At 37.3% G+C, this 121,896-nt stretch overlaps 3 protein-coding genes across 6 annotated transcripts in view; all 3 read right to left on the bottom strand.

Moving 5' to 3' along the window:
• Positions 1-548: 548 nt before the first annotated feature.
• Positions 549-66,317, bottom strand: FBXO38 (F-box protein 38). Of its 4 annotated transcripts, none has more exons than XM_037801046.1 (22): positions 66,218-66,317; positions 54,956-55,140; positions 50,795-50,928; positions 47,990-48,153; positions 47,609-47,774; positions 38,573-38,710; positions 37,226-37,363; positions 34,602-34,695; positions 33,227-33,357; positions 29,482-29,652; positions 27,686-27,828; positions 26,567-26,780; positions 21,040-21,159; positions 19,075-19,254; positions 16,878-17,612; positions 8,461-8,561; positions 8,163-8,265; positions 5,139-5,305; positions 3,735-3,880; positions 2,827-2,930; positions 2,232-2,345; positions 549-1,435 (listed from the first exon to the last, which is right to left on the bottom strand). In XM_037801046.1, exons 2-22 carry the CDS (start codon positions 55,081-55,083, stop codon positions 1,257-1,259), a joined length of 3,570 nt encoding a protein of 1,189 aa, XP_037656974.1. In that variant the 5' UTR covers positions 55,084-55,140; positions 66,218-66,317; the 3' UTR covers positions 549-1,256. The 4 variants fall into 4 exon arrangements, with proteins under 4 accessions (XP_037656974.1, XP_037656975.1, XP_037656978.1 ...); XM_037801047.1 differs by having other exon boundaries at positions 17,103-17,612; XM_037801050.1 differs by lacking the exon at positions 16,878-17,612.
• Positions 66,318-105,884: 39,567 nt separating this feature from the next.
• On the bottom strand, positions 105,885-109,150 carry SPINK9 (serine peptidase inhibitor Kazal type 9). Its single transcript, XM_037802085.1, has 4 exons — positions 109,096-109,150; positions 108,312-108,340; positions 106,973-107,100; positions 105,885-105,930 (listed from the first exon to the last, which is right to left on the bottom strand). Exons 1-4 carry the CDS (start codon positions 109,148-109,150, stop codon positions 105,885-105,887), a joined length of 258 nt encoding a protein of 85 aa, XP_037658013.1.
• Positions 109,151-119,555: 10,405 nt separating this feature from the next.
• The window catches only part of SPINK7 (serine peptidase inhibitor Kazal type 7), a 3,325-nt gene continuing 984 nt past the window's right edge, over positions 119,556-121,896 (bottom strand). The window contains exons 3-4 of the mRNA XM_037802086.1: positions 121,063-121,187; positions 119,556-119,601 (exon numbers count right to left, since the gene is read on the bottom strand). Of these exons, the coding sequence (XP_037658014.1) occupies positions 119,556-119,601; positions 121,063-121,187 (171 nt within the window). The remainder of the gene's footprint in view (positions 119,602-121,062; positions 121,188-121,896) is intronic.

The raw sequence follows: 121,896 nt of genomic DNA, 5'->3' as shown, positions 1-121,896 counted from the left end.
TGTGTACCTGGATTCCTGTCCCAGTTAGCTTTAACCAGATCTTGACCATGGGTGAGCAATTTTCTCCCTCTGGGCTGCAGTTTATTCCCTGTAAATGAGAGTTGGACAAGATTTTCTCTAAGGCCCCTTTATACCTCATATGGACCATAATTCCTTATACAATTTTTTCACAGACCTTCTATTTAAATAATTTGCTTAGGTCATTCTGCTAGCAGGTAAGATAACTCAAACTCAGTGTTAATCTAAAGCATCTGCTCTTGATCCCTGACACTGCAATACTGTGTATTATCACTGTACGGTCAGTCAATATCAGAGCAATTTCTCTTCTACATAGACCTGGTGACCAGGTATTTTGGAACAACCAGTGTTGTCATATAGAGTTCTAAGAGTTGTAACAACTAGCAGCCACAGCCACAGACTTAAAGGAGAGACAGAGAGATCAGAAATTGGCTTACACTCAAATCTTATTTAGATACAACTACACATCCTTTTTCTATACAGTATTTGTTACCCTTATTTAAAAATAGGGATTCAAGTTCAAGGCAAGAGAAGTTTTTAATAAACTTTTATTTTTATATTCAAGATGAGGCAGATACACAGTTGAATGTGGAAATGAGTAGGAATGCTTTGGAAACTTTTCCATTTCCCCCTCACTGTTTTTTTTTCTTTAAGTTCGTAAGTCTTTTAACTTTATTTTAAGAAACATGGCAATTATAATCCTAAAAAAAAGGAACTACAGCTTTGCTTTGCAGAAACATATAGCCTTTCTCTGACTATAGGGGTTTAGTTGGTGTTTTAGTAACAATTTAAAAAAGCACACAAGACATAAACCTCTTCAACAGATTTACTCAAAACAGCTTCACTGAAGAAGAAAAAGGCACAAATTTAAGGGGATGACAGTGATTATTAAGAATATAGTAAGTAGAGGCTCAGGCAAAAATGATATTTTATGAACTAAGTCAAGAAAAATGAACAAAATGAACTCTTTCAAATTATCTGCCTTCATTACAATGAATTTTTAAATTAAATTGTATAAACATATGATATAAAGCTGGTACTTTAGGAAGTGTCTTTTTTGTATATTTCCTCTATGTACAAATCTTTGTATACAATTTCAATGTTCCTTATACATTTCCTATATACCAAACCAAGCCAGGGCCTCTAAACTGTGTGCCCTAAGTCCCTGTGGTGCACTCCGGCAGCTGGAGCCTTCCAGCTGCTTTCTGCCATAATAGCTGGGAAGCAGGAAGGAAAATTCAAATGTAGTCATCTTCAACTGGCTCTCCATTGACATCACAATAGTGGATAAAAATTGCTACTACTCGCTGAAACACACCCTTTTTCATCTGACGCATCTCTGAAATTTCCTCTCCTATTGTTTCCATACAGATGTCTGCAGACAGCTGCCCTTTCCTTCGAGGAGCATAGATGGTGCCTTAGAAGGTAGAAAGAAACGGGGAGAAGTGTATGATTATCAGAATCATTTGGAAAGTCACTCTGATTAAACAAGTCCAGGAAACATGCCTATATACTGTAATGAAATGCAATGTATGTTCATATAGCTCAATTTATTTATATGTCATCTGACACCCAAGACAGCACACATGATTAAAAGGCCCAAGGTGAAAATAATGTACCCAAGAGGTAAGTTGCATACATGTACCTGTAATCTATGAAATCCATTTTCTCATACAATATTTTTTAAAATCTCTGCCTACAAATGCATATTCAACTGTGCTAACACTTAGAGAAACTATATTTAAAAATTCCTTCAAGTTTCCCCACAAATTTTCACACCCAAGTGAATTTTCATAAGTTCTTACATGCTACCCAACAACAAGCAGTTCATGGAAGCAGAATAATTAATACAACTGAAACAATTTTAATACAATATAGTTGAAAAATTCTTCAATGGAATCACAAAATTGCAAACATTTAGGTACTACAAAAACCTAACAGGAAAATCAGTCTGAAGATTCCTACCAATCTTCATATAGCCTTAGTAAGTCAACTGATTGTCTACTGTACAAATTTAGAGCTGTTTTTTGGGGGTGGGGAGGGAGGGGGGGCAGTAAGAAAAAGCAAATAGAGAAATAAGAACATTTACATGGGAAACCATTTAAAAGCTGCACTGCTCCTAAATCTCTAAATCTCAAAACAAATTATTAAATATTTAATGAAGCAGAATATACTCAAGCTAGAGAACACAAGTCAAGTTGGGTCATAATTACTTTCTTCATCATCTTCAAAATCATATCGAGCGAAGCTGTTGGGTTCTGCTGCCCGTAGTGACCTCAACCAAGGGAAGTCAGAAATCATGGAATATGGAGCTCCATCCACAACCCCTAAAATAAGATGATGTTAGTTTTACCGTATGGAAATGCTGATGGGCCAAATACTGCAGTATTTTGTAAACCGAGCATAAAATATACTTTCATCCCTTATGGCCAAAAAGTGTTGGACCAGGAGATGCAGATTTCAGTCCTCATTCTGCCTCTATTTGGTTATGTGACCCTGGTCATCTTTTCTCCAATAGGCTTCAGTTTCCATGTATAAAATTAAGAGGTTGAGTCAGGTGCCCTCAAGTCACTTCCAATTTTCAACCTGTACTAATTTTCAGTTTTCTTCTGTTTTTCAACACTGCTTGTGATTATTCTCTTGATGGTAAAGACTCATACAGGCAGAACAATATTTCACTGGTCTCTCCTACTTGCAGGTGTTTAAGTCACCCATTATTTTGACACAATGTAAGGCTCCCATTCGAATCTTCCCTCCATCTAGTTAGTTAACAGCTATTTAGCTTTCCAACCACTTGTAAGTGCTCACCTTCTAATGTATAAATTTCTCTTCCCCAGGGGTACTTGGGGTACTTCTTTAAGTCTTCTTCACTTCGTGTGGCTTCAGGGAAGAATTCATACTTAATGAGCTCTCTGCAGGCAACAGGAAAAATTAAATAAAAATGACCAAACTGGAAATAAAGTAGGGGTGCAAGGTGGAAAGGAACTATCAAAATTGTTTCAGGCCCAGATTCTACAGAACATCTCAAATAAACTATTAACCCTCTACCAGCAGTAAGATCACTCAACCGAGAGAATACAAGTGTAGTCAAGTCAAAATCACTTTCTTCTTCATTTTCAAAATTATATTCTTCAAAGAAAGCAAGCTACACTCTAAGCAAATGTCTTGTTGGTAGAATGTGCATAACACAATGTTTACATAACATGTACATAAAATGTTCAATTTTTTGATGATGTAAAACATCACAGTTTTAAGGTATTCTTTAATGTATCTCCTTTCCATGCCCACAGGCTAAAAAAAAATAGTCAAATGTGCATGTATATTTTGTTCCTATAAAATTTTCTGAGTTTGAAAACAGAAAGTTACAAATGTACAAGTATTTTTTTTAAGTCCTCATTTCCCTGAGTTATTTCACAGATGTTAACTGCAATAATACCAACTTCAAAAAAATATTCACTCCCTTTTTGATCTCAAATTCAACCTGGTCCAAGTCAGCAGAAAGGATCAAATGGAAGACATCAGAAGAAACCATATGGCTGATTTGCCCAATCTTTTTACCATTTCATAAAGACATTTTCTGTAATATCCTTGATCAAAATGCCATCTTCCTAAATGATAAGCCTGACTTGGAAGCCGAGATGGAATCATTTAAAATAAAGAAGAATTGGGATTTACTTCTGGGAGTACTGGCTATGGGAAATAACACAGGAACTTACTGGTTAATGTTTGCTATTGTATCCATCCAGCTGCAAATGCGCACCTTGTTCCGAACATTGGGAGGGTTACTGAATTCATGGATAATACAGATGTGATAGGGGTAAGGACCACTAAATAGCTTTTGCTCCAACGTTAGTGTGTCTACCTGTGGAAGACAACATAGAAAGGGCTTTAGACCAAGGAAGAAAGAGCTTTAGAAATCTCTCTCCTAAAGCTTAAGCAATCTTTCCTTGGTCCCTTACTTTTGAACTCTGGCTGATTTGAAAATCAAATAGTCACACTGTGCCTTGAGCACAACTTGCCATGCTGGGAGCAAAGCTTAGCAAATTCTTCTGTTCAGAAGTTCAGTGATTTATATCTCACTGTTATATTAATGCCCATTAAACCAGAAAATCCTAAATTCTGATTCAGGCAATCAATCCCAGGAATCCACTTCTGAAAATGGCTTTTATAGGTCAAAGTATTGACAGTACTGTAGAACTGTGAATGTGCAGTACCATATACCCTATAGAAACTGGACTACTGTCCATTCTTTAAGGCAGATGACATTTTCTTGTCTCCTTGTAGCCTTTATTCACAGTACTTTTCTTCTTGTGGAATGCCCTCTTCCTCATCTCTGCTTAGGAAATCTCATTCAGCCATTGTAGTGGCATACTTGTTTATCTTTTTCATGGGATGGCAAGCTGGTTGAGGGAAAGATGATGTCCTCTCTGTATTATAGCACCCAACAAATTATAGACACTCAACAAGTGATTTAACTTGAAATGAGTTCTTTGGGGCCAGGGTCAAACATTAACTGCAACAAATGTTTAAAACTTCCTTTAAACTCTCTTTTGGCATCGAGCACAGAGCCTCACATACAATATTTACTCTTAATAGTAAATAATGATATTGATAATAATATTGATAGAAATATAATAATATGAATGATAGCAGCTATCATATGACTGCTTACTACAAACCAGGAACTGTCCACATGTATTAATTTATTTAACAGTCAAATTATTACTGGGTATGCTATTAATATTCTAATTTTACAGAAGAAACTAAAACACAGATGTTAAATAATCTGCACAAGGTCAGAATTTGAATCAGGCAGTCTGAAACCAGAGTCTGTGATCTTAACTACAGGTAACTATTAGTAAGTATAGACATTAGTTGAATAACAACCTCCCTCACCATGTAAGTTACCAAAAATCTTACAAAATCTAGTAGAGATGGATTAATGAAAAAGATTGGCAAAATAGTCTAGCTTGATTAAAAGAACTCTGTAGAAACTAAAGAATCATAACTGTGGGTTAAGCAAATGAATAAATGCCAAGTCCAAAAACGGTGAAGACTAAAGAACTAAAAAGGAAATCAGCACAATCTACGCATCATCAGAAAGGAGCAGAGTGTGTTACCTGCTGCATTGGGCGTAGGTATATGATGCGGTTTCTCTCAGGAGGCATCCTTAGTATCTGGTCCAGTACCTGATCCATATTCAGTTTCTTGCATTGTGCATAGTCAAATCGGTTTACGATTGGTGCATTTTCTACTTTTAAATGTTTCAGTACCCTGCACCTAGTAGCTACAAAATGAAAACAACGATAAACTCTATAAATCATTTATATAAAAAACAGAGCAATGTATAGCCTATTTGGAATCATCTTTGGAGGACTGGTCCAACTCATACTGCAGCTATAAACGTCTTTAACACAGGACAAGTACTATCACAGAATATAACTAGCAGCCAACAAAATAATTTGAAAATGTGATTCCGTCCAGTTCAAAAAAAGATGATCACCTTCATGCCGGAAGGGACATTAAGGTACCTTTTCTATCTAAGATTTTATGGTCAAGGAAACTAAATCCCAGAGAATGGCTTGCCCAACTATAGGAATTGGTTAGGAAATATTTATTGAAAGACATGAATGATGACAATTAATTTATATAATTTTATGAGTAATAATCAAACCTTGAATAATTCACATATATTGTCTTACACTCATCCACAGGAAAGGCATAGGGTTGAATTGAATTTCATTCCTATTACAAGTAGGAAACCAGAACCTTAAAAACAAAACACCCCAGAAATATTTGGACTTTTTAGTCTAAAGCTGGATAGTCCAATATGGTACCTGTGGCTATTTAAATTTAAGTCAACTTAAAATTAAATAAAATTAAAAGTTCAGCCACAATTCAGGTGCTCAAGAGTCTATGTAGTTAGTAGCTACCATATTGAACGGTGAAGACAGAGAACATTTCCATCATTGCAAAAACATTCCACCATCATCTATTGAATAGTGCTAGTTTAAAACATGATTAATTAAATATCCTTCCTGTTTAACATATAAACCATTAAGTTACATTAAAAATTATGATTTAATAAACACATTTAACTGCAATAGGCTACAAGCTTCAGAAAAATATTTTCCCTCTTTTATCTCAAATTTCAATCTGGTCCAAGTCTGGAGAAAGGATCAAATGGAAGACATAAAACTTATGCTTGATATGCCAAATTGTTTTAACATTTCATAAAAACATCTTCTGTAACCTCCATGACCCAAATGCCATAATCTTCCTAAAAAAACCTAGCTCTGAAATTAACTTTGAGCAAATTTTCTGTCTTTCAGGCTCATTTTTAGCTTCTTATTCTGTGTCAAGGTGGGAGGAAGGGGAAGCTGTTTTGGGGGCAGGAAAGGAGACAAGAGGGAGAAGACTACAAATAAGGTCCAACCGGACCACTATTTACAAGTCTGTAATATCAGACAAGGCTAAGGTCTGGTGTAATCGCCTTCATCTCATCTTTCCATTTAGTCATCTTATTTACTGTTACTTAGCTGATGTCCAGAAACTGAGTTACTTATTCAAGATCTTCTGTCCCATGATAAGCTGAGCTATCCTATTTGGTTTAAGGGAAAAAGACTGAGGCCATGGTGATCCATCTTAGGTTAGATGATATGTGAAGAATCAGAGTCAACTTCAGAGGTGAAAACTAGTCAGATTCTCAAAGTAGAGAAAAGAATGAGAAGCTAATCATCAGAGTTTGAAGGTTGTGTGCTAGGCTCACAGAGCTGAGATGTGGAGCACTTACAGACTGAAAGCTCTTACAATGCTACTATAAGGCAAGGCTGCAACTTCCCTGCTGTTATGATCTCTGTGCTTTTCAAGAGCTTGTGTTTTCTGTTTTAGGAGGAAACTCCAATAGGAAGTAGTGATTTATTCGCTACTTTAGGAACAAAGATTTCATTGGATGTGTTGGAGAAAAGTACCATCTCTTTAGAGTGAAATGAAGTCTGGGGTTCCCAGGGTCTGTAGAATTCTAGAATTCAGGGGGGAGGTGGTATCTGAATCTCAGTTTCATCTCTCCTCTCTGGGATTCTTCTAGTTTATGACAAAATGTTTTGTAAGCATCTATTAATGGGATTTCTGTTTATTATTAGGATTAAAGGATAAGTACAAAGAAAAGAAAATCCCTTAATATGTTTTGCAATACTATACAAATTAATATTTATTAGGCTTTTACTAGAGGTCAGACCATGTACTATGTACATAAATATGTGTGTAAGTGTGTGCATATGTATATGTATACACATACACTCAACTCATTATTAATTATTGCATTTACCCTTTACAAAAGCTTTATGAATATCAAATATTATGTACATTTTACAGATTGAGGAAAATGGACACGGGGAATATACAACTTTGCCAAGGCAAGGAACAAATCAGATCATCAGATTTTACATGGATGGATTTCAAAAATATGATTTTGAATGAAAAAGGGAAAAAAAAATCCACATCATGTACAGTACATTCTATGCAGCTACAATTTTAAAAGCTCACACAAAACAGAGATAGACATGTATTTAAGTATAGGCATGAGAAGTGGGTTGGAAGGGTACATATTAAGTACATGAGTTAGAGACTGGAGATGAGAGATAAATGGGACAAAAAACCAAACTGGGGCTTGAACTAATGAAAATGTTCCATAAACTAAAGACATAATGGATCATCCCAATCAAATACACAGCAATTTAACACTTAAGGTCCAGTCCCTCACCACTCCCCCCAAAAAGACATTTACAAACAAAACATGTCCAACAACACACAGTTAGCAAACGGCAGAGGCAAGATTCAAGTAGGGGCCTAGCTGACTCTAAAGCCCATACATACTATTAATCCACTCTGTCAGACTGGGCAGCAATTATTTTCTGGAGGAGACTGGAGGCCTTTTTAAAAGATGAATTAAAGTTTCTGCCCATGAACCCTCATGAATACTATATAGGGATTAATTATTTGAGAACTACAGAAAGGGACAGAATTAGAAATAACCCAATAATGATTCTTCAAAAAAAAAGAAGAAAGTTATGTAATTGTATTAAATACTTAATTATTTAAACTCATTCATGATGCTCTTGTATGACATGGGCCCAAATACATACCATGGATGAACATCATCTTGGGGCAGTCTTTTAGCACTAGATCTGTGATTCCACAGTTGGTCATAGTGACTCCAACAAGATTTTTGGATTTTAATACAAGGACCTACAAAGAGAAAAGTTAAAAATTTACATGTGTGCCTATGTATTTTTTAAGCTTAATTAAATGCTCTCACTGACACAACTGAGAAGTTACCAATTTCTTATTTTAAGGACAAAAAACTGTATAAAGATGGAACATTTAGTTCCTTTGCCCTAAGAACCTAGCCACTGTGAAAGGTAAGTGAGCGTTTTTTTTCACCTGTACATGGTCATCCTCAATCACAGGGTCACTGGTACTGGTGGACTTATCTGCTGTCCGCTTCCGCTTCATGGCATGACGTGGTTTTGTTTTGGCAACTTCTAGAAAAGGCAAGAGGAAAACCCACATTTTAGCCCTAGTTTCTTTCCTTCAACAGAGTAAAAACTGCATATGTTCAAACCCTATTAAGGCATTTCCCAAATCTACAATTCTATTCCAAGTGGAATACAGTCAGACTGACATTTCCAACTGACTGTTCTAAAACGAGATCATCCTCCATTATCTCAAATACATCTACATCAAATATAACATCTCTTTTCATACGTGGGCCATTCCAACAATCTAACATTCCTATCTCCAGAATCTCTCTGCTTCAAGCCATCCTAAATACTACTGGTAGATTAAACTCACCACTTTCCTGCCAAAAACAACACTTCAAATTATTGCCCACTGCTTAGTGAATGTTTCAATGCCTGAAATTTGAAGCTATGATTTAGTCCTTCTCATTCTCGATTTATTCTGTCTTTCAGGGTCCTACCATAGTCTGGTTATCTCCCAGTATCAATGTCTCTGAAACCATTAATCACTCCAGCTCCTTCTGACCAAAACACTTTCTCTGACCTCAAAATACTACCCCTCCCTGCAAGGTCCAGCTCAAATGCCACCTGCTCTAACAAATCCTACTTCAGATCCCCAAACATTACATATCATCTGTAGTTCTCTGTATACATGTTTTGTCTCACCATTTAAACTAACAGCTCCTTGATGGCAACATACTGTCTTACTTCATCTTTACATCAATGTCAACCACAAACAATTTGCTAAAATTAACATTTATTGAATGAACTGGCATTCAACATTTACTGAATAAATGACATCGCAGGTACTTAAATGGAATAACACACTTACTGAGCACCTACTGTGTCAAGCATGGTTTTAAGGTTTTTAATTGTATAAACTCATTTAATCCTACAAAAACTCTCTGAAAGACTTATTATTCTCCTTATTTTACAAATTAGGACACAGGCATAGAAAGGTAAAACAGCTTACCAAGGTGTAAGTGGTGGAATCAGGAGTCAAACCCAAGCAATCTGGTGTGCCAATCACTTGCTAGAAAACCTTACTAACCCTGGTTCATGAGATCCTAACTCATTTACTGGTATTATTCTAAACTATTATAATTAAAAAGCAAATTTTGTCTTGATTTTATTTACAAACAAGTTTGAGGTTCATTTCTAAAAGTTAACACATACATATTTCATTTTCAGAAAAGATACTAAAATCCAATTGTCCTCATTTCTGATACCTAGCACAACTGTAGCAGAGCATGTATTGACTGAAATAAGGCTCACCTTCATGAATTCCATCCCCACTATATTTTTCAGATACAACTCCACTTGGTAATTCTGTAACTTCAAATATTAAAGATTACAAAGAAAGACAGGGTAACACGGGCAAATATTGCAGATTCCCAAAGGCTTGGGGCTAGAGGTTAACTCTAGAAGTCTCTTCCAAGTGTTTTTTAGACACCACAACTTTTCCCTCACAATCTGAGATCTTTATGAAATCCCACTAAACAAAACAATTGAAAACAACTGCTTTGGTTGAAGCCTGAAAGGGAGCCCAAGAATTCTAGCCATCGAATTTCCTCCAAGGACCCTGAAACCAAGCAAAATCCTGGGGTTCCAGAGAAAACATGACAACTATTGATCCAGTCAACTCAATGAAGGCTTTCTTCCACATTATTCCTTAAGAAACTTCATGCACAATCTGTTTATCTTCATTAACAAGGAACCTTCTAAAGGCAGCACATTTCACGATAGCCAAAACTCATGTGCCTGTTACAACCATTCACAGATACTGGTTCTCTCCCCCCAGTATCATAAAAACTAAAACAAAAACATGTTCCCCCTCCTCTATGACAATGTGCAAATAAAGATCTTCAATTAGCATTTACCTTTTATAATCTGATTTGCAAACCTTTCACTTTCCTGGATTGCTCTCTGCCCTTCCCTTTAATTGATCAGAATATAGAGTTCAAAGTTTAATTTCCTGCCCCCCAAAGTGCTCAAATTGATGCTTTATGTTTTCTATGAGAAGTTATGAAACTAAGTCACACTCTATGTTGATGACCTTGAAAAACAAAGGTTTCCCAATGTAAAACGAAAACAGAATACAGCATTTACTGTTATTCTCTTATGCCTTCTTTCCTGTTTAGGAAAAATCAATCTTGTTGTGGAACAAACCTTTGTGATTTCATACATTCATTAGCATCAACATACCTCATATGATGGTTCCTACCACTCATTAACAGTTATTCACTGAGCCTCATGTTATGTGTAAGACGTTGTGCTAGAAGCTGAGACTATAATGGTGAAAAGACAGACACTACTCCTGCCCTCATGGAGCTCATAGTCTATTGCAAAGACAGACAGTGAAACACAGAATTATGACATAGTGTAGAAGATGCTGCGGCATCTGAGAAAAGCAGACCTAATTTAGTCATGAGGTGTGGGTGTCAGAGAAAGAGTTTAATATTTATGAGTATCATATTAATCTTAAGAGCTAATCTTTGACAATCTAGTCTATTACTTTTGTGATCTTTTTTATTTTTTGATATTTTTATTAATTTTATTGATATTTATTTATTCACTAAAGTATTATACAATGAGGAAAAAAAGAACAATTTATAGGTATATTTTCCCAAAATAGGAAGTCACAAAACAAATAACTACATTAGCCTCTAATATGGCTTTAACACTACACAAGGCCATAAATCAAAAACGGAATAAAAAACTTAAATTTTATTTTCTTTGAAGTTATTAAAAAAAAAAAAATCCAGAACACTAAATCGTTTGTTCCTTTATTAGTTTGAATTTTGCAGTTTAAAACTTTTAGAACAGAGAGGCCAATATGTGTCAAAAACATGTTATATTAAAAATAAGTTGTAAATCACCCAAATAACTGGTTCTTCTTTCCAAAAGAGACCTCAGTAATATTAAAATCAGGACTTTCAACATTTTCCTAGAAAAACTGTTATTCAAAATTAAGTGATTACTTGTCTGGAATTTTTTTAAATATTAGGAAATAACTTAGCCACTATAAACACACTAGTTATATACATTAGTAGCCTTCTTGAACTGGGAAAAAAAAAAGCCAGCAAGATAATAGATGTAATTTTCCTAAAAAAGTAAACAGCACTACATAAATGATTTTTTTTTAAATCCAGGAAATCACTGAAGGTAAGAAAATGTCTGTTCTTTATTATGACTAATATAAACATGCCAGATGGAACTGATAGAGAGGACATCAGAATCTAAGGAAAAAAAAAAAAAAGTCAAAACTCAAATGGTAATATAAAGAATCTATAATTTAAAAAAATACAAAATGGGGGAGATGGAAGAAGATGGCGGCATAGAGAGGAGTGGAAGCTAGTCAGTCCCCCTGGAACAACTAATAAGCAACCAGAAACAAATAGTAAGTAATCTGGAATAACTGCGGGGAGACAAAAGTGTCTGTCCACTCATCATACACCAACCTGAATTGGGAGGAATGCCCGGGATCACAGCATAAAATCTGTAAGTAAAAACTGCGGATCCGAGCCAGGAGCCTCCCATCCCCCTCATGGCCTGAACTGCAAATCCTCACTGCGCTAGAGAGCAGTACTCTCCCAGCAAGCAAGCGAATATAGCTCAGCGGAGCTCCAAGTGGGGTTTTAATAAGAAAATGTGGACTGCTCAATACAAGCTACAAAACCCCAACAAGCAGACAGAGGCTTTTGGTGATGGCTGACCTTGGAGAGCCGGAGGACCTTTCTGGGAGGGAGGGGGAGCCCAGAGGACCAGGTGCTGTCTCTGGCCAACACGTGAAACTGAGGGGGGCCACAGACCGACCCTGAAGGGGGTCTTTCTGTCCCTTTTTCAGCTCAGCGGAGAAAGCCTCAGCAATTTTCAACTCCCAGTGCTCAGACCCAGACAAGGGTGGAGATAGCAGAGTCAAGAGACGATTCAAATGCAAATAACCTCTCCCCAGGGGGTGTATCTTCCCTAAGAGGAAAGAGGCGATGCCAAGCTCTACTACCCGCCTTCCATTCAGAACCAGACCCCAGCGCCTGGGGGAAGACAGCCACAAGCCACACCTCCTTACACTAGTCGGGAGATACAGGCTGACAGGTGTCACCTGCTGGGCAGAAAAGCACAGTGACATGAAGCCTCACAGGGTGTACCAATCTTCTAAGACACACCCTCAGGGAGACCTGAAACTACTGCCTCCTTCCAAGACATGAGCCCTTTCTGGTCTAGGAAAATCTGATTGGGGTAACAAGGAGGCCAGATGTCTAGACAACAGAAAACTAAATTCCACAGTAGGAGAGGTGAAGTTATGGCCCATACAAAGGAACAAACTGACACTTCAACTGAGATACAGGAATTTAAACAACTAGTGCTGGATCAATTCAGAAAGTTTAGGGAAGATATGGCAAAAGAGATGAAGCGTATAATGAAAACACTGGGTGTACATAAGGTAGAAATCGAAAGTCTGAAAAAACAACTGACAATCTATGGAAATGAAAGGCACAACACACAAGATGGACACAATGGAGACATACAACAGCAGATCTCAAGAGGCAAAAGAAAACACTCAAACTGGAGAACAAGGCACCTGAAAGCCTACACACAAAAGAACAGATAGAGAAAAGAATGGAAAAATAGAGCAACATCTCTAGGAATTTAAGGACAAAATGAAATACAGGAATGTACGTGACATGGGTGTCCCAGAAGGAGAAGAGAAGAGAAAAGGGGCAGAAGCAATAATAGAGGAAATAATCAATGAAAATTTCCCATCTCTTATGAAAGACATAAAATTACAGATCCAAGAAGCACAGCATACCCCAAACAGAACAGATCTGAATAGGCCTACGCCAAGACACTTAGTAATCAGATTATCAAATGTCAAAGATAAGGAGAATCCTGAAAGCAGTAAGAGAAAAGTGATCCATCACATACAAAGGAAGCTTGATGAGACTATGTGCGGATTTCTCAATAGAAACCATAGAGGGAAGAAGGAAGTGGGGTGATATATTTAAGATACTTAAAGAGAAAAACCACCAACCAAGAATCCTATATCTGGCAAAACTGTCCTTCAAATATGAGGGAGAGCTTAAAATATTCTCTGACAGACAATGACAGAGTTTGTGAACAAGATACCTGCTCTACAGTAAACATTAAAGAGAGCAGTACAGACAGAAAGGAAAAGACAGGAGCGAGAGGTTTGGAACACAATTTTGGGAGATAGTAGCACAGCAATGTAAGTACACTGAACAAAGATGATTGTGAGTATGGTTGAAAGAGGAAGGTTAGGAGCATGTGGGACACCAGAAGGAAAGAGGAAAGATAAAGACTGGGACCATATAACCCAGTGAAACCTAGGGTGCTCAATGACTGGGATAAAAGGTACAAATATGTTTTTACATGAGGTACAACAAATGAATGTCAACATTGCAAGGTGTTAAAAATGGGGTGGGACGGGGGAAATACAATCAATGCAAACTAGAGACTACAGTTAACAGAAACATTGTATTATGCTTCCTTTAATATAATATAGGCAATATACCAAAGCTAAAGGCATATGGGGGGGTCATGGAGGAAAGGCATTGGTGATGTCTGACTATTCTACTTTAGGTTAATGCTATCTTTCCTTCTGTTGCCTCCTAGCTGTCATGTGTTTTTTTTTTTTTTTCCTCTCTCTTTCTTTTCTTTCTTTTTCTCCTGACTCTCTACCTTCTTTGACTCTTTCTCCTCCTTTATGGAAGAAATGGAGATGTCCTTATACAGACAGTGGCAATGGTGGTGAATACATAAATACATGACTATACAGGGAACCATCAATTGTTTACTTAGGGCAGAAAGCATGGTATGTGAACAAAAACATCTTAAAAAAAAATGGGTTGATAAAGAAACCTTGAGGGCACTATACTGAGTGAAATAAGACGGACACACAAAGACAAATATTTCAGGGTCTCACTGACATGAACTAATTATAATATATAAACTCATAGACTTGAAATATAAGTTACCAGGATATAGAACAAGGCTAGAGAATGGGGAGCAGTTGCTTATTAGGAGCAGAATGTTCAACTAGGTTGAACTTAAACCTTTGGAAATGGACAGAGGTGATGGTAGCACATTGTGAGAATAACTAACAGTGCTAAATGTTGTGTGAAGGTGGTGGAAAGGGTAAGCTCAGAGTCACATATGTCACCAGAAGGAAAGTTGGAGGTTAAAAGATGGGAAAGTATAAAACAGTGAATCTTGTGGTGGACAATGTCCATGATTTAACTGTACAAATATTAGAAATCTCTCTCACAAACTAGAACAAATGTATGACACTATAACTAGAATTTAATAACAGAGGGCATATAGGAAAAAATATATATACCTATTGCAAACTATATACTATAGGTAGTAGTATTTTAGTATTCTTTCATCAACAGTAACAAATGTGCTATACCAATACTATGAATCAATAATGGAGGCAGGGTGGTTAGGGGTATGGGAGGATTTGAGTTTCCTTTTTTCATGTTTTTATTTCTTTTCTGGAATAATGAAAATGTTCTAAAAATTGAAAAAAAAATTAACTGTGGTGATGGATGCACAGCTGTATGATGGTACCATGGGCAACTGATTGTACACTTTGGATCTTTGGATAATTGTATGGTATATGAACAATCTCAATAAAAAAAAATACCAAACAAACACACAAACAAAACACTGTGAAACTTTACCAAGAGACATTAAACAAATAAAACTGGAGAAACAAATAGACCCTTCATAGGAAGACTCAATGCTGTAAAAATAACAATTCTTCTTTCAGTTGATCAACTGAATGCAATTCCAAACAACAACCAAAAAAGATATTTTTGGAGGAATTCGACAAAATTATTATTAAAAACATCTATAAAAATGTAAGATAAGGTATAACTAGCCAAGGAAATTTTGAAAAAGAATTATGAAAGAAGACAGAATTGTTGGAACAGTATATCTAATAATTCAGTAGTTGATAAAAAAGAACATCTCAAAATAATGGTATAAGAATGGATAACAATAAATAGTATTGGGACAACTTGGGGACAATTTCACATTAAAAAAAAAAAAAAGGGTTAGTTCCCAAAGATTAAAGTCAACTCCTACTGAACAGAAGAATGAATTAAAGGAATAAATGAGATGTTAACATTGACCTCAACCAAGTATAGGGAAGGCCTTTCACAGCATAAAAGTAATGAAATCATAAAGGAAAACATGTAGATCTCACTTTACAAAATGAAAAAACACGCAACAAAAGATGACATAAACATTTAAAATTCAAGCTGGGAAAAGTATTCTCACTATATAGCAGAACTGTTTGTAAAGCATAATGAAATCATCAAATAAAAATCATAAATTTCCATGATCATATTACATTTAATGATCATGAACAAGAATAATAGTCAGCACATAACTATGGTCTCATTTATCTTAAGAAAGCTTATTTTTGTTAGTTGAAGTCCACATGATTCAATCAGTTCTATTTAGGATATAAAAAAGCAGTGATTGCCTATATTCTGGGTCTAATTTCAAAATTTTAAAATTGAGGAATACTTGGAGAGAATTAAAATACATTATTATTCACTGACAGGTATCAATGATTTAATGAAGGCATGAGAGAGTACTTAAAAATAAGGACAGAAATATAAACAAAATTCTGATTAAGAAATGTGCTTAACATCTCTTCCAAACCAATACCTTGGCATACATATTCTATACACACACACACATTACTAGTGAAATTATACATACATATGTATGTTTTGAGTACATCATCACCAAAACATTTCTCATCTAAACTAATTACTTACCTGCTTTTCTTAAGGAAAAGCTAACTGGAATCAAAACTAGAAAACCATGACTCAGTACTGCAGAGGCAGATACAGGGGAATATCCAGGCAGCTGCACTGAGATATGGTCCTCCAGCCCAACAACTTCAGAGCCTTGCCTTTTGGCTAAGGTTTAGGACCTCCACTAAGAATTATTACTTTTTCTAAGGGTGAGATGGGAGCAGAGTTCATCTATTGGGGCTTAGATATCAGAATCAATATTGTACTTCAGGAAAATATATACAGTTAGGTAATTTTCTTGAAAGTTTCTTAAAAATTTTCTTAAAACTTTGATTTTTTTCTGAGTTGGATGTTTTACAAGCTATTTTACACCTACCCCCACCCCCCAACCACTGCTGAAAACTAGTTCATAATTTGTATGATCCACAGAACCCCAAAATAGAATTCAATTTGCCAAACTGGCTATATGTAAGAAAACTTATGGAACAAACTGGTGCTTTTGTCAAGTCCTAACCTGCAGTTGCTAATCCTGGGAGCATTGTCATACCTGACTCAGATACCAGCGGTACATGGGAGAGTCTGCTCCTGGCCCTTGTTAGGGGCCTCCGAGGGTAGTCTTCATTAGACTGCACGTCACAGCTCTCAGGCTGGGAGCTCCCCCTCCTGTCCTCACCTGTAGCCCCAGAGCCACTCCCATTAGTCCTTTCATCATGTGCTGGGCCTGAAGACCCCCCTTGTGGCAGAGTCCTAAAGGAAAAGGCGGATCTCGTACCATCCGGGCCATTCACAACACAGGCTCGGCTGGTTGAAGGACGTTCCTCATCAGAACATCTGCTAGTTCTCCTTTGGGATTCCTGGGGCCTGTGACAGCAGCATCTGGGGCAGAGAGAACTCTCTGCATCTCCCTCCTCCATGGCCTCAGAGTCCTCTGACCCACCGGGGGAGCAGACACACTGCCTGGACACATCCACTTCTGTAGGGCTAGGCTCGGAAGAGCCGCTGCTGTTCACCGTCCTTACAAAGTCGGGGCTTTGAGAAGCAGTGCTGTATGAGCTGGAGTTTCCCACTGTGCTGGCGGTGGTGCTGCTGCAGCTGGGATAAACATCCTTGTTTTTTTTCTTTTCAGGAATATCCCTAGCTGCTTTCATATCGGCTTTGATCTGCTCACTGGTCACCTGACAGCCTTTCTCACAGCTGCTTTCCTCGAGGGGAAATTGCTTCGACTGGCCCATCTGATGGGAGTTGTACCTCTTTCGAAGTGGAGTCTTGCCTTTTCCACTTACTGCTTATAGAAAAAGAAGAATGGCCCGAGGAAAAGAAAAGATTTCAGTACAAATTCTGGACAAAAGGCAAGAGTAAATTTGGAACAGGAAACAAAGTACACTAATTTTCCTCAAGTATAATTGGGGATCATATCACTCATCTGCTCAAAAATTCTCTATAGTTCCCTGGTGCCTACCCAGTTTAAAATCTGAACTCCTTAGCTCAGACTTCAAGGCTCTCCATGATCTGATTTCAATGTCTTTCCATTACTGTCCCCTTTACATTCATTCTACACTCCCGCCCAAACTGTTCTCTGAATATATCCCTGCCTTACTACTTCAGGACCTTTGTTCACAGCAATTCAGCCTCAGATCTCTGTTCAATCTCTTTTTTTCCCCACCTCAAAGCCACTGTAGTGCATGCCTTTACATTATCCACGGTTTTGACCTGACTTCAAACAGACCTGGAGGTTCCCAAGAGAAAGATCATGACTTACTGCCTGTATCCTTCATAGCACCTAACACTTAACCTGGGGCACAGTAAGGCTCAATACTCAAAGAACATATATATATATGAAGAAATACTAAAGTTTTATCTGGCTGACGGAGGATCTAGTTTCTAAATTCGGAAACTGAACTTTCTAGGAAACATTAGGTTAGTCAGCTGGTCACATTAAACTTCCTAAATTTCAGTTTCTATAAAATTTCATTTCAACCACAATGTACAGATATCTGAATTTCTTAAAAGAAATAAAATAGAAATTGAGTAACCAGTCTAAAGAACTGAGCCTTCCATACACAGAAGTGTATGTATAGTTCAGGTATAGTGTTAAATGTATAGTGAACTTTCAAACACGCTAAGGAGTAGGATAACAAAGGAAAAATGAGTGGACAACTTCAAATAATTCATCTTTTGCTAAAAGTGGTAAACAAAAGGAAAGGAGAAACAAAGGAGAAGGATGAACCTAAAAGTTAAGAGAATTATCCTTTCTTATTGAGGCAAATGGCAGAAGGCTGTTGCCAAGATTTAAAGGGAGGTAAGGGATTATAAAAAATGTATTTAGGGCTCCCTCAAGCACCAAAACAGCCACCAATATTCACTAATTACAATCGGACAGATTATCAACTAAGCAATGGCTCCTTTTCCCTTGTTCTGGATTTTACTCAGCAGTCATCACAAACCTCTGACTAATCCTTGATACCTTGAGGGCACCACTTCCTAGAGTCTACAGTGGAACTCACGATCTTTGTCTTCTCTTCCCTGAGCCCTTAACCCACATTTCTGCTGTGCTACTCTTGGCCAGGAGAGCACCACTCAGATTCCCCTCTCATTTGGGTACGTCTTCTCTTATCTTTGGTCACATTTCAGAAGGAATATTTTAAATGCACCACAAGTTGTGGTAGGGATACATTATATAAAGGCCAAGTGTGTCAGTTCTCATGATTTTAACTAAAGAGTCAGTGTAAGACATAATCTCTCACCTGACAATTCCCTGGACTGCACTGATTCTCCGATTTTTTCTTCACGCTCAGAGTAACGCTGAGCACCATTCTTAGGAATCCAGACTTCTTGGAGTTCCAGACTATCTTCCTCATCGTCACTCTCTGAATCATGAACAGTAATTGGGGTTGGTTTTACTACACGCTGAAGACCACTGGGTCCTAAAACAAAAAGCATAGGCCTATCAATTACTTTTGGCACAAGAAAGTGTCTCAAATAACTGTTTCCAGAGACTTGGGATTACAGAGATGATTTTGCTCTGTAAAGCCATCCTTATCATTCATTTTAACGGAATATGTACATGACAAGATACTGTGAAAGTACATTAACTCTAAAGCATTAAATAAACATTAAGTATGATTAACATACCACCCAAATTTATACATTTCCAAGGGAAAATTAAAATAAGAGATCATATGGTGTCTCCCTTCAGGAGCTTTCCTATTTCAAAAAGTCTCGTAAGTCATCCTAAGATAAATTTATCATAATGATTTTTTTTTTTTAACAAGCTAGGTATTTTCCTAATTTTGCAAATGTATGAACTCAAACTAAGCAAATGAAGATGAACCTCAAAAACATATGGGATGCAGTAGCCTTGACTCTTAAAGACGATTGTGTAACAGTGTAGCTTACAATGGGTGACAGTGTGATTGTGAAAAACCCTGTGGATCGCACTCCCTTTATCCAGTGTATGGATAGATGAGTAGAAAAATGGGGACAAAACCTAAATGAAAAATTGGGTGGGATGGGGGGGATGATCTGAGTGTTTTTGTTTGTTTGCTTGTTTTTTTATTTTTTATTCTGATTCTGATTCTTTCTGGTGTAAGGAAAATGTTCAAAAATAGACTGGGGTGATGAATGCACAAGTGTAAGATGGTACTGTGAACAGCTGATAGTACACCATGGAGATTGTATGGTATGTGACTATTTCTCAATAAAACTGAATTAAAAAAAACAAAAACAAACAAACAAAAACATAGGATGGGTGAGCAACTCTCTGAAATCTTAAACTAAATATAGGTCTATCTTGTTGTATGTAACAGACACCTACTTGAAAGGCTGGATGCATATTTCATTTTGGTTATTTGAGTACTTATATTTACGTAAAAAATACTTTTATCAGTTTGGCAGCATACCTTGCAAACTTTAGCTCTTATGAAACAATTCTCTGACCAGTGACTAAATATTAGCTTCATCAATAAAATATAAGATCCAAGAAACCTTGTCTGTCTTTTCCCTATCAAATTACACAACCCCTGGCACATAGTAGGCACTCAATAAATATTTGTTGAATAAATGACTGCATCTGTAAGCAACTTAAAGTAAGGGTAGCTAGAGATATTTTCAACTGCAAGACAAGCTGGCATTCCAATGTACCAGAAGTCAAGAAACCTGAGTTCTCATCTCTGTTTTGCAATTTGTTCACCGGCTGAGCAGTCTTGAGCAAATCTCTCAAACTTTTAAAGGAATATTAGTTTCTCCAACAGTAAAATGAAGGGTCATATTAGGTAATCTTTAAGGGCTTTATGACTTTATGGCCTGCCGTTAAGTGAGCCAAGGGCAAATGGAGACTAGATCTTGGCCCATTTTCTAACCAGGTTGACCTCTCTTCTATTATACTCCCACCTACTGAATTGAAGGGAGGGTGCGAGCAGAACATTTAATCAGGTCATTTATTTTCCCACCAAAGATCTGAGAGCTCTCTTTTTCTACGCACACCTGGTGGCCATAATAGAAAGAGCAGTTGTTACCACAAACAATCAAAACAAACTTTTATAGGATATACATTTGCAGCAAGGAGAATACCAACAATATATTACAGGCTTCAATAATGAATATCATATAATAACACATCATTAGCTGTAAGCTCAAAAATCAATCATTCTCAGTAATGTTTTACTTTCTTCATTTCAGAACAGTGAATGTGGGAAGAGTCACATGATTACCTGCTTGTTCTTCATCAACATCCACAGGAACAACTGCCTGACTCAGAGCTGGGGTCTCATTTTCATTCTCAGCCACCACCTCTCCATCTTCTTGCACTATGTCTTCCATCTCGTTCAATGCTTAAACAAAAAATAAACAGTCAAAGTACAAACCCCAGGAGGTATAAAAACCAAACTGACAGGCAAAATTGTGGCACCTCTGAGGACTAAAATGCTTCATGGTTGTCAGACCCACTGTAGAACACTATACAACTGTGCTTCATTGTAGAGACAGTAGTAAGAAATGTCCAATTTTCTATAGAAGAGGAAGTCACAGATGGGAGAGGATAACTTGGTGGGGAAAGCATAGCACTATAAGATAAAAGCAGGAAGAAAGGCATATAGCCAAGAAAAGAAAGCACCATGTTCATCGCTGGAAATGCTACCAAGGGACTTTTCTGTCTCCATCTAAGCTATGTGCTAGAAAGAACTTTGAGGGGGACAGTGCTTAGAGGCACTTTCCTGACTCCATCTCAGCTACCTGCTGGAAAGTAGTAAGAACTAGCAACCGGGAGACCTTGTAGCCATCTTACAAGCAATGAGTCTTATAGTATCTGCCAGCTAAACCAGGATGTATTGGATAGGCAAGCTCAAACTGTACCTTTCTCTTCCTACATTCTAGAGGCTATAGTATCATTTTTTGATTAATATATGACAAAGATTATTAACAAATGTACCAAACACATTCTTAACATTTTAACATCAATCAAATGATTTATTTCCATCAAAGCTTTCACTACAGTTAACAGTGCCTATTAGTGAATGACATTTGATTTTATACTTACATTATTTTAGAGGATAAGGTCAGTGAACAATTTCAAATTAATAAGCTATAATCAGTTTACTCTATCTTCTTAAGATAAAAGGTCACTTTCCCAAAATGACTCTGAATAAAATAATTCCTGGCTTTACAAGCTTTTTACAACATTAAATCCAAACCTTCCAGTCAGTTTTCAAGGCACTTAATCCAGTACTCTCTTACTACCCAAGCATCTTCGACTGATCTCAGTTTGAGTTAGGACAAATATCAGTATTATCCTTCACATTTACCAGTTAGGCCATAACCTAGAGAGCAACAGAGGTTAAATAAGTCTACCTTGTTCACCACTATATCTCCAATTCCTAGGTGCTCAATAAGTATTTGAGTGAAATAAATAAAAGAGAAAACAAGATCCCTCTCCTGAAAGAACTACAGAGGATCTTCTTAAGAGACAAGAGAAACTCATACAGTTAATAAATAGGCAAAATATGATTAAGCCAAATTGACAGCATTCAGATAACTGTCACTGGAATATACAGTGATGAGGTTTGAGATTTCAAAGTGAAAGTGGGATTTGCTTTGGTCTTAAATATGCACAATAGTTTATTCCTCCTTCTGCTCAGTCTCCCCTCCCAAATCCTCCCAGCTCTAAGCCTGCAATACCAACATTTCTTTCAGGGCCAAAATGAGAAATGACCCTTGTCTAGAAATCTTCCATGATAAAACACAATCTATTTTCTTCTTTCATTCAATCCTTATGAAAAATTATGAACAGCTGCTAACAATTCTATGTCAGGCTCTATGCTAAATGCTTTATTCTCCTCACAGAAACCCTATAAGAAAGTTACCACTAGCTTCATTTGTGCAGTTGAGGAAACCAAAGCTTAGAAAGGTTAGTAATTCACCCGATCACACAGCTAGCGCTACGATTCACACCGAGGTCTGTTTCTAGAACCTATTACACTACAGGAACTATGAATAGACAGGCAAGTATAGTACTCCCTTTTCTCAAAGAGGACACAGCAATTCCAGCAGGCATACCAGGCACAAAAATAAGATCAGAATATATTCACTACATGCTAGAACAGTGCATAAGTGCAATGAGAACAAAGGAGCATACAATTCTTCTGTTGGGACAAAGTTTCACTGAAATGACATGACATTTCATATACTTCCATACTAAGAATTATATTACATTTTTCAGAAGAGTAGTACAGTGAGACTATGTGAGATACTTAGGAAACTTTGCTAAAGAGCTTAGAATTGTTTCCTGTAAGCAGAGGGGAACCACAAGGTTTTTATGCAGAGAATGGTATGAAGATAGTACATTCATGTCTGTGTGATAAGGTTTTCCAAAGCTGTTAAGCAATTGCTTTTAGGTTACCAGAATTATCTGTGGAAATATTTAATATCCCAAAGTTGTTTTAAACATTATTTTTCCTTGTATTCATCTTTGACTATTTATGGAGCACCTACTAAAATGAGCTTGTTACTGTTTTAGATGCCAAAAAATAATGGTGAATATTCAAGATCCCTATTTTCATGGCACTTTAATCTACTACAGAGAGGAAAAGTTATGTCTGATAATAACGTCTTACATAAAAAATAAAGACTGTGATGTAACAAGAGAATGAACCGGTGATGCTTAAGATAAGGTGGTAAGGGAATTCATCTCAGAGATTAACATTTAAGATCTAAAAGTCAAGAAGGAGCTAGCCATGCAAAGATTACGGGAAGGACATTCTAAGAAGAGGTTAGTGCAACAGTAGTTAGTGTAACAGTAGATAACAGCTTGGTATGAAAAGGTATGGTGTGTGAGGTGGGGAGCAGCACAAGAAGAGAGGCCAGATCATGCAGGGTCTGACAGCCCCAGTGAAGAAACTGGATTTTATTCTAACACAGTGGAAAGCTTCTGGAAAGCTTTAAATAAGAGAACAGTACATTTTAGTTTACATTTTTAAAAGACTACTCTAGAGGCTCTAAGAACTGATTTTAGCAGGGCAAGAGAGGAAGTAGGGAGACCAGTAAGAAGCCTATTAAAACATTTAGGCTTGGATTTCAGCAAGAAAGGAGAGACACAGATCAGGGAGACATTTTAGAGATAATGAACAAGACCTACAAAAGGACTGAATAATGTGGAAAGCAATCCTTTACTGTGGGGTAAAGAAAAAAAGGATTTTGTCTCAATATGTCTTCTTCAGTAATTAACTAGGATGGTGGTGTCTTTGGGATAGAGAAGGTGTAAATGATTTTTGGTTTTGATTTTTTGTTTCAAAATATTTTATCACTAGGGCAGTACAACTTTTTCAAAAGAACTTTAACTTACATAATTAGGTAAGCTAACTTTTAATTAAGCATCAACATTTGCCAAATGTTTTATTTAGCTGAAATTTTACTTCAGTTGTAAAAAAAAAATTCATAAACATTAATGGGTTTGAGCTATTTTTAGATATATTAACTAGTCTCTTTTCTTTCTATTCTGTTATAACCTGAATAGAAATTTTATCACTTTCATTAGTCATTGTAAAATAAAGGAGAACGCATTGCCTTTTAACAATACGATATCCATGCAACAATTGCTAGTGTGTGTGTGTGTGTGTGTGTGTGTGTGTGTGTGTGTGTGTGTGTGTGTGTGTATATATATATATATATATATCCATGTACATATATCTTTTAATTGAAAAATACAAATAATGATAATGCCACCCTGGAGAGAGATGTGGAACGTAATTTTTTTTTTTTTTTTTTTTTTTTTACCAATCTTCATTACATTTCTCTACAAATGCTGCCACCCTCTTGGCATTCTTGTTCTTCCTTTTGGTCAAACTTAATTCTTCAGACTTGAATTTATATACTGCTCATTCCTTCGCTTCTCAGCATTTGAATGTATCGTCCTTCTAGGTAACTACTGATCCTTTCACTGTAATTACAGCTTAAGTCAAATAACTTTTTCTACAACTTGAATATCTAAATTATATGCAAGTCTCTCATCTACTGAAACTACATTTGTAAATCAAATTTTAGTAGATTTAAGTTTCATCGTTCTCTTAGGATCAAATACAGAAAGTTCTTGTACACACATTTTTGTTCTTGCTATTTCAATATGTAATTGCACAACGGAAGGCATTTTCCATTCTGTACTAAGAAGCTCAAGGCCATGTAACTTTCCAGTGGACTCTGTAGTACTTTCAGCACATCAACTTCAACCACAACTAGGTTCACAGAATTGGGGCAGTTCTGCACTGCAATTGTTCCAACAATTTCCTGTGGATGGCGAAGTTCAGATACTTATGGTGTAAGTGACCTGTACAATGTACAAAGATAACAGCCTGGTATTAGAGGACAATGGGGCAAAGAGATGGATAACTCTGCAAATGCTGGTTCTGCACATTTGTGTTTGTTTTCATACTTTTGGGTGAGGGTGGCAGGAAAGAGAGATTTTGCCATTCTAAGTTGCAGATTCCTAGAAGTACCCAGGTGGAAATGAAAAGAAAGAAGCTAGATATACCTGCAATTACTTCAAAAACTAGAAAGACCAAGGCTAGAAATAAAGATTTGAGATTCATTAGCATATGGTTGGAACTAAAATCATGAGATTGAATGAGCTTATCTAGAGAAAATGTGTAGAGAGAAAAAAGGAGATCCAGGACAAAAGTGGAATAGAGAATGTGGGGCAAGCAAAGAAAACTGAGGTAGGTCCAAAGAGGAAGGAGAAAAAAGAAAACGTTTTCAGAAATACCAAAAAAGTGGGCCACAATGTCAAATGCCGCTGAAATGTCAAATAAGATGAAAGGGAAAAACAACTGCTGGCTTTGGGAAGACAGTCCCTTATGACTCTGCCAAGAGCTAAAATTGAGAGTAAGGAAATGAAGACAATGCCTAAAGATGATTCTTTGGTCAGGGTGATCCTAAAGGAAATCATGCTCTATACGACAATATGCTTTCATCATAAAAGCAGTTATATAACATCAGGGCATCCTATTTCTCATTAATTATTATACTCAAGACGATAGGGGTAAGGACAACAACAAGGAGATGTCTAGAAAAGATTCTCTTTCCAGTTCTTAAGGGTTAACTGAGAAACTGGAAAACTCGGTAAGGAAATAATGTCACTCCATCCTTACTCATTAAAAGAGGGGCAGACAGAGTCTATGAGCATGTGGGTTGGCACACAGGAGGTGTTCAGTAAACATTATAGTGGATGGATGATTACATAACCAAACCCAACAGGTCTTTATTAGCTCATGTACTTAATCTGCTGGGTGGTTGTAAAGATTAAATGATTAAAGGTATGTGAAAGGTGTCCAACAATGTCTAGCACATGGTTGGTGTTTTCTTTCAGTCTTTGGAACATTCAAAATTGGTCTCCACATTCATGCTAAATGTACCTATCCACTGGTCAGGAAGGTATTAAAAAATGCTTTTTCTATATCCTGATTGGTTAAGTGTCAGTTAACCAGGTCTCTACATATCCGAATCCCCATGGCACCTATCACTCCTTCTGTAAATACCCTTATGAGTTTTGTGAATAGAGGTATCACAAGCTTGGCTTTCAAACAAGCAAACAGGAAAATTTCACTCACCCCTTCATCTGCCTTGTTAACTAGCTGCCCTCAAAGTGGAAAGTGACAAATTAAAATAGGGAAAGAAGGAAACAGGATACAGTCAGAGAAATAGCATCCAAAGTAAAAATCATTTCTACTGGAGCTCACAAAAGATCTGGGTTACCGTCGGCTGCAAACTGCTGCTCTCCTGGCTGTAGGTCTTGCCGAAAATCATTCTCCTCATCTGAGTCATCTGGATGATGGTGATTATTGTCGTGGATATTGGCATTGTTATTCTGGGCATTATTATCATTGTCATTGTTAGAGTTCTGGTTGCTAACAAGGGCAGAGGAAACCCCAATTCCTGTGCCTGCACTCAGACCAACTCGAGCACAGCCCTACGGCAAGACCAAATCATGTGGTTATTAATTTGGGTTAATATAGAACAACTTGATTTTTTAACAACCCTTTCTTTCATCTTTAAATGAGAACTAATATTTGTATGGCACTTTATTTGTCAAACTTTCACATACATATAAAGGATTTCATTTAGGGCTCACAACACTCCAGCAAAATAAAGGGTTAACAACCTTGATTTACAGATGAGTAAACTGAGGTACACAATGGAAAGAGATTTTTCCCAACAGCACACTGCCAGTAAACAGTATATTAAGGACTTGAAAGCCAGTATTCTGACCTTGACCCTGAGTTCCCCACTATACTGCACTGCTTCAACAGTGGAAATGTAACTATTAAGAACTGACAAGAGAGAACATAATTAGTTGAGGCATTAAGTTTTTATGACCATGAAAACATAAAGATCTATCTGTTAAGAAGTACTAAAATTACATTTTTTACAATTGGGCAACCTCAGATTTCCCAGGATATACAACTGAATAGAAAACACAGAAGCAAAATTAGACATTTCCAAAATAAATCCCAAATACTTATTTATATTCTGGGTTCATTAGAATTTTAATCTCCCAATTACTCCTAGTAATAATTTTTGTCTTAGCTCAAATTTCTATCCTTACCCTTATCTTACCTTCAGTTTACAGAATTGATGCAGACAGCTTTCCATTTACTTTTTCCTTTCCCTTCTCTGGAGACCCCTTAATGTTCCTTTACAAGAACACGAGGCCACGCATTACTACAACTTTTATACCTTCACTGAGGCTGGTAGTAAACAGTCTAATTATAAGACCATAAAAGCATATTATTGAAACAGAAAAAAATACTTAGGTTGTTTTGTTTTCTTCCTTGAGTATCAAAATAAACAAAAATTCTCTCAAATGTGACCTACTTTGGGTGGTTCACGAAACATGTGATCCAGTGAAATAAACTCCAGGCTGGGCAACAATTCAATAAACTGGCCAAAGGAGTCAAGCTTTAATGCATGACAGCGCACCAGGTTGATATCAACCAATCGAGTCCATCTTGAGTGGTCTGTCAAAGAAATGACATGGCCAGAAAGAGTTTAAGTACACTTGCCATTATTGAGAAATTTTGCTGTAAGTCACAAAGATTTTCAAATCCTTTTCCTTTAAATAGTTTTCCCTTGTTTCACGATCTTTAAAACTTGATGAATCTAAACTATGATGTTTTCCTTACCTAATTCCATTGTGAGAACTAGATGACCTGAGAAACATTAAATTGAAACCAAGTCAGCCCCGATTTAAATGTGATCCACTCAACACGCTACATGACTATTCAACAACAGGACACTAGTTAAAGAAATTATGGTACATTCATTTACTAGAACATAATACAGCTCTTTCAAAAGAATGAGAGCCGAAAATGCTTGCTGAAAATGGAAAGCTCTCCAAAATACACTTAGTGCAAAAAACAAGCCACAGAACACTGGATTTATAGTAAGATCCTTTTGTATATATAAATGATTTTTAAATGCTATACATGTATAGGCTGCGATATGCACAAAATAATTTGTCCAGAATAATATACAAGAAACCACTGACAATGGTTACCTTTGAGAAGAGGAGACTTTTTCATTTTGTACCTTTCTGTACTGTTTGAAATTTTTTATCAAGTGCATGTATTACTTTTATTTTTTTTAAGTGTTAACAGAAGTTCTGAGTGATGGGATTATAGGCCATTTTTTCTGTTTTGTTTTCTTCTTTATACTCTTCTGTACTTAAGAAAACAAACAAACCAAAAACCCAATAAATGTTATTTTTTACAGTGATCTACGCCTGCTAAGCCTAAAATTAATACTTCCCAATAACTTCTGGGTTCAGCTGGGCCAGGGACAGAATTTAACTTCAGGTGGGTAAGCAAAACGTGGGCCTTTTCTATAATAATTGACCTCAGCAGAAGCCCCACACTGCCAAAACGGGCCTGGAAACTGACTTTGTGAGGAGGTATAGCTTTCCTCTAAGGCAACTCAAACAGCAGAGGAGTCTGTTCTGCAGGTGCTAATGAAGGAGCTTTGTTTGGTTAAAGCAGATGCCACTTCTGAACCTGTTTAAAGTTTTATGTATTAGATATTTAAAAAGAGGCTTTAAAGCAGAAAATAGTATTAATCTCTCAGACAGAGAAATGAACTCCACCCATAAAGAAAAAATATCAAATGCAAAAGTCGTACTTCTGTACATGAGGATGGGGCAGGGGAAAGAAGGCCTGAAACACAGTTTAGGACTTCAAGTCAACAGAAAATCGCACCTTAGATTAATGTTTAATATATTGCATAACTAAAGTTTTTAGATATACATATCTACTTTACCCTTTCAGAAGTGTCATTTAGAAGGCAATTCAGGGAAAATGACTATAGTATCCTAGTTAACAATTTCTAACCTTAATTTTATGTGCCCTACCCAAAAAAGTAAACACAAAGAGCAAGGCACCTGAATCTATAACCTAGACAGTGCAAATTTCTAGGAAGAGAAATTCAGGAATTCAAAAATGCATCAAACATACTTCCAATTCAAGTTATCAAAGGGTCCCAGAACTTCTATGAAAAATCCATATAAAATATCCACATTACACATAATGGAATGCAATCATACCAAACACAGAAAATGGAGACACTCATATTATTTTCGTATTAGTAAAATATAGGCAGGATTTCTAAGTCTAGAGTACCTGAGATCCAACTGTATGGGTTATGTAGATGGGGGCAATTGTAAATTGCCAAATATTTGATACAGGAAAAAACCTCATTGACTGCCTTCATTCCTATATCAGTGATGATACCTGGATTTTCTACCACATCTGCCAAACCATATTTCACCAGATCTGCATTAGCCATTCTGCCTAGAAAGAGAAAACAGTTTCAAAAAGACAATTCTTAAGTCACAGTGTTGCCAATTCTTTACCTTAGCATTCAATATGATCATTTTCTATGATCATTCTGTATGATCTGTCCATCAAGAGTTACAGTTTTGAATATGGTTTTAGGTTTCATTCGGGTAGGTATGGTACCATTTTTTGCAAAACAAGAATTTATACAAAAAAAGTCAAGGGAGAGCTAATAGGAAAAAATTATTTCCGATTGTGTAGAAAAGAAAAAAGAGGAGAGCAAAAATTCATAAAGCATAACTGAATAATGTATTATATTGGGTCACACAGGTGAGGTTTTAGTTTCATCTTTTTTTTTTCATTTTTTTATTGTGGAATGTAACATATATACATAAAAGTGATAACTTTCCAAGTGCAATTTAACAAGCAGCGAGGACATTTCAAAAACATTATGGGTTACAGTTCCAGTTTCAGTTATTTCCTTATTGTGAATTATAACATACGCAAAAATGTAATAACTTTCAAAGTACAATTTAACAAGTAGTTATACAGGAAAATAAAATCTTAAAAAACACAACTCCCTAATATTATAAGGATCATGTTTTTTGAATCCGGTGTGGCCATGTGTAGGGAAGGGCAAATTGGGGAATTGAAATTCATTTTTAGAGCCCATGGTCTTGGTTGGTAAATATCTATCTAGACTCTGAAAGTGGACCTCTAACTCAAACACACCCTCACACACTGCCACTGGGCTTTCATTCCTACTGTCCTGCCACAAACTAGAAGGGGTGTGTGAAAATAAAAGATCATCCTAGATCATGCTATTAGGACACATACCTCACCCCCTGCCTTCTAGCAGCGTTTCTCCCTGCTTCTCACTCTCCAAGATAGTCCATTTAACTACGAGCTCTGTGAAGGAAGGGATTGTGCCTAGTTAGTTCAGTTATATCTTCAGTGTCTAGACCATGCTGGGCATATAGGAGCTAAATAAATATTTCTTGACAGTCCTTGCAATCAAATGACACAAAGTACAAAGAAAACAATGAGGATCTGGTGAAGTTGCCCTGGACGTTGCAGAGGTTACAACTTTGACTCTGAATCAAATCAATCAATCAATCAATTTCAAGCTCTTCCAACTTCACTTCCCATGTAATTCACAGGTATTTACTAGCATTTCTTGCAGATTTCACCTTAATCCATTCATCATGATTTAACTGAACTATTTTCTTTAGCCTCCTGGTTAGTTCCTAGATGAAGAAGACCCTTTTCCTGCCCTTTAGACTCAAAACAAAACTGCCTTCTTCCTTAAAGACAGGAAAAATCTTGAACTGACCCTGTTTCCTGACTCTGTCAGCAGAAATGCTCTAGCCTAAAATGACAAATTCATTTCCTGAATTCAGCTGTTTAAGACTACTACAGTGTTTCTCTCCTCAGGATTTCCTGACTGCTACACTCCCTCAAAACCCTGATGGTATTACATGGGATTCATTTTTGATACTTCTCTTCGGCCCATACGTCATCTGAAAGTAAAAGCTACCATTTACTGAATGCTTCCTAAGTATCAGCAATTGTTATAAACACATATACCATTTTTACATTGAGTTTTCTGAAACATGCAAGAGAAAAGTGGGAAATGAACTTAAACTCCATTTAACAAATGAGAAAACATGGACTTAAATAAATTGCCCATGGTCACATGATTAATAATAGGCAGGCCTCAATCCCATCTCTCTCCAAAGCCCCAGCACTAAAGACTACCCTACACATTACCAAAGTTTTTAATCATCCCTATCACATCACATGAAGCTCTGAGATCATAAATCAACTATTTGAACAATGAAGTCCTACCCAAATGGTCATTTTTGGGTCACTGATTTCTCTCACATATGTCATCCATATGGTAACCCACGTTAGTCACTCCTCTATACCAGACACTTTTCTTGTATTCCTAACAGCATCTGCTTTTCAGCACACCCATTTCCTCAATTTAGCAGTCTCTCTTTCTGGAAAGAAAGCAGGCAGTTTTATTTACCTATTCTGCCAGATCGTTTGTAACAAAAAATGACTCAAATTTTACCAGGGGCCATGCCCACCTTTTGGAGAGATGTTTCAAAATCTGAGAAGGGAGAAGACTAATTAGAAGAGCATAAGCAATGACCTCATTCCTCTCTAGATGATCTGGTCAGAGGGATACTTTGGCACCTATTTTGAAACACATAATCCTAAGCAATCCTTGGAGGAAGAGAGCAAAGTATGTATATAGGAGAAGCCTCACTTCTAGGAATGCATAAACTGCAATGAATATGAAAAGAATGGCTTGTAAAAAAGTCAAAACTAAGAGACTATTAAATATCAAAGAGACTATGAAACAAAGTAATGTTGAAAAGTATAAGATGATGGTAGTTAAGAAGGTGAAGTGATTTTTCTGGTATTAAAAATGTGTGTTGAGAGGAGAGAAACATGATAGGAAAATAGCTGGTTACAGAAATCACGCTCAAAGGCAATCCTTTCATTCTGATGAAACAAAAAAGGATTCATCAAATTTTTAGTTTAGGGGAAAAATGAAAATGATTTAAAAAAGAATACCAATTATCAGGCTAATAATTTTAAGTTACTACAAAGATATTGTAGAAGTACAGAAAATGTTAGCAATCTCACTCAAAACTAGAAAACCTTGATGATAAATACATCAGTTTTATACAAAATAACTAGCATTTAAGCTAGTTTGGTGAAAAGCGTATTTTTTTCAAAGCTACATAGATTAAAAATTATTCCTACATAAAATGATTGGATTTTTAAAAATAATCCTGCATCTGTATTAATGGAAAACTGCAACAATGAAAGTAAAAAACAAAACAACCATCTACAATGGAAATTGTATCCAATGAGAAAGTACCATTTGGTGAGACAGTGAGAGTTCAAGAAAGATCTGTTGCAAATTACATGGGAGAGAAAAAAATTCTTGCCAAAATAAAAACACATTGGTGGTAGAAATTCTCTTGTATGTCTGACTAATGCCATGAGGGGAAAAAATTTGAATAATGAATTAAAATACATTCAAAGCCAAAGGAATGAGTTCCCAGTTATAAACACTGTAGAAAATGCCATGAACAAGCCTTTCAACGGCAATCTTTATTAAATGAATATTGACCATTAGGTGCTCATACTATCTGTAAATTCCAGGCTTATTATGGAAATGAAGAGCATGGGCAATGAAAAGGACCTCATCTGAAAAGACCATCAAAAGCTTCAAGAAGTATGAGAGATCAAATTCAACAAATGGAACCAAAGATGACAGTCTGTGAAAAACATGAAGCTGAATGGAAAGAAAGTTGGACAGTAAAATGGAAATGATATCAAATGTAGATAGGATCTTTTGTTGGCATACTGTTATTCATTGTATTTTCTATAATATGTTAAAATCAGAAGCAATATGGGAAATCACCGACATTTTAAATTTAAAAGTTTCTTTTTTTCAAGAAGTGCAGGCAATTAAGATTCTAAGTTGTCTTATATTGAGGACAATTCCAGTCTGTTTATCAAGTGAATTTCCTACAGAAATTCTAGGGAATAAAATGGGATGTCTTACTTTGCAGCAAAAACTCATCTACATATCCCAGATGAAGGGTTTCAAACTGGGGGAACTCCAACTCTGCCATCTTTAGGGCAGAAAAGACACCATCTTTGGTTAAGGAAGGCTGGATCCGAACTTCATGTAACCTATGAACAAAGAGATACATGTCAGAGCAAAAGGAAAACTCTTAGAATCAAAGGCTCCTCCTGATGTAAGGCTCTGAAAGAAATTTATGATCTTGTGTCAACCATTTTCCCCCTCTCCATTAACAATACCAGAGATGTTTTCCTTAAAGGAGTATTTTATAAATATGGGCATATCTTAGGTAGTATATTGAAGCTACATTAAATAACAATGAATTACACAGTAAGAAGCTTATTTCCTTTCCAGTGTTTTCTCAGTCCTTATTAAAGTGAAGAGAGAATCTGAGTCTAGTGCTGGTATTTATTTAACTTCTTTGTTAATGTCCAATTTTAACAGAGTAGTTCTACAGTAGGCAACAATACCTTCCTGCATAAATTTAGAGAGCTTCATTTTCTTTAATTTATGTTCTTAGTAAACTTCTACCATTGGAAAGAGTTCTGTTTTTGAATATTTTAAAAAACAGTTCAAGTTAAAGAAAAGATTATAGAAGTAAAAGTACAGGTAGACCTCAGACATGTAAGAAACAGTAAATGTGGCATGAAGTGATATGAAGAAGTGGTAAAAGTATAAAGGTGTTATTAGGTCAGGATTTTGAAAAAGTTCATTTAAAACACTGACTTCTAAGTATCAAATATTATCACTGATAAATTAAAACAATTCAGTAAATCATCCAGAGATTGAGAACATGGTTCCTCAGAGCACTGCAGACACCAGAGCTTCAGTGCTGCACTTTCAGAATGGTCAACTCTTTTCTCTTACATGTGACTCCTCCCTTCCAGAGCTTGCTGAGACTGGAGTGTGGCTCAACTGGTCACCAGTTATAACAGAGACACCACTAAACGATATCCAACTGCTTCTTTTTTTTTTTTTTTTTTTTTTTTTTTTATTTGGTTTTTTTTTTTTTTTTTTTTTTTTTTATCATCATTTTATTGAGATATATTCACATACCACGCAGTCATACAAAACAAATTGTACTTTCGATTGTTTACAGTACCATTACATAGTTGTACATTCATCACCTAAATCAATCCCTGACACCTTCATTAGCACACACACAAAAATAACAAGAATAATAATTAGCCAACTGCTTCTTAAACATCATCATTGTATTTTAAATTTGAACAAGACATGATCAAACTTGATGCACATATACATACACACACATTCCCCCAAATTTTTGTGAAACAGGAAAAAAACAAAACATATACTTCTAGAACAAAAGACACAATATGAAGAAAAAACATACCTACGGGCAGCAGTGATGATGAGGTAACCAAGATCCACTTCAAGAGCATTTTTGCAAGCTCCCAAAACAATAGTGTGCAAATTTCTAAAACCACCTGGTTAAAGGGCAAAAAGAGCAGAATCAACAAGAATTTCTTTGAGCCAAAGCACTTTTACTTAAAGCCCATATTTTATATGCTGGTTATCTGTTTAAAAGTAAACCTAAGTTACTTTTACATTAGAATTAATATCTCAAGATGAATTATAACTACTATTTATCTCCTAAAAAGAGATGAAATCAAACAGTCATTCTGTCTGAAAATACATTCAGATGACATCTGAAAATTACTCCAAAAAGATTTAGACTCTTAATTTCAGAAAACCAGAAGCTCAAAACAGAATTGCAAAGAAGGGAACGTGCCACTTGCTGTCCAAATTTTGATCTTAACAATATATCATACGAAACAAGACCAGGACTACTTTAACTTCAATTGATTTCTTCCTATGTTTTTTGTAATCTTTATCTACATACCAAAAAAGTACACAGATAATGTACAGCTAAAAGAATTTTCACAAGAGGTTGATTTTCACTGTTCTTAACATATGTACATACAAACATAGATACATACATACATACATACATATATATATATATATATATATATATAAAAGATTGTAAATTTTCGTGAATGGCTTTTTTTAAACATCTCATTTATGAGAGTCATCCATGTTGCTGCATGTGCTTATAGTTTCTCTATACTCACTGCTGTATGGTATTCTATTGTATGAATATGCCACATTTTAATCATTCATTTCATTGTTGGTAAGCATGTGGGATATTTCCATATGAGGACTATTATGAACAGTGCTCCTATGAACAATCTTGAATATGTCTCTTGATGAACACATTTACGCATTTCTGTTGGGTTTAAAGTCAGGAATGCAACTATTGATATATACATGGTCAACTTTAGTAGATACTACCAGTGTTCCAACGTGGTTGTATCAATTTACACTCTCACTAGCAATGTAAGAAAGTCCCTACTGCTCCATATTCTAATCAACACTATTATTTGTCTTTTTCATGTTAGTCATTTTTGTGATTATGTAAAGTGTGCACTGAGGTTTTAATTTGCATGTCCTTAATGTTTAATGAAAATAATTAATTTTTCATGTTTATTAGTCATTTGGAAATCTTCTCTTGTTAAGTGCCTATTCAAGTGTTTTCCCATTTCCTACTGGATACTCTGTCTTTTTCTTATTAATTTTAGGAGTTCTTTTTATATTCTTTATATATTCTAGGTACAAGTCCTTTATCTGAATGCAAAGTCACTCCCACTCTATAGCTTGGCTTTTCACTTTTTAATCATGGCTTTGATGAACAAAAATTCTTAACTTTAATTAGTCCAGTTTATCATTTTTCTTCTTTATAGTATGTGCTTTTTGGAGTCCTTTTGAAAAATTCTTTACCCAGTCCCAGAGTGAAGAAGACATCCTCCTTGGTTTTCTTCTAAAGCTGTTATTTTGTATGTTTCGCAGTTGGCTCTTCAGCTCAACTGGAATTAATTTTTTGATATGCTGACCCTTTAACTAAAATATAAGTCAGTGCTACCCTCCAACACTGATTAGAGAATAAGTCTTTCTCTCTTAGGACCTTTACACAAACTCTTAGCATTTGGCAGTTTTCTCCATCCCTTCCCTCTAGTGAATGCTCATACTGTGGGCTTCTTTTTCCTTCTGACTTTTATTCTATGAGCCACACCTATGGCATAAAAATAATGCTGTTGTGGTCTTGAGAGGGCCTGCTCCATCTCCCTTGGCGCAATATACTCATAATCAAGTGTACCGACACCAGACTTGAATAATTGACAAAATGCCTAAAAATGCAGTGCTTACTTTTCATTATATTCTAATAATGCTGAATGATAATATCTATTTGTTACCAATGCTACGGCATTTGATGCTTTGATGTTTATATTTTGATACTCTAAGTTAGAGTTTTAGTTTTCACTATTAATTATCCATGTAGCTAAACCTCTCTGTAGTTTTGTTGCAATGAAGAAGATGCTTAACATGTAGCATATTGTTATGTATCATTGTTTATCTATAGTGAAGGATCTATAGAATGAAATATTTTTCCCTTCAAAAAAGCCATCCTTTGATGGATGGATCTAATATTCAACCGATAAAAATGGAAGGATTTTATATACTATGAAGTACTTTAAAAAAAGTTAGATATTAATATTACTAATTCCTGAATTCTTCTTGAGGTGTAGGGTGTCCAAGTCATAAAGCACCTCTTAAAAACGAAGAGCATTAGAAACTCGTTAATATATCTATGATTCCAAATAATAGGATGGATTGTTAAATAAGTAGTAAGTAATAAGTCAGAAAACATGCCTTATCACTGTAGCATTTATTTTGAGAAGATTTAACACTGCATATAAAATGTATGCATAAATGAATAGTAGAGTATACTTGTGATTATTTTTCATCAGACACACCAGAGAGAAAATATAATTACTGACAAGCGTTTCTTTTAGACTCATAAGAGAAGCTTAATAAAAACTTATTTTAAAAGTTTTAAAAATAAAAGTTTACGTATTTTTAAAATAAAATATTTAGTGACCAAAGAAAAAGGAATACCTGATCTCCAGCTGTCTTCAACTACATGTTGGATAAGACCTCCAAGGAAAGGAACTCGAACCATTTCTAAATGTTCCAAATTTCGGGCAGAGGCTAAGCCTGTCACTAAAGGGACATATTTCAAGGAATTTGTGGGTCCTAGAAAAATAACAAAAATCCTCAATAAATTGCCTTAAGATGTATTTCAAGCCAGCAACCGAGATGAGTAACATAAATTCTGTATCTTAAATGGACAGCCAGTATGTTTGGTTCTTTGTGAGTTACAATTCTTATTGCAAATGAAAGTGTCAGTCTGTTTGTTAACTGTATATTTATTAAGCACAAAGATTTTTTGGTTACATTGGAAAAGTAATCCGGTTTTTTTTTTTTTTTTTTTTTTTTGTAAATTCCCTTATGTCTCAGTATTTTTAAGTTCAAAATAACTAAGGGGAAAACTTCCAAGTTGAAAATATGATCCTAAACTCAAGTTAACAATTCAGTCATTTAAACATCTATCTATGTGGCCAGTGTTGTTTTAGGTGCTATGGAAGATGATGTGATACATAAGGTATGGTCCCATCCATCAAAGAACTTGCGATTTACATAGAAATAACACTAACATTAAGAATTATAACAGTATACAAAAGTAGAACTTAAGTACAAAAATAAGATCTGCTATACTTCATAAGAAAGGAATAAAGAGAGAGAAAGAGAAAGAAAAGAGAAAAATAAGTTGGAAAAAGAACTTGAAGGATGTATAGAGGTAAAGGATGAAGAATATATACAAGTAAAGAGGAGGAAGTACAGATTTCAGGATAAGGGAACAATAACATTGTATGAGCAAAAACTGAGTGAAAGCTGGTACAGGTATGCAGAATACAGTAAACAGGTAAACCTGACTATAACAGAAGGTAAGGACACCAAGAGGGGGCCTAGTTATTATGAACCTTGAAGTAAGCAGAGTAGTTCTGTATTGACGCTCTAGGGGTGCTTGAAGGCTCCTGAATAGAAGAGTACTATAATAAAAGCAATGCTTAGGTCAGAACTATTTACATGTTCTGTTAGGAGACAAAGAAAGCAGTCACAAATCTATTATAACAATCCAGGAGTGAAGTTTAAAGTATCAATGAGAAATAAGGAGAGACATTCTGACTTTTTTTTTTTTTTTTTTTGCTAAGGATCAAACACAAACCATATTTCTAATAAATATATTTAAAATGAGAGTACATTTATCTTCCGAAGGTAAGTTACAAAACATAAATAGCAATAGCATAATACAAATTAATTTACAAACGTAGCTCTGAATTGTGCTTTAGGATATTTTTAGGATAGCATATGTATAATTCCACCATAACTGTGTATCATTACCTGCACAGTTCCTCATGACGAAAGTTCGTAAGCTGATGCAAAGAAAGTCTTTAAATGGTTGTGGTTTAGTGAGTCTTACCCACTTCATGTAAAGGTGTCTTAGCATTGGGATACAAGGAATTTCAGGAACATTCACCCCTAAAAGACAAATATATGAAAAAAGAACAAACAAAAAATCACCAAAAGACTCTGTGTTCAGTGTAAAGAATCTATTTTTCAAATTGATAATTTATCTTTCATGGAGACTTTTACCACCACAAATAACCTGATTAAAATCTATCACATTTGGTTTCTTTAAAAGAGCCTTGTAAAGTACAATTTAAGCAAATCACAGAGTACTTTGTTATTTTTTTTAGAAAAGACATACAGGAATACAGAATTTAAAAACTATTTCTACATTTTATACACATAAGTCTTTCTCATAAACCTTCAACTCTTCCAGGCCACATTTGCCCAGAGGATAGAATGAAACAGGTTCCTGAAAGCAAAACTGTGAAGATGTGGAGGGAATACATAAACTTACTATTTGACTACAAGCACCCATCACCCCACCAGTGGTAAAACTAAATTTCACAACAGAAAGGCTTGTTGGCCTTACTTTGTGGTTTCTAGAAAATATCCAGAGATAGTCATTTAGTCATTTAATATCTCAAATTGATAAAGGCATTTAATGTTCTGATCCAAGAATGGTTTAACACTAGGAATCATACCCACAGAGGACCAAGCCTAGAAGGCAGAGTGGGGAAAAACATCGGTAGATGTGGAAGAAAGACGACAGATAACTTGTAATGGAAGGAGCCAGTTATAAGAACTTGCCCAAGAGTTTAAACAATGTAGGCTAGAGAAAAGCTAAGGAAGTGACACAAATCTATGAGAGAACCCCAAGGATCCAGGATGATGGTATTTAATAGATAGTACCTAGCAAAACCAGCTTAATGTAACTTTTTAACTTGAGTCAGTAAAAGTCCTATTAGCAAGAATAACCAGAAAAAACAAAACTGGAGTACATGAATGGTTGGTTCTTTAAAAGTTACACTGTTAGCTCCCACTCTAACATACAAGGATTACTCCTTAATCTGGTTCTCCCCAAAAGCATAGTTAACTTCACCTTTGAACTATGCACACATGTTCTATGTCAACAATTGGGGAGCAAAATAGGAGGTGAGACCAAGAGAAAAAAAGCAGAAGAAGTGAGGTACAGATTAAGAAACATGGTACAGAATTCACAAATGTAAGTTTAGCATCTACCATGGAGACTGGTAGAACTGATTAGGAAACCTGAAGTAGCAAGGGTAAACAGGTCCAGAGATGACAATTATACCTTATCCCCAATCCATATTCTGCCCCAAACCCAGCAAAGGACACAATCACAATGACCAACCTTCCCACATGTATACTAATTTTGAATCACCATCACATGGTATGTATAAAACTGCTGAATGAATCAAATGAATGAATGCATTTTAACAAAATTTACCAAGTAAATATAATGCAATGGACTGTAATAGTCATTGTAGAAAATACAAAGATATAAAAATTCCTCTAGATAACTTGGCAAAACCTAGAGTTGACAGTGATGGTGATTAAACGTACTAATATAAGAAAGTTTTCATGAATGAGAACAAGTGATTGTCACCACTGCAAGGTGTAGAAAATGGAATGGTATATGGAAAAAATACAACTAATGCAAACTAGGGTCCATAGTTAACAATACCACTGTTAATATTCTTCCATTAATTGCAACAAAGGCAATATACCAAAACTAAATGTCAGTAAGAGGGGAAATGAGGGAGGGGTATGGGACTCTTGTTGTTGTTTCTCCTTTTTTTACTTCTTTATTCTTTCAATTTTTCCTCTTCATATTTTGGAAGAAATGGAAATGTTCTCACAGATTGTGGTGGTGAACATAACTATGTGATTATATCGGGAGCTATTGATTGTTCACTTAGGATGCATTGTATGGTATGTGAACAAAACTGTTTAAAAAATAAACAGAAAGATACAAGTGCTGGAGAAGATGTTGAGAGAGAAATATACCCATTCAGTCGGCAGGGAAGTAGAACAGTGCACCCCCTCTGGAGGGCAGCATGGTGGTTCCACAGGAGGCTAAGTATAGGGTTGCCATGTGATCCTGCAACCCTGTTATTTGGTATATACTTGGAAGAACTGAAAGCAGAGACTCAAATAGGCATTTGCACTCTGGTATTTATGGCATCAGTATTCACAATTTGCAATGGATGGAGGTGGCCTAAGGGTACACTGATGGATGAACAAAAGGGCAATCTGGTGTATACATACAATGGAATACATCCTGCAAGAAGGATGAAGTTGTGAGGCATGCAACTAGGTGAATGAACCTTGAGGACATTATGTTGAGTGAAATAAGCCAGGAATGAAAGGACAGATAAGGTAAGGCTTTACTAATAAAAACTAAATATAATAAGCAAATGCTAAAAATTGAATTTGAGAGCATAGGTTTTCAGGGGTAGAACATGGACAGAGACTGGGCAACCGACAATACAGAAGTATATAATGTTGAATAAGGCTTACCGTAAAGGTTCCTATACTGTAAGCTCTTACGGCAGTCACATTTACTTCTGAGTTTTAATTGTTATTTAAGAGATGTCTATTTGATATAAAATTTATATTCTGTATAGCACACTATCAAATTTAAAGTGTATGGTCAGTTTATTTAAACAACATAATTACATGGAAACTAGAATAAGGAATGAGATCTTATTATTCTGTAAAGGTTATATGTAATACCCCGATAAATCCCAGAGTATTTTGGGCAAAAAAAAAAAAAAAAAAAAAAAAAAATCCAAAGTCCACATGAGGGACTGGGGAAAAATGTAGAAATAAACTTCTCCACCTGGGAAATACCTGACAGGCTCACAAGCATTAGTGACTCCCAATTTTTTTTTTTTTTAATCTATTTTTTTTTAATTTTTATTTTGAAATAAATTCAAAGTTATAGGAACAGTTGCAAAAACAATACAAACCCCATACACAGAACTCCAGCATACCCTGACCCCCCTCCCCCGATACCCTGATCCACCAACTTTAACATGCTGTCACACCACCATTTCTCTTTTCCTCCCTCCCTCCCTCCTCCCTATCTATCACCCATCATCTATTGCTGTCTTCTGAACATATGAGAGCAAGCTGCCCACATCCTTGAACAAACACTATAATTCACATATACAATTCCCACGAACAAGAACATTCTTTTATGCAATCTCATTAAGCGCAGCTAAGAAGTTCAAGAAATTCAACATTGATACAAAGCCTACATTCTATATTTCCTTTTTTTTTTTTCTTTCCTTATGTCTCAATTGTGTCCCTTTGAGCCTCCTATCCTCCATCCTCAGATCCCATCCAGGATCATCTCTGACATTCAATTGTCATCTATTTAGTCTTGTTTTTTTTTTTTTTTTTTCAATTGTGGAAACATATATATAGCCTAAATCTTCCCATTCCACCCCCACCTCTCGCATTCCATTAGTGAGATTAATCACATTTAGAATGTTGCAATGCTATCACCTTCCCACCATCCATTATTAGAAATTTCCCTTCACCTCAAACAGCAACCCTACACTCATTTCTTAACTCCCCATTGCCCCTTCCCCCACTTCTCGTAACCCATACTCTACTTTTCATCTCCATGGTCATAATTGTCTGACAATTTGTTTGTGTTTACTGTGGGGCTTAAAATTAACCTCTTAAATCCATAACAATCTTGTTTTTCTTTGATAGCAACTTAACTTCAATAGGACACGTAAACTATGTTCCTACACTCCTCCATTCCCCTACCTTTATATAGTTCTTGTCAAAATTACATATTTTACATTGAGTCCAAAACCACTGATTTGTCATTAGAGTTTGTGTATTTTATATCATGTAGGAAGTAAATAGTGGAGTTACAAATCAAAAATTATTAACTTCTATTTGTATTCCATTGTGGTCAGAGAATGTGCTTTGAATATATTCAATTGTTTTTGTTTTTTTTTTTTTAACTTATTGAGGCTTGTTTTATGTCCCAGCAAATGGTCAATTCTGGAGAAAGATCCGTGATCACTAGAGAAAAATGAGTGTCCTGGTGATTTGGGGTGTAAGGTTCTATATATGTCTATTAAAATTCTCCATATCTCTCTCCTTTCTTCGTTTCTCTATCGGTAGGGCTCCCTTCAGTATCTCAAGTAGGGCAGGTCTTTTATTGGCAAATTCTCTCAGCATTTGTTTGTCTGTGAAAAATTTAAGCTCTCCCTCAAATTTGAAGGAGAGTTTTGCTGGATAAAGTATTCTTGGTTGGAAATTTTTCTCTGTCAGAATTTTAAACATGTCATGCCACTGCCTTCTCGCCTCCCTGGTGGCCGCTGAGTAGTCACTACTCAGTTTTAGGTTGTTTCCTTTGTATGTGGTGAATTGCTTTTCTCTTGCTGCTTTCAGAACTTGCTCCTTCTCTTCATATTTGACAGTCTGATCAGAATATGTCTTGGAGTGGGTTCATCTGGATTTATTCTATTTGGAGTTTGCTGGGCATTTATGCTTTGTGTATTTATATTGTGTAGAAGGTTTGGGAAGTTTTCCCCAACAATTTCTTTGAATACTCTTTCTAGACCTTTACCCTTCTCTTCCCCTTCTGGGACACCAACGAGTCTTAAATTTGGACGTTTTATTTTATCTATCATATCCCTGAGATCCATTTCGATTTTTTCTATTTTTTTTCCCCATTCTTTCTTTTGTTCTTTCATTTTCTGTTCTGTGGTCCTCTAGGACACTGAGTCATTGTTCAACTTCCTCTAATCTTGTCTTATGAGTATCCAGAGTCTTTTTAATTTGGCCAAGTTTCTTTTATTTCCATAAGATCTTCTATTTTTTTATTTACTCTTGCAATTTCTTCTTTATGCTCTTCTAGGGTCTTCTTTATGTCCTTTATATCCTGTGCCATGTTCTTCTTCATGTCCTTTATATCCTGTGCCATGCTTTCATTCTTTGAATGTAGTCCTTTGATTAATTGTGCCAGGTACTGTGTCTCTTCTGATATTTTGATTTGGGTGTTTGGGATTGGGTTCTCCATATCGTCTGGTTTTATCATATGCTTTAAGATTTTCTGTTGTTTTTGGCCTCTTGGCATTTGCTTTGCTTGATAGGGTTCTTTCAAGTTGTAAAAAATACCAATCTAATTTTTCACAACTACAACTTGGTGGCATACACTTCCTCTAACTAACCAGCAGATGGCGTCTGCGAGTCACCTATTACCCTCAAGTCAGTTCTCCTCAACTTTGTCTTTGTGGTGTGTGAGGAAATGATTCTTGTGGGGTTCAACTGGTGAATTCAGTTTGGGTGCGTTGTTGGTGCTGTCTGCCCTGAATGTGGGGCGTGTGTCTGGGTGGTGAGAGAGGCGGGGCAGCTTTAATATTCAAACCTCCTAGGTGTTCCCGGAAATTCAAGGCAAGAGTCTAAGTCTTCATTTCAGTTTTGCCCCAGATTTTCTCTGCCGCTGACCCACAAGTCACTGGCATTGATGTAGCGTTCCTGGGATTTCTGAGCGGGCCCCCCTTCTCAGCTGTGATTTCCCAGGACCTCTCCTGAGGGAAGGCTGTGCTATGTCACAAGTGCATGCCGTCCCTCAAGCGAAGCCCTGGGCAGCCGGGCCGTGCAGGGGCACTCCCAGCCTGACGTAAAGATGCCTGAATGGGGCGTCTCAACCCCCCACCTTTTCACACAGCTCCGCCTTCCCAGCTCTGGGACAACTAGCTGTGTATGCACCCAAGGCCACTCTCCACGGCCAATACTGTGGCGTGTGCACGGTGCCATGGGATATACTCCCTGTCACACTGGGTTTACTGGCACGGCTCTGGGCTGTGGGTACAGCCCCGGGCAGGAGTGTCTCCAGCCTGCTGGGGAGCTGCAAGCAGCATGGTTTCTTTCTCCTTTTGGCTCTCCCCTCTGCTCCCCCAGGCCCTGAGGCAATCAGCAGTGGGCTATCCTCCACGCCAGACACTGAGAGGTTGGCACAGCCCACTCCTGCCGTGCTTCACTGCGTGTTTCTCACTGTAGTAACTGCAGCTGCTCCTGGGTTTTTTTTTTTTTTTTTTTTTTAAAGAACTAGTCCATCTCCAAACGCCAACCCCCGGTTTCCCCACACTGCAGCATGGCCGCAGGACTTTCAGCCGGCTTACTCACTCATTTCAGCATGCAGACTCCTGGTATCACCAAATGCATGGTCCCTGTGGTTTTAGCAGACCTTGTCTAGCTGGTGCATCGCTGAAACTGATATTCTAGGTCACTTTCTGGTTTTTATCTAGTATTTTTCACGGAGGTGTTTTTTCGCCCTGTCTCACCTAGGCGCCATCTTAGGTTCTCCTCAGTGACTCCCAATTTAATAAGTCAAGCCCTTGACATTGGGGCTTGTCCTTATGAAATTTATTCCTGCAAAGAAGAAACTAAGTCTACTTATAATTATGCCTGAGGCACCCCTAGAGAACCTCTTTTGTTGCTCAGATGTGGCCTCTCTCTAAGCCAATTATGCAAATAAACTCACTACCATCCCCTCTACGTGGGACATGACTCCTAGAGGGGTAAGTCTTCCTGGAAACATGGGACATGACTTCCAGGAATGAGCCTGTCCCTGGCATTGTGGGATTGAGAAAGCCTTCTTGACGAAAAGGGGGAAAAGGAACAAAATAAAATAAAGTTTCAGTGGCTAAGAGATTTCAAATAGAGTGAAAAGCACATTCTGGAGGTTATTATTATGTATTATATAGATATTCCTTTTTAGTTCATAGTGTATTAAAATAGCTAGAAGGTAATGCCTGAATCTGTTGAACTATAATCCAGTAGACTTGATTCTTAATGATGATTGTATAACTATAGCTTTTATTGTGTGACCATGTGATTGCGAAAACCTTGTGACTGACACTTCCTTTATCCAGTGTATGGGCAGATGAAAAATAAAATAAAGACAAAAAAATATATAAATAATAGGGGGGTTTAAGGGGTATGGAATATATTTTTTTTTTAATTAAATTCAGTTTTATTGAAACATATTCACATACCATACAATCATCCATGGTGTACAATCAACTGTTCACAGTACCATCATACAGTTATGCATTCATCACCCCAATCTATTTTTGAACATTTTCCTTCCACCAGAAAGAATCAGAATAACAATAAAAAATAAAAGTAAAAAAGAACACCCAAATCATCCCCCCCATCCCACCCTATTTTTCATTTAGATTTTTGTCCCCATTTTTCTACTCATCCATCCATACACTAGATAAAGGGAGTGTGATCCACCAGGTTTTCACAATCACACTGTCACCCCTTGTAAGGTACATTGCTACACAATCGTCTTCGAGAGTCCAGGCTACTGAGTTGGAGTTTGACAGTTTCAGGTATTTACTTCTAGCTATTCCAATACATTAAAACCTAAATAGGGTTACCTATATAGTGCATAAGAATGTCCACCAGAGTGACTTCTTGACTCCATTTGAAATCTCTCAGCCACTGAAACTTTATTTCATTTTGCATACCCCTCTTGGTCAAGAAGATGTTCTGAATCCCACAATGCTGGGTCCAGATTCATCCCCAGGAGTCATACACCCTGCATTGCCAGGGAGATTTACAACCCTGGGAGTCAGGTCCCACTTAAGAGGGAGGACAGTGAGATCACCTGCTGAGATGGCTTAGCTAGACAGAGAGAGCCACATGTGAGCAACAAAGAGGTACTCAGGTTGAGTGTTCTTTTTTTCCTTGTATTCTTATTCTTATTTTTATCTTTTTTGGAGTAATGAAGATGTTCAAAAATTGACTGTGGTAATGAATGCACAACTATATGACAGTACTGTGAACAACTGATTGTACACTGTGGATGACTGTACGGTATGTGAATATATCTCAATAAAACTGGGGGAAAAAAAAAAAAAACAGACCCTGACTTCAAGGACTTTGGATATAACAGACTCCCTTTATTATCTAAAAATCCAGTGTCAAACTAGAGATCCAAGTCCCTAATGAGAATCATTCCCTGATTTTATAAATGCCAAAGACCTTCTTCCATAAATGTATATACAGGTCTTAAGACCTAATCCTTATCTTCCATGCTACTTCACCACTGGATCCCCTCACCACCTGATGCCAATTTTAGAAATCTCCATTTCCTCGGGACCATCCCCAGTAACTGGAACATAGCAGATACTCAATACCCATATTTTGAATGAAACGATTTTAAGTAAATAAATATTGAAGGTCAAACTACAGTAACAGAAGTTCCCCCAAAAGACCTTTCGGCAGTCTAAGCCAGAGATGACAAATTAAAGAAAATGTCTGCCCTTCCTTATTTACCTTGGTTGAAATTATTGGGATATGACTTTGAAGAATGTTTAGACATAGAATACACACTGTGACTATTGCAAATAGTAGCCGCCTTAGGAAAAAGACCATCTTCTCCTCATTTCTGGGGGGAAAAGATAAGTAGCAGAGTTTTCTATTGGCTCTGGGTTGAAGAACACAGAGGAATTTTTTTCCTTAGAGAATATAAAGGCAAACTAATAATAAAATAATAAACAGGTTACTAGCTACATGTGGTCATTTAGATTTAAATTAATTAAAATAATTTTTTTTTTTTAAATTCTAGTTCCTCAGTTTCACTAGCCACCATATTGAACAATACAAATATAGAACATTTCCATCAACACAGAAAGTTGTATTGGAGAGTATTCTTCTAGAGGGTAGAACTAGGATCAAAAGGTGAGTATTAGAGAACAAGGGTAGGATTTTGGCTCAATGAGAAAAAAAACTTTCAAAACAACTCAAACTGTCTTCAAAAAGGGAATAGATTGTTTGCAAAGCATTATTTCTTTCATGGGCCCTTTAATGGGAAATCTAAATTTGTACACAAGTTTCACAAGCATTCTTCTGGCATCAAGTAAAAAAGGCATTTCTCAAATTCTCATTATTCCCTTTCAGTGAATATTCCAGATGTGGCATTTCAAGGAGTCACAAGTGACCCAAGAAACATGTACTTACCCACTAAATGTAAAGTTTGAATTTTGGCTCCTATAGGAATTTTCAGTTTATTTTCAGGAGGAATTGGAAATGCTCCATTACGATTACGAAACTTCCCCAAAATATGAACATGTGGCATGTATGTCCAAATGGATTCTACCAACTCCAGATGAGAAGTCTCCACACCCTAGAAAATAATGCCAGAGCAAGCATAAAAAAGGCTTTTAATTTAGCATCCAAAGCTTCTATTTCTGTATCATAAGATGCTAAATATGCAATGAAACTTAAAAGTTTGTTATGGATAAAATCTTCATGTGAGTGAACATGTTATACTTTATCATTCCTTTGGTCTATGATTTCATCAGTCGGATGATGTCAAACTGTTTGACCAGGTGCACTCACCACTAAGTTTGGGCATGCCTGCAAAGCTTCTAGGACTCCTGGAATGCTAAAGGCCTCATGACCCCGCACCCTTCGCCTCTCAAGGTATCTAGGGTGAAGGCCATATAGTTGTTCGACATCTGGCATCTTCTTTAACAATGTTAGAAAACTGGAATCTGTGAAGCCTGAGAAGTTCAACAGAAAATATATTCCTTTGGTAACAGAGGAAATGTGTCAGAAACTCTACTTATTCCGAGTTAATACTTTATAGCTGAGGCTTTTATTATTTTTAAGGCACAGAATCCTGTCTTCGACTAAGAACAACATACTTTTAATCCAGATGACTTGGAGCTATTTGACTGGTGGGTGGGGTGGGTCTGCCCCACCTGATCAACTCCCCTCTGCCCTGCTAAGGGCGTGTCCAGGTCTGTACCGAAAGAAATGAATAAGGCATGATCCTTACCTTCAGGAAGCTCAGAGTTTGGACTAATCCCCATCTCAAATTAGTTCTCTTATACTACCCATTTCCTAATAACCACTCTGTCCTATGTTTAACATCCCTGGTCATTTTAAACAAATCATTCTTTTGAAGTAGACAGATGCAAGTTAGCTAAAACAACAGGAGTGATCCAAATGAAGAGGATGCTGACTAACAGGAAGTTGGTTATCTGGGGGGCCAACTGTGCTTCATACAGGGAATCAATAAGATGGGAAGGGAGAGAAGCAGGTTTCTTCCAGAGCAGGAGCTTCTGGTTAGATAAGTAGGAAGTCAAGTCTCATATAGATGATACTCAAATCACTGGGCCTTCTTTTTTTTTTTTAATGGAGGCTGTCAGGAAGCCAACTGCCTACTCACCAATGACAAATAAAAATATTAACTGTCAAGAATAAAAATGAAGCCCCAATTGACTAAGTTTTACACTACTGAAGTTTTCAAAAGTTGTTCTATTTGTACAGGCTAGTTCAGATGTTACATTAATTTTAGAATCATAAAACTGAAAAGTATGAAGGGATCTCAGGGATTTCTTGTCTCTCTAATTTTAACAACTCTTATGACTATTTTTTATAGAAATCGGTATGACCGAGTCACTCAATGGGCTAAGCATTTCATGTTTTCTCATTCTCTCAATACAATGATCACCCCATTTACAAAAGCAAAAACTGAATTTCACAGGGTTTGAGAGCTAACAAATGACAAAGCCAAAATTCAAAACCAATTCTGGCTACTGCCAGTGTTCATCCTCTTTTGTCATACCTACACTGCCTCTCACCATAAATTGGGGACAGTTCTACGTTTTTAAAGAGATGGTATGAGAATCAAAAGAGATCACGTTTGTAAACTGTAAGGTACTACATAAAAACCCTAGTTGGCATTATTATATAAGGGTTTCAAGTCCAGAACAGAGAACAGGCCAGGGTGGCATCAGTGAGCTCTTATTCTAGACTAGAGACTATTTGGCTCCTGCTCTCTTTTATATAACTTGTGGAGATGGGGAGCCCTGGGCTCACAGGTGTGTATCACACCCTGAGGGAACTCAGCAGACAAATTCTTCTCTAATTTGATGAGGGTTAGAGATGTTAACACTAAGATTGTGTCGCATGGGAGCTGTGCTACTCTGCCTCTTTATATAATGAATTCATCCCATGTCCAGAATTCCTGCTAGCCTAATCTCTACTTAAGCAAATTTAATATAAGAAACAAGACTGTCATTTTCACAGTGCCTAATTTTTTTCTTTCCTGCTAGAAATGACCACCTCTGATATAAATGAACTCTTTTCTCTTGGGATGGCTTTTTAACATAAATGAAGACAACCGTGGTTTGTCTTTCTACCAAGCTAAGTTTTTGCGTCAGGTCTTTGCAATGTTCTTCACAAGAAGGTATACATTTGATAACTATTGAAGCCAACTGATAAGAGTTATCAGTTGACTGAAGACCCTCTTGAAAGGATTTAGCACCCCAAAGTCCACAATATTCCAGCATTGCAGAAGTAGTATGATATCTGCAGAATAGAATAAAACTAACTCCTCAGCCCTTTACTTCTATTAAAGCTTTTTTTGCTAGGCTTCATCATATTTTCAGAATCTCATCACCTGAACAGTAAGTAAAGGGCACTAATTAATGGATTAGTGTCAACTGAAAAGAAGCCACAATTGGTCTTTAATTGTAATTCTTTCTTTTCAGGTGTGCTTGCTTAACCAAAGCCACAACCTATCTTTTCCAATGGCCTCTTCAAATGAGGCCAATTTACTGTAGTTAGGCTGCTGAGTTCTTCACCTGCAAGGCCAGTGCCTTAATTTGAGAATCTCCAGAACCTAATATAGGCCTCCTAACAGTGGTAAAGAAATGGAAGTTCTGGAAGTGCAATTTCTGTAGCCAACTAGAGTATCTTACAAAAACAGATAAACATTTGTTTAACCAGAGGTTGCAGTTAAGTGTACTTCAGGAAAACTATGATGGAGAATGTTACCATTCACCAAGAAATATCATAGAATAAAGTATACTTTGTCTAACATGATACACATGTAGTTAGTTAAAAGCAAAGGCTCAATAAGTGTTCTCCAAACATGCATTTGTGGAGCAGGGTGAAGTAATTCCTTAAGGAGAAGGAAACAAAAAAAAGGAAACCATTAAAATAGACCATTAAAGGCCTCAGGCAAAATGCACTTTACTAACCTATAGGTTTAGTTATAATTTGGATAAAATCCTGCCTTTTACATAAAGGCTGACATATAGTGCCTCTCTTAAGACAACAGGGAAGGTTTGATGGGAACATTACTATTACTTCCCATTAGCTTCCATTACCTTAGATGCTAAATTCACTTACCACTTGGCATGTATTCCCACCACCGCCCTGCACAGAGATCCACAACCCTCACAACTCTCAGATATAACGTCACTGCTTCCTTTAGTTTTCGGGAAAGACATTCCATACACATGATATCCTGCAGAGGGAGGTACCTTTTTGAGAGAAAGAAACTCATATTTATCAAGTGGGTAAATACTTTCACAAATTGGTTAATTTTGACTTCCTCCATTCTCCTACCCCTCGAATGAAGTAAGACCGAGGTATAGAACACACAGTTCTTAGTAACATTATGATATGCATAAGGTTATACAATTTTTACTAACAACAGGTAAGTCAGTAAGTATACAAGTCCAAACAAAAACAAGTACTGAGCTCTTTCCATAAAGTATTTGGTAAAATTTGCCTTTCTATTTTGAGTTTTCATGGACAGTAAATCTCAAAAAGAAAGAGGAAGAAAGAGAGGGAGGGAGGGAGGTAGAGAGGGAGAGAAAGCTCTCAGTGCATTTCAAGGTATGATGGTAAGGGAACATGAGAAAGACTGGAGAGAACTGGGCAATTTGAAAATGGCCAATATTATTCCATAGCTTTTACAGAATCCGTTCCTATGGTAGCTAAAAAATGCCTCTCTGCTCCCTCTCAACTCCTCCAAGAAACTCAACTACTTTCACCATCAGCAAATATGTATACTAATTCTATAGTAACAATTTCTTTTTCTAGATCTTTTACCTTTTAGATCACATACTCTGATAAAAACATTGTCTAAGGATTAAGTGAGGACACCTCCTCTGAATTATAACTTCCTCTATTCCAAACTTCCTCATTATCTCTTCCTTCCTGAAACTTTTCAACTAACTTCTACTTTTGTTCTCTATTTTCAGTAACAGCAATATAGTTTAAAAGATCAGAAAATCTCTTTCTCAACCCTACCTACCCACACCTAGATTATAAATTAACTTTTTAAAAATTAAAAGCTAACCATTATTGACACTGTCAGACACAGTACTTTATTTGTATTCTACAATAACCACACTGTTTGCCATATTGCCTTCTCCCAACCCTTTTTCTCACTTCTCTGCCCTGCTTGGTTCCCCAGCACTGTCTATTGGTTGATTTTAGCCAAAGTGTGGCATCAGCTGGATGGCTAGAGGTGGCAATGGCTTTCCGATGTTGCCAGTCCCTGAGGTGAGTTCCCTAACATCTTTGTTGATTCCCTTAACCTACCCACACCTTCATAAATAGCCCTTCATTAAATTATCTTCAAATTCCAGTTGAGTGCATCTTCTGTTTCCTGCTAGAATCCTCTTAGATATAGTAAATGTTATTATTATCCCATTTTACAAGTGGAAATACTGGCTCACAAAAATTAACTTGCAAAAAGTCACACTACTAGGTAAGAGGGAAAAAGAGCAGGGATGTCAATATAGTTTGGTCTAATTACTTAAAATCAGGCCATTATTAAAAGAAAATTTCATGTATGCCTGCAAAATATTTCCCTGATCTATTTTTTTTTTCTACCTCTGGCCTCTCTCTCTTCCCCTTTAAAACTATTTAAATGAAGAGAATAAAATTAAATCAATTTTTTTTTTACCAAAAAAGCATTTACTGCTAACCATAACCTTAATTTAGAGTCTCCATAACTTAGATATAAATAGGATACTTTTTCAAAATGACAACACATTTTAAAAACAATGAAAAATACTGAACTCGTTTTCTAAATCAAGTCGTGTTCTATAACTTTTCCCCCCAAATCACTGATGTTAATCCAAAGTATTTGCCTTAGTTACTAGTAAACTCCCTTTACATAAAAACTATCAGTAATAACAAAATCAAGATTACTTTACAAGAAACATCACATTTTCCCCAAGAAAAAGGAATTACTGATTTTCTTCATACAAACGGTCAAAGAGCTGGAGTTCAAAAGGAAGATAAAATACATTTTAGAAAAGATGCAGTTACCATGGCAGGTACAGCATAGATTGGGTGTTTTTAAAGAAAGGCACAGATTTTCCTGTTTGTGAAAACATGCTAAGTAGTTACTATAGGACTACAACATGGGTCCTCAGATAAAAACTTTAGGAGCCTAAAAATAAAATAAAACTTATTTTGTTTATTTTTAGAATAAATATCTCGTACTGAGTTCAAGAACTTGGCTTATTTCACAGCTCATATAGTCTACCAATTTGTGGCATGTTTTCTTCATGATAGGCAGGGTAACAGCCTTTACTTGATTCCACTCCTTCCTTTTGAATATTCTTTTTAAACTGCAAAATGTTAAGGTATCTGATCCATCTCAATTCAAAACATGGTCCAATCTGTTCATAATATGTCCTACCATTATCCAACCAATATCTAACACCCATACCTAGAAACAATTTTACCCATGCTTTCTTCTAGAATTTTAATGGCCTTATTGTTTAACTCACTGATTCATTTAGAACTGAGTTTGAAGATATGAGATAAAGCAGTGCTTTTATTTTTTCCTCCAGATGGTTAGTAGGTTGTGACATTATCACTGATATGCTACCCAGCTTTATCTCGTTGATGTGAACATTATTTTTATCATAAACTAAATTTCCACATGTATTTCAATCTACACATAGAATTCATGTTTGCCTGTTTCATCCAACTGTCTATTTTTTTCCAGTACCACCTTAATTTTGTGATTTCAGAATATATTTGGACATCTGGTAAGGCTAAACTCTTTCGGAAAAAAATATGGCTGTTCTAGCAAAGTTTTTTTTTCCTGACAGATGAACTTTAGTATCATTTTGTTATATTAAAAAACAAAAAACAAAAAACACGGTTCTGTTTAATTGGACCTTCTATTCCCAGACAGAATTACAGAACAACATTCTGTGTCACAGAATAACTGTAGCAAACAAAGACTGACATGTAAGTTTAAAATATATATAGTAAATATATAATATAAAATAACCCTGTTGCCACTATTTTAAAACTTCTTAATCTGTAAATATTCACTAATTTTTAAAACTTCGCGACATTTTTAAGAAGCCCAGGTGTAGAAATTTCTCCTAAGTAAATAATCTTAAGTAATGGAAAATCCATATGCTGATACATATGCAACTGAGTAAGAGAAAAATTTGAAACTAATATATATTCCATGTAGGAATATGCAAAAAGAGAGACACAATAATGATAATCAACACTTACAGAGCATTTATGCCATGCAGTATATTAAGTGCTGTAAAACCATTATCTCATTGAAACCTTACTATAACAGCTTTCTGTCTATCATTGGTCCATAGTTAGTAAATGACAGGTCCAAGATTCAAATTTGGATCTCTGACTGCAAAGACAAAGTATGTTAGAATTTGTTTACCTGAATGGTATAAGTATGGACAATGAAAAGAGTGGTAGAAACTGGAATGCGAGTTATTTTTTTTGGTTTCTTTAACTGTTATCATATGCAGGTTGGGTAAAATAATAATAAAAAAAAATTCTGAGAAGAATATATCAAAAAACAACTTTAATGCTTAATTCATTAAAGGAAAATAACAATTCTAACAGGATTCTTTTAAGAAAGGCTATGATTTTGACCTCTTTTCTTACTGCATTAAAAATAAGTTTGTTCCATAATTATTTCCTGTGCACTTTATCCTAGTATTTTTAAACTGTGCAATGCAAACCCTTACTGGATCATAAATCAATTAAATGAATTGAATCAGCATTTCTTTAATGAAACTGAATAGAATAACTACAATAAACAGAACAGAAAATATCAGAGAGGATTTCACTTATACAGATATGCATACTGTGCAAAATATGTTTTTCACTTTGGGTTGTAGTCAAAAAAGTTTGAGAAACACTGTTTTATATTGTACACAAACGGTACTATAATAACAAAATCCATCAGTCAATACAAATTTCCAGAAGCCTGGAAAAGTTAACATACTCTAGAGAAGGGCTGTCCAACAGAACTTTCTGTGACAAAGGAAATATTTTCTATCTTTACTGTCCGTACTGTACTTTAAAGTAGCCACTAGCCACATATGGCTAATGAGCACTTGACATGTAGCTTGCGTAACTGAGGAAATGGATTTTTTTACTAGATTGATTTTAAATTAGCCACATGGCTACCATACTAGACAATGCAGCTCTAGGGTTGGCCCCTACTTATATATTCCAGGTAAGTTAAAGTCAAACTGAACAAAATCTTACCTAAAAATATGGCAAAGCACTTCATGTGAAAGTTGATTCATGTAATCCTTTGTATCATCTGGTATTATTTCCTCGGAAATTTCTTTATTCATGAGACATGTTCTAACACTTTTCTTTCGTGGCCCCATTGCTGTGTTGTCTTCAGTGCAAAAGAGCAAACTTCTTGGTTAATTGAGCTCAAATACCTGAAAGCAAGCAAAGAATAAAGGACTAAAGAAGCACATCATAAACAAATGGAGAAATTTTCCTTAAAAGGTCTAGGTAAAGTGATGTTTATTTTAAAATACAGATAGACACAGTGCTATCACAATGGTACAAAAAATATTGAAATTAATAAAAATATTATCCAATAGGCAACAGACCATCTTTTTGTGAAGATCAGTAGAGAATAAAAAATACATTATTTAGAATAAGCAAAAATCAAGGAATCAGGAGTCCTGGATTCTAATTTTCACTCTGTTCCTTCCTAGCTAGTTCACTCAATTTCTCTAAGTGTCGATTTTTTCATTTGTAAAGTAAGATTATTAAACTAGGTAGCCAAAACCTTTCCAAATGCATGAGTTAGTGACTCTAGCACTGGTCTCAAACAGAGCAGAAGGTAGAGTGGTATTCTTGGGTTCTCATGGGTTCTATTCCTGGATCTGCACAAACTACTTTTATGAACTTGAGTCAACTTTTAAAATTCTTATTCTCCAACCTATAAAATGCTGCAATCAGACTATCCAGGGGGTCAAGGAACCTTTTGTGAATGTGATAAAAATTAATGACCTTCTCCTCAAAGAATAAACACAATTTTATGCACAATTTCAGAGGGAAAATGGACCCATACTTAGCTGGCAAGGTGAAAGAAAAAAAACTGGGAGCATTACTAGTTTGGGGTTATACATACAGCCAATTCTCATTACATGGGGCAGTTATCTTCTACAAAGTCACCCTGACTACTGAATTGGTGAATTGTGAGGCAAAGCTCCTAGGGAAAATACAATTAGGTTCCTCGGAGCCTCTAATTACAACCTTTTTGTCAATCAACCAAAAAATAGCCTCGTTTTATGTGTGCTTCTGTTTAAAGACCTTATTTAATATATACTGTTGATTCTTTAACCTGAAACTCAAAGCCAAAAGCACTAAAACTCATACCTGAATGAAGCTTATCTAACACATGTATTTTCTTTGTAAGTCACATCATAGCCATCTTGTGCTTAGAACTCTAGATACTACTTTAGCACCACTAGTGGAAACCATTTTAAATCATGAAATCACCAGCAAAAAGCACAACAGGTGAAAATATGGCACTATATAAACCATGAAAAGGACATGCGTTCACCATTTGAGAGTTGTAACATGAAGGCAGTCACCTCAATTGACCTCAGCTGTGAACATGTGTGTCAGGTAACTCAAACTTTTTGCCACTCTGGGCATGTTGAGTAAATGACTGCAAAAGTGCCACGAGTACTGACTCTGAGGTTAGAAATAAAATTTAGCACGTAGGAAAATTCACAGAAACAGAATCAGAAAATGAGGACTGACAGTTTCTCTGCTATTCTTCATATTCAAGTAGAGTGGCTCCCATTTATAAAGCAAACAACCCAAATAAAAAGACAGGCAAAGATTTGAACAGATACATTACCAAAGAAAATATATGAGTGGCAAATAAGCCCATGAAAAGATGCTCAACATCATTAGTCTTTAGGAAAATGTAAATTAAAACCTCAATGAGATACCACTACTTACCCAGAAGAATGGCTAACATTAAAAAGACTGACCATACCAAGTGTTGGCAAGGGTGTGGAGAAATGGGCAATCACATATACTGCTGATGAAATGCAAAATGATACAGCCACTTAAGAAAACAGCTTGGCTGTTTTATATAAACACACACTTATTTAAAGACCCATCAATCCCACTCACACGATTATTACTCAAGAGAAATAAAAACATAAGTGTACACAAAGACGTGAACACAAATATTCATAGCAGCATTACTCATAACAAACACTAGAAAAATCCATATGTCCATCAACTTGTGAATGGATACACAAACTATGGTGGAATGCTACTCAGCAATGAAATGAAATTAAATACTGATATGCACAACATACATGGCTCTCAAAAGCAATACCCTAAGTGAAAGAAAGCAGACACAAAAAGACAACACAATGTAAAAATTTTAGAAAAAGGCAAAACTATAGTGACACAAAGCAGATCAGAGATTGTCTGGGGATGGGGAGGGGGGACTGACTGCAAAGGAGTCTGAAGGAACTTTTTGCAGTAATGGAAATGTTCAAAATCCATGTCATAATTGTGGTGGTTATATGACTGCACATTTCTCAAAACTCATCAAAATGCACACTTCAAAACTGGCAAATTTTACTGTATCTAAATTATATCCTACTATAGTATATGCAATATGAAAGGGAATCAACCTCTGTTCCTTAACATTCAAGAGGGAGCAAGAGAGAGTGAGTGAACACCCAAGGCAATAAAAATCACAGACTTTTCTACACAACCTGTAAGATAATTAAGGTCAGAAGTTTTCTTGATTTGTTTTGCTCTATCAATCAGCACTTAAAGTGATTGTCAAATTGTCTGGGAATAATTATTTTAATAATGTTGCTCCAGATAATAGAACAGTTTATAAGAATTTTAGTTTCCTTAGCATTGGTGGTAATGGAGATGGAGGAGGTGGCACAGGTAAGGTTGGCACATGAAGAGGTTCATTCGGTTATTCATTCATTCAGACTTGCATTCACATGTTTACTACATGTGCCTGTTAGTGTCTAACACTGTAAATACTAAGGATTGCCCCAATACCCCACCCTCCTAGTGATTGTGGACCCTGGGGTCGCAAGGAAATAGGTAATTAAATAACCACACAAATGAGCTCAAAATAACAAATGCAGATAACTGCAATAAAGAAACACAATTCTAAAGCAGCATGTAACTAGGATACCTGACTGAGTCATTGATGGTTTTCCTAAGGAAGGGACCATTCAGCTGATATCTGAAAGAAAAGCAGAAATTAACAATGCAAAAAGGGGAGTGGAGGAGGAAGAAAAGCATGCCTGGCAGTGCAAACAGCGTGTGCAGAGCCTGGATTCTGGGAAGGAGCTTGGCTCTTTTAAGACACTGAAAATAAAACCAAAGGGCTAGGGGTGCTGAGAATAATAAGAGAAAGATAAGATGAGGCTGAAGTGCTAGTAGGGTGCTTACTCCTCAACTCAGTGAGAAACCACTAAAGGGTGTTAAATGAGAGGAGTACTCTATTCTCTAAAAGCTCAGGCATCTCAGAGAGGGAGAAAGGCACAAGATGGGCAATAGTCATATAGCACAGTGTCCTCTGTGCTGACTGCTGGCCGGGTAATCCTGAAGTCCCCCTCCTGAAACAAACTTGGAGAAAACAATGGTATATTGAAATAGAGACCTGGGATAGGAAACACACACAAAAAAGGCCCTCGTTTCCCAGTTCTGCAATTTATTAGCAATGAGACTCTGGAAGAAGGCTTTAGGCCTTCCTGAACCTCAGTATTTTCATCTGTAAAATAACCTCCTTGGTTTTCATAATGTCAAGCTCAGTGTAGCTAAGAGAGAATCCAAAAAGAAATGCTGAAATCACCAGGTTATTTCTACTAGTGGTAAAGAAATTCTGAAAATACAATATATTGTTATTGTTCAAAAAGGTACCCTTTCCAGTGATAAAACGGTTTTCTTTGATATCGTCCCATTAAGAAGACATTCAAATTCTAGTTAAAAGAATAACTACTGTAATTTTTAGGTCAGATGAAGAGCAGAAAGATAAGACTGGTTGGAGCATTTTTATTTTCTTTTTTCTTATGAAGTAACACATTTGATTGGCTAGTACGGGAGGATCCTGAGGTGTTGCTGTGTCTGAGCACCTTGTGATCAGTTCGTAACTTTACAGCTATGACCCAGATTAAGATAAAGAGAGATCTATGTAAAAATAGTACCCATTAAATACCACATCAATTATTAGTGGTAAAATTCTGAAAAGTTACCTGGACTCAAACTCAGAGAACTCTAATTCAGAGCTAAGAGTTAACCATGCTACAGTGATGCCACGCCTGGAACTGCTGTTCTAGATCAGTGAATTTCTTACTTCCCTTTATTCATCAATTCTTCCTTTTCTTTTCTTCCTAATTCTAATGCTTTATTATTTTATTCATCAATTCTTCCTTTTCTTTTCTTCCTAATTCTAATGCTTTATTATTAAAATTTTCTAATGTGGACTGCATGCCTCTATATGCTTATAGAGTTGACTCAATAAGTTTAACCTTTTCTTGATGACCTGAGGTTATCAATATGAAATGCATTATATTCTGTGATGCCTCCCACCAGTGACTACTGGTGGACTACAGTGGGCTTCCTGGGTTTCCTCTGCTTTAGCAGCAATGGGAACAAACTGCCGAGCTGAGAGAATCCTAGTGTTTTTTATGCTTCTGTGTGTGTATGTGTGTGTGTTCTGGTTTCTTCTCCCATGCTGAAAGGTTATTTGCTGTTACTTCTTGCAGCTATCCCCTTGCACATGCCAAAGACAGACAGACAGATACCCACACCCACACACCCTTAATCTGCTACCTTTAACCAGCTATGGCTTGAGAAACCAGAGAAGAAAACTTTTAGAATTGTGTGTGGATTAGTAACAAGAGGCACCTCGTATGGATCTAGAGAATTCTGCAGAGTAGGTACATAAACTACAGGGCACTGATTTTGTGATATCAATTTTGGCATCTCAGAAACTTACTTATGTGATATCCACTACATTTTGGCCAACAGACCTCTGGATAAATAAAGTTTCACATTCAGAAATGTTCATTAATGTGGATAGGTGCATTATAAAGAAGTTATAAATATACTCACCTGCTTCTGATTTTATCACTGCCCACCTTTTCCCATTTACTCACCAGCTCCCCTCTCTGTAAACCTTACATTTTGAAAGCTCCTGAAACTGCTTTAAGATTATTTTGACCTCTAAATCACCAAATCTATTAACCTCTTTGCAGTGTTCCCTCTTATCTAATCCATTTTAGGACAGGGTACTGCTGCCCATTCTTTCTTTAGAACCCTCACTCCTGTGGCTCCCAAAGTAACATTCTCTTGGTCCTTTTTATACCTCTATGACAATTCTTCAGTATCCTTTGACAATACATCCTCAAGACCTCTTATTCCTGGGCAATTGTACCCATTCTGAGGGAGGGCTTCAGCTACTACAGATACACAAAAACACAAATTCCTACCTTCAGCTCCTACCTCTCCTGGGCTCTCACCCCATCAGAAATACTGCCTTAATATCTTGAACATTTTTCAAAAATAGTGTGTCCAAAATGACATCTCTCCCCAATCACCCATTTCCTTCCACCCAAACATACAAAAACATCTCCTGTTTTCTCTATTGTGTGCTACCAAATCCCCAAATTAGAAACACTGAAATCACCCTCAATATATCCCAATCTCTCATTTCCCATAGTCACTTGATCGGTAGTCTTATCAATTTTATCACAATACTACTCTTGCTCCATTCCCACTTGCTTTCAGGCCTCTATCCATCCTCATCTGGGCTTCCTATATGATGCCAACCATGGAATTTCCAGGGCCCGCAACAAAGCTAGCACACAGTAGGCCCGCAGCAGGTATTTACTGAATAAATGGTTTACTATACCATACCCTGCATCGAAGACAGAGTTATCTTTTGAAAACATTCCTCTGATTGCATATTAAGTGAAAAAATATGTAAAACATCTAAAGTTTTATCTCATTTGGATAAAAGAAAAAAGATAAATATATACTTGTGCTTGCACAGGGCATTTTTGGAAGGATACATGACAATATTGACAGTGGTTACAACAGCGGAGTAAGAACAAAGGTTTAAGAAAGTGGGAAAGAGACTTTCACTTCTCACCTCATATTCCTCTCTGTTGCTTGAAATTTTTAGATTGACAATGTGTATTTCTTAAAAAATAAGAGTCCACCCCCACCTCAATACACAGAGTTTTCCCTATTAACATTTTCTGCATCATTTTTCTTTATTCCTACAAATGCTCTAATTAAAAAAAAAAATAAAACCAAACAAAAATCAGCCTACAAAGAATTCTGGTTTCAAGAGAACAAAATCTTTCCAATCTGGTCTCAAGCCACCTTTCCAATCTCACTTTTCAATTCTTCCCACTTGCTCCTAGGGACTCTCACTCCAGCTGCACCAACACCCTTATGGTTCCTCCAAACATACTTAGTCTTTCATTCCTAATATGCTATTAACTCTGACTGGAATGTCTTTCCCTTCCCTTTCTTGACTAGCAAACTACTAATCTGCCTTTAAAATCCAGCTTAAACATTAAGTCTTCTGCTAAATAGTCTCCCACTCATCTACCTTTCGAGCTCCCTGTGAGATTTAACACATATTTCTACTATAGTAATGTGTGTATTATTTAATTGGTCATGTCTCTGTCAAGAAAAGGAAAAGAATCTCAATCTCCTGACTCTGACAGATAACAAGTCTTTGCTCATAACTCCTCAAATGTCTGATGTATGAATATCCATCAGTACTTCGATTATTGCATATGCACAAAATAGCTTTAAAGTTGCTGCCAAGAATCACTTCTGGCTCCTATGAACACTTGGTGTGCTTCCACAGCACTTTATCTCAACAGTAAGCTCAGACAAGGATGCAATTTACACTCTAATAAAGACATACAACAAAGAGCTAACTATCTGCAGCACGCAAAAGTCTCAAAAAGACCATTAACTAGCAGAGATGAATATACCCAAGGATTACAAAGATGTTCAAATGAATTCTCCAGCTATTATATTTTAGCATATATTTAGCACTTCACAACTCTAACCTTTCCCTGACCCCTATGTTCCTGATTCTTCATTCCTGAAGTCAAACTCTTCCTTAGCCCTTCTTCCTTCTTTTTCTTCATTAAATCCAGTCACTTAAATAACGTACACCCTCATCTTATGATTCTACCTTTTAGTATGTCTTATCATCTTGCAACACTGTGGTTCTTATGTGTGAATCAGTGAATTTAGTAGCCCTAGTGTATAACCTACATTTAATTTTTAAACTAATCAACCTCCACCTTAAGTATCATAGAATTTATGAAAATTCACTTGTTTATAACTCAGAAATGATGTTATGCATTATGCAAAGGATAAGTCTCCAGCAAGCCCAGAAAAACTATAGTTAACCTACAGTATGCATTAACACTAACTTCTAAAAAAAACTAAATTAGCAGAACAAAATTTTAGGTGAAATTATATTGATATTTCCCGTAACATCCTTAGAATTACAGACTTGTTCTTGTAACTACCTACTTTGCAGGTGGAATAGTAACTCCTCTGTTTTAACCCTGTAATGGGGAAGAGATTATGGAGATGGAAGCTGTGATAAAGATAAGATCTCTACCCTACCAGATGTAGGGGGTTGACAGATCAGAACCTATAGCCAGGGGGAAATCCAAGAATCCTCTCCAGTCTAAGTAGGTGCCCCAGGAAATGTTCAGGAGATTTTAAAAGAAAAAAAAAAAAAAAAAAAAAAAAGGCTTCCCATTAAGATATGCCCCAACTCAATCTCTGCAGAGGACAACAGTTTGCTTTAACTAAAGGTGGATTCACCATCATTTAAGTGAAATACCTAGCTAGACTATGCTGAGCATTTCATCCTAGGCACTGAGTATCAGTGGTGTAAGAAAACAGCATGGAATACATGCAAAATCCCAAGCTGATGGTCTCTCTCTCACCCCCCCTCTCTTACTCTCAACTGCTTTTCTTTTTGAGGGGTTATAAAATCAAGTAAGAAGAGAAAACTTCCATGATGAGCTGTTATTTTTCTTGCTTTCTCCCCATCCTTATCTCTAAAATATCAGCACTTTGCCACTAAACACTCTGCCTTCACTTGAGAAACTTGACATGGTAGGGATGGTCCAAAGCAGAAGCAGCAAGTTAAAAGGAAAAGAGGTAAGGAGGGAAATTCCAGTTAGCAGCAGTAGAGAAAGGAGACAAGTCGGAGGCCTAACAAAGTAGACATGTAGGGTGAGGGGCAGGTGAGTATAAGTAAGAGACAGCTTACATAACTTAAAGACTATTTATATTTGCAGCATTAGTATTATTCAGTGTAAGCAAGTTTTGGAGATTCAGACTCTGAACCTCAAAGAAATGTCATTCTCAAAGAATTATAGAATCAGAGAATGTTCAAAGTTGAACGGGACCTCAGAGATTGCCTAATCACACAGTTCTTATTTTTTTGTGGGTCAAATATCCATCTAAGAAACATGATGAAAGCTATACATCCTCTTCCCAAGAAGGCGGCAAAACAAAACATATCCAGGCTCATTCATGTACAATTTCAGGTGGTTGACAGACATGGAAGCTTATCCAGTGATCCCTTGCAAGTCCATAGAGGCCAGGTGAAAAAAAGCTGTCATCTAAGACTGACTCTCCATTTTCAGCTGGACACACAGGGCAGGAGAGGATAAGTCACTTGCCCAAGGCATATATTGTCAGATTTCAGAAAGGCTTTCAGATTATCTGCCTGCAAGGCCATTTCCTACACTACAATACACATACTATCATCAAGTCAGCCCTCTGCCACTGTGACTGTCTCCTGCATTCCAGAGCTGTGCCCCTATGTATATAGATGCTCTAATAGAATTGCCTCTGACCACACCCCCGTTCAAAAATTAGGGTTGCCTTAGGTATTTGAAAGTCATTCTGTGACTGTCCATTTAGCAGATCTCACCCAAAAGAATAATAATTTTTGTCATGGAGGGCTAAGTACATTTTAAGTAGTGAACCTGAGTTTACAGGTATTCTTTAAACAAGAGTTCTTCCAAAACAGTTTCTCTAAGAGGCATTTTTCTCCTTCCATTTACCAGCTGAAATCTTCTCTCACCCCAAACAAAACTATACTAACCTCCACTTACTCAAGTCACCAGGCTGCTTCCAAAACTACCCTTATATTTTAACCCATAATGCTAAAGGTATCTCCACCCTTGTATGGAAGCACCAACATTTCCTAGCTTGTAAAATGAAGTTCTCCCCCTTCTAATCCTCTTTTTCCACTCAGAGGTTTTAACACTTAATTGTTAATTCTGACAATCACTGGTGCCTATGAAAATCTTCCCTTATCTGTCCCTTCTTGTCTAAAGCCTCCTGTCTCCCTTGCATATTCAGTTAATTACTCCCTCAGATCACACCAGGCCTCTGGGGCATATGGTTGTCTCTTATTAATACATTTTTAAGAGCAGAGATAAACCAATTTATTTTAAGAGACCAGATAACTTAGGGACCTCTCCTTTATAAAATTTTCACAACTCCTAATAATGCTTGTTATTCTTTATCTAATCAATGACAATTCTCCAGAGAAACCCCTTCTTTTTTTGGTTACTACTATCTATTCATCCACTCATTCAATTATTTATTTACTGCCTATTAAGTGCCTGGTGGTGACAAAGTCTCTGTCCCCATGAAGCTTACAGTCTGGTAGTGAAGATAGATTCTACCTCCAGTTTTACTCTACTGAACACCAATGTCCACAATCATATCTGGTCAAGAGGCTTTCAATGGCTTTTATTTTTTTTAGCTTCTACTGACTTCCGCTTGCTTGTATCAGAGTAATATGTCTACTGCCTAGGACAGCCTCTCTTGCCTAAAGAAATGCCACACCACATCCACAATTTAAAAACACAGATTTCAAAACAACAGCAAATAAAACAGAATTATAGTGCTGAAAAAGGCCTAAGGAATTATCCAGTTCAACCACTTGTTTTAAGATAAGGAAAGTGAGGTCCAGAGAAGTTAGCTGGCTTGCCCAAAGTCACACAAGAAGTACCAATGCTGGGGCAAGGATTCAGGTCTTCAACTCCAGTTCAATTCCAGTTATGTTTTCACTATACCACCTTACTGAAATCTTTTTCTATTCCTATAGTATGCCTTAAAATCTTTTTTTACTAAAGATCAAGTACGTACCTCCAGGCACAAATTCATTTAAACACACACACAAAAGTTTATATTCTTCACCCAGATGAAATTAGAATGACAGCATCACAAATTTTAAAGGGAAAGAATTTTAGAGGTCATCTAACCCAGTAATTCTCCAAGTGAGCATTAAAAATCACAAGCACCGTTTTTCCAAATTATACAACTATATAATATATACCCCATATTATATACCCACATCCCATCCTTTCCTGCCCTCAGAGAATCATGGTCTTACAGAGCCATTATTTTACCCTTTAGTTGTGCTAGGGGGATGGGATGGGGGATTAAGAACCAGTGATCTAATCCAACACCCTCATTTGACAGATAAGAAATCTCAAGTCCAGAGGCAGGAAGACATGTGCCCAAAGTGAACAAGCAATTAATGGCACCTTTAGAACAAAAATCAAAGTCTCCTGTTTTTCTCTTTGGTGTGTTTTACACTGCTGGCTTAGGTTTATAAAACCAAGTCTTCAGGAGTGAGCTTCCCACTACACAGGAACCTTTCTAAGTGCCCAGCTGCCTTGGCTGGTTTGGTGTATGGAAAGAAACACAGCAAATATCTCTTATCAGTCAACTCCTAGCTATACAGGATGCAGGGAGAACATGCTTTCCTGATCTGTCCCTAAGGAAAAATTCTTCAAAAGTGGAGGTGAGAACTTGATTTTCAAAGCTAACAGGGGCATGAGAGGCATCCACAACATTCTTTTAAGAGATAAGCAAACTGTCACACAGAGAGGGTAATGGGCCTGGGCAAGGTCATTAGTGGGTCGGTGGAAAAGGGAAGACTAGAACACCGGGCTCTGGATTCCCAGCCTTGGCAGCCTCTCGAAGATGTATTCACTGTGTTCTGTTCAGAGACGTCTCAAAACGCTGAAAAGTCTTCCTCAATTTACTGGACTACACGCTGACTTAACATTAAAATCGCTGAATTCGTGAAACCTGGAGTGGTGGGGGTGGTGTGTCCCCCAAAATGTCCAGAGGCCAAATTCCCATTTTGTTGAGAAAATCGAGGCCCAGAATAACTTTGATGGAATCTTGGGTCCAGTTCAGAGAAAGTGGTAAACCCTGCAACCAGGGCCTAGAAGGCCGGGAACCCCAAACCCGACCCCTGCTCTCCTGGGAGAGCCAGGCCCGAAGAGGCCCCGAGATCGAGGGCCCAAGCAGTCGGGTGCTCCGAAGCCCCCTCCGCCGCTTCCGTTTCGCCGTATGCACCCCCCCGGCTCTGCTGCGCGCTTCCCAGCCCTGGAGCCCACTCCGCCACTGCCTCACCTACGCCGGCCCTCCGTCCGTTATTGTGGTTGGGAGGGAGCGAGAAACCCCACAAACACTTCCCGCAGCCAGCGGCCCCCTCCAACGCAGCACTTCCGCTTCCGCCGCCGCCTAACCATTTCCGGAGTGTTATCATCCGGGGCTGAGCCCGCCACCCCGTGTCCATGTTGGGTGTGGGACGGTGGCGTTGAAGCAAGGCAGCCATGCTAAGAGTGGCAGTGCCTGACCTGAGCGGGCAGGTTCTTCCTTCAAGTGACGGCGTCTCCCAGCCGGAAGCGCTGAAATGTTTGTCGCGCTGGCAACGAGTCGGGGCTCTGAGGTTTGTTCCTCTCCTCAGCTGATGCAGTGTTGTAAATTCGTTCAACTGAAAACAAATAGAAAAACTTTTGTTTTGGTGATAGGGAGGCAGTTAAAGATGTTAATGTTGAACCGTCCCTTATATATATATATACTTTTGGCTTTTGGGACATTGTCTCTGCACAAAATTAACAGTATTTACAGTTTCCAAAGGGCGTGCACATCAGTGTCTCGTTAAAGCTCCCTACAACTCTGACATGTGGGAAGGAGTAAGTTTAATCGTTTTTTTGTGTGTTATGAACACGGCAGTATCTTCAGAGAGTATAATTCACTTCCACAACGTCACACAGCTGGACTGAAACCCAGATTATCATCCTTCAAATCCCGTGTTCTTTTTCCTACAGACATGTAACAGAATTCAGTTTAATATCTAGATTTTAGTAGCTATCAGTGACCCTTGGTAAGTTAGTATGCATTAAAACCATGTGAGACATTATTTGATAAGGCCTGGGGATTTGATACCAATCCTACTGTTTTTCTGCTTTTCCCTGCTATCTGGTACAATAGGTTTCAGCTTGTCTTGGGCATCATAGTTCTAGCTGTCCCATTCCACGTGTCAAACCATGTGTCTTGATTTGGGCTCTGGGAGGAAAAACGAAATTTCAACAACAACAAAAACCTCATTATAGTCATGTACTATTCTTTTGTTTGCCTTTTGTTGTTTTTTTTTAAACATTTACTCCCTTTCCTCTTCCCCCCATCCCTTGGTAACCTCTAATCTATATTGTCTTTTCAAATATGCCATTTCTAGACATCTCTTGTAAGTGCCATCATGCCATAATTGTCCTTAGGTCTTCCTTATCTCACGGAGCATGTTTTCAAGTTTCTTGTATGTTGTACCATGTCTTACAACTTCATTCTTTCTTGTGGCCAAATAATATTCTCTTGTGTGAATATACCATATTTTGTTTATTCATTGGATGATGGACACTACGTTGTTTCCAACCTTTGGCTATTGTGAATAATGCTGTTATAAACATTGGTGTATAAGTATCTGTTTGAGATCCTGTTTTCACTTTCTTTGGGTATATACTTAGAAATAGGAATGCCAGGTCATGGGGTAATTCTGTATTGACCTTTTTTGAGGACCAGTCATACTGCTTAACAGTGGCTGCTCCATTTTATATTCCCACCGACAGTGCACTAGACTTCCAGTATCTCTGCATCCTCTCCAACACCTGTTATTGCCTGTTTTTTCTTAAATAGTAACCATGCTTGTTGGTGTGAAGTGTCATCTCACTGCTGTTTTGATTTGCATTTCCCTAATAGCTATTGATGTTGAGCATCATTTAATGTGCTTTCTGGCCATTTGTATATCTTTTTTGGAAAAAAAACGTCTAAGTCCTTTGCCAACTTTTTAATTGGGTTGCTCTCCTTTTGTTGAGTTGTAGGATTTCTTTTTATATTCTAGATATTAAACCATATGTACTTGTTCATGTTTACCTCATATATCATATTATACTCCTCCTATAAGTGAAGATAAAATTCTATTTTCATATTACTTGCTTCCAGCAATTTCTTTCATATTTGAATTCTAGTTAAATGAAACAGTAAAACCTTGGCTTCTTTTTCCTAGGATGTTCTGAAGAAAAAATCAGAAATATACATGAAAGTATCTAGCACGGCCCCTGGCCCATAGAAAGCATTCAATAAGGTTGGGTTGAAATTTTAATTCAATTGAACATATCCCTTCATTTTATTACCATTCCTCCTTTTAACAAGCTCTATATTAGGACTGAAAATGCTCATTAATAAGATGTTTCCTATCTCAAGGAGGTCAGGTTAAGAAGGAAAACAAAAACATACCTATAAAATATTGTGATAAATGCTAAGTAGAGGTATTTTCTGAGTGCTCTGAGTATCTGCTGTGTATAATTAAGCATGAAAACTCATTTAGTTTTAATGTTTTGAAGTAGACCATGCAAGCGCTTCTTGATTAGGGTTTTCATTATGGCCCTTCCTTAGTGTTTCTCACTCATACAGTGGCATCCTCAGGGGGTATCTGAGCTCTACAGATAAATATGCCCTACAGTAAATAGCCCTGAACCACATTGCTTTTTGAATTCTTGGTCCCCACTTTTAAGTTAATTGTTAAAGTATCTCTTACTTCCCCTAGGTTCTAGCATCAGCCCCCATTCTCCCTTGAAATTAGAACCTTAAACAACTGATAATCCGTTTGTTGAAAAGATGTCTAACATTTGAAAAAACAGGCTGTAGTCAGTGATAGTGCATTTGTGTGTGCTTGTGTGTGTGCATGTGTGTGCTTCTTATGGCTATGGAGCCTGTGCAGTGCACAACTACATGAAGCACCGTTCACATTAGCATCATTCATGTTACTTGTGGAGTTGGGCAATGTGTCAGAACTCAACTATGAGTTTAAATACAGGATTTTTTTTTAGCAAAAGAATTTTAAAATAATTTTAAAAACCCTACTTCAGCCATGTTGGCAAAGAAAGCGTATTTAGTGATCAGCAGTGCAGGTTATAGAACCAGAAAGATGTGGGTTCAGGTGCAGGTTCTTCCACTCACTGTCAGAGAGATCATCAATAAGTTCTTTAACTCTAAGCCTTAGGTTTGTCAAATAAAAGTTGACATCATTTTGGTACCTACCTGTTCTTACCATCTGTGCATCTTGTTACATAACAAACCATCTCAAAAACTTAGTGGCTTTTGTGATGATGAATGCCCAACTCTGTGAATATACTAAAAGACATTGAGTGTACACTTTAGATGGATTGTATGGTATGTGAATTTATCTCAATAAACCTGCTTTTTTTAAAAAAAATTCTTAGTGGCTTAAAACAACAATTTGTTATGATCTGCAGTGATTCTGTGGGTGGGTTGACTGGGCCCAGCTGAGCAGTTCTAGCTTGTGGTCTCTTTTGCATTTGCAGTTAGGTATTGGCTGGGGCTGCAGTCATCTTCAGGCTCAAGCAGATGTTACATTGTTGGTGGTTAAGGCTGTCTGTATGTGAGGGGCTCAGCTGGAGCTATCTCTCAGAGCCCCAACATGTGGCCTCCCCCTCTGGTTTGGGTTTGTCACAGCATGGCATGTGTGTTCTGATAAAGAGTGCCTGGTGATGGAGAATGCAGAGAGCAATCTGTTCCCAAACAGTACAGGAGGAAGCTGCAGGGCTTCTTAAACCTAGCCTTGGAAGTCCCAGGAGTTACTTCCATCCTATTCTGTTGATCAGGCAAACCATTAAGCCAGGCCTAATTCAAGGGGTAAAGAATAAGACTCCACATCTTAGTTGAAAGGGTAGCTAAGACTTTGCAGTCACCTCTAATCTACCATACTACCTCATTTGGTTTTGGTGAGAGAATATCTTTAATCTATTACCTTTCACACAGTAATCATTCCATAAAGGTTAGCTGTTATAATATGATTGCTCTCTTTTGCTTTTTCTCAGCTATTTCCAGATAGTTGAGGTTAGAAGACTGAATTCTTAGTAGGCTGTAGTTCTGAAGTTCACTTTCTGAGAGTTTTTGGTGCCTTTCAGAACATCCTAAGGTTTTCAAGTTACATAAGGAAATATTTTGGAAAAATGTTGTACCTGGGTATTTGCATAGAGCATTGCAGTTTCCAAACCAAACACAAAGTGGTAGATTAGGCAAAAAATACATCTATATCTATATATTTAAATCTGTATCTATATCTATCCACACAACACATTGGAGGCCTTTTAAACATGAGCTCTGAGCAAGCATTAGCCAACAGGGCCTTTGTTTCTCATATTTAATTTGGATCAAAGCACAAGATCAAGATTATGTGACAAGAAAGTGAAAAGGTTAAAGATGAAACTTAGGAAACTCAACAAGTTTTCTTTTTAACAACCATACTGTGTTTTCCCTGTCACTTCTTCTAAGTTCAGATCTTTTAGCCTGCTTTTTTGAGGAACAGAAATAAGAGGTTTTTCTTTATAAAAGAAAATAGTTGAAGTGCCAAGCCCTCTAATGGCCACCGTTCTTTCAGTAAGCCAACAGTTACTAAAATGTATGTGATCTGGGAATATGTTAGGCACCAGGGCTCCAGAGGTGCCTAGGAAACAGTCTCTGTGCTCAGAGATGCCACAGTATGGTGGGGGAGACATCACATACATGGAACATTTCTGTGAAATTTAGGAAATACTGACAGAATGGAATGCCAGGATGCCCAAGCAGCATGGAGGGGAGGCACTGAGTTCAGGCTCTGTGTAGGTACAATGGAAATAATTGCAAACACCCTCTTTGAAACTTGCTTTTCCTCCTCCTGTGGACTGCTGTGTCACTACTTCTCAATTGTTTCTCTCTGTTTCATCATCCTCGCTCTAGCTTCTCCCTCTCTAATTCTTATTTTTATTGTGTTTGTTTTGTTTTTGTTTTGCTCTTGTGTTCTTTTAATCATGAACCTCCTCAACCAATCATTTTAGTTTCACATCACATTTAATCCTTATGAACTCTCTGAGGTAAGTTTTGCTAGCCCCATTTTCCAGGTGAGGCAACTCAAGTTCAGAGAGGTTAAGTATTTTTCCAGAGGTCACACAGCTTGTAAACTATAGAGAATCAAGAATCATTGTGAAACCTGGGCTGTCTGACTTCAAAGCCAGTGCTCTTAATTACTAAGTTACATATTCTCATAACTTTTCCTCCAAATGGCAATCTGATTAATCTTCCTAAGGCATGATGTGGATTGTATCGATTCTGTGCTCAAAAACTTTGAACTTTTTCTGTTTGAACTTAAAAAGTTAAAGAATACGTTGATTACTTGTTAGTCAGATTTCCAAGGCTCAAGACGGATTAGTCGCAGCCTTCCTACCTTTTCAGTCTCGTTCCTCTTCACAACCGAGTGCAGGACTCACTGTTTCCCCCTCACAAGCCATTCTAGACTGAGCGAACAAGTTGCCCACCTATAGGCAGAAGTTGCATTAACTTTATTCAACTGTTGCAAACAAAGAAAGGTATGATGCTGGCAAGATGGCCCATTTGGTGAGCCAAATCTGGGACAGAAACTGATGACCCTTATGTTCTATAAGTAACAGGAAGAAAATAGTTATATTTTTAAAGAGCTGCCTGCATTTTGAGCCTGATATGGTTCATTCATTTATTCAGTTATTTCCTGAATGCTTGCTCTGGGCCAGGCACTATGTACAGATAAACAACTATGATGAGAAGTAGATATGTTTCTGCCTTCAGTTTGGTGAGAGGAGACAGGCAATCAAATAACCACACAGATAAATCAGTTTCCAAAAGAAAATAACTGGGGAGTGGGCATGCACTTAACATTTTGTTGAATGGATAAATCAAATATTAATTTTTTTCTTTTAAGCATTTCAGTTTGTTAACAACAACAACAAAAAAACCTTTACAAATATGTAAATAATTTTTGTAACTCTTATATATATAAATATGGCAAATGACTGCACCTCAAAATGCCAATAGCATTTACAGTCTTGATAACATTCTTCTTTCAACTTAAAACTCTAAATTTAAATTAATACTCAAAATTTCAAATTGGAATCATAAGACATTAGATTTTTTGATAGGCTATATTTTTTGAAAATATGACAAATGTTTTATTCATAGACTGTTACTTAACACAAAATAATAATATAGGTATGATTTAGTCCTCCTTTCTATGATTGAATTTACTCTTTCAGGAGTTAAAAGACAATCACTTAAGAAACCGTTTTATTTCCCATGTCTGAGGGCTGCAATTGCATATTGACTGGAGGATGTTTAGCTGGGCCTCTTTCCCACCCCCACCTTTTTCCTTTTGGATTTTGAGCTGTAAGGACACATGACTGGGGTGGTAGCAGTTGTCTTTCTCATCATGTAGATGCAGTCTGTATGGAGATGATGAAACCAGCTTTTAATGAAATTCAGAGATAGGTAGAGGGCAGAGATGTAGAGCAAGACACCTGATGTTTTTGAGTCCATGGAAACATCTGTGCCCAAATTGAGACCCACCCTGGATCCTCCTCATTGCATGAGCCAATACATTTCTTGTGGGTCTTAAGCTAGGTTTCAGTTGGATTGTCACTTTCAATTGAAAGAATCCTGACATATGTCCTATGCTGCGTTAGGCCCTTATCATTCTCTGGTATCCCAAACCTTGAGGAAATACTTGCTATTCCCAATAACCTTGAAATTGCATGAGTAGTGAAGGAAGATGGGTGATTTCTTAGTTTGCCGGGGCTGCCGTAACAAAATACAACCAACTGGTTGGCTTAAGCATCAGGAATTTGTTGGCTCACAGTTTGGAGGTTAGAAGTTCAAAATCACAGTATCAGCAGGCCATGCCTTCCCTGAAATCTATAGCATTCTGGTGGTAGCTTGTTGCCAATCAGTCTCTGCCTCCATCACAGGGGAATCTGTCTCTCTCCACCTGTAGCTTGTCCCAATGTCCCTTGCTTATAAGGACTCTGGTCTTACTGGATTAAGGCTCAGTCTCATTCAGCTTGACCCCATCTTAATAGGATCCTTGAAAATCCTTTTTACACATGAGTTCACACAAGGGTTAGGACTTGAAGATGTCTTTCTGGGGAACGTGATCCAGTCTACCACATGAGGAATTTAACGTGTGTTAAAGTGATAAGGAGTGAGGTAGCAGTATCAGAAGGTGACATGAAGGGCTGATTGAGAACTATGAAAAATTAGGGATGCAGAGCAGGTAGTAACAATGAGAACATTAATGCCCTAGAATCTTCAGAAATATGGTGCTCACCAGACTCCCCATGGCCTGTGGAATAGGAGGTCAAGTCATTTTGTTTCAGTATTAAACAGTGCTCCCTGGAGGGCTGGGATCTTCTGGGTGTCATTTCCTTGTTCTCTACCTACATAATGAAGTGTTTCTTCTTTTGGAGATTCATAGCTTATTATGATAAAATTAGGGGAAATGGTTAACTGCAATAAAGGCAGCAAAATAGCAGGAGATTGAGTTTGGAGCAGGCATGAGGACAGCCTCAGACTACATCCAAAGAGGTAGTGCCAAAGTATCTGTTGCTTTGCCTGGCCTGTATTTGTTTCTCCTGTCAGTAGTGCCTCAATATTCCTTTGGGGGACATTCTTGATCCTCTTCTAGTCCATGTAATAGGGTTGACCCACCCCTGACTCCTGCCATGTCCTGTAATTCCATCACTTTCAGTGAGAGTTTAGCGTGGTTGTAGCCATAATGACTGAGTCTGGGATGGGCCCATTATCCAAACTGGTACAATAAGTGTCAAACCTTTTGTTTGAATTCTTGGGAAAGGAAAGCTCTCTTTTCTGTTGGAGTTGTAACTCTAGAACTGTGAAGGCCTACCCCCAAGGATGGGGGATGGGGTGGGGAGAGCTTTCCTGAAAATGAAGTCAATATAAAGGAAAGCATGGATGGATGCAAGAGATGGAAAGAGAAATTTGTGGTGACATTTTTTTGAGGCTTTGGATCCAGTCATGCCTGAATCAGAGATTCCCCTAGGGTTGTCAATTACAGAAGCCATAGAACCATAGATTCCCACTTTCTTTTTTCTTTTCCTTTTTTTTGTAACTTCAGTCACTTCTAGTTTTCTGAAAAACTATTGGGTCCTGACCAATACAAGAGTGGAGGTTATGGGCCAGCTGGTGTTATTCTTTCAAGGGAGTTCAAGATATTACATATGGTTTCCCCACTAGAGGGTGTAGCTCACTCACAGCACTAGAAGCGAGATTGCTCAGGGATAATCCTGGCAGATATTTGCCTTCGAGAGACCTGTTGGGATGGTACAGCATCCCAGCCACAGAGCTCACATCCCTAGTAGGGCTCTTGTCTGATAGAGCAGGCAGATGACTAAAGCATGGCTACAGACATAGGAAATGAAATAGGAGCTTAGGTGCCAGGTAAACACTTCATATCAGAAATTGTGAAGTTTGCGAAGTCACGCATAGAAAGTGGTAAGAGTAGGAATGGCAAATAGGTTTTTCTTCCATTCCAAATCTGATTTGCAGGGCCTGCCTGGATTGCTATGTTAAGGAGGATTTTGAGGTCACATCCAGCTCAATGGGAGTGTGCCATGATTGGTTAGTAGTATCTGATGTGGGCATGGGGAAAAGCAGGAGAGTTGGATGTGATAGGTGTTTGCCATCTGTGATGGTTAATTTCATGTGTCAACCTGGCTAAGCTTTGTTATCCCATTGTTTGGTCAAGCACTGGTCTGCTTTACTGTGGGGGTTTTTTGTAAATGGAATTTACATCTATAATCAATTGATTGCATCTACTGTCAACAAAGGAGAATGACCTCAGCAATGTGGGGTTGCTTCATCCAATCACTCGGAGGTCTTAAAAACCAGAACTAAGGTTTCAGAGGTCAGAAGATGAATTTCTACCTCCACTTCAGCATTGGGTCTTGCTGGGATTACCAGCCAGCCAGCTTACCCTGGGGAATTCAGACTAAGGACTTCAGCATCGCCTTTATTGGAGGTTCCTCCTTGTGGCCTGCCCTACAGAGTTCAGACTTGCCAGCCTCCGTGGTTGTGTGAACCAATTCCTTATAATAAATCATATATATGATTTCCAATTGGTTCTTTTCCTCTGGTAAACCCTGACTAATATACCATCTGTGGGAGCAGTGTTTCTCATTAGGAACATTTTGGATGGCTCAGTTCTTCACAGTGTGGGGTTGTCCAGTGCATTGCAGAGCCTTAGCCCACTCCAGTCATTGTGGCAAGCAGAAATAAAAAATGTGCTATCATCAATTGTGACAAATGTTCCACACCAATGCAAGGTGTTGGTTGTAGGGTGTTGTGTAGGACTTCTGTGTTTTGTGCATGATTAATCAAGTCCCTACTTGATTAAGTCTCCAAGAATCATCGTTTTTCATATTCTTCAAGCCTCTGTAAATGCCCTTGGAGAGAGAAGGGAGAAATAAAGAGATGGAGCAATAAGGATGGTATTATTGCCACTTTAAAGTTTCACATTTGCCAATGCCAGAGACCAACAAGACTATACCTGTAGTTGATGAAGTCATGTTTATTACTCATTGAAGCAAGGGAGAATTCACACCATGAGAATGACGGCCATCTCAATAAGAGGAGTCTGAAGATATGACTTAAAAGATTTGGGTTTGTTAGGTGATTGGGGGGGCGGGAGGGGTGTGGTAAAGAAGAGGGGTTTTGCTCTGGATTGAATGCTTTCAGGAAGCGGGAGAAATTCCGTGACTGGTTATCTTAATAAATCTTATTTAGAGGAAGGAAATGTTAGTCAAAGGCTAAAGTTGTAACTGATAAAGTGGTAGTAGTTATTTATTCATATTAGTGTGGATAGGGGAGTGTTTGATATGTTGTGACCCCATAAAATGTTCCATAGTTTTGCTTGTATTCAAACGTGATTATGGAGTGGTCTCGTTTTTGTCTTCATTCATCATAGTCACAGAATGGGTTTGTCGACTGTTGATGTTCTGTGAAATTGTTAAACAGAAGAACACCACGCCTAGCTGTAAATAGGTGGTCAACTTGTAGTAATAGAAAAGTTAGTTCCAGTATGTCCTGGGTTGTTTTTCTCTTTCTCTTGTTCTTTCATATTGTTCAATAATCATTTACTTTCTTGCTCCCTCAACAGATTGTAAACTGTGCAGTAGCACAAACTTGCTTTGGTTACCACCAAGGACCCAGATTTTAGCAAAGTCTCTCAATGTCATAAGTCCTCAAACAATATTTAATGAATAAATGAATTTATTGTCCAATTGGCCTATCAGACTATGAGTTGCTCAGAGTCAGGGGTCATGTTTTGGTCAGCATTCTCTAGAAAAACAGAACCAACAGGATAAATGTGTGTGTATGTTTGTATGTGTATGATTTTTTATAAATAATTGGCTCACATGACCATGGGAGCTGACAAATCTAAATTCCAGAGGGGAGGCCAGAAGCTAGAAATTCTGAAAAGGGTGATGTTGAGATCTTGAATACAATTTCCTTAAGCTGGAAACTAAGGAAGAAGTGGAGGGCGTAATCTTGAGGCAGAATTTCTTCTTTTCTCTGGAACTCCTAGTTCTTTCTCTTAAGACCTCCAAAAGATTGGATGAGGCCTACCAACACTGATGAAAGTAATCTCCTTTACTTAAAGTCAGCTGATTATAGATGCTAATCCTATCTATGAAATCACCTCCACAGCAGCAACTAGGCCAGTGTTTGAACAACTGGACACCATAACCTAGGCAAGTTGATACATAAAATTGACTATCACTGGTCATTTCCTATTCAGCTCTGTATTTCTAGAACCAAACACAGTTCTATTGCATCTCATTAAATATTTCTTGACTTAAAGAAGAGCATTCCATCAGATATGATTTATTGAATTAAGAAAAACAACAAAAAATAATGTAATATAACAAATTCTGCTTCATGAAGAAAAGACGATGCTTAATTCAAATGGGTTCTCTCATGACGAATTGAAGGAAAGTCATGTCATATTCCATTTTTTTTTATTTTTCTGCATTTTCCTTGGTACTGAACTTGAAGAGTGAATTGCAGAGCTCTAAGAGAAATTGATATAAATATTTAGAGATCAATTATAGAAAATACAACCTTTTTTTCCTCCTAGTCTTAAGTGTATATAACATAATAGGAATTTTGTGAGAAGAGAGACCTTGGTTTGAAAGCCCCTGACGTACAAATAGTCCATAGTTACAAATACTTGCCTTTCCCCTCTCTACTCCCTACCACCCTGAAGACCTCTCTGCTTTGTGACCATGGTAAAAAAGTATCTGCACTTTTAGCAAACTGTGAAACTGAATGTCAGAAGTAGAGAGAAAGGAAAGCAAAGCAGCTTAAAATAGATATTATATGAGAAGGCCAATAGGATGTCCCTCTTACCCCAAAATCTTTCTGCTGACTGCCTATATCTTCTTGTAGCTCTGTTATAATGTCTGATATCCCACTATTTAGAGATTCATTGCAGTTAATGCACTTCATTCAAATTTATAATACTTCTAATAGCATTATAAAGATGTCAGACATTCACATATTCAGTGAACTGTTTAATCTGATTGTTTTCCTTCCCTAACTCCTGAATGACATTTATTGCACTGATAGAGTACTTTTGTTGGGGGAGGAGCAAAGCCAGATAATTCTGAAGTACTAAATTCTTCAGATTCAGGCAAACTCTGATGGAAGACCATATTGTTATTTTTGGGACTCAGTAAGCCACTGGGAGCCAGGAGAAGGATAGGAGGAAATAGTGGAGGGCTCCAAAGAATATCATAGGAGTAAAAGACACACATCAATTATTTCAAAATATTCTTAAGAATCATCTTGGTAGTCAGTAATGGAAGAGGAAACTCTCTTTCTCCTTATCGTCCAACTTGACTTTAACCTCCCAGATCTCAGGATATCAGGATGGGCAGTGTTACAGGTTGAATGGGTCTCAGGGTCTGGGCAGTGTAGCATCATAGTTGAGAGCTTAGGAATTAGACTTTTGAGACCTGGATCTTCTACTAATTGACTGTTGTGAAATTTGTTTAATCATTTAGCCCCTTAAACCTAAATTTCTCATCTGTAAGAGGAGATGATAATTCTATCTCATGGGTTTATTAGGAGGATTAGGTGAAATAATATGAATAAAGTACTTAGTACAGGTCATGAACTATGGTATGCACCTCAGCAAATGGTATGTTGCTGATGTCTTCTGAGACCCAACATTATTTCTGAAGAATAATTTCCATTAAGTTATATAGAGTTTTCTAACGCAGGTTTGCAACACAACTTGTTCTTTAACAGGAGCCACCTATGTTGGAAGGACATTTAACTTTAATTTCAGTCTTGGTTTATGGGGCAATCTTACTCCAAAGTCTATAGGATAAATGTGTGGGATGAATAAGCCTGACTCTGTCCCCTGAGGTTGCCCCAATGGCAGTGTGACATAGAGCATGATGAGATTTGGTGGTAGCAGTCCCAAGTTTAAAATCCTGGCCCAACGACTAACTGAGTGACTCTGGGAATATCTTTTCACTTCTCTGAACCCAAATTATCTTACCTGTAACAGAGCCATAATTATGGGCACCTACTGAGATAAGCTCTTTTGGGACTCAATATGGAAATGCTCTATGAACTGCACTTTTTCAGTTCTTATTGTTGAGGGCAAAGACCATAATGATAAAGAACAAGGTGAACACAGGAGTGTGGAAAATGTAAGTGAAAATATCTGTCTTCTTCAGCAAAAAGTTGAAAACAGCAGGGCAATTACATTGTTTGCTTAATTATAGTCAGTGGACTTTTTTGCATATTTCATGGAAAAGGGGTCTATGTTTTTTTTTGTTGTTTTATTTGCTAATAACCATATGGGAAATACTGTGAAATGAAAAGAACATGTTCATCTTTTGTAAATACTTTCTATTTGACATTGGAAAGGCAATTGACTTTGGACTCATTTTTTTTTTTTTCCATTGGTATGAAGGGAATGCTCATCTCTTCCCTGTCTATCATGCAGGATTGGTTTGGAGCTCATGGGGCCCTATTTGGAAAAAGTACTTTCTAAACTGTATAGCAAACTTATAATAATTTTTTTTAGTAATAACCTAAGAGCAATAATGTCTTATTCTTTTTTGTTTACCCTATGCCTACCGCAGGATCTGAAACTTCCTAGGTGTGCATTAAACAGTCATGGGAGAAATGAATAAACCAAGAAATTGTTTTGGAAAATTCTAAAATGCTGTTCAAATAAAGGATTCTAATCATGAAACAATCTAGTGGATGATTAAGCTTGTGGGCTCTGGAAATTAGAATTCTAGGCTTGTTTCTTAGTTTTAACTCTTTATGAGCTCTGATACCTTGGATAAGTCCTTAAGCTCTCTAAGCTTCAGTTTTATCATCTATAAAATGGAAGTAAAACGATACCTATTTGATAGGACTATTTTGATATTGAGTGAGATAATTTTTGTATAGTACCTGGTACAGTACTTGATATATAATAAGCACTAAAGACAGTTGAATTTATAGATTTTCAAAGCTTCCCCAATCTTGAATTCTCTTTAATATTTCATATTTCTGCATGTATATATATATTTAACAAATACATTTTTCCAAGTCTGATCATACTCTGTGCATCATTTTAAAGTTTTTGTTAACCTATCATTGTATCATGAGCATTTTTAGAAAATTTGATGTGTCTAGGGGGTATTTTTATCATATTTGTGTAAAAAAGGATTAGACTTTAAGCAAAACACTCTGCCAGAAATCTTTGGTATAGTCAAGCAAATCAGCCTCCTGACTATCTCAGGATACAGAAACAAATTCTCAGGCTGAACCTGAACTGAGGCCTATGTGAAGGTGTGCTTGCTCCCCTCCTCCCATCATGAACATGTCCCGGCTCCGTTTGGTCCCTTGATCCCCTCAGGAGAAGCTATTGTGAGCTAATGAAGTTAAGTATGAAAGGCGGGGACTCAGATTATTCTTCTACTTGAACTCCTCTGAAATGATCAGGCATGAGAAGCAGAATGGATTTCTCAACTAACCCAGACAAAAAGGAGATGGATAGTGGGATGTTACAGGTATCCTAAACATCAAGGAGTGGCATGGACAAGATCTTGAAGTGGCAGCACCACAAGGGGAAAAAGAGAAGATTTATTAAAGACAACTGTTTTCTCCTCCAGTCCCATTATGATCCCCAGAGATGCTTTAAACTATTTGGGCAATGGAAACCTGGAACAATGCTGAATTTCTTGCTTGTGAAGTCAGGTAAATGGCTATTGGAGCATTGATATCTGTAGTATTACCTTAAACAGTGACACAGTTGCCCTTACTAACTGCTTAAGCCCAGGACATATTAAATACAAATTTAGTATAAATGATTGAAACCAATCTTTTATTACTAGTAAATTTTTTCCAGGTATTTTACTCTCAGAACTATTATGCTAAACAGATTCACATGCAATTCTTTGACAACATCTTTAGTATTTCCTAAGGATAAAACCCAGAATAGCCAAAATAATCTAAGGAAAAGGAAAAAAAAAAAAAAAAAAAAAAAACAAAGTTGGAGGGCTCTCATTTCTTGATTTCGAAACTTACTACAAAGCTATCAAGATAGTGTGATACTGGCATAAGGATAGACATATAGATCAATGGTATAGAATTAAAAGTCCAAAAATAAAGACTTATATTTATGGTCAATTGATTTTTCACAAGGGTGCTAAGATAATTTAATGGGGGAAGATATTTTTTTCTATAGTCAGTGTTGGGATGACTGAATGTCCACATACAAAAGATCAAGTTGGACCCTTACTTCACACCATATACTACAATCAAAATGGATTAAATACCTAAGTGTTAGAGCTAAATCTATAAAAGTGATAGAAGAAAACATGAGAGTAAATCTTCATGACCTTGGGTTTGGCAATGGTTTCTTAGCACAGGTGACAAAAGAAAAAATAGATAAATTGAACTTCATCAAAATTAAAACTTCTTGTGCTTCAGAGGACATCATCAATAAAGTGAAAAGGTATTTCACAAACAGGAAAAATATTTGCAAATCCCATATCTGATAAATAGCATATATCTAGAATATAAAAAGGACTTTTACTACGCAATAGTAAACAATTAAAAAAACCTAATCCATTTTAAAAATGGGCAAAGGTTTTGAATAGACATTTCTTCAAAGAAGATATACAAATGGCCAGTAAACATGTGGGAAAAAAAATGCTCAGTACTATTAGTCATTAGGAAAATGCAAATCAAATCTCCAATGAGATATCACTTCATATCCACTAGGATGGCTAAAATAAAAAAAGACAGAGTATTGGTGAGAATATGAAGAAATTGGAACCCTCATACATTGCTGGTGGGATTGTAAAATGATGCAGCTGCTGTGGAAAACAATTTGACAGTTCCTCTAAAAGTTAAATATAGTTTCTTTCCATGTGATCTTGCAGTTCCACTCCTGGGTATATACCCAAGAGAAATGAAAACATATGTCCACACAAAAATGTATGGTTGCATAGTCATAGTAGCATTATTCATAATAGTCAAAAAGTGGAAACAATCCTAATATTCAAAAGGACCCAAATGTCCTTGAAAACAAATGAAAGAAGCCAGTCACAATGAGCTTCATATTGTATGATTGTATTTATATGGAATGTCCAGAAAGGCAAATTCATAGAGATAGAAAACAGGTTAGTACTGGTGCTGTGCTGAGGGGATGGAAAATGAGTATGGGTTTCTTTTTGGAGTGATGAAACTATTCCAAAAATTAGATAGTTGTTATGGTTGCCCAACACTTTGAATAGTTCCCTGTCCTAGGTCGTATACTTTAAATAGCAGAGCTGAGATTCCAATCCAGGCCTATAGTTCCAGAGTCTGCTCTTAACCACACATAATTCTGAGATTTAACTCCTACAAGTGTTAACATTTTTTAAAATTAGCCATAAAGAGTACTTTAAGTTTACAAGTACTTTTCATATCCATTATCACATTTATTATTCCTAAGATATCTTTGATTTATTCATTCATTTATTTGACATTAAGTATTTATTGGGTGCATTCTAGGTTCCAGGCACTGTGTTAAGTGCTAAGAATAAATTGTGGAACAAACTTGTATTCTGACCTCAGAGAGATTACCTTTGGGGGCAGGTCAAAGATAAGAAAACAGAAAAATGAAATACTTGAGAGTTATGATGAAGATTATAAAGGAAATAACAGGGGACTAACATGGAAAATATCAAAGGTGAATCTATGTTAGATAGGAAGGTCATGGAAGACATCTCTAAGGAAGAGATATTTAGGCTAAGACCCAAATAATGAGAAAGAACTGGCCCTATGAAGAGTGTGGGGAAAAGTATTTTGGAGGAGAGAATAGTTTGTCCAAATGTACTGAGACAGGAAAGAACATTGTTATGTTTGAGAAACATGAAAAAAGAAACATGAGTGTGGTTGAAACATATTTAACATATGAAGCAGTAAATATAATCTCAGGTTTGTAGATAAGAACTTGAGGTTTGGAGCGGTTATGTGCCTTCCCTGTATCACTTAACCACAAGGGCAGAACTGGGCCCGTTCTTTTGACCTTGAATACTCAGACTTGTTGCTTTAGTATTATGTTGAAAGGGTGATGTTTTTACAGCTATTATTTTCAGGCAATTTAGGAATAGAAACTTTTTTCACATGAAATCTCAAATAGAAACCTAATATTCACAGTAGATGAAGGAAGGCTTCTCTGCTGAAGAGGGAAGTGGGGCCCAGACTCTCAGCTGTTTAGCCCTATAATCCCTATTCCCCTTGGGTTCAGCAAGTGGAATGAAACTCCTGCGTTGAGGAGTTCACATACGTTTTCCAAAATATGTATGTGTGCCAGTCAGCTAGGCATTAGATTCTCAAAAGAGGGTTCTGGTTTTTTGTTGTTGTTTCATTTTTTCACTTACATGTTAGCGAAGCAGTACACGCAGGAATTAGGATATGTAACATTATTAGAAGCACATAATGGGCTGGCCCTTATGGAGCATATGTATTTCTGGAGAACCAGCTTCTGTTGATAATGACCGCATGGAATGACCTAAAACAAAACTCACAGGTCAAACCCTCTGTCTTGCAATGATCTCTTGACGGCTTCTAATATATATGCTCAGATATTTTCTTTTGCTCAGAGGGCAGATAATGATAAAATATGTCTTGTTTTAAATCCTACACATCAAAATTATGTGATCTTAAACTCAGCAGCCAGAACCTAGGGTTTCTAACTCAAAGGGCAACTGAGGCCACACAGCTCAGACCCTTGGCTGTGTAACATATATTTGCAACTTGTTGGAAGAGTATGTGACCATTCTGGGAAATGACAAAATCTGCTGTAACCACTGTCCTGATGTTTGCATCTGGAGTCATTTTAATTCATCAAAGCCCCACTTAACCTGCAGTTTGTGGATGGGGACACTCTGTGTGTGTTCCCACTCGGGCACTGGCTATAGATCAAAGTCCTTTGAGGATTAAGAGGCTGGGATACTGAGGGAAGAAGTTACCAGGCTTAAAATTTCCCAGTATTTCCCCAGAGTTAGAATGAGCTAGTCTTTGAGGGCCTTGCATGACAGGATAATTTGTCTCCAGGCAGTGGGAGGCCTTGGGAAGTTCATGAGCACTGTGTAATGAGCAGCTTAGGAATGAAATGCTACAATTTCCTGCTCCATTGTTTTCGATCATGATATACCCATATATCCAGTATATCTGGTTACTGTCCCATCTATAAAACTTCAATGACTCCCTTTACTTATAGCAATATTTCCCAAACTTCAGTCATTTGGCTCATAAATCCTTCCATATTCATGCACTATTTTTTCATTAAATATTTTTCTTTAAATTGGCTTTCTTCTAAAACTTGACTACTCATTTTAGATTTATCCTAAGCATGAATATCCATGATATCTTGGGTATGAAGTTGCAATTATAATATTTCTAACACACATTAAAGAAAAGGTATAATTATTGAAATAAAAGACATTCATTGGCATACTAACTTTAGTCATCATGAATACTACTAGAAGGCACCCAAAGTACTCTTTGGAAACACTCTATGTCTCTTCTGTCCTCTGTTAATTATTTAGTTTATATGGTGTGTTTGGAAAGACTTTACCAAAGAATTGATGCTTTACTGGGCTCTTAAAGAATAAGTAGGACTTTTAAAATTGGATATGAGTATGGGGAGAATAGTTTCAGGGAATTATATACATTAACTAGAACCTAGGGTGAGAGAAGGGGCTGGTTTAAGGAGGATATTGTAAAGCATGCAAAAAGTTTATTTTGGGAGCCCTGGGAGCCACTGATTTAAGTAAGGAGATGTCCAATCAGATTTGCATTTTAGGAAGTCCATTCTCAAAGTGTGAAGAATGGATTAGAGTAGGAGTTGGCAAACTCCTGTAAACAGCCAGGTAATAAATATTACAGTATTTTTACTCCATATGGTGTCTGTTGCAGCTGCTCAACTCTGTTGTAACCTGAAAGCAGCCGTAGACAATATGTAAACAAATGAGCGTGGCTGTGTTCCAGTAAAGTTTTATTTCTAAAAACAGGTGGCAGGCTGGATTTGCCCCACAGGCCACAGTTTTCCAGTACCTGGATCAGAGGCCAATGACACTAAATGCAAGGAGATGGTAAGATAGCTAGTGCAATAATAGGGGCAAGAAGTGAGAAGGACTTGAACCCAGGCAAAAGCAATGAAGTTGGAAGAAAAAAAAATAATTTTATTATTATTTAATTACCAGTGGTCTATAATGGGATGAAGGAGTAGTAGGAGATAAGGATGAGTCCAGTTTTCCCAGGATCTATTTTGATAGAAATGTTTAAATTTAAACATATAAAATTGCCATTGTTTTAGATTAAAAAAAAGGTCTAATACTGATTTCATATGGTTTAATATGGTTCAACCTAAGATTGTAAAAATAATAAAAGTAATCATTCTTATACATGAAGCTTCAAACTTACCTTATATGAAGTGTTACCAAAAATATCTGAAACAAAGATGTTTAGAGAAAAGGATCAAATGAAATAGTGCAGTATTGAGATGTGGATAGCTAATTGACTTATTAAGTAATAATATGTAAATTAATAACTAAAAGTCAGAGAAAGCTAAGTGCCTCCTTCACATGAGGTTTGTCTGGCCATGGTGGACTCCTAAACACTGTTTATTTCCTCTCCTCATTCCTGGACACTTAATGTCTCCCTGGAAACTCAGTCTTGGGCCAATTGCAGGTTTAATGCTGACCTAGGCAGGAGAGATTAAAACCCAAGCTTCATCCTCTGGGACACAGCATCATCATCATTCACTACTGTGCTGGCTCAGATATAGTGTAGACCTATTTTAGATCGAGGTCTAGTTCTTGACATTCATACTGGCTGCCTGCTGACAGAAATCTTAGATAATTGCCTTTGTTCCTGGTTGGTGCCTGTTCTTGGGAAGTCCTTTTTCCAAACTTTACCTGCTTATAAGAAAACCTCTTCCTTTGTGATTTCTGTGCCAGCTGCTTACTTGAATTATTAATGGTTCCTGTTACCTTCATATTTTACGTTCTACCTGATCACCTTGACTTTTTTCAGCCACTGCAGCTGAGCCTCTTCCTTGCCACCCCCTCTACCTGAACCATTTAGCAGGCAGATTTAATTCTACATCATGGTTGGTGACATTTTGCGGGAGTCAATCAAGATGGTCTGGGCTCTCTCTTGAGATTTGATAACATCCAATTGTGCTCTAATGAAAAGTCATATCAGAAGCTGACATTGCTTTGTGTAGTGTGTGTGTTTGTGTGTGGAGGTGGGCAGAGAGAGGGAGAGAAAGTGAGGGTATTGTCGGAAAGAATTAGGAAGAGGAGGGAAGGGAGTTGAAATTATTAACTTAGCCAAATTATTTGTCAAATATTGACTATATCTCAGATCATCTCTCAACATATTTTGAGTTTGAACCTGTCTATAGCAGGTTTCTTAGTATATTAAAAAGTGGATTCAACCACTGATATTCATTCTTGTTGATGTAATGATTTTTTTCATCTACAAGAGAAGCCTTCAAGTTTCAAAACTCCCTACATGTAGAAAACTGTTGTTAGCTTGGTCCATCTTCTGAAAGATCAAATGTTTGTTCCCTTCCCAACATTCTTTGACAGATCCTTACATGAGAAATAGCCAGTAGCCAAGAGAGCCACAAAGGGGAATATTTTCATCTTTTCCATAAGGAACAATGTAATTCATCCACGTGTTCCTTGCATCAAAAGTTTCCTGGCAAATTCCCAAAGGCTCAGATCTCTTATCAGTGGAGGGCTATGGCTCCATGATGACACTCTCAGGCCCCATTATGAAGTCACTTTGCAATGGTCTGTCTACATGTGACATCAAGAGTCAAGTCACCAGGTCACCACAGACCAAAACAACTTTCAAGGGAAAATATTTCATTCTTCGGCTGTGCAGCCCATGGCATAACAGCATGATTAACACTGTTTTGTTTTTTTAATTATTGGTATAGCTAACTGAGTATAGCTTGAGGTGAGAACTCTTTAAAAAATAAGATCAGTTCTCAGATTTCCTGGGGACACCAAGATCACGTTTTCTTAGTGCTGGGATTTGAGTGACAAAGATAGACTATCTTAGATCAGACAATTCTCTCTGTAGAGCAGTGGAGTAAAAAGAAAATTGAGTTAAGAGACCTGGGTTCTCATTCTATCTCTGCTAGTACTTAGCAGGACACGTAAATCCTGCCCCATTTCAAGACTTTTGTTTCCTACCTGTGAAATAAACAGTTATCCTAGAGAACCCTAAGGGATCTTCTTCAAATGCTACAGCATAATATCCAGACAATTTAGGAAAGCATTCTCCAGTCAGGCCACATTTGGGGTTGTGTGTTACATTCTGGATGCACACTTAAAGAGGACTTTGTACAGAGAATAAGATGGTGAAGGATCTGGACCCCAAGTCCTTTGAATAGAATAAAGAATCACAATAATTTACCATGGAGAAGCAAAGATTCAGAAAGAGATAATAGTGTCTCTAAGCTCCATAGGGCTTTCATGTAGAAGAAGCAGCTTGTTTTCTGTGCCTCCAGACTGATGATAGAACTAATAATTGATAACATTCACATTTATTCCTCATAACTTCACTTTCAGTAAGAAATTTTTATGTGTCTATTCCACAATTGGGAAAACTGAGACAAAAAATAAGGGTTAGGGAATTCCCCAAAGTCACAGTGATAATATTATTCCTCATGTTGCTCATTCATGATTTTCCTGATATCCTTTATTTTTTTGCCCTGTTTTCCTTTATCTCCTTGAACATATTAAAGATCATGCTTTTAAGGTGTTTGGTATGTCCAAAGTCTGGTATTCATTGATGGTTTCTGAATTTTTTTCTTGTTCCTTTGGCTGTTCCATTATTTCCTGTTTGTTTGTCTTGTAATCTTATGTGGCACATTGTATATTTTAATATTTTTAAGTGTCAACTTTGGGTTTAGTCCCTGAGCTCTCTGCTCCTTAAGTTTGTATCCAGCTAGTGATGTAACAGAGATTTCCTTGAGGGCCATGAATTAACAAAAGCAAACAACTAAAATGGCTCTGTATTGGCTGATTCTCTCCTTCAGGGTTTAGCCCTACTAACAACATTAGCCTAAGGTGAAAGTGAAGTACAGGGTCCTCTCCAACTTTTCTGAGCCTGCATCTTCTCCTGGGCCTGGACTTGCTCATTGTTTTAGGGATTCCTATATTTACATGAATCTGAATGTCCCCTCTACTCCCTGTAAAACAGACTTTCCTTCCCTCCACCATCTTCTATTGTATGTCTTAAAGCCAGTTATCCTTTGCCCCAAGTCTCTTTGACTTAATTGTTTCTTAAACTGCTTTAGCTGCCTGCAAACTGCTGCTGGTTGCACTACAATTTTTTTTTAATTAAATTCAGTTTTATTGAGATATAATCACATACCATACAGTCATCCATGGTACAATCAGTTGTTCACAGTACCATCATGTAGTTGTCCCTTCATCACCCCAATCTATTTTTGGACATTTTCTTTATACCAGAAAGAATCAGAAAAAGTATAAAAAATAAAAGCAAAAAGAACACCCAAATCATCCCCCTCATCCCACCCTATTTTTCATTTAGATTTTTGTCCCCATTTTTCTACTTATCCATCCATACACTACATAAAGGGAGTGCAGTCCACAAGGTTTTCATAATCACACTGTCACCCCTTGTAGGCTACATTGTTATACAATTGTCTTCAAGAGTCCAGGCTACTGGGTTGGAGTTTGATAGTTTCAGGTATTTACTTCTAGCTATTCCAATACATTAAATCCTAAAAAGGGTTATCTATATAGTGCATGAGAATGTCCACCAGAGTGACCTCTCAACTCCATTTGAAATCTCTCAGCAATTGAAACTTTATTTCGTTTCATTTCGCATCCCCCTTTTGGTCAAGAAGATGTTCTCAGTCCCATGATGCAGGGTCCAGATTCATCCCCGGGAGTCATATCTGTGTTGCCAGGGAGATTTACATCCCTGGAGTCAGATCTCACATGGGGGGAGGGCAATGAATTCACCTGCTGAGTTGGCTGAGCTAGAGAGAGAGGGCCACATCTGAGCAACAAAGAGGCACTCAAGGGGAGACTCTTAGGCACAATTATAAGCAGGTTTAGTCTCTCCTTTGCGGTAATGAACTTCATAAGGGCAAGCCCCGAGATAGAGGGCTCGGCATACCAAGCCGTCAGTCCTTAATGTTTGTCAGTCCTCAATGTTTGTGAGAACATCAGCAACAATCCAGGTGAGGAAGTCCCACACTTCCTCATTTTCCCCCAGCTCCTCAGTGGGGGGCTTGCATATATATTTTTATTCTCTACCCAAGTTACTTTGGGACGTTGCACTACAAATTTTGAGAAGGCAAGCCAGAGATGAATTTGTTGGTTCAGTCTTTCAGGCTTCCACTCATAGATTGACACTGACATACAGGCACTCCTGCATGCGCATAGGGGTTACTATGCTCACTCCAGAACAGGATGAGGAGCACAGACTAGCTCCATATTGTGGCAGAAGGGATTGTCAGCAAGGGCCCCATCAGCAGCTCCTACTGTTTTTTAAAGCTGTATTTTCTAAATTTGACACTTGCCCACTTGCTGCAGTACTTTAACTGTCTTCCAGAGTATTTTGAGGAAGATGACTCTGCCAGGATTTGCTAGTTGTCCAAAGATTCTGTGGGGGAATGGCACTCAGGAGCATCTTACACTGCCATCTTGGTCGACCAGAAGTCAGGAGGATAAAATTTGATTTACAAATTTGTTAACTATAAATTTTAAATAGTTGGGCTACATACATTGCAGACATATGATACACGGCCTTCCATCTTAATTCTTTCCCCAAGCCCAACAAATGTTAGGGATGGGCCTGGGTATTATCCCCATTTTTAAAATGTGTTAACTCTGAACTGACAAGTGACTGACTTATTACCATACATTGAGACTGGATTTGAGACCAGCAATCTTTGTCAAGATGTCAAGAATGCCTGTCTCCAACACACCATGTTTTCTCTCACAATATTTTCTGACTTTATCATCTCACATCAACCCCGTGGAGTGGTTTTATTTCTATTTCCACTTTTACCACTTGATGAGGACACTTCAACTCAGAGAGCTGCAATGTTTGGCTCAAGGTACCATGGAACAGCCAGCACTTCAACCCACATCTAATGCTTTTTACTCTAAGTCTAATGCTCTTTCATTGTTCTGACTGACTTTTAGAAAGGTTAAGAGCTGAGAATCCAAAGTACTTTCCCTTAAATTTTAAGTATTGGCATCTGTTGTGCTTAGATGAACATTGTGTGATGACTGTTTTTGAAGAATGTTTAGCTGGGAAAAGAGAAAACTGAGGATGGGTCATGAAAGTTATTTAAAATCTTTGGTAGTTTGTTATGGGGAAGAGAAAATAGGCTTGGACTCTGTAGGCACCAAGAGACAGAACAAGAATTCATTGGTAGAAACTAAAAGAAGAGATTTGGATTCAACATAAGGAAAACGTTATTAAGTCATTAGATACTTTCAGTTTTTATGTATGTCAGGTTAGTGAGTTCTCTATTGATAGAGGTGTCCAAGCAGAAGCTGTTGTGGATGTTGTAAAAATTTCTTCATTTGCTGTGTGGATGCCTAGGTGTTCTTTGAAGCCCCTCCTCTAAACCCCATAAACCCCAAATTCCAATATTCTGTCTCTGTAACAAGATGGCCTTTAATTGGAGACCATTTCCAGGGAAAGTGGAAAAATTCAAGCAGCCTCAGGGGCTGCCTGTTTCTTCCTCTTCCCCTTGCTTTGTGGCCTGGGAGACTGACTGGTGCAGGTTCCATCAAAGGTCTCCTTGCCCTGTAGCTACTGATTGATTCAACCAATGGAAAGTACAGGCAAAAGATGGAGGATGGGAGAATCCTTCCCTGTAGAGTCTCCGCAGGCTGCTTTTTTTTTTTTTTTTTTTTTTTTTTAAATGTTTCAGGTCCTGTCAGGCTATCCTTTCCATTTAGGCATTGCGCTTTCTGGGTTTCCCCCTATTGCTCCTTCAGGTCTGCGCTTCATAGTGGTATACGTCTCCTGTTACTAAGCACCAGTTACTGGGTTATTCCCTGTGATTTATTTGCACCATGCCCATTGCTTAGTAAATAGCCCCATTATAAAACTCTTCTCAAAGTAAACAGTTTGAAAGTGAGCCATTTCTTTTGTGTTATATCCTGACTGATGCAGTAAGCTTCTCTAACCTGAGGTGACCAGGCTGTTCCCTTTATGGGGGAATCTTGGCTGCTGCTCAGTGTAATACAGAAATGTCTCTCCACTCCTTAAATGAGGGAGCAAAGCTTTGGGATTTTTGGAGCAGGAAGAGGAAAACTAAGGAATGAGATGACTCAGTAAAAAGCTGTGGTTGCTGCCTTTAAATGCATATATTTGACACTTAGGAAATGTTTTCCAAATCAGAGTGGATTTACGCACCTGATGAAGCTACAAAAATTTTTCCCATTCTCATGCTTGTCCACTGACTTGGCTGGTATACTGGTTAAGTATGGGTTCTAGAGTCTGACTCCCTTAAGTATAATCCTGGCTGTGTCACTTTCTGGTTCTGTGACTATGGATAAGTCACCTCTTTGAGCTTCGTTTTCCTCATCTAAAAACAGGGATGATAATAGTATATGCCTCCTAGGGTTGTAAAAATTTAATAATTTAATGCATGACAAGTGTTTGCATGTATATTGCCTGGCAAATGGTAAGAATGCAATGATAGTAGCTATTATTTTTTATTAGACCTATCCTAATTCTGGGGCCTTCACCTTATCACAGACCCTGATATCAAATTTTTGTCTGTGGTGTAAATCAAGTAAACAGTCACACACTCAGTTCTTTTAGGAAATAATGCTTATTCCTTTGACCCTATCAGGCATTTCAGAACCCATTATGGGAGTAGGAGGGAAATTATTTTATAGACTATTGAATGCATAGCTGGTTTCTGTGATGTCCTATGGTGGTTTCATGGTGTGTTTTCTACAGTAAAGTTCAACATTAATTCAACAGTTGTTTATTTTATAATCTCTAAATGTGTTAGACTCTATGTTAGGCCATTGGTGCAGAAGATAATTAAGACACAATTCTGCTCTCAAGAGGTCCAAACTCTAAAGGTAGAGCTTTGCCATGTTTGATTTATATCCCAGATTTCCCATCCTGAATTTATAATTTATTGCTGAACTCCTCTACCTGACTATTCTGTGGTACCTTCAACTTTGGGGTGTCCAAAATTAAACTATTCCTCTTCCTCTTAGCCTGCTTCTCCCATTTATATATTCTGATTCCACATGTTGTGCCCCTACTGTTTTTCAGGCATCGGGTGGATGCTGGAGTTATGTAAGACATGATGCCTGCCAAGGAGAACTACATACTATAGTTGAGATAAGAATTACAATATTTCTTGAGAAATGTAAGGCAGCATTAAGTGCAAAGATCTGGAAACATTGAAGGCACCTAATTCTGCATCCAGTGTTAGACTGTGATGTAATAACATCACCATGTACCCCATTGCCCAAACCACAAACATCAGTAACATTCTAAATATTTGACTCTTTCTCATCATCCATATCAGATGGTTTGCCAGTTCTTTTCAGTTCTCCTACTGAAATGTACCTCCAGTCTTCCCTTGCCTCACTTTATCTCCCCATTCACTCATCTTGTGCAAGTCCACATTATAGTTTATAAATATCTGCTGGTTTCTCTCCTTTGCTTTATCTTTCCCCATTCCACCCATCCTCAATCCTCCACAATTAAGCAGAGAACAGCAACCACCCCCTCCCCCATTTCCTCCTCCTATTTCCCAGTCATCCGTTAATTTTCCAGGCAGCCAGAGGCATTGTGGTATAGTGGTCAAGAATTAGGGGTTCTGCTGCTATAGTTTCTATGTTTAAATCTCTCCTCTGCCACTTAGTGATATCTAACCTTGAGCAAGTTACTTAACCTTTCTCTGACTTTTTCCTTCTGTAAAATGGGTAATAGTGCCTACCTCAGATAGTTGTTATGAACCTTAAATGAGTTTACCTACATAAATAACTTAGAATAGTAGCTGGAATATAGAAAGGACTATATATTTTTGTTTCCTATTATTAGTTTACTACTTCTGGCATTCTTGTTTAGAGAGGAATTTTTCTGAATCACAGATATGCTCAGAAATTGCCTGCCAGTGATAATATGCCACTGCCTAAAGGGTGGAGGCGGAATGGCTCCATACTGCACGCATTAGCCTTCACCACCTCAGGCTGTCTCAAGGCTCTTCTTAACCTTAGGTGAGCTCTTGAGGCCCATGACCCAAACCTCTCTCCGCAGTCAAATACTTGTTTTCTTTAGACCCAGGGAAATTCACACTGGTCCCATATTAGAGCCATGTGCTTTAATGCTTGGGATTCACTGCTTCTCCTTGCCTGCTTAGAAAAATCTTGCTCACTCCTGGAGAATAGCTCACCCATTCCTTCCACTAGCACTCTTCTATTGCCCTTTTTAAAGTCTGCATGCTTCTTAGGAAAGCAAGATGATAAGAGCTGACATTTATGGAATACTCTTTTATTGCCAGGGATGCTGCTAAGAACTCTGCATGTGGTATACCTTTTAATCCTTGAAACCCTTGGAGGTAGATACTATTAATATTTCCTAAAGAAAAGGAAACCAAAGCATAGGAAGCTAAGTAAATTTATCAAGGGCGTGTGGCTAATAATTGTTGAACCTATTATTTGAACCTGGGCTTGTGACTTCAAAGTCATATTCATAACCACTATGATGGTATTTTATTCTCTTTTACTTAAGAGGCACATACTCAATAAAAATTAAAGTTACAGCTTAGATTGCCTGGAAGTAGCAAAGCTGGGGAAAGATTCCTGGTTACGTGCTTACTAGTTGAAAGTTTTTATTACCACATATGAGAATGCGCTAAAATATGTAAGTAATTTTCACACTGAGTTACAATGAAAAGGTTAAATTATGCTGTTAATCCTTGGATGAAGTAAAAGAAAGTTTGACCATTTTATTATATTAGGTAGCCATCATTGAATTCTTACTATGTGCAAAGGACTATGTTGAACCCTGTGCGATAATTATGGCAATTAAGCTCACAGCAATTCAATTGGTGGTATTATAATAATCCTCTTTGTATAAATGAGGAATACAAGTTGCAGATTTGTGCTAGTCACATAGTGACAAAGCTGGGAACCAACAATATTCTTTCTGACTCTAAAGCCAGTGCACTGGTCATTATGTTCTTGACTCCATTTAATAATGGTTTGAACCTAAAATTCTTTTGATAGAATTTGCTTTGACATTTAAAGAAGTAAATACTCAGCTAATATAATAAAATTATGTGGAATACCAGATTTGTTTCTGATGATTCTGAAGAAATCATTCTGTCTTATATTTCTTATGTATTAAAGTATGTATGGAAGGGCTTTTGATTTTGAGATAGAAAATCAAAGTCATTTTAACTTCAAGATCACATAAAATTCTGTATTACATGTTGTGAAATGACAATTTTGCCTCTTGAATAAAAACAAAACTAATTATTTTTGGGAAAAAAATCTTATTTGCTTCAATTGTTAGTCTGTGCTGGCTGGCATGGATTCTCTCAGGGCCCTGAATCACAATGATGATCAGATTATACTTACCCAGCAAGGGTGGGAATCCTAGGATTACTGTTTTGGAATGAGAATGGAGTTTAGGGAAAAAGGACCTGGTCTAGGAAGGTAATCATGATAAGGAGGGATGAGTTTAGTAGATTGATGTCAGGCCATTTTCAGTGCTCAATAAATGTGGAATGGACAAGTGAATGATCTATTTTTAAAGTCTTTAATCTTGTGTCAGTCATAGATGACAAGTTGAATCAAGGTTAAAGCTACTCAGTAAAGCAAGAATATTCTATTAACTCAATCTTATGGATTGACTCATGTCCTTCACAAAGATATGTTTAATCCCCAGTCCTGCAGGTGTGATCTCATTTGTAAATAGGACCTTCAAAGATCCTATTTGAATGAGGCCAGATTGAATCAGGATGGGCCTTAATCCAATCTGGCTGAAGTCTTTATAAGCAGAGAAAATTCATATACAATTAGTCAGTAGAAGTCAGAAGTCTTTAGAAAACAGAGGAGCAGGCACAAGGAGAAAGAGATTGCCTTGTGATAGAGGTAGAGATGAAGCCAAGGAACCCAAAGGAATGCAGCAAGTCAGAATAAGAATAATACAGGAAGAAAGCATGGCCTGTCAAGACCTTGAATTTGGTCTTGTAGCTCCAAACCAAAGACAATAAATTCTTGAAATTTAAGTCAACCCATTTGTTGTATTTGTCATAACATCCCTGGCAAACTAAGACACCCAAACAGGTCAATAATGGGTTGTTTTTTTTTTTCAACGAGAGAGTTTTGCATGAAAGCAAAAGCCAGATAATGTTCCCTTCTCAGGGATCTAACAGGAAGCTTTCTTACATAGTTAGGAAATTGGATTAGGTGAGCTTTATGGTCCATTCCAACCCTGAAATTAAGTGATTCAGTAGTTTCTGGATGGACAGACAAAAATCAGCTTTGTGTACAGAGCTTGCGGTGATAGTCTGCTAAACTCATGATCAATCTGGCCACATCATGCTGTGCTGGTAATAAGGCCACCCAGATATCAAAATCTTGACCTTGCCTTTGGGGTCCCACTGATTCACTCAAAGCAGGGTCTGGCTCACATATGTGATGTGCAGGATGTACTTTCTGCTTCAGCAGCAGATCTCTTCCACCAGCCATGCCTCGATGTGAACTGCTTGCAGATTCTCCAGGAACTCAGGGTAGAACCAGTAGGACAGTTGCTGAAATTACCAAGATGCTCAGATCACTACTCTTCTCCCTGCTCCAGCTGTATCAGAAATCACTTGGGAGTAGCCATGAAGTTAGGGAGATATTGTGCTACGGGTTCTGTTTCTCTAGTAGAACCATGACTGATACAGTGGCCAAAGTAGTAAGATGGAGGTGAGAGATGTGACCTGCAATTATCAGCCTAGCCCATTGTTTGAGGCTGGCATTATATTCTGGCCAGTTGTGTCATCTCTACTAAGAAATGACTCCTTCCCAGAACAGGTCTCTGGAACAGGTTTAAAAGACTCAGTGACTCATGAGAAAGTTTTCCTTATTAAAGATGACTGCATAATGTGACCTAAATTAATGCTGCTTTGCATTTAGATGGTGCATAAAACTTTCATAGTGCTTTCATATATGAAATGTCATTGGATTCACGCATAAGTCTGAGGTGGGTATAACCATCAACTACATTTTATAGAGGAGGAAACTGAGTCTTAGAGAAGTTGGCAACTTGTCCAAGATCTCAGAACTGGTTAATGTCTGAAAGTCTTAAAGACAGGGTCCTAGATCCAGTGCTCATTTTCTGCAAGAATGCCATTTCCATGGAGGCCTGGTCCAGGGATCAGAATGACATTAGCACCACCTGTCTTTGTCCTTTAACCAGACCCTCCTTCAACTGGGAGCCTGTCATATCAAGCTCCAGACTAAACATAGAGCAGAGAAATGTATTCACTGATCTTAGTCAAAAGGGCTTAAGCAGGGACAATTGCTCTCTTGTAGGAAATGACTTTCTCAGGAATCCTAAATTTGATGGTGCAGTGGGTGGGCTAGTGAACGAGCAAGCCAAACTCTGTTGGGAATCCACCTGGTCTCTGTTGCAAACTGTTTCTTCAAGATATTAGGGAAAGCTCAGTGGCATCCTTAACGATAAAATTCAAGGACCATATGGATAGCTTAAGAATCCAGTAGTGCAGAAGCTGGGCTGTACTGGATGTTTTGGCCATGATTGCCTTGTCCCCAAATAGGACTAACCCTGAAAGGCCAAGACCAGTTTGTTGGGTCAATAACTAGAGATCTCCATTGTGTTCCATGCCAAGAGGAAAACTTAGCTAGTGATATCGTCAACTGCACTGTAGTTATCCAAAGGAAAAGCAGCATATTGCACTTTTCATTATGCCAAATAATGGGAATTGGTTATCTTGAATCAAGATCTCAACAAAACATTCTTTTGCTAAACAAACATTCTTTCAACAAAATGTCCTTTGCTAAATGCTACAAAAACTTTGTGCAAAATGGCAGTTTCTGATAGAGCCATTCTATAGCTCTATGACAAAACCCCTGGCAGCTCCTCTTGATTTTTGGGTTCATGGGCTGGAAAGCACTGTCTATAACAATAATGGATATAGGATCCATGGCCTTGAATAGCTGGGTAACAGAAAGTCACATGTAATTCCCTGTAAAAGTATAAAGACAACCAGATCTGTTGGAATGAGATGCTGTGGCGATAGGGAATTTGACGTTGCCTAGGGAGCACAGTGCGGCAGTGCTTAAGAACTTGAGTTCTGAAGTCAAACAGAGCTCTTCATTAGTCATAGGTCCACCATATCCTACTCATTTTGGACAACAAATTTATACTCTTTTAGACTCATTTTTCATAAGTGAGAAAAAAGCAAGTTCATTCATTTGCTTGTTGATTTTTTTTAAGCTCCTATTATGTTCCAGAATGCCTTCTTCAAGGAGTTTACAAAGTTATTAAAAGTCTCATATTCATAGGGTTGTTTTGTGAATTAAGTGAAGTAATGAGTGAAGCATTTAGTTTAGAAAACAAGGTTTTCTTCAATTAATATTAGTGACTCAGGAAATACAAGAACTTTCTTAAAAATGTCTAAAGAGTTCTCAATTAGACTTTCTCTGTGTCTCTAAGGGCTATATTTAGGTCAAATGAGGGGATAACTAATAAGTCTTTCTAAGCTTCATAAAGATAAGGACTTTTTAATAGTAAGAGTTCCCCAGTAATGACTACCTCAGGAAGTAGTGAGCTCCTTATCATTCAAGGTGTCCAAGAAGAAGCTACATGAATATCTCTCACTAATCCTGTAAAGGCAATTCCTGCATTGAGTTCATTAATAAGGATTGTAGTCATCAATGTTTAAATTTTTTTAACAGTAGTAATACTTATTGAATGCCTATTATGTACCATGAATATTCTAAACAATCACGTATTAACTCATTTTAATACTTTAAAAATTATATGAAGTAGGTAAAAACAGAATACCAGTTTACCTGATAAGAAATCTGAGCCAAGGAAATTAATAACTTGCCCAACTTCACACAGCTAGCCAGTGGTAGAACTGGTAAATCTTACTGTGACCCAATAAATAAAAGAGGAAGTTCTCTGAATTGAAGCTGGAGTAGAGGATTCTGATTTTGATGGGCCCTCTTTTTCCTCATTGTGCTACTAAGGCAACCCCAGAGAAATACTAGTGTTCTCTAGAACAGCATTTGAGGATTACTGGTCTTCATGAGTGGTTCTTCAGTGCCAGGACTGGTTCAGTTGAGAATTTTGGTCGTTCCAAGGCAATATGAGAAAAATAAGAGCCATTTAGTAACAAGTATGGTGTAAGGCTACAGCTATTCTTTAATAAGAAATCCTGTCATAAAATATTTCTTCTGTCCTTTTTTGATCATAAAATGTCTTTTCTCTTATGAAATAATTATGGAAGTAGATAATTTTATTGGTGGTTTACATAATGAAATTTTCAGCCTTATTAATCTGACAATATTAAGTTTATTTTTAATTCCTGTTTGTGCCTGTTGTTTTAGGGTGGTCATTGAGGAAAGTAGAAGAAGGGATTGGGGAGGAAAGGAAAAAAAAAAACACAAGTGAAATGGAAACATCCTTATGGCTTGACATTAAGCAAAATGGAATATGAAATTGCGTTTATGATATTACTGCCAATATGTGAAGGTTGTATCTACATATGGATAAGGGCTATCCATGACAAGATAATTCCTAAAGATTGTGGGTGATTTTTGTCTTGGATTTCTATTGTGATTTTTTCTTTATTTTCCAATAAATAATTATAAAAAAGAAATTCAGTTGGCCTATGAAATCCAAAAATCTGTGAATAGATGAGATTCCTTCAAAAGTTTCTGCAAGAAGATATTCTTGATTCTTTGGCCTATTCTTCATGGAAAATTTCAGAAAGAAAGTGGAAATATTCAGGCTGCTTGAGCAACACAATGTCCTCCTCCAGCCTGTATCAGTTCCACTTTTTCTGTAAAGTGGGTACATTAAATGTGGGCTGGGTTCCTGGTCAATTTAGGACTATTTCAGGAGAAGAATAAGTCTTTGTTCTTGAAGAAAAGTGTCCAGGAGGCCTGTAGATATTGGAGAAGAAAATGCCTTAAAAGCAAACATATTCATGCTTTTTACCTGGTAAATTTTCCCAAATTCAGGACCAGTTTATACCCAAGAACACCTACTTCTCCCTCCCCCCTTATCTTTATTTTCTTATATAGCATGCATACAAAAGAGTGTATGTAATACATATATAAAGTTAATAATAAGACAAACACTCATGTGCATCATCCAATTTAAGAATTAACTCATGAGCTATACTTTGAAACCTTTTATATGCCCCTTACCTGATTCTCATTCTTTACTGCTATTCAGTCTGCCATTTTCCACCAAATTCTCCCATAATCTTTCTCTACTCTAGTGAGGATGCTCATGTAATCACAGATTCTAGAGACATTTCTCCATCTGTGGAGGAACTAATTGGTTCTCCAGTTCCCTACCCTTTATTATATCATACTGGTCTCTTCTGTCAATTTGAGGTAATGCAGAATTCAGTGTGGGGATATTTGTGCCATTAGGATCTTAAATATAGGGCTGTAATCAGTTTGAATACATTCATTTCACCTAGAATTTGTTTAATATCCTGATAATTTAAAAATTACATTCCCCTACTATGTGTCAGGGATTGGAGAAACAAAAATCCAATTTGGATGAAATAATGAAAAAGACCATATCCCCTGCTCTCAGGGGCTCAAAAATATGTTTTTCTTTTTTACCTAAAGTGATGATAATTTTTAAAAAATCCACCAAAGGCTCTGATTGAGGTGAAGGTGGGGGGTATTTTTATTTCATTATAGTCAAACCACTTTGCCAAAGTCTGTGGTTCTAACAGTGACAGTCTGCTCTAATAGGAAGTTTCATAGTGCTGTATCTCAGGTCAGGCAGGAGTAGTGGTTGTGATAGGGTGGAACTGGGGAGAAGACCAGAAGAGGCCAGAAGCTAAATTAGAACCCTCCAGTGTGCCTAGGGAACACACTGAAAGCACAGGTTTTTGTTACTGTTTTTGAAAATCTGCCATTCATGGCTTGCTTCTTAAGTGCTAGGTATGTCATGCACTATATGTACATTAATTCATTTATTTCTTTTGGCAAATCTATAAAGAACTGTTGTCCCATTTTTAGATGCGGGGACTGAAGTTCAGAGGTTGTGCCACTTGCCCAAGGTTATTCAGAAGTGGCAAACCTCGATTTGACTCCAGGGTTCTCTATCTTCAAGGCTCTATCTTAACTATTATATCATACAGCCTTGATAAATAATTTCAGCCTGACAGAGAAGACAAAAGGGCATGACTGAAAACCAGTGGTAGTTCAGGCAACTTATGGGTCTCATAGATTAATAAGAAATAAACGCGGACCAACCTGGCAGCCAAAACAAAGTAGGGAGACCAGGGAGGCAAGTGCCACAGAGAAGCCAGCCAATATTTTTGGGAGTTGCCACTGGGCTTCATTTCTAGAGGTGGTGAAAAGGAAGGGAGGCAAGAAGTCAGAAGTACAACCTAGAGGTGCAGAGGTACCAGAGGAGTGGGCTACTGGGCAGACTACAGGCTTGCAGACCTCAGGCTGGGAATGCAGTGATAAGTTCAGGGACTTCACATGCGTGCTCCATGAAATTCCAGAATTGGGTGTGAGGATGCAATGAAACCCACAAGACAGGCTTTCTGATTGATGAATCACACAGGGCTAGGCAGGGCTGGGCCTCAATTGTTTTAACCTCTGAGCCTGTTTGTGAGCTTTACATGCCTCACGTACTGGGAAAAGGAGGGCTGTGGGGTCTAACAACTGGGAGTGGTCAATTTCCGGAACGCAGTAGAAGCAACTTTTAGAACTCTAGTAGTCCTTTCCCTATTTTTAAACAGCAGCAGTTTAAAAACTTATTTCATATTGAAATAATTTGATGGTTATTTTTGGATTCAGGGTTCCTTTTCTTAATAAATTCTGAAGACTTTTCAGGATGTGTCCACGTGGATGTGTTTTGTTAAAGAATGTAAAAGATACCCAGTTTGCAAGATTGCAGCATAGGGAGGCGTGGAACTTAGTTAGGCCTCTAAAGCAACTAATAAACAGTAGGAACAACTAGTAAATAGACTGGAACAACTGTTGGGGGACATCCGTGACCAGGCACACACCATATCCCAGTCTGGAATGGGTGGAATGGCTGAGATCGCAGCATAGAACTACAAACTTGATATTGATTACATCCTCCTCCTGAGACCTGGGCCTGTTTGGTCTGGGAAAATTTGATTGGGGAAATCAAGGAAACCAGATACCTAGACAACAAAAAAATTACAAGTCGCTCTAGGGAAAATGAAGATATGGCCCAGTAAAAGGAAAAAAACATGTCAAATGAGATACTGAACTTGAAAAAACTAATTAAAGATGTTCAAACAAATCTTCTAAATCAAATCAGTGAGCTGAAGGAAAGTGTGGCAAAAGAGATGAAGGATATAAAGAAGACCCTGCGTGACCATTAAGAAGAATCCATAAGCTTGAAAAAACAAATGACAGAACTTATGGGAATGAAAGGCACAATAGAAGAGATGAAAAACACAATGAAGACATACAACAGCAGATTTGAAGAGGCGGAAGAAAGGATTCATGAACTGCAGGACAGGACATCTGAAATCCTACACACGAACAGATAGGGAAAAAAAATGGAAAAATATGAGCAGCGTCTCAGGGAATTGAATAAACAACATGAAGTGCATGAATATACATGTCATGGGTGTCCCAGAAGTAGAATAGAAGGGAAAAGGGGCAGAAACAATAATGGAGAAAATAATCACTGAAAATTTCTCATCTTTTGTGAAAGACATAAAATTACAGATCCAAGAAGTACAGCATACCCCAAACAGAATAGATCCTAATAGACCTACTCCAAGACACTTAATAATCATATTACCCAGTGTCACAGACAAAGAATTCTGAAAGCAGCAAGAGAAAAGCAGTCCATCACATACAGGGGAAGCTTGATAAGATTATGTATGGATTTCTCAGTAAAAACCATAGAGGCAAAATGGCAGTGGTGTGATATATTTAAGATACTGAAAGAGAAAAATTGCCAACCAAGAATTCTATATCTTGCAAAACTGTCCTTCAAAAATGAGGGAGAGTTTAAAATATTTTCAGACAGACACTGAGAGTTTGTAAACAAGATACATGCGCTACAAGAAATACTAAAGGGAGCACTACAGGCAGATAGGAAAAGACAGGAGAGAGGTTTGGAGAAGAGTGTGGAAATGAAGACTATCAGTAAGGGTAAAAAGAGAGGGGGAAAAAGTAAAAATAAAATATATGATATATAAAATCTAAAAGACAAAATGGTAGACAGTAGACATTATGTTGAGTGAAATTCGCCAGAAACAAAAGGACAAATACTGTATGATCTCACTAATATGAACTAATTTTAATGCACGAACGTTGCAAGTTTAAGTTGAGAACACAGGTTATCAGGAAATAAAAACAGGGTAGAGATCAGGCATCTGATGCTGAAGGAGTACAGAATGTTCAACAGGATTGATTGTGTAGATCCAGAAATAGATAGCACAATACTGTGTGATGGTAAAACAATATTGTAAGTACTCTGAACAAAGATGAGTGTGAGTGCTATTGAAAGAGGAAGGCTAGTGGCAGGTGTGAAACCAGAAGGAAAGGTAGAGAATAAAGACTGGGACTTTATAACTTAGTAAAACTTAGAATGGTCAATGATGGTGATTAAGTGTACTAATATAAGAATGTTTCACGTAAGGGAGAATAGATGAATGTCAATATTTCAAGATATTGAAAACTGGGTGGTAGGGGAAAAATACAATCAATGCAAACTAGAGTCTATACTTAACTAACATTGTGATATGCTTCCATTAATTGTAACAAAGGCAGTATACCAAAACTAAATGTGTATAAGAGGGGGATATAAGGGAGTAGTATGGGATTCTTGGTGTTGTTGTTGTATGACCTTTTCATTGTATTTCTTTTCTTTTCTTTTCTTTTTTCTTCTATCTTTTTTTTTCATCATTTTTTTCTCTCTTCGTCTTTCATTGTGGAAGAAATGGAAATGTCCTCGTATATAGATTGTGGTGGTAAATCCATAACTATGTGATTCTACCAGAAATCATTGATTGTTTACTTAGGATGGATTGTATGGTATGTGAATAAAACTGTTTTAAAAAGTAAAAGAAATAAGAAATATAAAAAAAGAATATATTTATAGATCTGGCTTCCATTTCCTTGGTCTGCACTCCTACTGTTAATTGACATTCCAAAGTCATTGCTTTAGCTTAACCTTATTCTCTGGGAGTGACATGAGTTACCTGCTGCAGCAGGATGGCTTTATTAGATGTAGTAATGCCTGCTTCACCTGAATATAAGGAAGAACTAATTAAAAATAAAGCACACAGTGAGGTTTCTTAGAATTTGAATAGACTTCAATTCTAGCAGACAAGTTTTGGTAGTGTATCCAATTCCTTTTATCTTCTTTTATTTGTGTATCTTTAATTTTTTTGTTATTTTTCCAGTTTCTTTTCATGTTACAAATTACAGAGATTTTACAAGGCGGTGTTGTAACAGATGACTTTAGAGGACAGGAATGTAATGAGGACTTCCAGGCTGTGGGGTGTGCCAACTCAATAACTGCCACACGATCTTCAGAAAAGTGTTTGTACTCTATTGTTTTTGTCTCCTCAGATTCTTTTTATTGGAACTTGAAGCATTTAGAGTTTGGATTGTACAAACAATAGCTATACATTCTAATGCCAGATCTGGATTAGAAGTAGGCTCCTAACTTCAGGATTAGCTGGATCATACACCATGGTTTCCTTGCTTACCTGTTGATAGAAGCCAAATTCAATTCATTTTAATTAAATTTAATTCAGCAATTCATAGACCACTAATTGAACATCTATAGTATGCAAGCTATGAGCTCATAATATAGCAGAGGAGACAGATGGTAACAGCTAGTAAGACTAGAATATGATGAATGCTAATTTAGGAGGACCAGATACATAGGAGAAGCTTTTCAGGGAAGATTGACATTAGGTTGACACTTTTAGTGATGAGCAGAAATCGGTGAAATGGAAAAGTAAAAGAATTGTAGGAAGAGAGAACAGCATACGCAGGAGCACAGAGTACATGGCAGGTTCTGAGAATGGTGACCAGCCTGAGACAAAGTAGAATGGAGAGAGAGGAGAAGGAAGAGAGATGGCCAGTACTGATGATGTTGTAGGTGGTGAGAATCACTAAAGCATTTCTAGCAGAGGAATTATGAGACAAGAAATATCACTCTGGAGGCAGTTGGAGAAGGGATGTGGGGACAGGATGGTAGAGTGGTTGAAAACTGGCTGGTAGTTTGCTCCATCAGTCTCCTGGTGTTCTTTCTTCTTGGAATGATGCTTTTTACCTCTTACTCTGTAGCCACCTCCTCCCCATCCCGACTGCCATACACACACTATTTTCTTTGTCTAATTTCTTCCCCTCATTCAGTCTTCTGCTTATAGGTCACTTTCTCAGGGAGGTGTTTTTTACTGATTCCTCAGTGATAATTGAGTGATAATTTTTTAAAACATTCTCCCTCCCTAGACATAAAGCTCCATGAGGAAGGACTATATTCTCTATTTGTTTTCTCACTGATGTATTTCTAGTATCTAGCAGAGAGTGGACATTTAATAAATATTTGTTGAAAAGATGACTGAATGAAGTCCATGTCAATATTTTCAATTTCTTTAAAGAAAATTTTTTGAGGAGTGTTTTTAAGTAGTCTTGGTGATTGCCTTGTATCTTTCAGGAAGCAGAGAAATAAGGAAAAGAGAAAATAAAAGACAATAAACAACAACAACAAAATACAATCTTATATGAAATCTTTGGAAATTGGCATGGGTCATTATGGTGGAGAATTGTGGTTCTTGAATCTCTGATGGCTTTGTGAGACCAGAACACAGTTCAAAGGTGCTTGAATCTATTTTCTCTCTCTCCCGCTTTGCAGAGAACATATAATTAGATTTTAATATGTTTCATGCTTGAGAATAATATGACTCCACTATAATGCAATGGAAATGTTGCTTAATTTCAATTCTATTTTATTAAATAGTTTGTATAAAGTCAGTTCTATGTAAGATGTTGTACCAATCATGGCAAATTTCCCAACGGAATGTAAGCTCCAAGAGAGCGAAGACCAAGTCTGTTCTATTAATACAGCACTGACATCAAGTATGCATTTTTGTTGGATATTTGTTGATTGAATAGATGCACAAATAGATTACAAAGATTAGCAAGGCACACTCTTTGCTCTTTAAAATATCATATCTGTATCACATATGATAATGGGATAAGACAAGTTGCAGGTTCTAGGTCTGAGATCAAACCTCAGAGAAAGAAAAACATGGGAAACATTAACTAATACATGAGACCTTGCATGTTATGGGTTGAATTATATCCCCCAAGATATGCTGAAGTTCTAACTGTCGGTACCTGTGAATGCAACCTTATTTGGAAATAGAGTCATTGAAAATACAATTAGTTATGTTAAAATGAGGTCATACTGGAATTGGGTGGGCCCTTAACCCAGTAGAATTCTGTCACTTTGATTTCAGATTTCTAGCCTCCAGAACTGTGAGACAATACATTTCTATTTTTTTAAGCCACCTTATTTGTGGTACTTTGTTACAGTAGCCCTGGCAAAGTAAGACGTTGTGCAACTTTATCAGCCAGGTTTTTCCAGTCCCATTTTACAGACTGGCCCTCTGCGAAGGCCTCTGGGAAGGCCCTCTAGTCAGATAGCAGGACCAATGCAGGACAGCTCTGTGTCTTAACCACAGAGGCATCTAATGGATTTTTATTCCTGAAGTCTCACTTTTTATCTTTCAGGAATACAGAAGAACTAAGTAATGCATAGAGGGCATTTTCCTAGCCTAGATAAGAGGAGAGCCTTAGCCTCAGTGCCTTTGATTTTCTGGTTCCCACTACTGGTCTTCATAGACCCTTCCTTCCCCCAGGATGTGACCCCAAGATGGCCTATTAGCCATCACCTAAAACTGAAGCAAGACTCAACTCCCAAACAACAAGATTTGGATATATTTCACTTAGGTCTACTTTATTCTACAATCAAATCAAGATGTAAAACAATGGCACAGAATTTATGGGAAAAGAAAATTTTCTCTTGTGAATAGTTGCATTTAAAGATATTTCAGAATCACAAGTTAGCTTCAACACTTTCCAAAATGTGCAAATTTAAGTTTGTCATCAGTTTTCCTGTGGAGAGAAAATAGCAACAAATGAAAACACCGAGGCCATAGGCATTTCGTTAGCATCCAAACTTCACCAGTGAACTCAGAAAATATATCCAAGTCTGTCTACTTTTTGACATTTTTAAAAAGAGTGGCTGCAATTTAGGAATGTTTTAGCAACTGGTACTGATTATATCACAATCATCTTATTTTCCTGAAAACGTGCTTTTATTTTTTTTTATTTAAGGATTACATGCATTTAGAAGCCTCTTTTCCTAATAGACTAATTTTTTCTCCTATTAGAAAAGAACCGGAACAATTTTTTTTACCATATATATATATATATTAGCTGCTTGTTTTCATACACGTGTATTTTAAAAATAATTAAAAGGAACTATGTGTTCATTTATATTCTAGTATATCATTCATCATTTCATGTTTTTGAGCTGATATTAATATATCTTGGGGATGATTATTTTGTAACCTTTAGCCTATTTTTGGCTATTTAATTTTTTAATTTAATTTTTACTATAGCTCAAATGTATAATTTGTTGAGAATTTATACTCTGAAACAGAACAAAGTTTTCAGATTTTTATGATATTCTTCCCTTTTGTACCAATCATTAGGGAGCTCCACCTTATCAAAAACCTATTTGCTGAAGTTGAACAATAAACATGGCTCACTGTAACAGATATGGGCAGACATGCTTAGGAGGGGATTTCATCGTCCCTGGAAATAATCGTGCATGTGCTGTGAGACTCCCTGGTGACTTTTGGAGTGGGAGTTTAAGCAATTGATTAATAGATGGAAGTTAAACAAGACCCCTAAGTTTCCTTTCCACTTGGAGAGTCTAGGCTTTCTCTGATTCATTCCTGATGCCAAAATACATAAGGATAAAATGACACAGTGGACTCCCAAATCTTATAAATTGAGAGCGCTATTCCTGAGAGTCCATATATGATGATTCACATATTCCTTATGCTGTGAACCACTTCTAATTGAGGTATATTTGTCTTACCACATAATTAGAACATAAATATAAACAATAAAATATTTCAATACTTACTTAACTTCAGAACAAAAGAAGCATTCGTTGCTGTAAGTTTTACCATCAGAGCCACAAATTGGCTCATATATTTCAGGACAAGATCTCTCTTCTCCTGGTGGTAACTTTTTATAATTACTGCAGTCAACCTAAAGAAAACATATTAAAAATCTCTAATTCCTTCAACCAAATCTTTATTCCAGGGATTAAATCAAGTTTGGAGGGCTCTCAATGCATATGTTTCTTGTTCCAGTTGTCTGTCCTGGTCTAACCCATATGAGATACATAAAGTAAAGGAATTCTATGTCAGATATAAAGTCATGGGTGATAAAATTCTCTATGGTAGCTGGTTAAAGATTCATAATATATTCTAAAAATAGAATTTTTCCCGCTAAACTGTGTTGATGCATCAGTTCTCAACACACATGACTTATTCACAAGTATAACCACCCTCATGGGAGCACACAGAGGTATGATCAATTTTCTGCATGAACTGTCCCTCTTTATTTCTTTCACTCAAAAGTTCTACCTGAATCCAAGTGTGAGATATGTTACAGGGATAGCTACTGACCAACATCTCTGTAATACTCACAATGTGACTGGGAAACTGTCAAGTGTTTAACATTCATTAGCACTTTTAATTCTCACAGTTACTAAATCATGAGGGATGGCTTGAACTCAGGCCTGTCTGGCTCCAAAGTTTATATTCTTAACCCTTAATAGATTAAAAAAAAAAAAAAAAAAGACTCAGAGAGGTGAAGGGAGTTGTGCAAGCCCCAGCATCACACAACTAATAAGTAGCATAGCTTGGGCTAGCACCCAAATTACCAGAATGCTGGTTTAGAATTTTTACTACTGTGCCTAGATCTCCTCAACAATAGTCATTTTAATCTTAGTCATGAAGAAAAGGTTAGATCTAAAATCTTCATTCTCTAAGATAGAGAACAAAAATGTGTATGAGCCATTTAAAAATTGTTAAGAACCATGGCTTTCCTTTACTGAGCTTCACTATGTGCCAGGTCCTATGCTGAGCCCCTTTCAGACATTATGCCTTAAGCCTGAAAATAATAGTGGATAAATACCATTTCCAAGGCCAGTCAATTGCAGAGCTGAAATTCGGACCCAGAACTTTATAACTCCAATGCTAGATGCGTAACTACTTTGTTCTATCACCTGCATTTTAGAAAGGTGTCTCTACATCAAAAAAAAAAAAAAAAAATACAACCAATTTTAATAATCAAAAAATAAATCTTCACATATTTAGAAATTTAATTACTGTATAGTATCAAATATTTCCCTGCTGATATGGCTTTAAAATTCCTTGAAAGTAGAGCTTTTAAATGAAGGTGGATATATTGACCTGTTTCCTCTGTTTGACACATTCTGCATCTGGAAGATAAACAAATACAAGAGATAGATAAACTCTGGAAGTAACAAATCTTATTAGGAAAAAATGTCTGATTTATGTTTCAGTTCTTAGCTTGTCTTAAATATATAGGGTTCTCTTCAGAACAGTTTTAGAGTAATATTAAAAGGTAGAATCTCTGAACACAGAATTTTTTTGAGTGCCTTCTGTGGATTGGGATTGTAATGTAGCCAAAAGGATGAAAAACCTATTGTGAAAATGAGGGATTTGTTTTATTCTTTCCTACCTCATAATCAGGGCTCAGTAAATATTGAAAAAGGTGACATTTAATTTAAGGAGTGTTTGCTATTATGAAGTAGCCAGCAATGGGAGGCATTTAATCATTCATTAAAAATTCTAGGGTGGCAGATTTCAACTCAATAATGGAAGGAGAATAACCCAGTAAATTATGCTGCTAAACAATGGATTGGGCTCTTTTAAGAAGTGAGGTCCCCATAAATGCTGTTATCAGGTCAAAGCAGAGACTGGATGATCATTTCTTAAGGATCTTACAAAAAGTGGTTATATGGATAAGAATCTGGTCTTAGTTGATCATTAAGGTGCACTCGTCTCCTGAGATTATATGACTTAGTGATTTATTAGAAGAAATAGAAAAATACATTTCAAAACACTTCCCCTAATGTCAATGTGATAAGTGTATCCCAGAATTATATGAGCAGAATATAACATGGAGCTGTTAGTATCAGGGCAGTGGCAGTGTGAAGAGAGAGATACTCACTGAAGATGGTTGCAAGCCCCAGGGCCAACAGTAGGATAAAAGTTGTTGCTCTCATGTTGCTGGAGTGGCTTATCACAGGCAGGTGGAGGCAAACAGCGACTCCCTAGTGTCTGTCTGGCCCAATTGCCTCTTATATATTGTCAAGAGTTGCTACCTCAATTGTGAAATAGCTTTTTACAGGAACAGAACCTGGGAAAGGGGTCAGAAACATCTGCTGAGCCATGAGAATTTTCCTTGTGAAAGACAGTTGATTGTACATGTCATTTCAGTGGCTAATGGAACCCAATAAAGCTGACATAAGTTCCGTATATTGCTGTCTTCTTTACATGCTTAAATGTTTATGAGTGCTTTCACATCTGTTATACAATCTGATCTCAAAACGAATCTATCAGACAGTTGTTACCCTTTTCTTTGTTTTACAGATGAGGAAGCTGAGTCTTGAGAAAGTTAAGCAATTGTACCAGGCTTGCGGTGTATTTTCTATTGCACTACTTTTTCTAGCAATACTGAGTATCCACACTCAAGTATTGACACAGCAGAAACAAGCAGTGATCCCTGCTCATCAGCAGGGGAATAACTTTCCCAAGAACACCAAATTTGGGAAGGTTGTACAATAGGAGAAGCAGCATGAGGGTTTTTCCATAATTCATTTTGAATTAAGTAAGATAAACTCTTCTTTCCAACTTTCTCCTAAAGCTACCAGTTAAAGGGCATTTATTAGTATTAGCTCTATTAACTGTGTTCTGCTAGTGTTGGAGGAGTCCGTAACTTCAGGGTACTTAACAATATAAAAGTAGAGACTGGCAGTAGAGCTAATGAGGCCATAATGTGATAAGTGCGAGGTAGGAATATGAATGTAAGGCTATAGAAACACAGCAGAAGAGGTTCTATCTGGGAGTGTTGGAAGGCTTTTTTTGAGAATAGTTTCTTCAAGTTGGAACTTGAGAACAAGTAGAAATTTGTCTGGTGGAAATGGAGGAAAAAGACATTCCAAATGGAAGCACAAGCATTTGCAAAAAACAGATGTTCTGAGAATGGTGGATCCTCAGCTAAGATGCAAAATAAGGAATAAGGGTGTGGGATTGGCAGGTTAGGTTAGGGCTTGATTAAGTCACTTGTGCCATATAAAGTAGAGTTTTCTGAAGGATTTTAATAGGGGAATAAAATAGTCAGACTTGCCTTTTAGAAAAGCCTCTTTGGTGGTTTCTTGGAGGATGTATTTAGAGTTGGTAGAAAGACCACAGAAGTTTCAAAAACTTATTCCTGCCTCTACCTACCTCTACATTCGAGGGCCACAGTGAGGCCTTATTGGACTCCTCTAGATCGTACATATCAAACACATAAGGCTACTTCCCACTGAAGTTTGACGTGTTTTCTCCCCCTAGCTATGCCAACTCATGACAAAGGTCTCATCTTCTAGGTAGGGTGACCAGAGGTTTCCCAGGATGCACTAAAAACCAGGAAAGTCCCAGGCAAACTGGGAAGAGTTGGTTATCCTACATCATCTCTTCAGAGTGGCCATCTATGACCAACCAGCCCATGGAGTGTAAGCTTTTATCACCTGATTATTATAAATTGACCACGATATGTAAGAATAAATTTACTTGTTTGAATGAATAAAGAAATGAATTTGTTTCAGTTTAGGAAGCTTCTTTGATACCTTCTTTTAAGAACTACAAGTCTTACAGAGAACAATCTTTTCCAGGTGATTCATGTCCAGCAACTCCAACATATCAGTGTTTGGGAGTGTGTTAGGGGTTCTGGCTTAGGACAGATTCCATTGTAATGTTCATGTCTGTAACTAGTAGGCAAATTAAGGGTGGGAAGATTTTCTTCCTGAAAAAGAATGGCGAAATAACAATTGCAGACCAAGGAAATAATAATGCCTTGCTTCAAGAGGAAGTCGCCCATTGAGAATTTTCTATTTGGCAATAGAGAGTCTGAAGGAATAGTCATTGTATCATGAAAATATAAAATACAATTAATTGAAATTGCATCTAATGGGCCCATATAGGAATTGTCACAGACCTGTGTGATTTTGGCCTTGGAAAATAAATAATTCATTGAAAAATATGTATCGAATGCCTACCATACTCCTGGCACTTTTCTAGATACGTTGTGGGGCTTGCATTCTATTTGTTTAGTTGTTCTCAATAGATCTACACTAAAGAGGCACTCCTTTATAGAGCACTTTGACTCTAAAGCTAGACTACCTGGGTCCAGATCTCAGCTTTGCCACCTCCTCACTGTGTAACCTTGAGCAAGTTACTTTCTCTGTGCCTCAGTTTCCTTATCTGTAAATTTGGGATGATAAAAAGAGTACCAGTATTGAAAGTTTTGTCATGAAAATTAAATGAATTAATATACATAAAATATTTAGAACAAAATGTAACAAATACCACATTTTTAAAGCTAATGAATGTAGGGAATGACCTAAAATGCATTATTTAATTTATAGTACAGAAATGATGTTTTTCGAATATCACACATCATATATCAATTGATATTGCATTCAGGCTGTTTTACTAATAAGAGAAAGATATACTTAAGAAACCTCAAATAATGGGAGTTTTTTAAAAAATATTTGTAACTTTGGAACAGGAGAGCAGTAGCAATAAACCATCCTGCCGTTAATGAGATCCTGCTTCTCTATCCCCATCTGCTCTTTCCTCTCTCTTCCATCTGATTTCTAACCTCTTCTACATACCCTACTTATAGTTTTTGCTCTTCCGTATCTTCACCTTTTCCATGACTTCTTCAGTCTCCCTCTGCCTAACATCCTTCCAGCTTCATTTCCTACTTTTCGCTCTTTCATTTTTGCAGTATTTCCTAGACTGAGAGTAATTAATTCTTTCACATTCCTGGAGAGGAAAACTTTCCAGATCATATCATATTGTTGATAGGCTGACAGGCTGTCTTTTAGATAGGTCCTGCTTCTCTAATGATCAGCTTGTGGTAAGATGGAAAATTCACTGGACTGTGAGTTAGGACACACCTGAGTCTGATTTGGACATCAGTGGTGTTGATGGTAATGTAGAAGATAATTATAACAGTAATAACAACAGCAACAAAAATAAAATAATGATAAATGTCCCTCACTCCTGGCCAGGCACTGTGTTAATGTAGTATACATATTACTTATTAATTATTCAGAGCAACCCAGAATAGGAGTAACTGTCTCTCTTTTACCAATGAATAGATTATGTTTACTGAAGTGATGTTCAGAAATTTGGCTACATGGTAAGAGTCCTGAGAACTGAAACCCACGTAACTCCAGACACATTGATGGTTTTAAGTCAGTTACGTTTATCTCGATTCTCATGGCAGTGGTTGGTAAAGGAGGAGGCTGTCATCTTATCCTGACTAATGAAATATGAAGGGAAATCTACCTGGCGATTCAGGTTAGGATCCTCCTCAGGTAGGAAGAATTCCTCATCTCCAGCTGGACTACGTCTACTGGAGCTGCACCAGCCACCCTGCAGCGAGGGTGTTTGACACAAAGCAATGCATGGAGGCTGGAGGAGCAGAAACGTGGAGGAGCCTGGGTTGTGTATGACATTGAATTAACTAACTAAGGAGCCCCCTACCTTGGGCCTTCCCAATGTATGAGATATATCCCATTCTTATTTTTTATCTGTCTGGATTTGGATTTTCTTTCACCTGCACTGAAAGGATTACAATACCATGACTTCCTTTTCTCATTTTGCTATTGGTTGCTCATCTTTTATTTTTGACTCATAGGACCTCTTCATATGCTGAATTTTAGAATATTAATCCTTTATCTTCCAAACATATTGCAGGTATGTTCCCTGGTTTTCACCTATCTTCAACATGCTCGTTTGTGTGTGTGTGTGTGTATGTGTGTGTGTGTGTGTGTAAGAACTTTAATGAATGGAATACCATTAATGTGTCTTTTAACACATTTGTTTTTGGTTTTATTTTTGGTGTGCAAAATCAGGCTTCAGGTAGCTTTTATTATTTTCAGAAGAGAATTAAACAGAACATAAAAAAAGTGATAAATATTTTAAGTGATAAAATACAAATGAGATTTAATTCTATGTGTGGCATTTGAAGTGTGAACAACAGCAGTGGCAATGACAATGAAATGGTAGATGACCTAGAATTAGGCTGAAGAGAAAACTGGGACAAAATGGTTATTTCATGATTTTATCCCATAACTATACCTTGAACTTAAGACCGTCCAAATCCTTCCTTTATCTCAAGAGTGTTTGAGAGCTGCTGAGAGTCAAGTGCATTTGGGGGCATCTCACAGTTATTGCAACCATTAACAGACATATGTTCATCACCTCCAATAATAATGAACATAATAATTTTGTAGGCCTAGAGAGATTAAAGACCGAGTCCCTCTCCTTGAGGAGTTTGCAGTAGAGTGGGGAAAATGAACAAATGGCCAGTCAATTACAATTCAGGATGATAAGTATAATGATATGTGTGTGTGTGTGTATGTGTGTGTGTGTGTGTGTGTGTGTGTGTGTGTGTGTGTGAACATACTTGTTTTTAACTTTCATGTGTTCAAATATTTTTTCTTCATGGGTTTGAGTTATTTTTCTGACATTGTACTTAGAGAAACTTTTCCCACGCTATAATTTAATTTTCTAAATTTTCTTCTATTCTACTCTTTATCATGTCAATTTTATTGAAATTCAAAATTTGGAAATCATTCCCCTATCTTTTTTTCATTTTTGTATCCCTCTGTTTATTTTTTTAAACATTCAGTCATAGTAAACAATCAGTGGTTCCTGGTATAATGACATGGTTATTCATTCACCACCACAAACTATATATGGACATTTCCATTTCTTCCACAAAAAAACAGGAAGAGGAGAAAAAAGCCAAAAGAAAAAAAAAAGATGAATTAATAAAAATAAAAATAAAATAAAATACATTAAAAAGTTCAGACAACACTGCCACAACCAAGAATCCCATACCTCTCGCTTATATTCCCTCTTATAGACATTTAGCTTTGGCATATTGCCTTTGTTACAATTAGTGGTCACTCCCCTATCTTTAAATGTCTTTCAACAATATACAGTTTCCTCAATGCTAAAAAATACTATCATTATCACCAGGAAATAACTCAAAACTGAGAAGTTCAAATTTCAAATCTTACATAAAATAATTGATTATTTCTGGAAGCCTGGGGATGTGTCTTAAAGGTAATGGAAGCATGAGTGCCCAGAAGGATGGCTGTGAAATTTGAATTCTTGCTTACTCAAAATACTGGTATAGCTGGTTATGTTAAATTTTCAGCTGCTTCTTACAGATTTGATTGTTAACTTGGGAGGTACCTTTAAAGATTATTTTACTTAAGTACTTTATTTCAGGTATGAGGAAATTGAAGTCCAGAGAGGAGAGAAACTTGCCCAAGGTCTGTTTGTAATAGATTCCTGGTCTCCTGACTTCAAGTTCAGTACTCCTCCCAGGATGCCATGTGACTTCTTGTTCCACGAATCAAGCAACACTTGGTCTCTTACTTACCACTGTGATTTCATTTTGTACACTCTACTTTGCTCCTAGATCTTTGTCCAGAGAGGATATTTCCATCTCAGGCCATTTGTACTGCTCTGCCTGGAACAATTCCCTGCTCATCTTCATGCACTTGGTTCCTTTTCATCACTAAATTCTCAATGCCAGTGTCATCTACCAAGAGATGCTTTCCTTGATCACCTAATTTAAAGTAACTTCCACTCTCCTCCCCAGCATATGACCTTGTTTAATTTGTTTTCATCACTGCATTCATCACTACCTGTCATTATACATGTATTTGTGTACTGTCAGTCTCCTGCTTCTGGAAGGCAAACCACAATGAGAAAGGAGTCTTGCTTCTCTCATTTTCTACTCTGTCCCTGGTACCTAGCACAGATCATTGCACAGAGTAATACAGAACTCATCCAGTACTTAGGATGAATGAGTGGTTCAGTATCAGTGAATTTAAACAAAAACAGTAAATGCAGTTTGCCTCACTGGCTTTAAAATAATTTAACCATGTGGATGAACTTCAGTAAGCAAAGAAAAGTGAGCAATATTTAACAATTCCATGCCCCCTCTCATGCTCTTGTTTTCTGAATGCCTTAAGATCATCTTTCAGTTCCGATCAATGCCTTAAGATCATCTTTCAGTTCCGATCACCCTATTTTCTGAGGCCACTAGGGCTCTATTTGCATAACTCCCTTCAGTGGAGAAGGTTAAATGATGCCACTTTGAACTGAAAGAGAACCTCTGTCTGCTCCTCCTTAGAAGCTGCCAATTTATCCTAAAAATATATTTTTAAAACCTTATGATTAGCATTTCACTGGCTTATTTTGATCATGTTTGCTATAATATTATTACTATGATAATTATTCCTGAAATGAACTTGTAGTTACAAAAACTTACCATTCCTTAAACATATGTGTGATGATTTTTATCAGTGTTACATATTTTTTGCTCTATACTATTTAAAATGCATTTTTACATGTTAAGGTACTAAAGTTACATAGCTAGTTTTTTATAAACATGATTTTATTTGATACTTAGAATTCAACAATGAATTGTTAGAATTTAATTGTACTTTTTGATTTGTCTTGATATTTTTGTATTCATATGTTACTTTAGATTTTTAAAGAGAAAATGCTAATATGTCTATTTATGAAACACAAAGAACACTTATTTCTTAGGGTGTTGAAAGAAAACCTTGTGTGTCAATAAGGAGGATAAACAGCTTGTCATCTTCAAGAATCTGGATTGTTTCTTTGCTGTTAAATGATATTTTTGCTTAAAAGAATTGTGGCTATTTAAATAAATACTTAAAATTCTGATAAAAGATTTTTATCCTTGTATAAAAATAAAGAGTAAAACTGGGGATGAGACAGACTCTCAGCAGGGTCCATGATCCAGGAGAAGCCAAAGGAAATAGTTTGAGAGAGAAAAATAGAGAGAATAGAAGGAAGGAAGCAAGTGCTGTGGACACATGGAGAGTAAACTAAACCAGGAAAAGCTATCACAACAGAAGATGAATTATAATTGTAAAATGAACGGAAATACATCAGCCAGTATAGTGGTATATACTTGTAGTTATTTTGGAAGTCTTGGGATTATCGCCAATTCCAATTTCATATGGGATGAGGAAAAAACTAGAGGAAGCATTTGCTGAAAGGAAAACAGCTGAAAAGAGATGAAGATATTGGAGCAATTTATGAGATCAAAAGAAAAAATGGGAGAAAGAGCTAAAATTTAGGATATGCTAAATATGGAGAAGAAAGTGCTAATGGCATACACACTGAATAGTAGGGGAAAATCTCAGGAGGTGGGAGCAGCAGAGAATATGCAATTAATACAAGATATGAGGGTAATATGGGATAAAGGAGCAGCTCAGAAAATAAGAAGCTGGGTCACTTAAGCAACCACCAGAAGCAAAACAGAACTGATGAGGTGTAGGCAACAGAGAAACAAGCTTCTGAGGATCAAGGATAGTTGAGGATATGTGAATGGGGTCAGAGGAAGAATGGGAAGAGCTGAGGTACAAATTGAGCCAGAAGTTTGAAGGAAATAGAGGAGGAAGAGGGAAGTTAGGTAAGAGTGGAACAGCAGGGAAATCAAGGTTCCTTAGAAGATACAGCTGAAGATGGATATGAAAGATTGGTGGGATGCACTAGGAAAACTCAGAGGCTTAAGACATGGTAAATGGTATTAGATGCAGGGACAATTTAAAACAGAAAAGGAAAGACAAGAGAAGGTGATTATATGAGAGGATGAGAGGGATAGAAATGGTGAGAAGAACATAGCAGATTGGGAGAACCATGGAGATGTAAGAAATTTAGGAGAGGGGAACAGCTTCACACACAGGAACAGGTGTGAGCAAATCAGAAGGGAAGAACTGATGAACAAAACAGTGTGGGTAGGAGCTCAGAACTGGGAAAAGAGAACAGCTGAAAAGTGGGGAGTCACTGAAGAGAGATAAACCATGAAGACCAGAAGAATCAGAAGAGAGAATATGAGTAGCTATCTGAGAAAGACGGATTTAGAGAGATGAAAGTGTTTGGAAAAAGGAGCAGGTGATGGACTGAGGATGGCAAGGAGACCAGACCATCAGTAGACAGGGTGTAGAAACAGAAAACAGAGTGGAGAAACAGTGTTCATGGGAGCAGATTGGAGACAGGTCTAACTTATGAGAGACCTAGAAATGGAAATGTATTTAAGGAGAGCTGAGCTTTCACAGGGAGGCAGTGGGTGCAGATGAATTAGCAAGAATACCTAATGGGAGGGAGCTTTTCAATTAAGCAAAGACAGAAGACAAGAAAGTAACTGATGGAGCAAGAAAGAGGAGACAATTTTTAGGCCACAGAGGGCAGAAGGGAAACAAAGGTGAGAGAAAGCTGAATAGTTGTGACTTTGAGCACATGGGAGCAGAAAACCATGTGGCAGTTCAGGTGATGGGAGACACCTGTGAACTCCATTGGCCCAGTGGACCAGAAGAGGAAGCAGACATAGCTAAGAAGTCAGGAGAAGGTTCAGGAAATAGAGGAGGCACTGAGGAAGGTGCTGAAAGTCATGGAGATGGGAATGGGTGTGCACCTCTCGGGAATAAATCAGAAAAGAAGAAACCCCTAGGGAGAGTGGAACACAGAGGAGTCAGGAGTCCTTCTCAAATTTCTCCTCTTGAAGACACATTCCTCTCTGGTTGCTCCTGTTTGTCCCTTAATTGTTAATTTCTAGGGAAGTTATTACTCTCCTGTCCCATTCTCTTTGGCCTGCCTCTTTTTAACTGCTTACTTTCAAATGCATCTCTCCCTGTTCACTTCTTTACTCCTCTTGCTATTCCCATTTGCTGTTCTAGTTGACCACCTGTTCCAGGTTCCTTCAATTCCCAGATCACAATTTCTCCTTTTCTCCTAACTCTGCTTTAACTGCTCCCTTTGCCTCAGATAATTCTTAATTCTCTCTTTCTCTGCAGTTTCCGTAGTTGACTTGGCAATGACCTGGCTTGACTGTCTTTGAATTTGACCTTTACATGCACTTGACTTTGACTTTGACTCTGATTTGGACTCACATTTTGTCTCAATTGTCTTGACCATGTTAAGTATGTCATAATCTTTGGGATGGTCTGTTACTATGTGGTTTATATAAAACTCCAGCAATAGAATAGATATTAAATACATGGGACAATAGTTTGTGAGTCTCCTTTCAACTCAGTTTTCTTTTGTGGAGATGGAGAAGGAGCAGCCACCAAAATTATGGATTCTTTCTCTCTCCTTGAAGAATCTGTGTGGAGGTAAGATATCTACTGCATCTTTGAGGCAGTGCTGTAGGTGGACTAGACCATCCTCTGTTAATCTCTGGGCCAAGACTAGTTCTGAGCAAGTGAGGGGAGGGGTAAATATGGGGAGGAGAAAATGCGGGCCACAAACCACAAACCAAGACCAAATCTGGGTTACTAATTGCTTGTGAGCTGTGTTCATTAATAGAGAGTGCTCCAGGGTGTTGTAGTCCCATATGCATCCTCCATAGAAGTTTAGAACTCTAACTCATTACTAAGAATGAATTCTCCATCTCTGCCATTTACTAATATTGTAAATGTTTCCTTGAGCCCTAAGCAATAAACAGTGGTATCTGTATTTTACAGGGATGGGAGGATAATCTTGGAGAGGATCTCAAGAAACCTTTGTCAAGCAATGTAGTAGTCAGTGCCAAGGATGTTCTGTTACAGCTGTAGCAGAAAGGATAGCAAGGGGAGAGGCAAGAGGAAAACAATTGTAGAATGCTTCTAGTAACAAGAAATGGGCAGGAAAACCTCCATTCTGGGGGGTCGATTGGTTAGAAAGAAGGAGATAACCTTTTTTTTTTTTTTTTTTTTTGAAATAAATTCATAGTTACAGGAGCAGTTGCAAAACTCCAGCATACCCTGACCCCCCTCCTCTGATACCCCAAATCCACCAACTTTAACATGCTGTCACAGGAGACAACCTTTTAAGGAACTTTAGTAAAGGGACTGATACAAGGAATTAGTATGGCTCATTGATTAGTTCCTAGTGATGGTTGCTGACTAATAAGGACTCTAGGAGAGATGAGGTGTTCACTGGTGCATGTGTGTGCTTCTTAGAAGCCATTTGGGATTATTTGTACAAATTTTTCTCTTGGAACAGCAAACTTTGTATGTGTATTAGTTTTCTTCCTAACTTGAGATTTTAGGTCTTGATCTAAGAAACAAAGACCCGCAGAAGTAAAGATAAACTCTCTGAGGAGATTCTTTTATTGAGTTGCAAAAAGAAGCCAGTCAGCCAGTGAAGCATAATTTTGAAGAGGGAGCACAACAGTTTTCTCCATCCAAAAAAGATGACTCCAAATCTGGCTCTGCCCCTCACTCGGCACATCAGCTAAGATGACGAAAAGGGTGTATGAGCCTGAGGATTCTGTAGGTGACAATGAAGATACCATTCTCTGTTACCATTTCCGTGAAGAAGTTAGCATGCTCCTTCATGAAGAAATTGAACTTTTCCATTATTTTTCCTGTGAGACAGACAATAAAATTCATTAATTCAAGAGGGACTCATATAATATTAAAGCTGAAAGGAGCTATAGAAGTTGTGAGATAAAAACTCATTTTACAGATGAGGAAACTGAGTCCCTGTGAAAGGAGGCCCTTGCTACAGGGAGATTCTGACAAAGGCAGGGGCAGAATTTGCCTAATGCACTGATGCTTCCACCCCACCCTGCTGCCTTCACTAATCCCAGAGCTCAGGCTCCTAAAACAACAAAGCAGATGGGCGTCTGATGATGAAAGGTGAGGTGCCTCGCCCCTCGGCCTTTCCAGGTCAGCAGGGCCTGTGATGAGGCTGGATCTGGCATTACCAATTTCACCACATTCCCCTTTCAATGACCCTTGAACACATGTAAATTTCTAGGTCAGGGGCCCAGTCTGTAGACTTGTTAAAGAAACTTCCCCTTTTTTAAATATAATTTTCTGAATGTGGAACAAATATTTAGGCCTGTCCTTCTCTTGTGGCCTGAAGCCCTAGTTTGATATTCTAACTTGCTAAGATAATTACAAAGATGGAAAAAAAAAGAAAAAGAAAACCTCATAAGATCTAAGCTAAGTGACCAAAATCCGGTGACCCAGTGACCCAAAAGATCAGGGAATCAACAGTGAGCAAAGTGACCTTGATGTAAGACAGTAAGTGCTAAATGGCATGTCCAGCAATGAGGAAGTGACATTCCCCTAGTTACACTGGCTTCAAAAACACTGTGCAGGCCAAACAAAAGGCCCAAGTAGAACATGTCCATGGGATTCTGGTCCAAGTTCTGACAGTTTGCATCCCCTATTTTAGATGAAGAATAATCTTTGTGGTAGCCTCATCCCTCTTAGAACTACAGATGTTTAGAACCTCTAGGAAATTGGAGAGAATAAAGGACCATCAGCCACAGTTTGTCCAAGAATCAAGCTATATTAAGGCTATTAAATATCATAGAAGTCATATGGGATAGTGGTTTTAATTTTTTTTTTTTTTTTTTTTTTTGGTGCAAAGTTAGGGGAATTCTGCTTCTGCCCCTTTCTTCGAACAAGATATTGGGTGAAGCTCGATTACTGAAGGCAGTCAAAAGACGAAGTAGAGGTTGGAGACCACCCCACAAATTCCACCTTAACTCCTTGGTAACTCTGACTCCTGACATGCCTCTATAGAACCTCTATGTTGCAGGGATATCAGTTTGAAAACTCATGATCTTACTGGGTTCTCTCAATTGACAACAGAACTTGGAGGTTTTGTGACAGGAATGGACCCAAGCAAGCTAGTAGAGGAGAAGCCCCAACCTGTCCTGACTGTGAGGCAATCAGTTTTCAATCCCCACCAGCTTCTTCTGGATAGGAATGAGCACAGCTTATGGAGACTTAACTAGGCTCCTGGGAAGAGGAGGGGTTTGCACTAGAGGACGCTGAACCCAACCTTCTTATTCTTCCTATGAGGTACTCACAAGCTCTCAGTACACAGGAGGCATTCATTTCCATAGGTGATGTAGTCAGAGCCACAGACAGGCTGGTATGTGATAGGGCAGGGGATGGCCACCACTGGGTACTTCTTGTAAATGCTGCAGTCCATCTGTGACAGAAATAAAAGGTCTGCTTTTCTCCCAGCCCCAAGCTAGGCTATACTTTATTGGACAGGCAGCAAGAATGCCATCCTGGATGTCCCAGCTCAAATATTCTGATGCTGCTGCTGCTACTTGTATTAGTACTACTGTTATCACAATGACAAATAATAGCATTACTACCATCACTTCAATTATTATTACTGCACTCAGCAATTACTGGGCATTTCTGTGCCAGGCAGTATATCTGTATCTTACCTGAATTTTCTTTTTAAAATTTCCACAACAACTGAATAGGGTAGGCTCTAGTAATATCCCTATTTAGAGAGAGGGAAATTACAACTTTGAAATAGGAAGATAACTTGAATAAGATAAATGCTGTTAAATAGTAGAGTTGGGGATGGAATACAGAGGTTGTGCAATTAGCGAAGGCAACTCTGACCTGCCTCTCACATGTTGTACCTTCCGTGAAGACTACACCAACCTCTCAGCTAGCAGCCATTTCTCTCTCCTTTAACTCTAGAGTAGGTCTGCACTATATGGTTATTTATATGTAGGCCATGTTTTTTCAGCTGCTATTTGGATTGCAGAGTACATTTTTTCATCTGTGTCTACCTTCCCCTAATGTCCCCCTAAACACACTGCATTCATCTTTCGATAGGCTCCGTAAATATTTGTTGACTAAATGAGAGTCAATAGGAATTGAAATTAAAATTTACT

Source organism: Choloepus didactylus, chromosome 13, assembly GCF_015220235.1.
Source record: "Choloepus didactylus isolate mChoDid1 chromosome 13, mChoDid1.pri, whole genome shotgun sequence".
NCBI classification, from domain to species: domain Eukaryota; kingdom Metazoa; phylum Chordata; class Mammalia; order Pilosa; family Megalonychidae; genus Choloepus; species Choloepus didactylus.
The sequence above is the reverse complement of the archived record's forward strand: the minus strand, read 5'-3'. Positions and strand labels throughout refer to the sequence as shown.

What these genes read in the sequence shown, in the direction of transcription:
- FBXO38 (XM_037801046.1), bottom strand. Translation starts at nt 55,083, where the DNA reads ATGGGGCCACGAAAGAAAAGTGTTAGAACATGTCTCATGAATAAAGAA. An exon ending in GTGCTTTGCCATATTTTTAG is followed by an intron (nt 50,929 to 54,955) that starts GTAAGATTTTGT and finishes TCTCTCAAAAAG; the next exon opens with GTACCTCCCTCTGCAGGATA. An exon ending in TCAAACTTTACATTTAGTGG is followed by an intron (nt 38,711 to 47,608) that starts GTAAGTACATGT and finishes TTTGTCTTTTAG; the next exon opens with GGGTGAATGTTCCTGAAATT.
- SPINK9 (XM_037802085.1), bottom strand. Translation starts at nt 109,150, where the DNA reads ATGAGAGCAACAACTTTTATCCTACTGTTGGCCCTGGGGCTTGCAACC. An exon ending in GTGTCAAACAGAGGAAACAG is followed by an intron (nt 107,101 to 108,311) that starts GTCAATATATCC and finishes TGTTTTCTTTAG; the next exon opens with GTTGACTGCAGTAATTATAA. An exon ending in TTCTTTTGTTCTGAAGTTAA is followed by an intron (nt 105,931 to 106,972) that starts GTAAGTATTGAA and finishes TTCTCTCCACAG; the next exon opens with GAAAACTGATGACAAACTTA.